We start from the raw sequence: 138975 nt of genomic DNA on the forward strand, positions 1-138975 counted from the left end.
AAGGAAGTTCTCGCACCACGCACAGTCAACCTGTGGAACTCCTTGCCAGGGGATGTTATGAAGGCCAAACATAGAGCTGGGGTCAAAAAAGAATTAGATAAGTGGATGGAGGATAGGTCCATCAATGGCTATTAACCAAGATGGCCAGGGATGCAATGCCAGGCTCTGGGTGTCCCTAAACCTTCAACTGCCAGAAGCGGGGAATGGGCAACAGGGGATGGATCACTTGATTACCAGTTCTGTTCATTCCCTCTGGGATGCTTGGCATTGGCCACCGTTAGAAGACAGGACACTGGGCTGGATGGACCATTGGTCTGACCCAGTGTGGCCGTTCTTATGAGGCCCCCACCCTGCCCTGGCAGGAGGCTGTTTCTCTGCTTGCTTTATCTGAAAAGGGTTAACAAGCCCATAGGTAAAAGGAAAGGAGTGGGCACCTGACCAAAAGAGCCAATAAATAAATTAATGGAGATATCCTATCTCCTAGAACTGGAAGGGACCTTGAAAGGTCATTGAGTCCAGCCCCCTGCCTTTACTAGCAGGACCAAGTACTGATTTTGCCCCAAATCCCTAGGTGGCCCCTTCAAGGATTGAACTCATAAGTCTGGGTTTAGCAGGCCAATGCTCAAACCACTGAACTATCCCTCCCCCTGGAATAGGAAGGCAGAACTTTTTAAAATTGGGAAAGAAACTTTCCCTTTGTCTGTTGTTCTCTGGGCTGCAGGGACGGAGCAGCCATGCCGTGTAAGGCTTGAACTAGGTATGAAAATTCACCTTCTATACCTAGCAGAAATGATTTGGATAGGGAATGTTTAGTTAGACACAATCCACTTTATTTTTTATTTTGGGTTGTGGATCTCCTCTGTGCTAACCCCAGGTGCTTTTGTTTGCTTGTAACCTTTAACCTGACCCCCCCTCCAAAGCTAGTTTGCGTGCTTAATTTTTGGAATTGTTTCTTTTAAGATCTAGCAAAAAGCCTAAGTTCCAGATGTAATTTTTTCCTTTTTGTTTTTAATAAAATTTACCTTTTTTAAGAACAGGATTGGATTTTTGGTGTCCTAAGTTTGTGCATGTTGTTTGATTACCTGGTAGCCACGGCCAATTTCCTTTGTTTCCTTTCTCAGCTCTTCCCTGGGGGGGGGGAAGGGCTTGAGGGTACCCCACAGGGAGGAATTTCCAAGTGCTCCTTCCTGGGTTCAAAGAGTTGGTTTGGGTTTTTTTTGTATTTGGGTGGTGGCAGCTTTTACCAACCCAAGGTCAGAGAAAAGCTGTAACTTGGGAGTTTAATACAAGCCTGGAGTGGCCAGTATTAATTTTTAAAATCCTTGCGGGCCCCCACTTCTGCACTCAGAGGGACAGAGTGGGGATTCAGCCTTGACAGCATCAGCCAGCAAGACAGGTGCAGTCTGCATGGCTTAGCCTCTTCCCTCAATGTCTCCCAATGCCCAGCAAGTCCAGCCAGCCAAATGTGTTGGGCAGTGAGGGAGAGCGCTGTACACCTCCTCTGCAGCAGAGAGGTGGTCTGCATGGTCTGACAGCTCCCGGTAGCTAGAGCACTGGGATCCAGGAGATCTGCATTCGGTTCCTGGCTCTGCCACTGCTTCCCTGGGTGACCCTGGGCAAGTCATTGTCCCCAGTCTTCTGCGTGTGTATTCCAGCCATTTCTCCCATCCTTTCACTGTCTGGCCTATTTAGAGTGCAAGCTGGGGCAGGGACCATCTCTTACTATATGTCTGTGCAGTGCCTGGCACAATGGGGCCTGAACTCAGCTAGGGGATTTCTAGGGCCCAGGTTAGCTGCCTAACTCCCATTGAAATTAAGGGGAATTAAGTGCCTAAGTCCCTTTGAGGATCTGGGCCTACATGCTACCAGAATATGAGCAAATAGGTGCATTTCTCTTGGCCAGCTGGGAGAGCGTTACCCCTGTTTTACAGGTGGGGAAACCGAGGCACAGAGCTATGAAGTGACTCACCCCAAGCACACGGAAGAAGCAGAAATTGAGCCTAGACCCCTGACTCTTAGCCTGGTGCCTTAACCGTAAGACCAGCCTTCCCCACTTCTGCTTGGAGTAACTTTTGCAACGTTTGGGATGGAAACTTTTCGGGAGTGAGGGGCGTTTAATGGAAACACAGTGGTCTTTGTTCCTAAAGTCTAAGGCTGGAAAAAAACATTCTGTCCATCTAGTCTGACCCCAATATAAGACAGGCCAGGGAACTTTCCTCAGTTACCCCTCTACTGAGCCCAATTGTCGGATTGAAGGAGACTCATGGGAATGTTTCTATTGCAAAATCTATGCTGTTTAATGACAAGCCTTAAATGTCGGCCCGAGGCCACCTTCCCAAGTCGCCGACAGGAAATTCAGCCAAGCCAAGGCCAGGCAATGGGAATAACACCGATCGAACCAGCCTCTCCTTGCTCAGGTCTCTACGCTTACTGTGCCTGCGTTAGTCAAGGGCATTTCAGGGGGCCGTAAGTGCTTTTGCAAACACATTAGGCCTGAGATGCGGAGAGAGTTCCCAAGGTGCCAGATGAAACCCAAATCCAAGCGTGCACACGCCTGCGCCTGCCTCTCCCGGGGGCTGTCACAGCCTAAAAGGACTGGTTCGTGTAGTGTCTTTCCAAGAAGTGCTCTCTGGCGCTGAAACAGCCTTTGACGACAATTGAGTGGAGTGTCGCTTTTATATCTGCTATCCCCTCTCTGCTCCTCCTGGGGGACCAGCTCTCTCTATACTCCTCTGTCTTCTCCACTCCAGGTTCTTTGATCCTGTAAGATCAAATTAGAGTTAGATAAGAGGAGGGGGAGGGGGCTTGCACGGAGCAGAGGAAGCCATTCTGGCTGGCAGGCGATTCAGGGAAGGGGCAGCGAGAAGGCCTGTGCCTGGCTTTGCAGCAGGCAGGTTTTCTGGGGCTCTCTCCCCTGGCACTGGGGATGTGCGTGTGTGGCGGTCAGGCCTGTGCAGCGTGGGTGTGAAATGCTCTCCCGTCACAGCTCTGCACTCACACCATTTACAGCCACTTTGCACAGGCGTGAATGACGCAGCCAGGCAAGAGGCAGGGAGAACTCAGGCCTGGAGGGAGACCGGGGAGGGTTTTAAGAACAGGGAATCCATCCTTTTCCCGGGCGCTGAGAGCAGACGGGAGCCTCCTCTGCCTGGCACGTGTATCGCAGCGCACGGTCAGCCCCGCACAGAGCTAAGGGCACCTCCGAGCTGTTAGATCCTCAGCGATGGTCCCCTGGTTAAGTTGCTAGTTAGGTTCTCCGTTTATCAAAAGGGCCTGGGAGGGATGTTGAAATGTCAAGCGTTTCTGTTTGGGTTTTCGGTTGTCGGCTGAGCGACATTGCTGCAGGGGTGCATTTCTGCGTGAGACATAGCGGGGCCTGGGCTTTTCTCCTCCCCCTCCCCCCAACTAGCTACCATGTCAAAGCCCACAGGCGAGACTGCGCTTTGACTCACTTCCTGCATGATCCCACTGACTCCTGAATGCTGAACCGTCACAGATTTGGCATTTCCAGGTGAGCAGAGATGCAGCTATAGGGGCCAATCCAGACAGGGGATCCCAGAGCCAGATGCACCACCTCTGGGCTACCAACGCACTGCAAAGGGAGCACAGGGCAAGGGTGTTAACATCAGAGCCCTCATTTCAGTTCTGACCTCTGCCACAGACTCCCAGTGTGATATTGGGTAAGTCCTTTTGGGCTTGTTTACATGGGGGCACTCCAGAAAATTAATCCAAATGAACTTAAATGGATTAGTGAAACCCCTGTGTGGTCACTTATTCAGAATTTGGAATAAGCAACTAAATTAAGGGCACTTCAAACCTGCACGAGCTACTCCACACAGGTTTCACTAATCCACTTTGAATTCATACCTGTATTTAATTTGGATTAATTTCCCCTGGGCCTGGTCTATACTTCAAAAGTAGCTTGACAAAGCTGCAGCAGTCAGGGGTATGAAAAACCCACCAGAGCTATGCCAACTTAAACCCCAGTGTAGACACAACTATGTCCACGGAAGAATGCTTCTGTCAATGTAGCTACTGTTGCTTGGGGAGGGGCTGCGTCTACACTGCAGGGTTATGGCATAGCTACAGCAGTGCCGATGAACAATGAGATCAACGAGGGCCACAAGGAAGCCTAGATACACAGGGTCAAAGGGCTCACCTTGGAGACTCACACTGACTTTGTCATCCTTGGAAAGAAAGAAGGCTGAGTTGACTCTTGTCTGATTTGATGGGAGTGGGTCAAGGTATGCGAGGGAGGTTTGAGTGCGTGGTAGCAGGGACCAGGTGGCCAGTTAGTTCACAGCACACTTATGCAGTCTAGATTTACACCCCTTCTTGGCGTGCAGGTAGCGTTTTGTGCCCGGCTGGCGTTTGATGCCCGCTTTGCACAGGTGGGAATGACTATGAGGCGCTGGGCCACAGAGAATCAAGCCCATAGATGCATCCTGTGATCCAGCCACTAGACGGAGATACAGCCCACGCTGACAATAAGGGGTTCCTCAGGAAATCAGTGGGCAACCTTGCGATTGAGCAAACTGGCGCTGAGGACTGTATTGCGACTCTCTGTCCCAGCCGGCAGCCAAATCGGGCCCGTCCCAGTTTGATGCGGGCTGGAACGGAGCTGGAGAGAATCTGGGCTTTGCTGTCCCTGGGAAACGGTCACAGGAAGGTTTCTCTGAAAGAAATCCCTTCAGTTGGAGGCTTGAAGATGCATTTTCCCCCAGCGGTGAGCTCTGGGCTGGCGGGGGATGGGAAAGGCTGCTCCCCCCAAACATTAGAGCAGCTAAAGCTTTGGTTTATTGCTTTGAAAATCTGTTGGATTTCTGCCTTAAATGTATAGCTCCAGCAACACAGAGCTGAAAAGATAACACTTCCCACCGAAGGCTTAAGCGGCGCTTGCTGCAGCCTTCATGTATATTAATTGAGATGAATATTTATGCAACATTTCCTGCTCTCGAGCAGTGGCTTGTGTTGCAGGCGTGTTCTTTATTTGAACGATTCGTTCATAGCCCGGGCGAGAGGAAGGCTCAGATGTCCAGATGCGAGGTTGGATTTCTTCCCTTAGAGGCTAGGAGCTTTTGGTCTGTTGTTGCATTTTGGACCGCTGGACATAGGTGCGTTGTGGGCTCGGGGACAAGATGAAGAGAGAGAAGCAGGGGAATGAGAAAAGGCGCTGGGGGAGAATAAAAAGGGAGGTGGTTGCTAGGGTGTTAGAGCAGAGAAATGGGTATCAGGACTCCTGGGTCCCCTCTGCCACTGACTTGTTGTGGGGGTTTGGGGGGAATCACTCCTCTCTCCGTGCTTTGGTTTTCCTGTCTGTAAAATGGGGTGATAACACCATCCTGCTCCCTGGGGGTGCTGTGGCATAGCTGAGGTTGGGAAAATAGTCCATGATCCTTAGGTGAGGGACGGTGATATGAGAGAGAGAAGGCGAGTGAGGTAACATCTTGTATTGGACCAACTTCACGGGGGGGGGAAGAGAGACAAGCTCCCAAGTTTCGCAGAGGGAACCAGAGTGTCACAGCTAAACACAAGCTTAAAACCACTACACGGCAAACCAAGACAGGGAGATGTTCTTAAACCCTGGAACGGCGCTTGCTGTCTGTGGTCTAACTAGGTTGTAGCAGCCTGTGCACTGTGCAGGGAGCGTATTGGTACCCATGAATACAGCGACTGGCTCTTGGGTGCTGTAAAGCCTGTCTGTTGTAGCTTCCTCTTTCATTAAGTCCTTCGTCCCAGGGAGAAGCTCTAAGGGATCCGTTTGCGTTTGCTCCCATTAGCCACGTCCAGCGAGTCAGCCTCTGCAGAGAGCGCACCAGGGATGGGGTGCTGTCCCCGCTGCCCGCGTCACTCATGTGCTAACGGGGGGCTGGATAATCCTCTGCCGCTGGATTTCCATACGTGCCCCGCCGGAGCCGCAACCTGACGGCTCCAGGGAATTGAGGCAAATGAACCGTGACGAGCGGGAGCAAAGGTGACGGGTGAAGCTGGGCGCCCCCTGGGACAACAAATCTCCCCACACCCAGCCGAGTGCCGACGGCTTCATAAATCCCCCTCTTCTCGCCGCCAGCCATTGGAGCTATTTACACGGCCCTGGGACCTTAGCACCACAGGCTCTTGGGAGGGAGAGCAGTGCCATTATCTCCACTTTCCAAATCGGGAAACTGAGGCGCGGACGGATGCAGTGATCTACTCAAGGCCAGACAGGGCCTCTGGCCAGTGCCCAAACCAGTAGACTCTCCTCCCCCTCTAGCTATTATCTGCACCTTCCTGGACAGCACAGTGGGGATTTGTTAGCCTGCACTGCCCCCCGATTGCCTTTAATAGCAGGAATTCTGCCCATGCTTGAATGAGGCTGCTAGACTCCCTCCGCGTTCATACCTGGTGTCTCTGCACCTTCCGTGCCGCTGTGTCCCACCCCCCATGGCCCGGTGAAATAGTTCCTTTTCCAGCGAGCTTGAAGAAACGTTCTCGCTTTGATAGACAAGCCACTTGGGTGTGGAAAGACGGGGCCCTGTATACTGGGGAGCGGGCTCAGCGTTGCTCGGGGGAGGAACGGTTGTGGCAGCAAAATGATCTGTTGCCAGACACCCAGGCACTAGGGATGAAATCCAGGTTCCACTGAAGTCTGCAGGGATTCTCAATCCAGGAGTCATGAACCCTGGGGTTGGGACCCCCCTGCCCTGCCCGTATTGCTAAATGTTATTTTGGGGAGTGTCCTGGCTGGTGGCAGAGGGGTCCTGGTATGGAGAAGGCTGGACCCACTGCTAGAGTGAGGATGAGTAGGAGACACGCCCATGGTTGCCACCGTGTGCCTGCTCCAGCAGACACCAGGGGTCTTTTCCGTGGCCTTCAGTGGCACCAGCATCGGGTCCATAAGGTAACAAACAGAGCAAGAAGGGGATGCCGCTGGGTCTGATCCTGAACTTTAGCCTAATTTCCCCCCTCCATGGCTCAGCCTCGCTAGCAACGCCTGGAAACAAAAATCCCCTCCATCCTGTTTGCACCCATCAAATGCTCTTCCCCTGCCAAGCCATCCTATACATATCTCATTCTTTTCATCTCCCCTGCTTGCTAAGGATTGCCAGCCTGTTAGTCATCTCTGTGGCTTGTCGCTGAGGTTAGCTGCAATCTCTCTGGCACCGAGGAAGCCTCGGCAAGGCTGTATATAGAGGGAATTTGCTACCGATAGCTCTGTCATTTGAGCCCGTCCCAGCCCAGAAAGGCACAGCGCAGACTGTAGCGTAACTGCCTCCATGTCCATCTGCGTTAGCCCGTTTCATGGTCCCAGATCTTCATTTCAAATCTGGATCGCCGGTTTCTTGCCCCTGCCCCGCTGAGACAGTGTGAAATTGGTCAGGAGAGGTGAGCAGCTGTTGTGATTCAGTAGAAGGCGCTCTCCCCTCTGAGTCAGGGTGGAACCAACGAGCCGGAGGCTGGGCGGAAGACACAAGGTGGGAGGCTGTAATGTGGGAGGGGCAGCCTTTCTGACGAGACGTAAAACAAGTTCTGTCCACGGGAAATAATTCAGGAGGCTGGAGGCACTTTTTGCAAGAGCAGGAGTGCAAATCTGGGGTCCGGGACTTATTGCAATTGGAGTAATTGCACCTTGTCTCCATATGCAGATTTATTTGCATACAGTATTCTCTTGTAGCATTGCCATGTGCTCTTAGGCCACACTTCAGGGAAGAACTAAACCACATGCTTAATTTTAGGCATGTGTTTAAGTCCCATTGACATCAATGGACCTTAAGCATGTGCTTTACTGAATTGGCACCTTCATCAGCTGCCCGCCTTCATGCCAGAGGGGGATGCACACCAGTAGTGGGTTACGGGACTCCTCTGTACATTTTTGTGTGTCTATTTGTTCAGAAAGTTTTCCAAACACTTTAGATCCTCTGTGCTGTAGGGCCTGCAACACACATGCTGTTATTGCTACATGAGTTATTATTCTTATCATAGCCAGCCACGCACTCGGCAAGCTGACCTCTCGGGTGAGGCAAACCACTTGGGAAGTGCCGGGGTGAAGGGTGCTGGAGAAATGTATGTCATGGTTGATATTTTATCCTAGCTAAGCAGGCGTACGACATAAACGGAGGGGTCCAGTCTCCCCGCTGATGAAAATCGGCAGAGCTCTGACTTTAATGCCAGGGAAAAGCGCTGGCTTCAGCAGAGCGTTGCTGATTTCCACCAGCAGAGGATCTGGCCCGGAGGCGTGAATAATTCCCTTCAGCCCCGTTCTTGCGCTGTTTGTTTCTTTCCCCTTCAGCACAGAGGGCGGCAGCGTCACTGGCGGCCAGTTCTTCAGATCGTGCGGCACTTGGAAAGGAAATAAACCCTCCCCCCCGCTGAAATGTACTTTTCTAGCTTAAATGACGGCATTTATGTTACTCTGGAACCACTGGGGATACTGCTGTTGGATCGAGACCCGCAGCAGTGTTCCTTGATCCTTGACAAACCCATAAATTGAATTTTATTCTAGGACATTTTCATATTACTGCTTCTCTGTTTAATGTGCACATTGCACTTAAACTCCTTTGTTTCCCTTCATATTCCCCCCCCACTGGAAAAAACAAAGCTTTAAATCGCCTTTCAGCTGACTTGTGGCCCGTAGTGTAGAGCGCTGCATGGAGGAGACGCACCAATTTGTATGCACCAACAGGCCGGGGAATGGGTAGTGACCGGGCATCGTAAATTTCTTTAAGGTGCCTTGCAGGACACCTTCATTGGGTCCTTATTACCTTTTTCCATTAAAACAGATAATCTTGCAAAACAAATCTCCCTTTTATTGTGCTTTTGTTTCTTCGTCCGTGCTATTTGGAACAAAGTTTATGAAAAGAGATTCGAAGAGGAGGTTGCAGTTATTAGAGGGTGGAGAGGTTCTTGGGGCCTGCCCCTTTATTGATATGTGAACTGCAGTAGAGCACACAGAGGTCCCATCGGAGTTTGGGACCTCAGTTTGTTAGGTGCTGACCTCTTCTGAAAATCTGGCTGCTTATTGCAGTGTCTAAAAGGGGCCTGAGTCCCAGATCCACAAAGGTAGGTAATCAGTGGAAGTTAGGAGCCTACCTAGGTCTGAGTTCTTGAAACCTGGCCCCAACGAGCCAGATTTCCATAAGCACAGCTCCCATGGAGGTAGGCAGCTAAACGAGGGTTGGATTTTGAAAAGAACTTGATATCCAGTGTGCCGAGTTCTTACGAAAGCCTGGCCCCTTCCTGGGTGCTGAACAGAGTTGTGGGGGGAAGAAATGGGTTTCCAGTCTCATGGAAATTTCTCAGATTTTGAAAAACTCTGGTTTGCACAGGGAGGAAACCAAGATATTCTGAAAGCTGTCAGGAAAACCCAGAGAGATCCCAGCCCCAGAATAACCAATAGCCCAGTGGGCCGGACCCTCACCTGCAAGATAGGAAACCCAGGTCCAAGTCCCTGCTTTGTGTGATTCAGAACAGCGACTTGAACCTGGCTGTCCAACCTGCCAGGTGGGCACAGTGACTGGTGGGCTGTTGATTGGTCTCTCTCTGGTTTTGACCAGAAATTCCATCCTGGCCCTGTGAAGCCTTCCCCACAGAAGTGGGGTTGAATCTAGGACGTTCCCGTGACCAGACTGGGTTTCAACAAATCAGCATTTTCTGATGTCCAAAAAATCCCGACCAGCTCTGGTGCTGAAAATCCTGGCCCTCTCCTTCTGTCTGAGTGAGCCTGGGTGGCAAGTAAGTGGCACATGTTCATAGCAGAGCATTGCATGGAATTTGGGTGGTGATGTGGGAACAAAGCAGGGTGGGGGCAAAAACTCCCTCAAACCAGCAGCACCAGGGGACGCTGCTACATCTCAAGTCTGCGTCCGTGTAGGAGCACCTGCGGCATACGTTGACGAGTGCTTTAGAAACGAGTAAACAATAAAATAAATAATAAATGCCTGGGCACCGAGGGGACCCATGTAAACCTGGCTAGTGATTACTGCCTTAATGGACAGGTCTAATTTTCATTAGTCCCACAAAGCCCCGATGTTACAACCTTCATAATCTCAGCTGCTGCTCTAATTATGCCCTTTGTGCCACTCTGGTTACACTGGCTGTATGGTACCTTACAATTTGCATTAATTTGTTCATCATGTGCTGCTGAGAACTTTAATTTTAGGAGGGGAGGGGAATGGATGAGTTGACGGGGGCTGGGAAGAGGTTACTGAGCCTTTCCTCTCTAGGTCACTGGTGGGAATCCAAGCCGCTGCTTTGTCAGGACGGAGCCCGGAGGGTGGGAGACGCTCTCCCTCCAGGCAGGAGATATTCCTTCCCTGGGAATTTCCTGGTGCTGCTCAAAGTCGAAGGCAAGACACTGAGCTAGGTGGGCCCACGCATCTGATGCAGCCGGGCAGGTCCTAGCCGTTGCAGCCTAACGAGCTGCGTGACCAGCGGCTCCTAGGAAATGAATTTGTGGGGTCTCAGGCCGCACTCTGCAGTGTCCCCATCAAGCTATTCACGCCAGTCGGGCTGTAGGCAGAGAGGCCAGGAGGAGGTGGGGGAGAGGGGGAGGTGATTTCCCTGCTTGCTCTGTAGGAAGAGAGGATGTTGGTCTCCGCAGTTGACCTGCCAGCAGCGTGGAATTCCCTCCAGGGCTGGTCCTAGGAGGGGGGTTTGCAATGGTTCTGGCACCAAGCTGGGACTCTGAAGCAAGCACCCCGTTGTCCTGGTAACAGTGAGGCTAGCGCAGGGCCCTTCCCGCTCCAAAAGCCACAGGTCCCTTCCTCTGCCTGGCTAGGGGAGAGGGGGGAGTGTCAGGAGGCAGGAATTAGCCTCTCTGTCTAAGAACCGAAGGGAGGAGCCTGAGATCTGGGGCCCAATTCTCTGCTGGTGCAAGCTGGACCAGGTCCATTGACATCCCTGTGCCAGTTTGCACCAACAGGGAATTTGGTCCCTGGTCTCTTCTTGTGCTGTATTTTTATGTACACGCGGGGCATCGTGCCAGAGGCAAAAGCGAAGGCTTTGTGCTAGCCTCCTGCCCAAAGGCTCAGGACTTCCCTCCAGGAATACATGGAGTGAGGGCCTGATCTTGAAGGGTACTGAGCAGCCTGGCCTTGCGCCACAGTCAGTAAGAGGGGAGGGTGCTCTGCCCTTCGTAGGACCAGGCCGTGAGATCATGCTAAGAGGGTGAACGTGAGCGTGGAACAGAGACAAGAATGCCAATCCGCCAGGCCGTGCCGTCAGCTCCCAGCGGCAGCCCTGGAGCGGAGCACACACAGACCATGCTGTACAATTACAGGCATTGCCTGCTGTGGTTTCATAACGCCTGCTTATGGATGGATGTTTTTTTTTCAGTACAGAAAAGTGCATCAAATGAGCAAAGACCCTTGTACCTTGACTGAGGGATTATTAATGGTGAAGGCAAGCTGCAATTATCTGTGTGAAACCGTATTTCTTCTGGGATATTCCCTCTTACAATTATATTAATTGCAAAGATCTGTATTTGGGTGTATTTGTTATGGAGTATTTCCCATCTTAATGACTTTCTCATCAATGCAAAGGGAAGCATAACCTTCCCTGCCCCCAATTCTGTTCATCGTAGTTAGCTGCCTCCCAGGACTTGAAGACTCACAACCTTTCCTTCCCTGCGGCCTGCACCTTTGGCAGGTTTGTGTCCTCTAGTGATCCTGAGCTACATGGGTCTCCTCCGTCATGCTGCTGGCCAAGATCTGTGAGAAAACTGATTTAGTTGGGGATTGGCCCTGCTTTGAGCGGGGGGGGGGAGGAGGTTGGACTAGATGACCTCCCGAGGTCCCTTCCAACCCTGATATTCTATGATTCTAATAGTGACCCGCCCTTTGTACACAGACCTCTTCAATTACCCGCCGGCTCGCCTGTCTTCTAGACGCCCTTTATGCACCATGACGGGGGAATCTGCTTGGTGCAATGAGCGGCCAGCGACGACAGTCGTTAATCACTCCCTCGTCACTGACCCAACCATCCGTCCACCAGCTTTTGATCTGCCAAGGCACCCTGGCGTCATCTCTGAACAGAGCAGGTCAGCTGTGTGGCCAATCTCTCAAATTGGGATTTTCCGAATGACCCGCGATGCAGCCGCGGTCAACGTCAGACTGTCACATATCCCTGATGAGCGCCCACTGACTTATTTGGATGGTGGGCTACAGGCTGTCCACCTGGCTGATGCTGATTGTGCAGACGTTGAGAAAGACCGAACCCTGGGTAGGGCTACCCAAGCAGGATCGGTCCAAGGGGGAGGGACGACCAGATGCACACTGTCCTCTGGGTGGGGTGGACAATAGGCCAAGAACCTCTCCCTGTCAAAATGTTAAGTTAGAGAAACCCACCAATGTGGCCTCTCATCAGACAGCAGGCTAGATCGGGAGGAGGGAGGCCTTGCTCCTGCTCTAAGTGCGGTTTGAAGGATTTAAATCTTTAATGCAGGTTGATTGCACCCTGTGAAGTGGAGAAGTACAGTTATCCCCATGGGGAGCCAGGGCACAGAACCTGACTAGCTCAAGATCACACAGGAAGCCGATGAAAAGAATCGGAGTCCCCGCCTAGCACACTAACCACTGACCCAGCCTGTCTCTTGTCAGTTGACTTTCCATTAACTGTAAACAGTACAGGGACCATGATACTATTGATCAGTTTGGATATTCTCCAGGAGAGGGCAGCAGTGCCCAAAATTCCCAGCTGTTTCTGTACGCCATGCCTTAATATCGGTGCATGGGGTGTGACAAAGGGATTGCGGTTTTACTGTTCATCCTCCCCCTGCCTGTGAAATTGAGTGTTTCCCCTTGCCCAGCCGTCTGAGTGACCTGTTGCTGTTGTGCCGAGGTCACAAATGAAAGCGGTTCCAATCCCCCGGGGGAGAATTGCTCACACCGCAAAACCACCCAGCTGTGTGCCGTGAATAATCAACAGGGTTTGAATAGCATCGGCTGGGTAGCAACCCCGGCGGAGGAGATGGAGGCTGGGAAGCTGCCAGCTGAGGAAGTCCCTGGAGATGAGGGGGATCTGGCTGGGGCTAAGGAATGGGGATCAGTCTAGTTTAAAGCCAGGCTGCTCCCCTGTGACCCTGTTGATGCTTGAGAGGTTTTTGGGCCCTGCTGCAATGTGACCTCTGTCGCTCTGTGTAGTCTGTGCTGACCGGCCCAGGCACAATTCCTGGCACCCTCATAGAAACAGGCGGCCCGACTCCAGGCTAATTCCAGGCAGCCGGAACTCTGTGACCCTTGTCAGCATCCCCGCTGCAGGGCGGTGTCTTTGTCAGGGGGTCGGACTTAGAATGATCACACAACACAAATGTGCACCTAGACATCACACGGATGCACACGGAGATGTTCAGTACATGTGCACACAGCTCCGGGCATGTACACACCCAATGTGTGCACACATTTCACCCTTGTACCCCTACACACATGAAACAACACCTGTGTGCCCATCTAAGCACTCAGCACACCAGCTCTGCACATTTCACATCTACTCACCGGTACGCAGCACATGTCAACACATCTGTGCCCTACAGCTCCCCCCACAAAAACTATGGGCACATGCATCCTGTGTGCTCTCTACTTGCATATCCACACATGCTCCAGACCTCATGTGCCCGTACATAATCTGCCTACGTTGATCTGGGCAGTCAACACTTACGCTCCCCCTGCCCCCCAGCATGTCTTCACCAACACACATGGCCACGCAAAGGCACATGCCTAGACACACCGATGTGTGCACACACTACAACCATGCACCCTCCCCCCACCACACACCTGTGCCCCACAAACCTCTCCACACCTGGGCACAGCGCCATGCACACTTTTATGCGGGTGCACACACCTGTGCACTGCAACATTGCACACCTAGGTGCATCCTCTCTATATGCACAGACATCCCTGCAACACACCTGGGCACACCCCCACGGCTCACACGACACAGTGGTGCCCGTGTACACCCCCCCTGCCCCATCTAGGAGCAGAACCTGTCAGAAATCAGGCTGGGGGAGGGATGGGGAAAGGACCCACATGAGGGGACCGCCCCCCTCCCCCCAAGCGGCTACAGTCCCTGCAGCGAACATGCCAGGGTCACCTTAAATCCTGCTGCCCTTTCCGCTTCTCCCCCAGCAGGGCAGGGAGCGAAGGGGGGCGAACTCTGCAGCCCGGGAGCAGGGGAAGAGGAGGAGCAGAGAGAGCCAAGATGCACCAGCCAGGCCCAGGCATCTCCCCCCCGCCCAACCTCCCCCTGCGCCCCGGGCACCCACCGGCTCTGCAGTGAGCTGCCCGGGGCCTCCTTAAAGCCTGGGACTCGCCCCCCCCAACACCCCCCCCTTTTCCGCGCACGCTCCCCAGCCCCATGCCCGGCGCTGCCGCTGTCACACAGCCCGGCGCGAGCTGCATGCCGCAAGTGCCCGCGCGCGCGAGCCGACCCAGCCCTGCTGCAGAGAGCCGGGGCCAGGGGCGCAGCAGGGCCGGGACCCGGTCCCCACCCGCCCGCGCCGGAGGATGCAACCCCGGGCTCCGGGCGCCGGCTGCAGCCGCCTCCAGCGTGGAGCCCCCGGGAGGGTGGGGGCGCGCGGCCAGTAGCGGGGGGGACCCTGTGCGGAGAAGGGGTTTTTTTTTTAATCGTTCCCCCTTCGCTTGGCACTGGGGGGGAGAAGATCGGAGCGAGCAGCTGCAGCGCACGGAGCCCTCCCCGCACGGCCGGGGACGCGTTCTCCCCCCCGTTCCCCAGCCACAGGCCGGCTCTCAGGGATGGCAAACTTCAGCTGCTCGGGCGCCTCGTCTTGCAAGGGCTTCAAGTACTGCTAGCAGAGATCAGGTGAGGGGAGGGGGGTAAGCGCGCGTGGCCCCCCCCCGAAACCAGGGAGGTGGGCAGCGGGCTGCAAAGAGTTAATCCTCAGTGGCATGCCACCAAACTGTCCGCCTCCCCCCCCTCCCCAAAACCCCAGACAGCAGGCGTCCGCCATCACGCCTACCACTCAACTTCGTAATGATCGCAATTAGAGGCTGCCGTGATTTATTGCGGAATAAAGCTCCCCCCGTCCCCCGCTCCTCTCCACCCCCACCCCGTCCCCGGGACTCGCTGGGCGCGGGATGCAGAGAGCGGGAGCCCCCAAGTTTACTTCCCAAATCCCCTTCGCCCTGGATCGAGGGGGGGGGTTGCTTTTTCCTTTAAATGTTACAAAAAATAATAATCATCATCAATTGCTGCGTGTCCAGTGGGCTCCCTTGAGCGAGGGAAGTTTTCCGCTCTGGTTCATTGCAGGACTGGCCGATCGGTTTAGAGGAGGGGGCCGAGGTGTGGTCCCCCCTGCTTGTCCGTGAAGGCGAAGCTTGCAACTGGCTCGGGTCTTCCTCCTCGCTGTCTCTGCTGCATTTCCCTTGTGCCGGAGTGATGCATCCACCTCAGTTCTGTGCGTCCCCGTCCTCTTTGCATCAGCAAGCCGCCTTCCCCCCCTAAACCCCCCCCCCAGTTTTCATGCAATGCGAAAAAACAATCCTGATTCTTATTTGTAATGACTTGGGGGGGACGGGACGACTGTGGGGGGGGGGGGGGTCGATCTTTTAATGCAAACATAACGCGAGGGAAATCGGTGGGTTTAAACACGCAGAGAACTTCCCCGGGGTTGCATTTTGAGGCCGCATCTTCATAGTTTGCATGAGATGATTTTCTTCAGCGAATTTTGGAAATTCCGGTGTAGCGGGGAGACAAGGAAGGATTCTTGCTTCCTGCGTTGCTCAGCGACAGTATCTCCCCCCCCCCCCCCGCCGCCCTTTCACCGAGGGCCGATGACTGCCTCGTTAACTGGCTAAGTTTTAATTGGATTAAGCAGCCACAGTAGTTTAATTGGTTCACTTTGAAGGCTGAAATATACATATTGGCCTGTTGAAGAAGCTGGTGAAATGCTTTCCCGGCTTTTTTTTCATTTGTTTGTTTCCGATCGGGGGCAGAACATGGAGGGGGCAGCTCTCAAGAAGATGGGAAGTAAAGAGGTGGAGAGAGGGGATTGTCTGGACAGTGCAGGAGGAGCTCAAGAGACACTAAACATTCTGTACAGCAAAAAATAAAATAAAAATGAAAATGCGTTGGACGAATTGTCTTTAGAAAAGTGTTCTCTGGCGCCTGCTAGAGGCAACCAGAGAGAGGACACCCTCAGCTCTGCATGGGTATTTGTTTGTTTCTTGCTGCCCATAACCGCCCATCGGGAAGGGCTCTCCTTAGAAGTATTAATCGGATACATTTCTGTTTTGAAAGCAAGACATATGGGAGTGTGTGTGTGTGTGTGTGCGTGTGTGTTGTAATGCTCCCCATCCAGATGTACAATCCATGGCACGTCAGACAGAATAAGAGAGAGCAGAGTTTTGACACAGCTTGGATCGGGAGTTCCCTGGAGGCTTGTGCTTGTACGGCGGGGCGGTGTGCGTTGGTGCGGCGTGCTTCGGTGTGTTGCACCCGTGTCCCACTGCATGTGTGTGGACGTGAGTTGTAGTGAGGCTGGAAGTGGGCTGGAATTGCTCTTAATGCGCTGGCACAAGATGGGACAAGGTCAGCCTGGGTGTAAGGGCTTGAAACGTTCATTGAGATGTACCAGCTTCCAGCCAGGGCTGAATTAGCATGTGCAACTGATTCTCTGTTGGCAGGTAATGTCTTCGCGATGCTGGGTCTGTGTCCGTTGAAGCCCGTGTGTTGGATTTGTGGGTTCTGCTCTCATGGGCATAGGTTACTGGGTGCGTAGGCATTGGCAGGCAGGTGCGTTGCTGGGGCTGTTTGCACTGCTGTAGTGTGTAAGTGTTTGCTTTGCAGGGTCGTACTAGCACCAGGGTGTAGGTGTAGCTGAGTGTGTGTATTGTAGAATGGGCATACAACCTTTCTGTTGGATGTGGCAGGTGTGTTTGGGTCCCTTTGTACTAGCATCAGGGTGCAAGTGCCTGGCTCGGTCTGGCTGGTACGTGTGTCGGGGGCGTGCATTCCTAGGTTTGTGAGCACTGGGTGTGTAAAGCTGGATCCGTTTCTCTGGGCACCACGGGCACGTGTGTTACTGGGTCTGTGGCCATGGTGTCCGGCGTGGATGCGGGCATATTGCCACACGTGTGTGTGTCCGAGCGTGCGTCCGTGTGTGGTGGATTTGTGTGAGCAGTATAAAGAGGGGGCAGGGATGGGCAGGGGAAAGTGAGTTCTCGTTCCAGGAGCAGCTGGGAGCAGAGAGCGGTTGGCCATGTGTGCAGATCGATCCCTGTTTGTTTTCAAGACAGTAACTTGTTGCAGCGTCAGATGATTGTATTCCCTCCAGCCCGAGCCATGCCTGTGGTGAGAAGGCGAGGATCGTGACAGCTCGCTGCTCCTGCTTGCTTTGCGGCAGGGACGCTCACTAATGTCTTGCCTGAGCGACCCTTTGGTTTTCTAGGTCAGATTTGAATGCTCTCTGTGCCAGCGCTTCCCAGCCTGCTGCGAGCTCATTGGAGTCACTGACGTGTCTTGGGACATGCAGTGTAATTGTGCAGTCAGGGAAAGGACACTCGTGCACCTCGGTGTTGCTCTTAGAGAGGACGTCCCCTCCACGCGGGGTGGGGAGGGGGAATTCTGCCCAAAGGGGGGACGCTGCCACAGGCAAGGGCAGTCCGTTATTCACATCTTTGGGCTCCTGTTCTGTGGTTCTTAGTCGATCATTTCACCCTGCACAGATAAGGGGACGTGGAATTGATGATGCTCTGCCCTGTGGAGCATGCAGCCCAGCTAAAGTGCAGTGCCAGAGGATGGGAGGCTGAAACTCCGTCGGTGAAAGGTTCAGGGGTGTGTGTGAATATTTTAAACCAATCCTTCCCCCCCCTTGACAGTAGCAACATCTTGGCAAAAATGTGCCATCTGTGCAGCATGGCTCTGGAATCGATTGAGATCCGGAGGAGTGGGGTGGACACGAAGCGCAGCCGGAATCCAGCCTGGCTGGCAGCATCTCCCCATGTGGTCGCATCGAGCGTGGCTTCCTCGCCCAGAGCTGTGACGCTCGCAGAAGCCGTGCGATGCGACTGAGCGTGCGGCCTGGATTATGAATGTGGTTCGTAACCCTGCTGCGCGGGGATACCCGAACCACTAGGGACTTAGCTGGCTGGCTTTCCTACCCTTGTCCCAGAGCGGCAGCTGTGATTGGCTGGGGTGGGTTTGACTGGCGGCAACAGACCTCTGGCTCTGGGATTTGTCTTCCCTCACGGCCCAGTGGGGTGTTGTCCTAAGATGCGTGTGTGGGCTCGTTTCCCTGAACTGGGGGATTGGTTGGCTGACAAGGTGGGTGGGAGAATGCAGTGGGCACGTGCCCATTGCCTTGACATCTGGCCCCAGTAGAAACCTGCAAAGAAAATGAGGGTTCCGAGCCCCTGGTGAGGCATGACTTTGATGGTGTGATTTTGGGGTGACAGAGGTGCTGGGGGGTGTTAGTCCTGGATGGGACAGTCTCTCTCCCCCTCTGCCGGACGTATAGTTTTAGGGGTTATTTCCTAAAAGTAGTGAGGAGCTTCTGCACCTCTGGCCCTCCCCCCAACTCCTCCCTGAGGGAGACCCCATTCAGGGTGAGAGGGTGCTGCAGCCTCCCGGTCCCTTTTGGCCCTTGGTCTTCTTTGCTGGTGTTTTTTTCTGATGCAAACATCTCGCCATGGGCAATGTGGATTGAGGCCTAGCAAACCCATTTCGTATCAGTCACCAGACAGACATCTAATGGGAACAGGACTGCATCTGAGCTGTCAGCTTATCAATAGTCATAATACCTGCCTCTTACAGAGTGCTTCAAATCAGTAGCACTTTACAAAGGACGTCAGTCTCATTCATTACCCCCATTTTACAGATGGGGAAACCGAGGCACAGAGCGGCAAAGTGACTTGCCCAAGGTTACACAACAAGCCATTGGCAGAGCCAGAGCCTTACCATCTTGTCCCTTTGCCCCCATCTGCTTTCTTGACGTCCTGTCAGAACTTGACCGAACAGCTGGGTGTAGCTTGTTTCGTGCAGGCCACCGAATAGTTCATCAGAAGAGCTTTTGGTCAGGGGCTGCGACTAAACTGGGATGTGGAATGCGGCGCCGTCTACAAAATATACACCGGCTGAATCCGAGGGGCGCTCTTCTCTTCTGCAGCTCAGCTCGGGTGTTGTCCGCTCCAGGAATGGTGAGCCCAGAGATCAACTAGGGAATGATTCTGATGCAGCAAGCATGTTCCGCTGTTCCGGGGTCTACAGTCAACGGGAGTCTTTCCATCAACTTCTGTGGGCTTTGATTCAAGCCCGTGGCCCGAGCTCCTGGAGCGATGAAGAAGGCTGGGAAGCTATCCAAGGGAGGGGTGTTTTGGAGACACAGAAAGAGAGAGGTTATCCAGCTCCTGTGTAGCAAAGAGAATAGCCACATTTTATACAGTTCCTGCTAGCCTGTATCCCTGCTACGGACTCTTGGTTAGATGGTCCCCTACTCCCCTCCTGTAAATTACAGTGGGTGGGAGGCAGGGACGAACGGCATGTTCTCTGGCCGAGAATAATCCTTAAGCCTGGAGGGGATTTCGTCGCTCCAGCTCCCGGCCTCGCGCTTGGAGTGGAGTTTTACCAACAGCCGTTAAGTAAAATAAATAAAAAGGCCTGTGCTTGCCAGTGGTAGCGAGTCTGATCCAGTGATTGGCAAAACAGCGCCATTAATTACCGCTTGGCTTCGCTGCCGGGACGCGTTGCTCAGGAAAGGTGGTGGCAGCATGCCTGGGAAGCCAGAGGGAGTGGGGGAGAGAGCGGAAGGGATGAAAGAGAGAGAGGGGAAGCAGGCGCTTGTCTCCAGGCACCATGGAGATACTACGGTTCTGCAGGTGTTGTTTCCTACCACATGCACGCACACACGCTCTCCCCAGGGAGGGATGTTACAGTTCTGGGGTGGCTTCAGGGGATGAGAATTGGAGACACCGGGCCAGGTTCGCCGCCGGTTTTAATGGAGTCACACCAGAGGTGGATTTGGTTCACCGGGGCCAGGAGCAGTAATTACGTCATAGAGCAGCTCTTTACAATTGTTGGTCTGATGCCAGCAGCGTGCCAGGCACATTAGACAGGCCGTGGGGGTGAGAGGCTGCCCCCTGCACCAACAGCGTACAGCCGAGGGTCCCGATTCTACGAAAGGATCCGATGCATGAACCATTTCTCCTCAGTGGGGTCAACTTGACCTTTAAGGACCAAGGAGAGAGAGAGAGAGAGAGAGTGTGTGTGTGTGTGAGGTGTGGAAGTGGAGACTGCACACAGCATCGGGTCTGGGCAGAGAGTTGTTAGGTCCATCTGTGGTAGTCGCACACTTGGTTGGGCAGGGGGATTTTTTCAGTTGTGCTGGAGGGAGGGAAAATCAGGGGTTTGGAAACTCAGCCGTGTAGGGAAGGCTGGTATGTTTGGGCCGGAGGGAACAGCTTTGTTCTCCTCCCATTACCTTTGGACAGCCAGAACGACGGTACCAGGTGCTTTCCAAGCACCCAGGGAGTCGCACTTCTTGCCCCCCAAAAGCACATTCACTTCCTGTCTTGTGGTAGGGTTGTGAAGTGTTAAACAGCCGAAGTGCTCCACCCCAGAGGGCTGCATTCAGTGGGGAGGGTGAAGCAATTTCTGCCAAGGCAGTTGGGGATCCATCAGGAGGAAAGGCTCTGTGTAAATGTAAAAGGACTATTAATTATCTCCTACTATTTATGCCCTGGTCCCTAGTGGTCTCCATGTTAGGAAATGTCATGGGCCATATATTTTATATGCACTTTTAAAAGAACACTGTCAGGTTAAAAGCTTTTCACTTTGCTGAATGAGAACTAACTGGTCAGTTTCCCTTTTGTTGCTAGTCAGTTTCACTTTCAGGGTCTCCTCTGCTCCATATAGGAGCCAATACATCTCCCACTGAAATCTTTGGAAAGGCCCCGGCTGAGTTGTTGGGGCTGTCGCTCTTTGGGGCAGAGACCATTTTTGTGTCCTGTGTTTGCGCAGCGCCTGGCACAAAGGGGACCTGGTCCATGACTCGGACTCCTAGGCACTCCCGCAATATAAAATAATAATTAGTAATAATAATGCAGTGTTTGGATTGCAGTCACTGCAGGACAATGTTTGCTTTCAAGGGGCACTGTCGAAATAAGTGTTGGGTTTATTTTCCCTCCCAAATTGACTCATCTAAAAAAAATCCCAGTGTCTGACTCAACCTGTTGGACACAGTCTGTCCTGATTTTTTTTTTAAATCCTTAATTTTTATTATAAGGGTTTTTCTGCTCCCCGTGGAGATGTTTATATGGGCCTTTTTAGTTATCCAGTCGCCCTTTCTAGCTAACTCTGACCCCGATCCTTCAAATACATAGGGTGAGTTTCTGATACCACAAGTAGCATCTTTCTCAAATGGTCCCATTGACTTTGGTCAGCCAAATAGTGGAGTGAGGTACTGTTTATTGTCAGTATGCGGGCCTGTAACACGCGAGTTGTGTCCTTGAGCTCACTGGGGCAACTCACTCATGTAAAGTTACTCATTTGTTTTGCAGACGTAGGGCCTGTGCAGTGAATCTGACTTGTCCGGTGCACAAGTAAACAACCTGGAGCGAGATTTGCTCTACCCAATTCCTCCCCTCTTCCTGGAGTCACTGGTAACAAGAGGGGACACACCCACAGTTTCCAGACTTTCACATTGGTGGCGTCTTCTTAAATTGTTCCCTCTGGACTTTTTAAAGCAAAACATCCTGGATGCATTTCTGTTGGTCTTCCCGTGCTATAAACGTCTGACCAAAGCGATGAAAACTGGGCACGAAGCATCCTCCTTCCGGGGCATCTGGCCGTGGAACGAACCTCCAGAGGAGATGGGGGGGGGGAATTGGGGGACGACTGGCTGCCTGGAGTACTATCCTGTCCAAAGCCCTAGGCACGTATTTGGGGTGCCCCAGCCTCTCCCACCGGTTGTGCTGAGCAGCGGAAAATGGCGAGATGGATTCTTGTTCTGAGTGTGTTAGCTGGTGAGGTGCGCTGCAAGATTCACCTTTTCTTCCTGACCCCTAATAGGATAGGGAGTGACAGTGGGGCAGCCTGGGGGGTGGGGGAGGCTAATTAACTTTTCTATATCGATGTGATTTGATTTTGATGGGTCTGTTTGTTTGTACCTGTGTTTTTCAAAGACTGTCAGAGGCACCCAGAGTGCTGACTGCGGCCTTAGTTCAGAAAAATCGAAATGAACCCGGGGGCTCCATGCGCAGCCAGATCCGAGTCCCTAGGTTCGGGGGAATCCCAACAAGCTGAAGGTTAATTGCTGCTGAGTTAACTTTGGGTTTCCTGTGGATGTTTTACATTTTTTTCCCCCAACAACCTCGTGAATAACGAACCCTGACTGAGGCCTCTGTAGTCACAACCGCCCCTACGTGGGAAGAAGGCGTCATCTCTTATTGGGAAGCGTTAGGGAACCTCTGTGCAGTCTGAGCTGGAAGAAGCCGTCTTCTCTGCTCCCCGGGCTGCAGCTGGGAATAATCATGTGTGAGGCAGGTATTTAACATCTTCCCTCAAGAGAGATGAACCCCAGAGACTTTAACTGGTTTCAGAAGGGCTGGGTTTCTCTCCTCCTGGAAGGAGATCTCTGGAGAGTTAATGCACCTGCATGACAAATAGTTTGATGATGCATTCTTCTGTCTGAGTCAGCCCTACGTGACGCTGCTAGAATTGTGGGTTATTTTTGTTTAAAGATGAGATTTATACGGCCAGCCTGACCACTTGTGATCGTTAAAGATCCCATGACACTTTTTGCCAGCCTTGGGGTTTTCACTCTCCTAGGTAATTACATTGTGCCTCCCTAAAGCCACCAGGCAGTTTCAGGTGGATAGACTCTTTTGCACTTTCTATCCTAAAACCCCAATTAGCATCCTATAAAACAGCTGTTGCGTTCCACCCCAGAGGTGGCTGCATTTCAGGAGCAGGTGATGAAATTCCTTAGTCTGCAAAGAGCTTTGGGATCCATTGGGATGTAAGACACTATGTCACTGAAGATAATTATCCTATGTAATTAAAAGATCATGGGCCAGATTCTGAACAGACTTATGCTGCTGAACCTCTCCCGATGTCAGTAGAGTTACTCTGGATTTACACCAATGTGAGTGCAATGTGGGCCTGATATTCAAGAGACTTGTGTGTAAACAGAAGCATCCCCTGCTCCTTTTACCCTGCTGCTGAGATTTCAGTTTGGCATCTTGCCTCCTAATTCACTCCCGTGGAAGATTGCGTTTCCCTCCGGGATTTTAGGGAAGGGTGCATGCATGATGCAGAGCTTCGGCAAGGACAACGCAGACAGCTAGAAGTAGGAGTTTGGCCAGGGCACCCGGATGCTTGGGGGAAAAAATGCAGTGAGAGCGTTAACAGCCCGGAGTAGTCAGGCCCTCTGCCTGTGTCTCATCCAGAAGACAACGCCTCCAGCTGCACAGCGCCTCAGAGCACCGCTCTGGGGCATTGGTAGTACTGACGTAAGGCAATGACAAGTCCCGCTCCGTGCCATCGAGTGCCCCCTGGCAATGTACTGGGGCACTGGGGTCTGCAGCAGGGACTCTCTGGGGCAGAGAGCCCCCTCCTGAATTGCTGGCCCCGAGGCGATCCGCCCAGTTCTCCTCGGAGCTGAGTGCTGACGGGGCCGATGGTGGGGACTGCTGCAGGCCATAATGTGCTATGATCCTTGCTGTGCTTCCGGAGAGAGCCCAGGCGGCTTCTCATCCAAGCGGAGAATCACCGAGGCTTTCGCATGCAGGGGCCTTCGCGGCTTTGCCGCAGACTCCGAGGAAAGGATTCACCCCGGGCACGGGGCCAGTATGAGGCCTGTGCCCCTCTTACTGCCCACGTAAGCCCTGCTAGGGCGATGCACGCTGGGCCTAACCCTCGTGTTGCCCCCTGCATGGGGCTAGGGTGACCAGACAGCAAGTGTGAAAAATCGGGACGGGGGGTGGGGGTAATAGGAGCCTATATAAGAAAAAACCCCAAATATCGGGACTGTCCCTTTAAAATCAGGACATCTGGTCACCCTACATGGGGCTGAGTTTCACCCCTAGCGCCCAGGGCTGAGGGGAGAGAGACATGCCCAGCCATGCCCCGACAAACCTCCCCCCTCCCTCAGTGCTTGGAGCTCGCATGGGGTTTGAAATGGGGGAGGGTATTTAGTTCCTGCCGTGCTGTGATTTTCCGTGCCTAGACCTGCTGTATCACAGCCTGCAGCGGTGAAACGGGCGGGCTGGCGCGAACGCCTCATTGAGATGAACGCAGGCGGTCGCTCTGTGCTGCCTGCAGACTCCAGAGGAGGGCTCTGCATTGGGCCACGGCCGGGAGGTACAAATTCTGCACCAGCTGACGGGTAGGTCCCTTTGCCAAGCCCTGCTACGGCTGCCTCTCACGTCACAACGTGGCGGGCAGCCTCTTCTCTGCACCCACCCTGCGTGCAGCCTGCCCGGGTGCCCTGGCAAAGGGAGACTTTGTGTGTGCGGATGAGGCTCTTGTGTTTTGTGTGGGCGTTCTTTGTCTGGGCGAGTAACTTTTTGTGGCCTAGCGGAGGGGACGGCTCCTGGAGGCTGCGCTCGGCTCTGCCACTGAGCTGCGGCGTGACCTTGGGAAAATCACTGCCCTGGGTGCCTTGGTTTCTATGAAATGGGTTTAAAGGGGGCAGCCACCGAGATCCTGGGTGCTGCACAAGGGCACAATGTTTGAACGGGCGATTTACCACCGTCCTTTTTGATGCGCAGGCCGGGGGTCGTGTAGCAGAGCTGGAGGGTGGGGGTGAGAAGCGAGGTAATGATTCGGGCCAGCCGGGCTAGCAGCGCTCATCTCCTGGGACCTGCCATCTCCATGGGACAGGTCGGCGAATGGAAGACAAGGCTGTTGATAGGTTGTATTGGGTCAAATCTCAGCCATGTAGCATCCCTAGAATGGAGCCTGCAGGCTGGGAGCGGGAGGGACAGAGCCTCACGGCGAAGGGGCGTCCAGCCCATCCGTTACACCCAGGCAGCCCTATCGATGTCAAACAAGAACCTTCTCCCCCAGCGTCATGTTCCCCTGTGCCGTCAAGTCCTGCACTAGCTACCGGCTGCACTGGCCCATGAGTTTCAGACATGTGGCGGTCGGGCGCTGTCTTTAGGCCCTGAAGTAGAGGGGCAGGCCCAGTGTCTCCGCACGGACTGTGGGCATCCAGGATTGAAAGCGGTGGCTGGGGTAGCTGTGAGGAGCCCACACCTCTTATCTGGGTTGGATATTCTGTATTCAGCACCCAGCCTCATGCGGCCTGGAGCCCGACTGGAATGTCTGCATCTTTTGCTAATACAAATAATTAATAAACTCTGGGCGGGCAACCTGGTCTTCCTGTGTGTGCTGCAAGGCTCCCAGCACAGTTTTTGGGCGTTCGCTTTGTGCATCATCGAGGGAGGGGCAGCCAACTTCTGACGGCAGAGCCTTTGTCAGTGGCGACGTCATAGGAGGTGGAAAGAATCCCGGCCTCCGGCTGAGTTTGCGACAGCAACAAAAAAAATCACCTTTTTGATCTGCAAACCGTGTGCTACTGATTTGCTCTGAAATTGCCAGAGCGCGAGGATAAAAGTAGGAACCCCAGGAAGCCAGTTTTACGCAATCGCTTTCTTGGCTCTTTAAATGTTTTTTTTAATTAATCCACACACCCCCCCCCCCAACCCTAAACTGGCTCTGTAGCGCAGTGGGGAACAAGAGGGGCAGAAGCAGAATGAAAGGTCTGAGATGAATGGCGACCGCGAGGCAGCCAGCGAGTTTGCCGGCACTTCTGTGAGGAGCCACCGGTGTTTGGGAACGCCTCCCGATTCCGGGAAGGAGCCGGGTTTGGTGGCCGTCTGAGCCACTCAGCATTACAGCATCGGGGGGACAGAGAGAGCATCAATTTTCATGCTATTGGGATGTCGAAGGTCAGGAAGGTTGGCAGCAGTTTCACATTGTTGCTGCTCTGGTCGGTCTGCGAGCTGGGCCGGTTTCACTCCGCGCAGCATGGAGAGAGAGTCTCAAATGTGCAGGTGCTCTTTTCCCATATGGCCTGCTTAGGCTCCTCAGCTGGGGTAAACGAGTGTAACTCCAGTGAAATGATTGGCGCTACCTCTGATTTACCCCAGCGGGGGTGGGGAGGGTCTGGCTCCTGGAGGTCAGCAGACTTGTGTCCTCTTACGCCTGGCCTGATTCTGGCCCATGTAGAGCGTTTGGAAGTGACTGGGAATGTTCATGCAGCATCTGAGTTGATTGCCAATCTGTTTCCTCCAGGGAAGGGCTTTGGGTGGCCTTTTAGCTGTCCCTTTTGGATGCCTTAAAGGGACAGGCCTCCCTCCCTCCAGTGCACGGGTCCCTCCTGCCAAGGCCACTGTGGAGCTGTCGGCCCCACTAACGGGATAGTCTCTCATTACAGTTCACGGCATCACGTCGTAAAACACCAGGTTGCTAAGGCCCTGTGGTTTGCTCCCCTCCCCCTTTCAGCTGGGCCCTCCATGGCCCGAGCACCTGCTGGTGACCCCTCCGTTGCCACTGTGCACATGCTGTGGGGCTGCCAAGGAAACCCCAGAAATAAGGGGCAGCTTGGGGCTCCAGAGATCCTCTGCTTCCCCTGCTGCCTTGTAGGCTCCTTACCAGGGCTCTGGGTGTGGATCGGGCATCGTATCCCTGGGTGGGGTGATGTCCAGCTGTTCTGCTTGGGCGCGCTGATCTTCGACCTTTGTCTGTGCTTTAGCTGCTGCTGTTCCACCTCCAGCTGCAGTTTCCTCCGATGTTACAAGCTGAACAGAGATTTAGTTGGGGTTGGTCCTGCTTTGAGCAGGGGGTAGGGCTAGAACCTCCTGGGGTCCCTTCTGTGATGTTGCAGTCTATATGGTTTTATAAAAATATGCTAATGAGTGAATATAACGTAACTGGAATATGCTTCAAGCAAAAGGTCTCTTGTAAGGTATCATTACAAAGCTTATAATCTACTGAGTGTGATTATCCGGTTTGTATAAATGTACCACTCTTGTATCTGAAACTAGAAGTATGAAATATAACTCTCAGGGCCTATTGTAATTATGCAAAGTGTGGGCCATTAATGGTGGTTTGGAATCTTGATGGCTCCCATTAACCAGGACAATTGTCTGCAGATGGGTGTGTTTTACCTGTAAGTCTTCCTGTATAGGTGTGTGCTGGCAAGTGGGCAATGAAGTCTTGCAGTGACATGTGATCATGTCACCTGAACTGGCATCCATCTTTAACCTGGTGTCTTTCCATTGAGAAGGAGGGGGTGGGAACCCAGAGAGGGACAAAGGGTTCCCGCCTTATGCAAAAGATATATAAAGAGGTGGAACAGAACAAAGGGGAGAGAGGAGCCATCATGAAGAATCCCCTAGCTACCACCTGAGCTGGAACAAGAGCTGTACCAGGGGAAAGAATTGTGCCCAGGCCTGGAAGGTGTCCAGTCTGAGGAAAAAACTTTCTGAAGCATCTCTGAGGGTGAGATTATCTGTATTCAGTTTGATTAGACGTAGATTCGCGCATTTTATTTTATTTTGCTTGGTGACTTACTTTGTTCTGTCTGTTACTACTTGGAACCACTTAAATCCTACTTTCTGTATTTTATAACATCACTTTTTACTTATTAATTGACCCAGAGTATGTATTAATACCTGGGGAGCAAACAGCTGTGCATATCTCTCTATCAGTGTTATAGAGGGCGAACAATTGATGAGTTTACCCGGTGTAAGCTTTATACAGGGTAAAACGGATTTATTTGGGTTTAGACCCCATTGGGAGTTGGGCATCTGAGTGTTAAAGACAGGAACACTTCTGTGAGCTGTTTTCAGTGAAGCCTGCAGCTTTGGGGCAAGTAATTCAGACCCTGGGTCTTTGTTGGAGCAGATGGGCATGTCTGGCTGAGCAAGACAGGGTGCTGGGGTCCTGAGCCGGCAGGGAAAGCGGGGGTAGAAGTAGTCTTGGCACATCGGGTGGCAGCTCCCAAGGGGGGTTCTGTGATCTAACCTGTCACACCTTCCAACCCTGATCTTCTATGATTCTATGATTTAGATCAGGGAGAACCAGCTGCTGCAAAGATGGCGTGGGTGGCTTGGCAAGGGTGGCCCTCTCCTCTGAGTCAGTTGTAAGCACCAGGCCCCAGTGTGGTGCTAGGGGGCGCTGTGCTGCAGGGGAGTGGGGAGGGTGAGTCAGCAGGGGGCGCTCTCCTCTGAGTCATTGCTGACCCCAGTGCTCGGAGATACTGTGCTGTCGGTTTGGGAGAGACCTAAAACCAAGGTTATGAGAAGATGATTTAAAGAGCCCGTGATGCATTTGGCAGGAGCAGGGGGTGTGAACCATGATGACCGGTTTGGATAACTACAGCCTGGTTGTCAAAATTGCCAGCATGGTTTCAGAGAGGGACCATTTTCCTCTCCCTTTCTGCCCTAAACGGTTGCGTAGCATTGCTGTTAGAGCTGCCACGTCCCACCCCAGAGCTCGCTGCGTTTCCATGATGGGCGAAGCGTGTGCGTGACAGATGCACATGTGAGCAGCCAGCACAGTTTGCAAGGCACTTAGTGACTGACAGCGGCTGTATCAAGGCAGAGTCGGGAGAGTGGCTGTCGGGTACTTTTGGAGGGTGGCTCTGTGCTGCTTCACGCTGAACACCAGTATTATTCTGGGAAGGGGCATTGGGGCCGGGGTGGGGGGTGGGGGGGGAGAGAGGGTCTGCCCTGCCAGGATGCAGGAATGCTTCTATGCAGTATTGAGGCCCAGGGAGCCCTCTGCAAAGTATATAGCGTGTCCCTGTCTGACTTGCTTCTCCATAGGCTCTCTGCTCCATGGAGTGGAGATGGGAAGCCATCCTGCCAGGGGCTCCAGGTCCTTAATGGATTCTTTAAAAATATAAAGAGAAAATGAATCTCCTGGGCCCCACATTCCGCCCTGTGAGTTCGCTTCTCATTATCGCCACAAAGCCGGCGCTTTCATAGGCATGCCGGGCTGGGCTCCCGCTCCCTTGCCTGCTGCTAATGGCTGGTCCAGAGAGGTAGAGGCTTAAGGGAAAGTGGGGGGCTTGAGAAGGAGGGGTGCCTGTTGAATCTTGAGGGTTGAATTGCAGATGCATGAGCTCACATCTCCAGCCACCCGATTGGCACCCTCTGTTAGGTGGCAGAAGAGGCGAGCGCAGGACTTGGCAACCCAATTAAATTGCGGGGGAAGCTTTCACCCACAAAAGTGAGGTTTCCCCTTCTGCAATTGAACTCTCCTTAGCACGTTGGGGGAGGGGGTGCACGCAGGGGGTGTGTGGGCAAAAATATGCAAATCTTGCTGAGGCCCCTCCTACCTGCTGTTGTTATTGACATTGGAGTATTGCCTAGAGGCCGCAGCTGGCACGGGGTAGGTCTACACAGCAACTAGACACCCGCAGCCGGCCTATGCCGGCCGACTTGGGCTCGCGGGGCTCAGGCCGTGGGACTGTGTCATTGCGTGTAGACGTCTGGGCTCGGGCTGGAGCCCGGGCTGTAGGAACCTGTGAGGTGCCAGTCCCTCAGAGCTCCACTGCACGGACATACGGTAAATGGTACGGACAAAGAGTCTACAGTCTAAAACCAACTTCCTGCCCACCTATCTCCCCATCAGCCTGTGCAGTCGGCTGGCGGTACCTAAAGAGTTACTCAGTTTGAAATACACACATTTCAAACTTTCTTTTTGTTTTGTAAATGGAAGTTGAGATTCTGATGTGATCCCGGGGCTCCAGGAGCTGGGGCTTGAAGAAACACCCTAGATATCTCAGAATCTGGCAACAGCAGAGTGAGATCAAATGCAAAAGGATTTTTCCTCCCCTCTCCTTGGAGATCACCATTAGTGGATTACAAGTCACTACTGTATAATATTTATGCTGTACTGTAATTATTTTGGAGTCGAGCGTCCGCATGGGGAGGTATTCCAGAATAGCTATCGCAGAATAGTTCATTGCACTAGATCTATGCTAGTAAGATTCCTCAGGTGACCAAGCCCTTAGTCATGGGTGGCTTGGGGGCATGGCCCTTCCTGCCCCTCATGCTGGTGGTTGTGGGTTCAAATTCCCAGCATTCCTTGTGCAGAGAGTAAATGCTGTGCTTTTGGCAAATGAGGCTGGTGCCTCTCCACGGGCTACTCCTTTACCGGTACTTCCAAGTGAGAACTCTGTTAGCTTTCATTCAGACTGGGCTGGGAAGGATTAGCTTTCTCCTGCTAAAACCCGGGGAATTGGCAAATCGTAAAAGGTGTCAAAGTAAATTCTGCCTTTTAAATAAAGCATTGTGGCCAACTCGGCTGTGAACTGATGTAATGGTAGAGCGCTTCCTGCACACTTGTGTTGGCTGCAGTCGTGGAGTGGGCTGTTCACATTGTGTTGCACTGGGTGTATGTGTTGGAGTACACACAGAAGTGCGTGCTCCTGGGTGTGTTGGGGGGGTTGTAGAAGGGTGCTTATGTTAGTGTTTGTAGTGGGTGAGGGGATGTGTGGTTGGGTGAGGGTGGTTGGATTTGTGTGTGTTGTGTTGTGTTCTGCATGGGTTCTTATACTGTGCTCCTCGCTAGAACTGGGCACATTTTTTTGGCTAAAACCTTTTTTTTTTTTTTGTGCTGCAAAATGCACATTGGTTTTGACCGAACCATTTCACCAACTCGTGTCGATGTCACCAAACTCGTTTGGCTGAAACGAAAAAAGAAAACGTTTCAGAACTGTGGAAATGAACCATTTTGATATTGCCAAACAAAAACCTTCCGGGCTTGATTCGCAAAACTAAGGAGGAGGTGCTGCCTGAAAACCTTTAGCCCAGTGCCTGGGCCTCTCCCCTGGGGTTTGGGAGACCTGGGTTCGAATCGCTGCTCTGGAGGCGGGACGTGACCCCAGGCTGTTGTTTGTACTGGGGTCAGTCTCTCAATCCCCGCGGTCGAAGCTGTTCTGCTTTGCAAAGTGTCATGTGTGTGCTTGTGCTGACAACCACGAACCCATTGCAGCTAACGAGGAGAGACGCCAGCCAGTGAGAGGCCGTTGTTCAATTGCTGGGTTATTTTTAGATTTATAAGGTGCCCACCGTGGCTTTCCAGAGAAATAAAATCCAAGGTGGAGCCCCCCTGCCCGAATGCCTCACTTCCTGCCCCCTCCCTCCCTGGGCCATCTCTGTCTTGTCTGGGCTAAGTCACAGCCAGCGGGATCTCCCCCCAGGTCCCTATCTCAGCTCCAGTGGCCAAGGCACGGTCAGCCAGGCCCTGCTGCCGGTCTCCAGTCCTGCCAGATGGCAGCGAGGGCCGGGAGGCTTCACAGCTGGCGCAGGAGGGGCACCGGCTTGCTGCGGGCGTCTCGTGCCGCTTTCCCAGCTGAGACACCAGACGTGGGAGAGGAATTTGTTCCCGGGTGGTTTGTTCTGTGCAGCGCCCTTGGCCGGGGTACGCCAGGCCCCGTGGCATCGAGGAGGGGCCGGCGCTCTCTTGGCAGAGCCCTCTTACCGGGTGTGGGCCAGGGTTGGGTTAGTGGCTCACTTAATATCTGCTCCTGTGTTTCCTCCCAGGCCGCCTGGCCTGTCTCCCTTCCTGTGGGTTCTGCCTGCAGCCCCCCCTCCTGCATGCAGCTGGGGGCAGCCGTCTGTGCTGCTCCGTGAAGAGCCAACAACCACAGGAGACCCCAGAGTTTGGGCGTGCTTCCCGGATAGATGACGCCTCCATCAGCACAGCGCCCCCTACTGCTCTTCTGGAGTATTGGGTCAGCACTAACTCGAAGGGGGGTGCGCCTCCTGCTGAGCTCCCCGTCCCACTCCCTGCAGCAGAACACCCCCAGCGCTGCACTGGGGTCTGAGGGCCAGCGCGGCCAGAGGGGAGAGCGCCCCCTGCTGACTCCCCTCCCCGCTCCAGGCAGCTGAGTGTTCACAGGGCCAGGGCTTGTGCACATGGGGAGGGGCGCTTGGTAGATCTCCAGCTGCTGCTCTCAGGCGACCCTCCTGGTGAATGCCCTCCCAGCTGTTCTGGCGTGGCTGGCTCCCCCTTCTGCCCACCCTCCCTCACGGTGATGGGGGCGGGGCCCACCGCCTCCTGCACTGGGACCCTGCCCCCCAGCCCTGCGCCTCACGCAAGGCCTGCGGGATCGGCCCTGGCAGTGCCAATACGGAGCTGTCAGGAAGAATAAACGTTCAGGGCTCACTCTGCTGGAACTAATGAAAACGAAGAGCCGGGAAGCTGGAGAATCATGCCCCCGAGGGAGCACTTTTCCCCCCGCACGTGGGGCCGAGCGCCGGCCTGCCTGTCGGACGAGGAGCTGGCTATATCACTGCCTCGTTAGCTCTCGCATTGAGGTTACCTCTGCCTACTGCACGACCGGGGACAAGAGACTCCAAAGCTCTGCCTACCCTAGCTGCTCTCGCCTGAAGCTCCAGCCATCGGGGGCAGCAAGGGGCCAGCCCGGCCATTGCCTGGTGGGGCAAACGCATGGCGTGTGATGGGTGTGTCGGGGCGTGGCATCGTGTGGCATGGCCTTCTCCTCTCCAGGTGCGCCAGCATCACGCCATGGCGACGGCTCCTCTCGCAGCACGGTGCGGGGAAGCAGCCTCATGTCATGACACAGCTGCTTGACACGGCAGGGCCTTGCGAAGCCAGGGGGATGAGTCGTGCGACGCCATGTCACTGTCACAAGCATGAGCACTGTCACTAGCAGCGGTGACGCCGTCGTCGCGCAGGGCACCGTCCAGCCGTTGCAGTGCAGGGGTAGCGTGATGCAGCGTCCTCGTGTCGTGACACAAACGCACGCAGGGGTCACGTGGCACAGGGCCCTCGTCTCGGGGCGCACGTGCTGCAGCGTGACATGATGGAACATCCTGGCTTCAGCCGTGCGCTAGGTGGGAGCAGCAGCCACTAGTGATCGGTTACAATCCCAGCGCGAAGGCTGCTGTGGACTGAGCCCCTTCCCGCGGCAGCCGGTACCGCCGCCATCCTGACAGCGCCCGGGGTCCAGTCATTGGCTGAACCAGGGGTCACTTCGGAGGGATCCCTTGGGCGAGGGTGGGGGCTGCCCTGCTGAGCCCTGGATGAGTTCGCTCCTCTGTTGGGATGGCTGGCACTGGCGACCGACCCTTATAACACAGCTCATGGAGCTTTTATTCCAGTGTGTTTCCTCCCTGGGGGAGGCGTCGTTCCCATCCCGATGGCCAAGCAAGGGGTACTGACTGCAACCGTGTCCCTGCCCCCCCGGGGCACCGCCCCCGGGGTCCAGCTGGGAGGGAGGAGCCAGTGGAAGACTGGCCTCGGCAAACAGGCTGCGAGGCCAAGGAATAGGCCTGGCGGGTGGGTGGGGAGAAGGCGCTGGTGAGGGCTGGCTGGCATCTGCCCACTCAGCAGTGGTTCCGGAGACCACGCGAGGGACCGGAGTTGATTTGCTCCCTGGAGGTGGTGCCGACTCCCCCCCATTCCTGGCTGGCACAGAGACAGCGAGGACGACACGGGAGAACAAAAGGGTTTTGTTCCTGTAGAAACCGCAGTGGCGATGTTGCAGTCGGAGCTGCGTGGAGGCTGACGAGGACGTGCGCCGGGGTGGATGGGGGCTCCGTCATGCACGGTTGAACCCCCGGTAGGAGGCTGGGCGTCAGGCCGGCTGGGTTCTGTTGCTGTCTGGAAGACGGTGCAATCTAGTGGCTGGCATCTCGGGCTGCGAGTCAGGACTCGTGGTTTCGGTGACTCTCCCTAGAAGTTTCTGTGGGGTGGTTAGAGCCGGGTGCTGTGTGTCAGGACTCCTGGGTTCTGTTCTCTTTGGGGGCAGGGACCATCTGTGTTCTGGGTTTGTACAAAGTCTAGCACTGCAGGCTCCTGGCCAGTGACTAGCGCCGCTACGTGCTCCGGCAGTACAAATAATTCATAATGGCATTGCTGTGCCGTGCGCTCGTTAGCTCATTTCACTTAGGCCTGTGAGCAGCCAGCCGCTGGCTGGGAATTAAGTCTCAAACGGGGGTGGTTGGGATTGAGTTTGGATGGGTGCACAGACGTATGAATCAAAGGGATTCTTGAGTTCTCTTGCCACTGAGCTTGTCTGTGGCCTTGGGGGAGTCACGTTGCCCCTCTGTGCCTCAGTTTCCCCACATGTCCAGCTGGGGTAATGCGGTTGCCCGGCGGGAAGGTCTGCGGACATGCGTGAGTTACCAGAGCTTGGGTAGCACTCTGACCCCAAGCACTGTACCATGGAGACTAGGATCCCCTTTCCCCATGCAGGGACCCTGTCTTGGGGGGTGGTGCTGAGCTGCATGAATACAAAGGATGTGGGGGGGAGGCGCAGTCCAGGGCTCCAAAGCAGAGCTCCTCTGGGATTCATGCGGCTGCTGCTGGCGGGACCTTGATAGATGCATTCCCTAGGATCACGTAACCAGTAAGTCTGTTTCCTCTCTTCTAGGGGGGCTTGGATCCCATGGGACTCAGATCTAGACCTCCCCTGCTAGTGTTTTTGCAGCACCCCAGCCCGATCCTGCGTGGTGCTGTGTAGCCCTCTCGCCTTTTGAAATCACCAGGCGCTGATGGGGCCAGCACCTTGCAGGAAGAGTCCCCAGCTACCCAGATTCTGCAAAACCATCTGTTGTTTTTGTTCCCCATCCTGCCCACCAGTTCTGCCATGAAGTCACGAGTCTCACATCCTTCTGCAAAGCTTCGCCAAACCAGCCACCCTTCCAGGGCACTTTCCCACTCCCTCCCACCTCCAGTCAGATCCAGCTCCTTCCCTACCCCGCGAGCTGAGGACTCCAGCATGCTGGGTTTGGTCCTCTGCTCCAGGCCCCACGCTCGGCAGCAGTTTCCAGCCCCACCAGAGCTCCTTCGACTCTGGCGAGCTTTGAGGCCTTGGCGCTGCAAACCACAATGCTGCAGCAATCACGCTGGCTTCCCCATTCCTGTCCTGACATACTTGCAGCAGCCAGAGTGTCTCCAGCTGCACGCTACGGGCAGGTGCGTCATGCCACCAGAGAGCTGGCATCTCTTTCGCAACGTCGGGCTCACACTGGTGGCTCTTGTGAGATTGGACCCTGGAAACGGTCCCTGTTCTCTGCTCTGAGAGCGCTATGCTAGCATGGATAGAGCAAACCTTCATCCTCACACCCGTGTGACTTTCAACCCGCCTTGCCCCGACCTCCTCCCCCAGATCCCCTCCCTCCCGGATCTCCCACCGTTAGCGTTCTCCCCGCTGCTCCGGCTGTATCTCAGATCACGCTGCAGCCTCCTTCGGCTCCGAGGTCAGCCCAGCTCACGTCGCAGATGCAAAGCCTCTCTTAAAAGCGAGGCTCCGCCCTGATTTAATAAGGCAGCTGCCATCCGTTATTTTATTAATGAGTTATTAAAATCCCGTTTGAGGCGAAGCAGCTGCAGCTCTAGGATCATTCCCAAGAAATATGTTTTTAATGATCCGTTGGTTCCTAGTTAATGTACAACAGGTGCCCGCAGGAGCCTCCGTGTACTCGCAGAGTCCCGCTCTGATGAGGTGTCGTCCTGACTCCAGAGAGACCCCCACGCTGTCCTGGCCCCAATGCCTTTGCTAGGTTTCCTCCGTTAAGCCACCGATCCGTCAGTCCCTGCTGTGCTCACTCGGGATAGGATGTGGGGAGTAGCCGGGAAAGTCGGTAGCATTTGGTCTGTTCTCCCCCTAGCTTATCACAAGCCCCGTGTGGCTATCTCCCCGAGACCTGTAGGGATACTGGCTACATTTCCCCCGCTCTACACTCCAGCGAGAGGAGTTGGAATCCCCTCCCTGCTCTCCCATGAGGAGGGGGCTCAGGCTCTGGGGACAGCCCGTTGGCTCCCCTGTGAGCCCTGTATCCAAGCGCCTCACTGCCAGGAGTTCAGGTCTCTCTAGCTCACCCAGTCCTTGGCCATCAAGGTGGGGAATTTGCACCAACTGTGACGTGAACGGGACTGAGACCCAGTAGCCTCATTGCACGTGGGCCGTTCACCAGTAACCCGGCTGCCTTGGGCTGGATTTGAACCAGCGACCTAGCAGCAGCAAGGTTGCTGGGATGGCGAGGGGGACGAGTTTACCCGTTTCCTCCTGCACGGCCGTGGCGGCTCGCGAAGCGCAGCTCAGGATAACAAGCTCGTCACAGCCTCCCTGATCCCTGCGCCAAAGTCAGCTGTTAATTAAAAGGGCTCTTGCCCCGGTTTGTTACATTGCTGAATGGGGTGCGGGCACTCGCTCACCTGCTTCTCGCCCCAAATTACCTGTCGCCTGTGAACTTTGCAGAAGGGTGGGGGAAGGGACAGAGGGGGGCTGGAGAGACACAGCCAGTGTGTCGCATTCACTGTCCCAGGGAGCGTCTGACAGAGCCGGCGAAACCCCGGCTAAAGCCGTCCATATTTATAGCGCCCTGTGAACATTTAACTGATTATGTTGTGTGCGGCAGTTCGGAGCAAACCCAGGGCTATGGGGAGGGGGCTTTCTGCTGTCCGCCCCAGGGCTGTGGGGAGAGGGCTTTCTGCTGTCCGTCCCAGGGCTGTGGGGAGAGGGCTTTCTGCTGTCCACCCCAGGGCTGTGGGGAGAGGGCTTTCTGCTGTCCACCCCAGGGCTGTGTGGAGGGGGCTTTCTGCTGTCCGTCCCAGGGCTGTGGGGAGAGCGCTTTCTGCTGTCCACCCCAGGGCTGTGGGGAGGGGGCTTTCTGCTGTCCACCCCAGGGCTGTGGGGAGAGGGCTTTCTGCTGTCCGTCCCAGGGCTGTGTGGAGGGGGCTTTCTGCTGTCCGTCCCAGGACTGTGGGGAGAGGGCTTTCTGCTGTCCGTCCCAGGGCTGTGGGGAGAGGGCTTTCTGCTGTCCGTCCCAGGGCTGTGGGGAGGGGGCTTTCTGCTGTCCGCCCCAGGGCTGTGTGGAGGGGGCTTTCTGCTGTCTGCCCGTGGCCGTGTGTGTGAATGCGGGTATATGCATGCAGCGCGTTTGCAGGCAGGGACAGTGTGTGTGTGCAGGTGGGGTGTGTGCAGGCGGGGTGGGGGTGTGCACGTGTGTTGCCATGGCCCCAGACACTAAGGACGTTCTGACCCAGAACTGTCTTGCTGATCCGGTACCTGTTGCATCTGGGGGGAGGGAGGGGTGACTGCATCCCAGGTCCTGGCTTGTCCCTCTGCCACGCACATGCTGCCTCCTTTGTTCTGTATTTAGCAGGGGGACGTGCCTTTGGTCTCTGATTTTTTGGAGGACTGTTCTTGCCGCTCGCCCGGCTCTCTCCCTCCTTTCCCTCAGGGCTGTGACGATGCCAGGTGGTTTGGGAGCCTGTTAACCTCCCAGTTCAGAGCTGGCCACGGTTCATGAGAGATGCCAGCAGCCTGGCTGGTGCTAGCCAGGCTCAGCAGAGGAGACAGCTGGGCCCTCCAGTGCTAAGCTGATGCCTGTTGTGTGGGCAGTGCCCACGGGGACGTGGGATAGGCTGGCGTTGTCACGGCCTGCAGGGCACTATGTGTATAAAGCCCCCAATTCTCCAGGGCTGTCACCACTGCCTCTTATACTAGATCTTAAATCAGCCAATCACGATCATCTCCCCATGGCCATTTATACCATCCTTGCAATCCCTGGCGCTGGTACGGCGCCCCTGGATCATAGAATCACAGGACCGCGAGAGGTGATCGAGTCCAGTCCCCTGCACTCATGGCAGGACTAAGTATCTAGACCATCCCTGAGAGGTGTTTGTCCAACCTGCTCTTAAAAATCCCCGATGGTGGAGATTCCACAACCTCCCTGGGGAATTTATTCCAGTGCTTCACCACTCTGACAGTTGGGAAGTTTTTCCTAATGTCCAACCTAAACCTCCCTTGCTGCAATTTAAGCCCATTGCTTCTTGTCCTATCCACAGAGGTTAAGACGAACAATTCTTCTCCTTCCTCCTTGTAACAACCTTTTATGTACTTGAAAACTGTTATCATGTCCCCTCTCAGTCTTCTCTTCTCCAGACTAAACAAACCCAGTTTTTTCAATCTTCTCTCATAGGTCATGTTTTCTAGACCTTAATCATTTTTGTTGCTCTTCTCCGGACTTTCTTCAATTTGTCCACATCCTTCCTGAAATGTGGCGCCCAGAACTCGTCACACTACTCCAGTTGAGGCCTAATCAGCACGGAGTAGAGCGGAAGAATTACTTCTCGTGTCTTACAACTCTCCTGCTAATACATCCCAGAATTATGTTTGCTTTTTCTGCAATAGTGTTACACTGTTGACTCATATTTAGCTTGTGGTCCACCATGACCCCCAGATCCTTTTCTGCAGTACTCCTTCCTAGGCAGTCATTTCCCATTTGGTATGTGTGCAACTGATTGTTCCTTCCTAAGTGGAGTACTTTGCATTTGTCCTTATTGAATTTCATCCTATGTACTTCAGACCATTTCTCCAGTTTGTTCAGATCATTTTGAATTTTAATCCTATCCTCCAAAGCACTTGCAACCCCTCCCAGTGTACTCTGTATGCCATTATCTAAATCATTCCATCAGGCTCTGCCATGGCATGGGCTGGGGCGGTTCTGCGTAAGGCGAGCATTGGGCAGCCTCTGATTCGGTCCTGCCTCTGGGCCAGGGAAGCTGAGTTTGGGGGGAAGGGCTGTGAATGTCCCAGTGGATAGAAAACCTCTTTTGGGACACTCCAGGAGATGCAGATGCAGAGCAGAGATCCCAGGGTAAGTTTTCCCTCTGGGAGATGAGTGGGGAAACTCCAGTCATTCACGGCGACCCTGTGAATTCCCGCAGAAAAAGGCATTTCAGGTACAAATCCTGGGACTCTAAACCTAGAAGCCTTTGGAATCTACCCTCTTCCTCTGGCATCACTAAAACCAGAGGTGAGACTGCAGGTTAACTGCGTCCTCACACCCAGGATCGTGTCCCCCTTCGGCCATGCGGTGCCCAGCACCGACAGCAGGGGCTGTGGCAGTGACCCAGCCCTTTCCCGTGCCGGGGGTGTTCTTTGTGACCCACTTGAGCTTTGGCTGCCAGCAGAGGGGCTCGCCAGCTGCCCTCTGATGTCATTCCAAATGGTGCCGAGACCCAGACAGAGGGGCACTGGAGATGCCAGATGGTAATGACATTGGATTGCTAAGAACCAAGTCTGGAGTTAGGTTCTGGTTCCTGTGCTCACGTTAAGGAAGGGAAATCCATGGCCCCAGGGCAGGTGGGCGGCCCAAGGCAGTGCTCACATGTGCTTTTCAAGGCAGGCGCTCTGCTCCAGCGGAAACAGTTGGGGGCAGAGAGGCAGGACACCTGGGTTCTATTCCTGGCTCGGCGACAGAGTGCAGTCTAGTGGTTAGTATGGTTAAGTGGTTATAGCAGGGATCTGGGAGCCAGGACTCCTGCATTCTATTCCCAGCTCTGTGCTGATTCCCTGTGCGACTTTGGGCGAGTCATGCCCTGCCTCAGTTTCCCCACCTGTGAAAGGGCGCTCAGGACCCCTCCCACGCAGGACCATTGACATGTGGCTCACACACATTTGCAAAGTGCTGGGAGAGCCCTCTGCTGCATTCAAAGCCTGTAACGGATTCTTGGGTGGGGGATGGCAGGGTGTGTGACTTGGGTGGGAGGCGGAGACGGAGACTGGGATGGAGGGACTTGGGGGGCCTTGGATGGGAATCACCCCCCTCAAGAGTCATAAAGTGCCGCCCCCTTAAACTCCTTCAATCCCACTGGTGCAGCGACCCCCGCAGATGCGGCTGCCTGGCATTGCTCCCCTGCCCAATTCTCCCTTGTCCTCCTCCAGCCTGTCTGTCTGCGCTACCCGCCAGCGGGGCAGGTGCTCCGCGCCCTGGGCAGGGCCAATCCCCTTTGTTACCGGCCTGTACATCTAGCATAGCTCCAGGCTCAGGCTACCGTAATGTATATATCTGGGGAGGGCTGTGTATCTCAGGAATCCCTTGCTCAAATGACCCCAAATTTAGATCACTAGCCCTACCACATGTGCCCACGATGCATTCCAAGTTTCAAAGCAATACGGCTAAGGATGTGGATTTTAGAGCACTTGGAAGAGACTGCCCCTACTCCGGAGCACTGGTGCTCTGCTGTAATAACACCCCCTCACTCTGCTGCAGCTCAGTAAGGCTCTGTCTGTCTGTCTGTCTCTCCTGCAGGGCAAATGACATAGGATGACCCCTGCTGGTCCCCTCTTACTGTCTGTGATATCGTCTCTCTTGTGGCTAACGTGGGGCTTCGACCCAGCTCCCAGCGCCTGCTCAGCTCTGGCCTCCGGGGTTCTCTACGGCTCGTTCTCGCTCAAGGACCTCTTCCCCACCATCGCCACCGGCTGCTCGTGGACCCTGGAGAACCCCGACCCCACCAAGTACTCCCTGTACCTCAAGTTCAACCGGGAGGAGCAGGTGTGCACCCACTTCTCCCCCATGGTGCTGCCACTCGACCATTACCTCGCCAACCTCACCTGCGGCCCGCAGGGCGACGCGGGGCCGCCCCCACGGGGCCAGGAGGACGGGGAGGAGGAAGGGGAGGCCCGGCTGGAGCTGTGCCAGGGCGCCAGCCCCATCACCTTCCTGCACTTCGACAAGAACTTCGTGCAGCTGTGCCTGGCCGCCGAGCCCGAGGCGGCGCCCCGGCTGCTGGCCCCCGACGCCCTGGAGTTCCGCTTTGTGGAGGTGCTGCTCATCAACAACAACAACTCCAGCCAGTTCACCTGCGGGGTGCTGTGCCGCTGGTTCGAGGAGTGCCTGCGGCTGGGGGAGCGGGGGGCGCGGCGCTGCGGCCTCACCCAGGCGGGCTGCAGCTGTCAGGCCGAGGCCCCGCCGGCGCCCCGGCAAAACGAGACGCTCTCCAACGCCCTGCCGCCAGCCAGCGTCCCGGCCGCCACCAGCAGCAGCCAGTGCTGCGTGACCGAGCTGCATTCTGGGAATGCGAATGATTTATACGCGCCGGAGATTAAATACGGTAAGGGGGCGCCGGGGCCTGGAGGAGGGCGGGGGGGTCAGAGTGACGGAGCCACAGCCGGCTCGGGCTCCGTTCGATCACTGGGTGCTGAGAGCGGGATAGAATTTGGCCCCTTTCGCCTCCGGGAATCTACTTTCCCTGTTAGCGCTCTGGGGCCCAGCGCGGGCCGTTCTAATGCCATCCAGTAGAGGGCAGCGGCGCTCGTCATGCTAGTCGTCATCTGTAGTCGTGGGCTAGTACATGGGAGGGGGCAAAGGGACCCGTCTGGCTCCAGTCTGTGCGGAGCGGAGACGGGGAGCTAGTGGAGTTGGTTTATAACCAGAACACTCAGCTCCAGTCCACCTGAGTGACGCCCACAATGGCGTTTGGCCCCTTAGCATCCTGCCCTTGGTTTGCTGCGAGTTCATGTTGCTGCGTGGCCTGGAAGGAATCCGGCTTGAGTCCCGTTCCAGTCTCCGCCCCCAGGTCCTGGAGCAGGTGCGTGCAGGGGGTGTGTGCAGGGAGCCGGGTGTGAAGTGTTGCTTTGCGATGCTCTGGTTGGGTTGTGATGGGACCCGGCAGCATCGTGAGTCTGCCCAGAGGGCCCCGGTGGCTACCCTGCGCTCTGGCTGTGCCGAGCTGCCGGTGTCAGGCTGGCAAGGGGAAAGGTTTGATGGTTGGGCTGCATTGAGCATGTTGGTTTGCAGTGCCCTGCCAGCTTTCTTCGCCCGTTGCGGTTTGCCGGCTCTGGGGCCGGCTCCGAGGCCTTTCTCTTGGATGCAGATGGCTCCGTGTGCTTCCCCCAGGGCGCATTGAACGTACCGACCCGAAGGCTGCTTAGAACAGACCCCAGGCACCTTCCCCAGCGCTGCTTGTGCGCAGCGCAGGCCGCACGGGCTGCTCTGGGGGCCGTCCATGCTAGAGCGGGGAGGGGAGCGGCTCCCTTGTCCCCTTTGGCAGCTGGATTCTGGGATAGGGGTGGTGGAAGAGGGGAGCCACGTGCAATGTGGTGCTAAGTCCAGCAGGGGGCAGAACAGGGCTGGGGAGCTCCCAGAGCAGGTTACCCTGGGGCACTTGCACAAGGTTAGAGCGGGGGAGGAGTTTGCAATTCGCATGCTGTATTTACCCCCCCCCCCCCCAATCCATGACATGGGGGGCGTTGGGCAGGGGATCTCACTGGCACCATCTTCCCTGTTGGCTGAGCCGTCACTGCTGTGCTGAGTCCTGCGTCCCACCACCTGGCTGATGAGAGCTCCCAATCCAGACCCATCAGCCTCCAAGGGGCTTCCAGCAGCCTCTCCTGAATCCCACGCCTTGGATCCCTCATCCCCATCACAACAGTCCCTCCCAGCGGCCTTGGCGGGAGGCCTGAGGCTGGCTCTCAGCTGCGAGGAGGAGAGAGCGAAAGGCCCAAGGGGGCAGCTGCGTCCCTAGAGGGGGCTGGAGGTTTGCCCAACTTACCCCTGGGATGGGTGAATTCAGGCCATGGAGATTTCTCCTCCGCCCCCTCTCCCCCCGGCAATGGGAAAGTAGGTACTTTTAGAGCCTTTCCCTGCTGATCCCCAGCCAGTTAGCCCAGCCCCTGTCCCCCCTCCTGAGGCTGGGGGCTTCTCCCCAGCTCCCGCTGCTGCGGCTGCCTGGCTGACTGAAGCGCCTGGGGCAGGAGGCCCTGTGGAGACGCAGCAAACAATTGACAGGTAAAATGACCCGTTCCTGTGACAAATTACCCCTGACTGCAGCAGGCCGGGTGCCTGTTATTCCAGCCAGGATAGAAAGGCGTGCGGCAGAGCTCTGCGGGCTGTTAACCAGGAGGAATGAGGCCATTTGCTTGTTATAGAATCTCATGAACCTAAAGTGAAATTAAAGCTCCAAGCATCCCTGCTGGATGGCTGGGCTGGTTCTCGCGGCCCTGGCAGAGTGGAGCTGGGTGGCCCAGGCTGTGGGATGCCTGCTGCTTCGAGCCCCTCTGCAGAGCCGTGTGAGGGGGTGCGTTCCCCGGCTCTCCCAGGGCCAGTCAGCATCTGCCACGGCCCCCACCCTTCGAGCCAGTCTGGGGCAGCTCCACCAGGGCATCTTGGTCTGGACCACAGCGCCCCCTGCTCTTCCAGCCCTGAGCCACCTCCCCCAGCTCCGCCAGGGCATCTCGGTCCAGACCCACAGCGCCCCCTGCTCTTCCAGTACTGGGCCACCCCCAACTCCGCCAGTGCATCTCGGTCCAGACCCACAGCGCCCCCTGCTCTTCCAGTACTGGGCCACCCCCAACTCCGCCAGTGCATCTCGGTCCAGACACACAGCGCCCCCTGCTCTTCCAGCCCTGGGCCACCCCCAGCTCCGCCAGTACATCTCGGTCCAGACCCACAGCATCCCCTGCTCTTCCAGTCCTGAGCCACCTCCCCAGCTCCACCAGGGCATCTCGGTCTGGACCCATAGCACCCCCTGCTCTTCCAGCCCTGGGCCACCCCCCAGCTCCACTAGTGCATCTCGGTCCAGATCCACAGCGCCCCCTGCTCTTCCAGCCCTGAGCCACCTCCCCAGCTCCGCCAGTGCATCTCGGTCCGGACCCACAGCGCCCCCTGCTCTTCCAGTACTGGGCCACTCCCCCAGCTCCACTAGTGCATCTCGGTCCAGACCCACAGCGCTCCCTGCTCTTCCAGCCCTAAGCCATCCCCAAGCTCCACCAGTGCATCTCGGTCCAGACCCACACAGTGCCCCCTGTTCTTCCAGCCCTGGGCCACCTCCCCCAGCTCCACCAGTGCATCTCGGTCCAGACCCACAGCGCCCCCTGCTCTTCCAGTAGTGGGCCACTCCCCGAGCTCCACCAGCATCCGCCCTTTGGGCGCCGGAGCCCTCTGGCCAGTGGCTGGTAACCAGAGAGGCATCATGCTGGCTCATGCCCTCAGCTGAGTCGTGCCCCTTGCTTTAAGGGGTAGGCGCTAGTCCATATTTCTGGGTCAGTTCCTCCAAACGGGGACCATCGGGCTGACGAGGGCTCTGTGTGTTTGGAGGGGAGCAGCAGCATCGTGTAAATCAAACAGCGCCAGAGCCAAATTGGTGCCGGAATTGGGAGTTGTGGCCAGGAGTAGCCGCCCCGTGGGCCATTGCAGATGTTCCCCCAGCCTGACGGGAGCCTGGGCGGGTGGCGGAGCAGTTTGGCAGGGACCTGTCCTTACCTGGGACACTGCTTCCTGCTCTTTACCAGGCTTCAGCGTTTCTATCCCAGAGCGAAATGTCTTCCTGGGCAAATCCCTCCGAATACCCCCTGCTCTCTTCCAGCCACGGGGTTATAAACCGCTTCCTTCCAAGGGAGATCTTGGGGTGCTTTTTTCAAACGCAAGTTTAGATGAAAGGCTAGGAGCCGGCAGCCTGCCGCAGACGCTTTCCCTGGGGGGATCCGCGCTTGGAGCCCCGCAGAGCCCACGGGATGGGGACAGGGCTTGGGAGAGCCAACACCCCCTGTGTGTCCTGGGAGTAGGCTGCCTTGACCTCTGTGTGCTAGTACCGGGGACTGTAGGCTGTCTGCGCAGTAACGCCGCGGTTGGCTTCGGGCAGCCCGGGACAGTGCGGGATTCCAAGAGTGGGCGCTGAGGCCCTGTTGTCTAGGGTTACATCCACAGCGCAAAAATCCCCCCAAAACCCCAGCCAAAAACAACCCCTGTGGGTCTCCCAGTCTGGATCACCTGACTCGGGCTTGCGCTCCGGAGCTAAGCGTAGGTGTAGACATTCCTGCTGGGCTCCGAAAGCCGGCAAGGTGGGGGCGTCTCCGTGTCCAGACCAAGCAGGAACGTCGACACTGTTAGTTTTGGCCCTGAGACTTGCTGCCCCGGTGTTTGTTTATGATTTTGTTTGCAGCGTAAAGGTCCCTGTGGCTCCCCGTGAGAAGAGGCTGGCGTGCTGTCGGCTGTCCTGTTGGGTAGCTGGCTTGGGCCGAATTTTTTTCTGCCTGCGTGTGTTGATAATTTCGATGGAGAAGATCCATGGTTATTTGTAAGCAGGTTTTTTTACATGTGTATGTGTAGAAATGTTCCCAGTTGTGGGACGTTATGGGGGGCGGGTCAGGCAGTAATTATTTAGTGGCAGTAAAAGTTCAAGCTTCTTGGGGGACGGGGTAAGTCGCTGAATCTCTCGGGGTTCAGGTTCTGCATCGGAGGAGGGAGGATATGCCCTTTCTCCAGCCCCAGGGCTGGCTGGAGTGCGGTGGGCGTCTCCACGGTGCAGTCTGTCCTTGGTCTCACTGCCAGCCCGGGCCTGTTGGGATGAAGGCTTTCGCAGTGTGGCCATGTGAGCAGAGACCCCTCCAAACTCACTACAGGCCAGCTCCCCAGCAGCTGGCGCTGTCCTGGGCCAGATGCAGGTGGGCAGCCTCAAGGGGAGGGGTGCCTGGCAGAGTTGCATGGCACGATCGCCCGCCCCCTGGGGATCTCTGAGGCTGCTGTGAGCTGGCTCCGTGTCTCTGTGAGTGCCCGAGCGGTGATTGTTCTGGAAGGGCACTTGCCTGAACTCGGTTACCTTCGCCAGATTATGTTTGACATTCAATTAAACTCACAAGGCACCTGGATGTAAAATGTTATTGTAGAGATGAAGTCGCAGAGGATCATCACGGGCAGGGTTGGCAGGGATTGCTGGAGACAGCCAGGGCCTTGGGAGCGCATTGATGGCTCGCACCGCAGAGCATGCAACAGCCCGGGCTGAGCTGGGGTGCCAGCATGTGGTGCCCAGACCGATCAGCTTTGCTCGCAGGATCGGCTGTCGGATTTGGGACACGACTGGACTGGCATATCGCTGGGCATTGGCATGTAGTGCCACTGCCTCCCTCGCACGCCTGTCCCGAGGCCCCGGTTTGTGACCCTGTCCTCCTGTCTCACGCAGCTCCACAACCTCTCTGCTATACAGAGCTCATGGATGGATCAGCGCTCCCACCTTTCTAGGAGCGCCGCATGTTCCTGCACGCTCACGTACGCGTGTGTGCTCACATCCGTGCACACTCACACGCACTCTTCATTCTCACACGCTTGCACGCTTGTCTTTCACATTTGCACACATGTCCGTGGCATGGCATGCTGACACATACACATCCTTCACTCTTGCGTGCTTGCACGCGACGCGTCATTTTTCACATTTGCATACTTGTGCGTGCTATGGCTCCCTCACTCTCGTGCATGTTCTTCAACCTTGCATAGCTGCACACTTGTGCACGTTGTCGCACACATTCCAGCTTGCCCATGGGTGTTCTTTGGCTTGCTGCTGCACGTATTTGTATTCCCATGTGCTTATGCATCTTCTCCTCCGCCTTCTGCACTTTCCTTTCATGGCTGTATGCTAGTGCGCGGTCTCATGCACACTCAGACACTCATGGCTGGGTGTGTTTTTGTGCACTTAGGCACATACCTGGACACAAACACGAATGCACGGGAGCCTCTCTATGCACAGTCAGAGAGCAGGGGGCAGCGCATCCGGGAACTGACCGAGACGTGGGTTAATCTGGAGGGAGAAGAGCTACTGACAGGCTAGGGCTGATAAACCGCCAGCTTGTTGTTAGAGTGTCAGCAAATGTGTGAAAAGGGCGTGTGTGTGTGTGATGAGTGTGTGTGCATGCGTGTGAGGCCACGGCTGGCGACAGAGATGCCGGTCTCACTCTAGTGCCCTGCAGCGGGAAGCCTGCCTGTTCTTGGCTGGGAAAGCAGCGGGCATCCCAGCAGACGAGAGGACAGAGCTGGTCATGTTCCCGAACGCTGGGCTGTAGCTGAAGGTGGCGGGTTGCAGGGGTAGCCGCTAGCCTGCCCCAGCCAGGACTCGCACCTGGCATCCCCCCAAGTCCTGGCTGCATGGAGATGCCGCTAAGAATAGCCCCCTGTTTGCCTTTCAGGTTTTCCATGGCAGGCTGGGCCGGGGGGCTGAATGCTGGGCTTTGATTCAGCATTGGCAGACGCCCAGCCGGGATCTCCTCAGGCCTCCTCCAGGGAGCTGGAGCCACGCATTCCCCCTGGCCTGCCTCTGATCCCCTTGGGGCTGCAGGGGGATCATCACCCGGTCCTGCGTGCTCCCGATGGGACCAGGCCTGGCTCCTCCGGGGGTTGGAAACCGGCTCCGAGAGCTGTGGGGCCCATCACCCTGGCTACCAGCCCCCGGGGGTGTTGGAGTATCTGTGCAGGGAGCTGGGAGGAGCTCTTTGGGGCAGTGCTCGGTGGTGAGAGTGCAGCTGCCTGTCACGTCGTTACTTGGTTGTGCCCTGTCCCCGGACAGGTCTGGGCTGCTGTGTCAGGGCAGAAGGCTCTCAGTGGAGGATCTGCTACAGGCCTTCATTTCCTGGGCAAGCACAAAGACACACTCGCACGTGCACTCCGCCAGCCTTCCCTGCACGTGGGCGTGCACACCCACCCTCTGTCTTACTCTGCTGTCTCACCCTGCCTGTGCTGCACATGCACACGCTTCCTTCCGGCACCCGTGCGCTGCCCACGTTTGCACGGAGCTTTATCATCCCTAGGAACCTGGCAAGTTCCGTGCCAGCCCAGAGGCTGTGGGCGAGTGTGAGTGGGAGATTGGAGGAGAAGCTGTGTGTGTGTGGGGGGGCATTTTAGCTGTGATCACGCCTGGAGCTGTTCACGGCCGCCTCCCTCCTGAGCACAGTCAGGATCTGTGCCACGGTGAGAAAACATTGGTGCTTGCAAAGGAAGCATCACAGGCGGGGAGCAGGGGGGAAGGGGCTGCCAAGGGACCCCAGCCCTGCCCTCTGCAGCAGCCCCGGTCGGCAAAGCGCTGCACAGGGGCTGGAAAGTCCCCATGGGAACCGAAGCCCAGCAGCTCCCTGGGTGGAAGCTGAGCCCAGGCAGAACAGGAGCTGGGTTTGCTAACCCTGGGGGGCTCCCGGGCCAGGGCTCCGTGGAGCGAGCGTGGGCCAGTGTCTAGTTTAGCCACCCAGGCACATGGACCGGTGTGTTTCTGGCAGCTCCGTGTCGGAGCCGGCTGAGCGCGGCGCATTGTGCTTCGGGTTTGCTCTGAATGTTCGGGTCCACTTGCTGCTGAAATGGGGAGGGGGAGGCACCGATCCGGAGGCGTAGAAGGGGCGGGCGGCGAGGTGCGATGGAGAGGATGCTGGACTGGGAGCCACATGGCAGCCCCCAGCAGGGTGAGCCTGGACCTGCCTCCTCCGTTGGTCCAGGCTCACAGGTGGGCCGTGTGCTCCCAGCAGCCTGGGACGTGAAGCCCTTCGTCTCGGTGGGGGAGACCAAACTTCCCCACGCGCCTGCGGGGCCAGCATGCTGGGGGGCGGAGCGCTGAGTGCAAATCCTGCTGGGCGCTGTGGTTGTCCTCCTGCCCCCCACCCACCCCAGTCCCACCACCCCCGCCGGAGACTGCAGCGCTGCCGAGCAGGTTACATCAGAGGTGGCTGAAAGCTGTTGGGTAGCCATGGCAACCACCGCGCTGCCGGGAACTGGCTTCGGAAGGGCGATGAACAAGAAGGGAAGCGAGTGAGATTTGGGCAGGTGGCAGCCGGGACTGGGGGGTGGATGAGTGGATGGAACGGACCAAAGGGAGACGTATCCTGATGGGGTGGGCTAGGTGCAATCCCAGGAAGTGGCCAGAGCCACGTTACTTGTAGAAGATTGGCCGTGTGGGCAAGGCCGTGGGCTGGGACACGTGTGACCGGGTACAGTTCTTTGCTCGCTGTCTGCCTCAGTTTCCCCATCCGTAAAATAGGAGGTGATGATACTGGCTTGTCTCAGCGGGGATGTGAGGATACCTGCAGTGCTGGGCAGGAGGGGCTCAGATACCCCAACGACAGGCTGGATCGGGCGGCAGACAGATCTCCCGCTAGGCTGGCCGGCCGCGCTTGGCTCTGTCCATCGCGTACATCACTGCGGTGGGTCATTGCCTGGGCGGCAGGAGTCGCCGGGTGAAATGCTCTGGCCCGTGTGTCATGGACTCACAGATTGTGCCCACTCTTGGCCCCGTCACCGTGTCACCTGGGGAGCCAGGCTAGATGCTCAGAGCGGTGGGGCCTCTGGGTGTTAATATCTCCGGCTGCCCAAGAGAACAGGCTGTTAGTGGCTGGGCAGTTTCCTAGCTCTTCTCTCTTCAGTCCCCCTCCTTCCTGGGGGAGCGTTAGCCGGTAGGGAGGGTGGGGGGAGCACGGGGTGTGTGTTTGACTTGCCTTCTGTCCCACGGGGCTCGCTCTGGTGTCAGCATTAAGTGCTTCTCTGCCTTCCCCTGAGCAGAGATGAGTGGGGGAGGTAAGATCTTTTATTGGACCCACTTCTGCTGGTGGGAGAGACCAGCTTTCGAGCCACCCAGAGCTGGTCTGCAGGCCTGGGAGAAGTACTCCCAGCCTCCCAGCTACACGCTCGCTCGTTCAATGATCACACCCCTTAGTGCAGGAGGTGAAAAGTGAGCGGATTTCCCTGGAGGCTGATAGCCCCTGGCAGAGCGAGCCAGGAGAGGGCAGATGGAGATAAACAGGGGGACAGGCAAAGACCTCCGAGCTCCAGCACTTCACACGGGGGCCTGTTGTGAAAGCCGTCTGAACGGGCCTGCCTGCGGGGAACCGAGACCCCAGCTGGAGCGGACTGCTTGGCACTTATTGTGGGGTGTGTGCAGGGCAGTTGGAGTCGGGGGGAGCTCTATGGGGTGCATTGGAGGCCCCTGTCTGGGGGAGCTCTGGGGGACAGTTTTTGGGAGGCTTATAGGGTGCACAGCGGTCAGTCGAGGGGGGCTCTGCGGTGCATTATTGTGTCTGTTCCAATCGCAGTCGTGGCGTGAGGGTTTTTGCAGCTCTTGCCCGGCCAGGGTTTCGGTTAAGCAAATGTGGACGATCACGGTCATGTGGGGTTTGTTCCGCCCCCTGTGTTGGGGCGCAGCGGCTGGAGAGTCCCGGGGGATCGCTCCCCCTTTGCACCATTTTACCTTCCTTTGCTTCTGCCTGACGTTTTCTAGTTCCTTATACGCCATGGCCAACTTCCACCCTGCAATACTCTCCACAACCCCCGTCAATTCAGGGTAGCAGACTAGAACTCCCCTCTGTCTGTCCATTCTAATCTATAGACAAATCTTGTGGCTTCTCCCGCCACTGAAATGCAGCCACCTCTGGGGCGGAGCGCAGTAGCTGTTTAACAGTCCTGTTGCTTTAGGATAGGGCGTGAAGAGTCCAAGTATCCAGTGGGACCCACGGAAGGCATTTGCGAGGCTGGATGAACTTAGCTGAGGTCGCTGGGTGTGTGATTTTCCTGCGTGTTAAACTATTTAGATCAAAATGACAGAGACCCACCGCCGCGGCGTCCCTGGTAGTTCCTCCAGCTCGTGAGCACGGCGGCTCCTATGGCCAATCAGTTCTGTCTTGGCGGCCCCGATGCCAGGGGCCGGCATTGCTGCTCCCAGGCTGGGGTGCCAGCGCTGGCGGAGGCAGCTGGGTCACTTCGCTCGTGATGTGGGGAGGGATCTGCTGCCGTTTCCTAACTTGGGAGCCAATCGTCTCCCATGGGACCTTGTCCTCTCTGCTCCTCGCCTTGTGCTGCCCACGGAACAAGGCTCTGCCGTGGGGTCACCACGTGCTCCTGCACCAGGGCCTCCTGCCAGCTCCCCTGGGTCACCTCTCCGGCTTCCTGTGTGCACAGGTGTCTCTGCTTGTTACTCACACCCGGTGGAGAAATTAGGGCCCCAGCAGATGACTCTAGGAATGGTCCATCTTGCTTGGTCTTCCTCCCGCATCCCGGTCTTCTTTCTTTCTTTCTTTCTTTCTTTCTTTCTTTCTTTCTTTCTTTCTTTCTTTCTTTCCTGCCAGTGCTGTCCTCGGCACAGCCCCCTCCCTCACTCCCAGGCCCCAGTCCCGTGGCTGTGAGGGCAGAGCAGCAGATGAGAGAGGCGGCTCCACAGAGAACCATTAGCCAGAGACCCGAGGTACAGAGCCGGCAAAAGCCTGAGCGAGGGGGAGCAGAGCCAGGACGTGGCAGGGGAGGGACCCGAGCGGGAGGGGGCAGGCTGGGCTGGTTCCCTGGCGCGGGAGCTCTGCAGAGCGACAGCCCGGGATTTAGTACTTTCCAAAGGAAATTGAATTTGGTTTCTTTGTCGAACGTAAGTGGGGAAAGTGCCCTCGTATATCCTGTGAATTTATTATTTGTTCTGGGCACTCGCTGCGCCGTTCATAATTCCTGAGCGTTTCGAGTGGGGAAGCGGGCGGCTCTGCCCAGCGGCGCTCCCCCAGTCTGACCCGCCCTCAGCCAGTGGCTTTATCCACCGTCCGGTCTCCCCAGAGCTGGTGAGATCTTCGCAGGCTCCCAGCTCGTATGTCCCTGCGGCTCCGAGGAGCCCTTCCAAAGGGGACGCGCCGGGGCACGGATTAGATTGAGTCGGACGCAACAGTCAGGAAATTTGGGTCCCTTTATGGCATCAATAAGAGTCAGCGCTCAGGTCAGCAGCCTGCGTGTATTTCATGCACAGCAGAGATACCGACAGAGCAGGTGCCTAATCCACCTAGCGGCAGCATCTGCCCCACGGGGAGGCCAAGGGTCCCTCTCATGCTGGTATAGGGCAGGCACTGGAATGAGCATCTGGCAAGTCCAGTTTTGGTGGGGGTGGGTGGGTTGGGGAGGAGGGCTCTGAAACGGATTCACTCCCAGTTCTGCCCTCCATTGCTTCCCCATTCTCACAGGGCACTGCTGGGAGGAAGTTCACGTTACCCTAATCTCAGCTGGCATTGCTGGGGCACTGCTACTAGGAAGCTCGCACCGCTCCACTCCCAGCTGGCCTTGCCAGGACGGTGCTGGGGGGAAGCTCTCGCTGCTGGAAACCAGCTTCTCCAGGGTGGTGGCCCTGGGGCCGTCGCTGGCAGCAGCTGGGAGCCTAACGGTTCTGGAGTGGGGGTTTCCTCCTCTTTCCAAGCGTCTCTGCCCAGGACCATTATCTGGGATAGTCGTGCCATCAGTGTCATCGCCGGCACTCACTGCCGTTTGTTTCCTGTGGTGTGAAGCACCTGCAGGCCAGCGACAGAGCCGTGTGCCGGGGGCGCCGCAGATGGGAAGTGCACACAGCAGAAAGCAATAGCCACTGCTGAAGAGCCTCCCCGAACCACCCGGCGCTGGGCCAGATGGGATAACAGGAGCGGAGCAACCCCGCACGCTCTCCTTGACAGACGGGGCTCGGCAGCGCTTTATGCACCGAGTGAAAACTCCAGGTTCTGCCTGGTTCCTGTTAGCCGGCTGGGTAGTGCAGGGAACACCTTCCAAACCGTCCCAGAGCATCCGTTCGGGGTGGGAGTGGAGGAGGTTGTTAGAGCCAGTATGCCGACTTGCACTTGTATGAGTGTGTTAATGCGTGTTCGTGTGTGTGTCCATGCATGCAGCAGTGCATGTCCTGGCGTGTCTGTGTTTGTGCGGCTGCGTGTGCTTTGTGTATGTGTGTGTACATGGAGGGCTCCTTTTTAATATCCCCCTCCCCCCTGCGGCTGCACAGAGGGAAGCACCCTGCTCAGAGAACACCCAGGGGAGAAGCCGGGGGGCTCTGTGTGCCCCTACGCACCTGGCAGTAGCTACACAGGCGGGCCTCTGCTGGGAAAGGACCATGATGCACGCTGGCCGAGTGCCACGTCGCTCTTCGTCGGCTGCTCCACAAAGGAATGTAACAGCCTACTACTGCTGCCAGCTTGCGGCGTCGAATGCGTAGCTCAGGGGGTCTGCTCAGCAGAGCTCCCGGCACTGAGGCCTGCAGTCGAGGAAGCCCTGCGCTGGGAATGTGGTCCTGTCTGCATGCTCCCCCACTCCAGCTGTGGCACAGAGAGGAGATTCTTTCCCCAAGATGTCTGCTGTCGTCCTATGGGTGGGGGAGGGAGCGGACTGGGGAGGAGGGTGTGGGGGGGATGGGAGAGCTGGGAGGGGGGGCTAGGAGTCAAAGGCGCCCCCCCCCCGCGGCTGGCATGCGTCTTTGATGAGCACATCCACATGCCTGTTAATTTCACGCTAAGCACCCTTGATGGATCTCTTGTTATTTTTGGTGAGCCGAGCCATCAATTTGTGGCACCTCGCTGCAGCAATCTGTTAGGTGGCGAGCGAAGAACACCGCCATCAAATCAAACCCCAGCGGGTGGGCGGGCACAGCCCTCTTCTCGGCTACCGAGTCAGCGGGGCACGTGGGGGGCATGGGCGGAGCAGCCGGGATGGGTGGTGAGGGCCCAGGGCCGGGCTGCGCTACCGCAGTGAAGTACTACTGCGAGCATGCAGCCGGCTGGCCGGGTGGTTAGCACCTGGAGAACGGGCGTTGGTGCGCCTGCTTTCCGGAGTGGATGTGCTTACGGGAGCGCCTCAAATCCATTGCACGGTGGCTTTGGGTCATGGGGACGCTGCCTGTTGCAGAAATGAGCGTTGCTGGCTGCCTGGCCTCCAGAGGGAAGCGTGCAAACCGGATGAAATCTCAGGGATCCGCAAAGGGATTTTGCAGCGAACTAGACGGTGCAAAGGATCGGATCACCCCGAGGGGGAAGAGAGCCCAGCTCGGCACGGGCAAGATCAGCCTTCTCTTGGAGAGTTTATTTTAACATGGGGTCTCCTAAGTGTCAAGGGACTAACGCTGTTGCCCGGAGTCAGGCTCGGTGGGTGCAGGGGCTGGGTAAGCGCCCCCCATGCGGCTGCATCAGTGCATCTCAGACCTGCCCTGTAGCAGCACCTTGCGATGCTGGTCCCCAGCTCTGCCAATACATCGCAGTCTGGCCCCGTAGCTCCCCCTGCTATTCCAGGCCTCGTCCTCCCCCACACCTCTAGCTCTGCCGCTGCATCTGTGCCCACCCCCCTGCTGTTCCACCCATGGCACCCAGCTAACCCAGCCCAGTCCAGCCTGAACACGCGCGGCTTGGTCCTGACGTGGTGCCAGCTCAGAGCTGGATGGAGTGAGAGGCGGCCAGTGAGCAGCACGCGGCAGAATCCTGCAGTGAGGTGATGGATTGGGATGCTGTGAATGCTGCTCAATGGTAACACAAGGCAGTGGGTGGTGTACTGAGATGCAGGCTGTTTGCCCAGGTAGTGGGGGCTGTGCCCTGCAGTGAGGCAGTGCGGACAGAGGCAGAGTGCAGTGATGCAGCACCCTGTGTGGGTGATGTGGTCAGAGGCAGAGCGCAGCGACGCTGCAGCAGGGGGCAGTGCCCAGCAGTGAGGCAGTGAGGTCGGAGGCTGAGGGCGGTGACGCTACAGCAGGAGGCAGTGCCCAGCAGTGAGGCAGTGAGGTCGGAGGCTGAGGGCGGTGACGCTACAGCAGGAGGCAGTGCCCTGCAGTGAGGCAGTGAGGTCGGAGGCTGAGGGCGGTGTGTTGCTGTGTATTAGAGGTGCACAGGTCACTGCAGTTCCTTGGCCAGGGCAAAAGCTGCGAGGTCTGCGGCTGAGGACAGGAACATTCCTCAGAGACCTGGAGGTGGCTTAGCCTTCTCCCCGCCTGTCTTCCCTTCTCCAGCCCGGCACCGAGCGCGAGGTCTGTGTGCTGGGGGAGGGAGGAGCTGGGGGGGGAGAATTAAGGGCAGCACATAGGGCTTTGGTCTAGTGGCGAGAGCACAGGCCTGGCAGTCAGGACTCCTGGGTTCTCGTCCCAGCCCTGCCCCATGTTCATTGTGTGACCACGGATGAATTGTGGAAATCTCTCTCTGCCTGTGTTCCCGTCTGTAAAATGGGGATAATAATACGATTCTGGCCCCCAGTCCCATGGCGTGAAGGGCCCCCAAGTGACTGGGGGTGGGGAGGATTCCCCCAGTGTAGGGCTGCTGTGAGCAGCCCTCACAGACCCCTCTAGCAGCCCCAGATCACAGACACCCTCCCCCCCACCCCCCTGCTTTCTCACCAGGGTCTCACTCTCCTCCTTTCAGGCGATGATGTGGAAGAGAATCAGAAGGTGAAAACTCAGTGGCCGAGGTCGGCGGACGAACCCGGGGTTTATATGGCCCAGACAGGTAACGGTGCTGGGAGGGCGAGTTCTGTGGGTGAGGTGGTGTTTAAAACCGGGGATGGGTAGCCAGGGCGCGAGCTCCTTAGGGAGGTACCGTGCCCTGCACAATGCTGGCCAGAGAAGCACTGGCAGCCAGTCCCTGTGGGGCATCATGTCCGGGCACACACAGGCGTGTGCTCCCCCCAGGAAATCTGGGGGAAATAGACTTGCAGCCTCCCCTGGAGGCAACAAATCTACCTGCAGGCTGGGGAAGACGTTCCAGCATCATTGGCCCTTCCCTGAGTCCTGCCAGCCCCCAAGCAAACGCAGCAGCTGCCGGTGGTGCTTGCTGGGAGTGGAAGAGGCTTGGCCCAGAGCCAAGCACTGTGGGACTTCTCTAGAGGCGGTAGGGCCAGGGCCCCACCCAACCTGCCCCGAGGGATAGCGGGGGTTGATGATGATGATTTATTTGTATTACTAGGAGTCCCAGTCAGAGACCAGGGCCCCAGTGTGCTGGGCACTGGACTGGGCTCCAGCAGGCCTGGCTTCAGTTCCCTTTTCTGCCACTGACACCCTGAGTGACCTGGCCAAGTCACCTCATCTCTCTGCACCTCGGTATCCCATCGGCTTCATGTATGTTCTATCCCTGTCTCACCGTGCGTATGTACAGCGCCTAGCGCAATGAGTTTGGACGGTCCCAGGGCACTACCATAATAAACATGATGAATAATAATATGTACAGCACAATGGGGCCTTGTTGTTTGAGCCCCATTGGTGGTTCTAAAAAAAGCAGGAGGCCCTGAGTTCTAATCCCAGCTCTGCCACTGACTTACTGTGTGGCCTTGTCACGTCACTCTGGGAATTAGGCACCTCAATACCTTTGAGGATCTGGGCAGCTGCCCCTCTGCCTCAGTTCCCCATGTGTAAAAACAAAAAATACCCAGGGGGCGATACTGTTTTTCTCCCTCCCTCCCAGGGCTGCGGTGAGGTATAATTAGCTCATGTCTGCACCGCTCTTCGAACATGAAAGTGCTCTCCGAATGCTAAACGTTGTAAGGCAGCCACCTCTGGGGTGGAGCAGGGGCAAACACGACCAGCCTCAGCAGCACTCTGCAGCAGGCTACGTGTGACGGGAAGCCAGTTCTCCACCGGGCTGGCCCATAAATCAGCCCGGGGCTGATAATAGTTCTGTGCATTTTAATTAAGAAGAAAACCCCGACAGTTTTAAAACAACTGCCTGGCTTCCATTTACACGTGCCCTGCGCAGTCTCTGGAGCAGCAGCACCGGTGACGGAGATGGAGCGAGGTCCTTTGTTCCCAGCCCGTGCGCCCACTTAATTTGCTCCATGTCTGTATTTTCTTTGCACCTTCCTTAGAGGATTAAAAAAAAAAAATCTATTCATTGTTTAGTTCAAACGTATTTATTTAGCGAATTCAACTGGGTCATTTGAGCGCCTCTTGTTCCCCACTCCCTGATTGATGGGCTGTGGGCTGCTCCGTGCCTGGCAAGTTGGATGGAGCCGGAATCGGCAGGAGTGATCAGGGTGCAGTGAGTCTGGCTTGCGGATCTCGGATCCTGCCATGCCCAAGGCTTGGAGGTCGCTCCCGGGTAGGGGCCCGATCCTGTCCCTGTTGGAATCCAAGGGGGCTTTGCAGCTGGCTTTGGTAGGGGGCAGGATCAGCTTTCCCCTGCAGGACTTCCTCTGTCCCAGCTCCTGCTCGTCCTCCTGGTACCCAGGTTGGCATTAACGAGCCCTCCTCCTCCGCCAGTCAGATCAATGCCTGCCAACAGTCTGGGCCCTATGGCAGACACCTCCCGACCCCTTTGGATCCTGTCCCCGTGGAAGACAGCAGCCAAACTCTCATTGACTTTCCTGGGAACTGGATCGGGCCCTTATTATCCTGTCTGGGTGTCTCGCTGGCTGTGAGACCTGAACAGAACCAGATGCTGAGTGAACACGCACTGAACTGTGAGTAAGTGAAAGCTCCCGGTTTGGGACTGGAACCTCTACAGCACTACAGGAGTGTTTGCAGCCCTGGCAACCCTACAATAACAAACCAGCGTCCAGCCCTGCAGTGGTGCAGACGGCCCCAGCGCTCCTGCCGGGGAGCTTCATAGCAACCAAGTGATGCATATGCGCAACCCTACAATAACAAACGACTGATAGTCAACCCGATGGGCCCTGAGATACATGGATTAAAGGGGCTGCCTAGGTGCCCTGGATTGTTACAGTTGCTGTAAATTGAGGGCACGGCCCCACTGTTCGCCAGCAACCCTGTGACAATAAACCACTCCAGATAATACACCAGCGTGCACGTACCATGGAGCGAAACAGGAGGTGTGCCGGACCCCAGGCTGCCCTGCATCTAGTGGGCCAGATCCCCAGCTGGCGTAAGTTGGCCGAGCTCCATTGAGGTCAGCGGGCCAGACCCCCACTCGGTGTAAATCAGCGGAGCTCCATTGAGGTCAGGATTTCTGCTGATTTTCACTAGCTGAGTCCACTGGCTTCAGTGACGTTACTTCGGATTGACACCGATGGAGCTGAGAGCAGATCCCAGGCTGTGACGAGCAATAACAGGCCAGAATTCTATCCCCCCCTTTCATTTTTGACTGAGTACGTGAGCGCCTCGCTGGGAAGCCCGTTCCAGCCAATCTCCGCTCTCTCTGTCTCCAGCAAATAATAATCCTCTTCCCAGGCCTCCTGCCTTCGTTCCCTCTTAAGTTAAACTGATATCCCTACAGCTGGCCTGGCCAATAACTTCCAACGGATCCTCCAGCGTGTTAAGAGCCAGACTGTTGTAAATGTCAATATCACACCTGCTCACGGGAGAAAGAGAGATGGAGGCCTGGGCCCGCACAGCCAAACAGCTGCTGGGCCTTCCGGCCCGACCACTTTCCCAGGAACCGAGCCAGACTGGATCCGATCCGGGCCCGGCGTCCTACTCCCGACTGGCCAGCAGCAGCTGCTTCAGAGAAGTAAACCCTGCAGCTACAGGAGAACCTGCCCCCCTGGGAAATTCCCTCCTGATTCCTGTTAATTAGAACCATTAGAGGTTAGGTCAAGCCCTGGGGCAGGAGGGCTTTGATCCCATCCCAAAGCTTATTAAGCCTCCCCAATGTAAACCTGGCTCCTCTCCCTCTCCAGATAAATGCCCAGTCCCTTTATTTTTAACCCTGCTAAGCTTGGTGACCTCATGTAGCAGTGAGTTCCGCAGGCTAGTTGTGCATTGCGTGTGTGTGTGTGTGTGTGTCTGGCGGGGGGTGCGCTGCGTTTCGAAGGAGGCCGGCTGGCCAACGCGTGTCTCTCCCTCTCTCCCCACAGGAGACCCCGCCGCGGAGGAGTGGTCCCAGTGGAGCGTCTGCTCCCTGACGTGTGGGCAGGGCTCCCAGGTGCGCACACGCTCCTGCGTCTCGTCTCCCTACGGGACGCTGTGCAGCGGGCTGCTGCGGGAGACGCGGATATGCAATAACACCGCCACCTGCCCAGGTACAGGGGGGCAGGCAGTGAGGAGGGGGGAGTTGTGGCGCTTCGTTCCATTTCATAACGAGGGTCCCCTACCCCCACCCCTCACCCGGCTGTGCCACGGGCACAAACTGGCCCCATGGCGGTGCAGAGATGCTGCATTGCTAGGAGGAGCAAAGCCGCCCGGCCCAGGCTGCAGGTGACCCCAGGGCTCCCAAGCTGCTCAGTGAGCACCCAACTTGCGGGGCAGGCGAGCTGTGGGGTTCAGGACCCTGATGATGAATTGGTGGTAGGGATGGGGTGGCCCTAGGCTTCTCTGCCCTTCTTCCTGAGCTGGAGTGATGGTCTCCCTCCCCGTGGGTGACCCACCCACCCCGAGAGCTGTTCCCATCCCCCCTGGGGGAGCAGGGGCAGGACGTCCTCAGGTCCAAGGGAGAAACTCCTGTCCTTTCCTGCTCTGGGATCCACCACTGGTCTCAGCTGGAGAGGGGGTGAAACGCCACTGGCTCCAGGACAGCCACTTGACCTGGGGCGTGTGAGAGCAGACCCCGGCCCTGTGGCCCCTCACGAGGGGCTGGCACGGGGCAGGGATTCTGTCCTGGGGCAGTGCAGGGTGGGCGGGGATAGTGCCTGGTCCAGCTGTCAAAGGGGATGCGGAACGGGGCTTTGAGCTGGGTCACGCTGATGTGAATCTGGAGTGACTCTGTCGCGGTCAGGAGAAGTTATTTCTCATTTACACCAGAGTAGTTAGTCCTGTGGCCTGAGTGAGGGACATGCTGGGCATGCGGTGTAGCCCAAATGCTGTCCCCCAGGGGACACCTCTGTGGGATTGAACGTTGGCCTCATGCACGAGGCGCTGACGTGCGTGAGTGGGATGTATTTATCGCTAACGTTACGCTGACCGGCCGGGATCTTGATATTCTAAGCCGATGATCCTGACGATGACATTGGTGCGGTGAGTTAGGTGGGTTCTCAGCCCAGCTCCGAGTGGAGACAGGCACCCACAAAAAAACCATTGCGACTCGTGCGCGCAGGCTCAAGCAGCGCCATGGGGCTGAGCTCCCTTCACCCACAGGGCAGAACCAAAGCCTGCAAGTGGGGAGTGGGGAAGGAGGCAAGCGTGCCCTGATCCTCCCCTACTGACCCTGGGCACAGACTGAAACGCCCAGGGCTGGCGACCTGGCCAAAGCGTTCAGCAATCTGCCGCCAGGTTGTCTCTCCCCGCTGCAGGCCCCCAGCAGGGAGGTAGGCATTTTAGGGTCGGAACGAGTGTTTGCCTGGTAGAAGGAGGGATTCAATCGGGAGAGGACGGCACCTGCCTGGATCCCATAGAGATGGTGTGGGCAGTGGTATGGAAGGACGGTGCCTGTAGCCCCCGTATCCCTGGCACCGGCTTGCCTGGTTAGAGCGCAGGTAGCCAGCACGTTAAGCTGGGAGTGCTGGCTGTGCATGGCCAGCCTGTTGGGAGCAGGTTCCCTGGCTGCTGGGGACATCTCGGTGCTGTTACACTCAGGGAATGTCTACACAGTAGCCTGGAGGGTGACTCCCTGCTCGGGTAGATGTACCCGGGCATGCTCTGCTCGAGTGAGCGTGCGAAAAACAGCGCTGTGTCCTGGCCGTCCGAGTACAGACCCACCCGATCCCCTGGCTACGTACTGGGCTAGCACAGCCACCACCTGGGGCGCTGTTGTCTTTGGGAGCTCAGGAGATGGGCAGCTTCTCCCGAGTGGGGGTAAGTCTCCTTGCCTGACACGCACCCAGGCCCCCTGTCCCAGCCAGCTCAGTGATCCATCTCGGCTCGGCAGGCAGGCAGCCCCTTGAACTGCCCTGAGCAGCTTCCGCTCCCACGGATGTCAGCTGAGAGCTGGGGATGCTTGGCACCACGTAGGATTGGGCCCAGCGTGGCGCTGGTCTGGGGCTCCAAGGCTGGGAAGGACGCTGGGGTGAGGGGGCAGCCCGAGACCCAGGCACCATTTTGGTCCCGCTGTAGCCCTGTGACTGATGTGGTGCTTGCCTGCTCAGGGGCCTTGTCCAAGCCAGCGTCTGAGGTGTCACCTTACAAGCGAGGGCCTTTAACACCTGCTAAACTGGCTGATTACAGCCTGGGGGCTGGGGAGCCTGGCCTTTAATTCAGCCGGCCTGGCATGTGCGGCCTAGTGGGTAGAACCCTGGACTGAGATGTAGGAGACCTTCATTTTATTCCCAGCTCCGCTGCTGGGTGACCCTGGGCAAGTCACTTCCCAGCTCTCTGCCTCGGTTTCCCCCGCGATACGGTGGGGATAATGATGGGAGCTAGGGCCGAAAAGGGCTCGGTGTTATTTTTATTGTCCTCCCTAGATTGCCATGTGTTAGCACATTTGTGCTCAGACTACGCCTTGAATGCTAGGCCAGACAGGGCCATAGCCAGCAGGGGCCTCCCCCTCTTCTCCCCTTCTGGTCCTTCCTGATCTTCCCAGTCTGATTGCCAAGCCTGGCTTCATTTCATTGCAAGGTTTTCTGTGCTAGTGAAATACAAAACCCAACTGCCTTGTCATGGGCTCGGTCCCCACAAGCAAGAGGGGGCCACGCAGGGGCAGGGGTAGGAGCTGCTTCGAGAGTTGGCCTCTTCCTATGCCAAGGCCTCGGTCCCAGGATGAGTTGCGAGTGGGCTCAGGGAGCCGAGGTCATTACAGGATCGGGGCCTTTGCTTCTGTGCAGCTGGATTCTCTCTCTCTGTCTAATCTGATGGTCTCATCTGGCCCCCTTTGGGAGCTTATCGGCTGTTGCAAAATGACAGCGTGGGCAGAAAGAGTCTGCTAGTGATGTCATAACACCCCTCTGCGCTCCCCAGCCGCAGGCTGACGCTGGCTGTGTCCCCTCCCCCAGTCCAGGATGAGATTTTTCTCCAGGCCGAAGGCTTTTATCTCAGTGATGGCTCGGTCGCCTTCGTCTTTTCCTCATCTTCCCGGCGCTTTCAGGTTATCCCTCCAAGCGGCTGTTTGATCCTCAGAAAGCTCCGAGCTTCCCTGAGGGCTAAAGATGCTTCGCAAAGGCTTTGAAGATGGGCGAGATGTTGACATTGCAGGCAGAGCCATGGAAACGTAAAGCACAAGGGCTGCCCTCCTCCCCCGGCCCCGCCATGACATCGTGTTTCTCGGCTCATGCAGCAATAGGAGAGCGTTGCCTGGCAGTTAGAGCTCGGCAGGCTGAGAGAGCTGCGCTTATTTCCCACGTCTGCCAGGAGCAGGAGCCAGGACTCCTGGGTTCTATTCACAGCTCTGCCACTGGCTCCCTCTGCGACCTTGGGCGAGTCACGTTGCCTCGCTGTGACTCGGTTTCCCCAACTCCCCGCTCAGGGCTTTGGGAAGCTCAGTCCGCCTTCCCGAAATGCTTTTTGGTTCCTCAGAGGTAAGAGATGGAAGAGGCGGGAGCGTTTCTATTAGCACTGGGCACAGGCGAGGGCAAGGTGGTGAGGGGACAGCATCAACCCCCCAAAAAATCCCATTTCTGTCTGAAAACGCTGAGCCTGCTAGTCCCGGGGAACACCAGAGATCGCTGCAGGGTGGGGACGTCTCTCTCTTTAGTCTAGCTTGTTTAACCTGTGCACTTTAGGCCAGGTTTTCCAAAGGGACCAGCACTCACCAGCACCCACCTGACGTCCTGGGTGAGGGATGAACAGTGCTGAGGGCTTTTGCGAATCTGGCTCTGACTGCAGGTGTGGCGCCAGTGGAAACTTGGCCCTTTGCATCTAGTCGGTTTCGCTGTTTTCCCCTCCATGGTTCATCAGTTTCACCGGGGCCTATAAACATCAATGGAGGAGCAGGAAACCCTCCTCCCCCCCCCCGCCCACCAGTGCAATAGTTCCTTTATTGAGTATTTTATTTTTAACAAACCTGAATTATTTTTAAAAACCAGAAACTGGAATTTTGAAAATTAACCAGTTTTTTTTTATAAGTCCCAAGCAGGCCATCACCCTGTAACTCGATCGGTGTCTGGTCCTGCCGTTGGCGTCTGTGGCTGGATTCTCACGGCTAGGCAGGGTCCTGGGGAAGCCAGTGGGGTCCCACGTAGATCCATCCACATGCATTCGATTGCAGTTGGACATTCAGATGGTTTTTCAAGGCCTTGTCTGCAGGGGAAGGTGCCACTAGCTGCACTTATTTCAGGGAACTTCTCCGGCTGGTACTACACAGGAGGCCCGGCCAGAGGATCACAGAGGTCCCCCTTAGCCTGAGACTTTATTAATCTAAATACACCTCTACCCCGATATAACGCGACCCGATACAATACGAATTCGGATAGAACGCGGTAAAGCAGCGCTCCGGGGGGCGGGGCTGCGTGCTCCGGCGGATCAAAGTAAGTTCGATATAACGCGGTTTCACCTATAACGCGGTAAGATTTTTTGGCTCCCGAGGATAGAGTTCTATCGGGGTAGAGGTGTAGGTTTTGAAACCAGTTTAGTTAAACTGAAGCAAAGCCATGTGGATGGTCTGATTTCAGGTTATTTTGGTGCAACTAAACCTGTTCCTAATCGACTTAAGCGAAACTGGACTAGGGGCTTGCACTAAATCAGTTTCGGTTCACACCTTAGGTTAAATTAGTTTCTTGTGTAGACAGGCCTGAAGGGCGTAAGGTGCCCATTGTAACCCAGTGAGGGGCATTTTACAGTGCCACCCCTGTGCATTGTCCACAGAGAATGTGGGTCTGTTATAGGCTCAGCTAGAGAAACTGAGGCACAGAGAGGTGAAGTGACCCCTCCCAAGGTGTATGGCGAGTCAGTGGCAGCGCTGGGAATGGAACCCAGGAGTCCTGACTTCAGCTGTGGCAGCTCATGCGGTTAGCTCAGGAGGTCCCCGGTTCGACCCCTGGTGTGGCGGCCATCACCCAAAGATCCCCTGGGCCTTGGGTTCTGCTGCTTTCCCACCATGTCATGTGTTCGTCGGTATCGTTTAATCACGCTTGGCCCCACCTCGCTGTCACCGCAGCCAAAACGCCCTTTGGAATCAGCCCTAAGGAAAAGGCCGCCTTTGGTTAACCTACTCTAGCTAGGAGGTTATACTAGGGGGTGTACGGTAATGGGGCTGGGGGTGGGGGTGAGACTAGGGACTGGAGGGGAGTCTGACCTGGCTGCGTGGAAGACAGACCCTAGCTCCTCCGCTGTCTCTGTGCCCCCCCTGCCACCTTAACATTTCTTAAGATCTTTGAGAACGTTCCTGCCTCCCATTGTCCCTGCCCCATAAATCCAAAGTGAGGACGCTCTGTTGTAGGGGGCAGAGCCGAATAACACCCCCCACACTTGGATCTGCTGGGTGGTGCAGCAAGGGGCCAGGATGGTAGGAGGCGGCTTCTGATTTGCCTGCTGAGGTCTTGGGGTGGGGGGTGGGACTTAGGGCATTTAGGCACCAACCACCCAAACCTCCACCCCGGGGAGGGAGGAGAGGTTCAGTGGTCAGAGCAGGGAAGTGGCAGTCAGGATTCCTGGGTTCTGTTCCCAGCACTGCCACTGACTCACTGTGTAGCCTTGGAGGAGTCACCTCGCCACTCTGTGCCTCAGTTTCCCCACCCATAGAATGAGGGTTGTGATGCCTCCCGGGCCACGGTGGGATTTGAGCCCCCCGTTTCACAACTGCTTCCAGATCTTCCACGCAGCAGCTCAGCCCTTCCCTCTGCCGTGGGGGAGCTGCTTTGGGTGCGGGCCTGCACTCCTGGGACGGAGCGCCCCCGATCCCCATCCCCCACCATGCCGTATGCTGCGCGCGGCCCGGGCCCAGGCTGGGCCGGAGGCGTGATTGCTGTGTGCTGTATTGCAGTGCACGGCCTGTGGGAGGAGTGGTCCCCGTGGAGTCTGTGCTCCGTGACCTGCGGGCGAGGGGCCAGGACGAGAACCCGGCAGTGCGTAGCCCCGCAGCACGGCGGGAAGGCCTGCGAGGGCCCCGAGGTGCAGACTAAGCCCTGCAATATCGCAATCTGCCCTGGTTAGTAACTCGCTCCTTGGCTCTTCTCCGCGCTTTCCCGCTCGGCTTTCTTGCTTGCCTGCCTTCCCTGGCCGTCCCTCGAAGCCCACGGGTGGCCTCGCCCTCGGCGGCAGCCCCATGCCACGCTCAGAAAAGGCAGCCCCCCCTCCCTGGGCGGTCTCAGGGCGCTTAGGCTCCAATCCTCAAAGATATTTAGGTTCCCAACTTGGACTGAAATCAAAGGCAAAGACTTTTGATGTTCTGTGCGTTAGGTTCCCATGGGAACAGCCTAGAGAGATAGATATGGAGGTCACTGTTCGTCCCCTGGCCGCCCCTCGGCTGCCGGCACGCGGGCTCGGAGTGCAGGGAGCAGTGTGGGGAGAGGGGGCGATCGCAGGGGGGCAGACTGAGGGGCTGTGGCACGGGATGCAGGTGTCGTGCTGGAGAGGGATGATTTGGGGAGCAGACACGGCGTGCCCGTTTGTTCCCTCCCCTGAGCTAGGAGAGCGGGTTGGAAGGGGACTCGGACGGGAGATTGGTCAGAAGGAGGCCGGCGGGGTGTGACCCAGGGGAGCGAGGTGTGAGTGCGAAGGGGGCGGCTGCGGTGACTGGGGGAGGGGGTACGTGACTCCAGCTTAGACAGACAGCCCCCGCCCACATTAAAGCCCAGGTGCCCCAGCTCTGGGGCTGAACTGCCTGCGTCCAGCTCCCGACTGGGGTGACTGGGCCAGTGCCTGTGATCTGGCGGCAAGTAGCAAATGCTGCCGTCTCACTAGATGTGGCCGCTTGGCCGAGGCCCCGGCGGGCTCAGCAAGTGGCATTTCTGTGGGTACGTGGGATGCACGTGACATGCACTGAGCATCCCCAGGAGGCAGCCTTGATTCCAGCCCTTTGTGGGGAGGGGGAGAGCCCCGGGGGCTGGGGAGGAGGAACGGGAGAAGACAGGACTGTGAGACGTCTGGGTGGCGCATCGTGAGCACCCAGGGCCCTGGGACACTGGAGGAGGGATGCGCAGGTCAAAGGAGGGTGATGTGTTGTGGCTGTAGTGAGGCACGAGATGTGGGTAGGCAGAGCTCCATGGGCAAGAATGGAGTTGTGGGATGGGGCGAGGGGGAATATAGGGCAGAGTAAGGGGGACACATGGGGCAGGTGCTATGGGGGGTGGGGTATCAGAGAAAGGGCCCCATAGGGGCAAGAGCATACCGTGGGCCAGCTGAGATTGTAAGTAGACCCCCTCTGGGAATGGTGCCAGGCACGGGGAGGCTCTGGCAGCCAGAGCTCCCCAGCGGGCGGGGGCTGCAGGCGGACGTAGCCGAGGTATGAAATTGCCAGCGGCCACCCCATCTGTACCTGCTGCTTTAAAGCGGGGGCAGCGTGTAGCTCTGTCAGCGGCGACTCCTGCCCACCCCGTCGCTGGCCAGGGGAAAGCAGAGGACGAGGGGTTCTCCCTTTCTGTGGAACCCCCATCTCCGTGCTGAGTCCTGACACGGCCCCTTGGGATACCTCCCGAGAGATCGGGGACGTGGAGGCTCTTCCCCCCGCACGCTGTTCATTTCTCCTGGGTGTCTCCCTAGCTCAGAGGCCCAGGGGTGGAGGTTGCTGCTCCACAGTACCTGGGCTGCCAGCGGGTCACTCCGGGCTCTGCCTTTGACCCAGCGTGATGGGCGGGTGTCACCCATCTCTGTCGGGGGGAAGCTGGCGAGTAGCAGCACCAGGCAGGCTGCAGGCGGGCCGTTTGTAAGTAGCTTTGTGTCCCGGGCTAACGAGCAATTCCCTCATGGGCAGAGCTGGGCAGTGGCCGGGGCGGGGGATGGCGTGCCAGGGTGGGAACCCTCCCAGAGCTCTACGGTGCCCGCCAGGAACCAGCAGGAGGAAATGGTAATGAGGGGAGGCAGAGACTAACTGCCCCAGCTGGTGTCAAAGGGCCCTGCTCCACTGGAGTGAGTGGGCCGGATCCCCAGCTGGTGTCAAAGGGCCCTGCTCTACTGGAGTGAGTGGGCCGGATCCCCAGCTGGTGTCAAAGGGCCCGGCTCCACTGGAGTGAGTGGGCCGGATCCCCTTGCAGTCGAGCGGTGGTGGTCACACCAGCTGTGGATCTGGCCGAGAGCGCGCGCTCGCTCCCTCTCGCTCTCTCTCTTTTATTCAGTTATTGATTTTGCGGCAGCAGGTTACCAGTTGACTCTTTCCTGCCCTGTTGGGCGGCTGACGGGCCAGACAGGCTGCGACCAGCCGTGGGGCGGGGGAATAGCTGTGTTATCCCGACAGGGGCCTGGGGCGCATCGAGAGCGATGGGGAGGAAATGTATTCGCTTGTTTCTGAGCCTGCACGCTGCCCCGTGTAGGAGCGAGGCCTGTCTCCCAGATCCATCCCCCGGGCTGCCTGTCCCCGGGGCCATCCCTGAGCCCCGCATTGGTTAGTTTCTCCCTCCTTCCTGCTCCCAGTGAGCGGCTCCGCTGCATTTCCATGGCGATGGTTTTAGGACACTGGTGGGGCCAGGGGCGGGGAGTTCAGTGCTCACCTCAGCCAGGAGGCGGACGGGGGCCTAGATAACCTGTGGGGGTCCTGCAGAGCCAGCCTGCTGCTCCTGGAGCTCCCCCGGTGCTGCATGGACACCCATGGAAAGATCCAGGCTGGCTCGGAGCTCGGTCAGCCGCTGGGAAGCCAGTGCAGGCGGCTGTGGAGTGGAAGAAGTCGCAGCTGCTCTGCGCCCCCAGCAAGGTCCCTGCTAAGGGCTAGCGGGAGGATTCATTGCTCATCTGGTGTGGGGGGGGCGTAGTCAGGGCAGGATCCTTCCGCTCTCCTGATGCACTCAGCTCTGCCGTGCTGCTCACGCATCTCAGCCCGGGGTCCCCGGGCACAGCTGTGCTGATGCTGTGACGGAGCAGGGAGCAGGGCAGATTTGACCTGGGAATGTTGCAGGGGGATTGCAGTGAGGAGGGGGGACTTCCCTTGAAGGAAGCTACCTGAGCTGTAACCTGAGCCAGGAACGGGGGTGGGGAGAATTAACACCTTCTGCCCGGGAGACTGAACAAAGGAGAGGAGCAGCGGGAGGGGCTGGGAGTTTAGTTTCGGTTTGGGCTGGGTGTTCAACGCAGGGAACCCCAAGCTGGGGTCTAAGCTCCCTGAACCTCCCAGAGGGACCTAATTGAGGGGGTCTGGTCGTACCTACACGCTCTGCTTGAGACTGTGTTCCTGTCCTTAAATAAACCTTCTGCTTTACTGGCTGGTTGAGAGTCGCAGTGAATCTCGGGAAGAGGGGTGCAGGGCCCTGACTCCCCCACACTCCGCAACAACTGGTGGCAGCGGCGGGATCTACTGCACCCCGTGGACGGCGCTTCCTGCAGTAAGTGACTGGGGAGCAGTAAAACGAAGGGGGATTGACGGGGACCAGGCGTGCTGAAGAGTGAGAGAGAGACGGTTATTACCCCTGGGAGTGTGTGACCAGCGAGAAGGACTTTTGCAGTAACAGGGTCCCCCGGGGGGATCGCAGCGAGTGGTCCCAGGGGCGGAGGAGTCTGCAGCTCGACCCTGGCAGAGAGGTGGTGACCTCGAGAAGGGCTGGCACACTAGGGGTCTCCCTGGGAACTGTGGGGAGCTGTGAGCACACAGGCCGGTGAGTGGCCAGCAGGAAGATGTATGCCAAGCGGCTTAAGAGCGACCTGGTGGAGCTGTGCAAGCAGAGGGGGCTGTGCATTGGGAGGTTCACCAAAGCACAGCTCATTGCCCGGCTGGAGGCGGAAGATCGCGCGAATGAACTGATCCCTGTGTCTCAGGGAAGCAGCCTGGCAAATGCAGCGCAGGCACCAGTGTCTGTCCCAGCTGGGAGTGGTCAGCCGGCTGCTGAGGGCTTCCCGAGACCCCTCCTTCCTATGCCTAGGGGAAGGGTGGGGAGGAGCCCAGCAAATACCGAAGGCGCCGTGGCCCCCCCGGCCAGCAGGGGACCCTCCCGGCGAAGCTCACCGGCCAGCAGAGGATCCTCCCGGCGACGTTCGGCATCCGTGGAGCGGAATTGGCTGGAATGGGAGAAAGAGCTAAAACTGAGAGAGCTGGAGGATCGTGAACAACAGAGACAGCATGAACGGGAGGAGAAAGAGAGACAGCATCAGCGTGAACGGGAGGAGAATGAGAGACAGAGACAGGAGAATGAGAGACAGCGTCAGCATGAACTGGAACTGGCAAGATTGAAGGGCAGCGAACCCCCGGCTGTGGTGAGTGAGGGGGGACCCAGGACTGCACGGAGCTTTGATAAGTGCATCCTGGCCCCACACAAGGAGGGGGAGGACATGGATGACTTCCTGGAGGCCTTTGAGACGGCCTGCGAGCTGCACCGGGTTGATCCCGCGGACAGACTCCGGGTCCTTACCCCCTTACTGGACCCCAAATCCGTAGCATTGTACCGCCAACTGGGAGAGGCAGAGAAAGGGGACTACGAACTATTCAAAAAGGCCCTGCTACGTGAGTTTGGGCTGACTCCTGAGATGTACCGGGAAAGGTTCCGGAGTCAAGATAAAACCCCTGAGATCTCATATCTGCAACTAGCCGTCCGCATGGAAAGATACGCCAGCAAGTGGGCTGGTGGGGCCCAGACGAAGGAGGACCTGATTAAACTGCTGGTACTGGAGCAATTGTATGAGCGGTGCCCATCCGACCTGAGGCTGTGGTTGGTGGACAGAAAGCCAGAGAACCCGCGACACGCAGGGCAGCTGGCTGATGAGTTTGTAAAGAGCCGGTCAGGGGGTGGCAGGGAGGAGCCCCAAAGGAACAGGCCCGCCGCGATGCAGAGAGAGAGTCACCCTGGGACCTCCCAAAGGGGGAATAGGGGGAATCCCCTCCCACGGGGAATGCCCAGCATCAGGGACAACCGACCGGCTCGAGGGGACCCACGGGACATGAGCTGCTATTACTGCGGCCGAAGAGGCCACGTTCGGGCCCAGTGCCCCAAGCTCAAGGACAGACTGAGCAGACCGAACCCGTACCGGGTTAACTTGGTAGAGGCCCAGACGGACGAGGGGCAGGCTTCTCACGCAAGAGGGGCTGGCAGCTTATCAACTGCTCAAGAGAGAGAAGGGCCCCAGGCCAGCTTCTCTGGGGGGCCAGATGCTCCGGATTCAAAGTTCTCCGTTTACAGGGTTGGCGCGGGGCTGTTCCTGCGGAGCGAGTGCCTTGTTCCCCTGGAGGTGGATGGGAAGAAAGTTTATGGATACTGGGACACGGGCGCAGAGGTGACACTGGCCCGGCCCGAGGTGGTGGCCCCAGATCGGGTGGTGCCCAACACCTTCCTGACCCTGACTGGGGTGGGCGGGACCCCATTCAAGGTTCCCGTAGCGAGGGTACACCTGAAATGGGGGGCCAAGGAGGGCCCCAAGGACGTGGGAGTGCACCACCATTTGCCCACTGAGGTGTTGATGGGGGGGGACCTAGAGGACTGGCCAAGCAGCCCCCAGACCGCCTTAGTCGTGACCCGTAGCCAGAGCCGGCAAGGGGCACTACGCCCTGACCTTGGGAAGGATGTCCCACCGGAGGCACTGAACCTTTCCCGGGTGGGGAGGGAACACCCAAGGACAGGCCTCGGGGTGGCTGGGGCTTCCGACCCAGCCGACGAGAGGGAGCAGGTCCCCATCCCTTCCCCAGCCGCCGAGTTCCAGGCCGAGTTGCAGAAGGACCCCTCCCTGCGGAAGCTAAGGGGCCTGGCTGACCTCAGTGTGGTACAGACCATGAGGAGAGGATGCAAGGAGAGGTTCCTGTGGGAGAAGGGGTTCCTGTACCGAGAGTGGGCTCCCCCAGGGGAAGTGGAGTCGTGGGGGATCAGGAGGCAGCTGGTGGTTCCCCAGAAGTTTTGCCACAAGCTACTGTACCTGGCCCATGACATCCCTCTCGCAGGGCACCAGGGGATCCGGCGCACCAGGCAGAGGCTGCTACAGAACTTTTACTGGCCCGGGGTCTTCACCAACGTCCGGCAGTACTGCCGATCCTGTGACCCCTGCCAGAGGGTGGGGAAGGCCCGGGACAAGGGGAAGGCAGCATTGAGACCTTTGCCCATCATAGAGGAGCCTTTCCAGAAGGTGGCCATGGACATAGTGGGACCTCTCAGCAAGACGACCCGGTCTGGGAAGAAATACATCCTGGTGGTGGTAGATTTCGCCACCCGCTACCCCGAGGCAGTGCCCTTATCATCCATCGAAGCAGACACTGTGGCGGATGCGCTGCTGACCATTTTCAGCCGAGTGGGGTTCCCCAAGGAAGTCTTGACGGACCAAGGGTCCAACTTCATGTCAGCCCTACTCCGGTGCTTGTGGGAGAGATGTGGGGTCCGGCACAACTGGGCCTCAGCATATCAACCCCAATCCAATGGGCTGGTGGAGAGGTTCAATGGGACGCTAAAAATGATGCTGAAAACATTTATGAATCAGCACCCGCAGGACTGGGACAAGTACTTACCTCACCTGCTGTTTGCGTACAGGGAGGTACCCCAGGAGTCTACCGGGTTTTCGCCTTTCGAACTGCTATATGGAAGGCGGGTAAGGGGGCCCCTGGACCTGATGAGAGACGAATGGGAGGGGAAGGCCACTCCTGACGGAGAGTCGGTGGTGGAGTATGTCCTGACCTTCCGGGAACGACTTGCCGAGCTCATGGGCCTGGCCAGGGAGAATCTGGCCAGAGCCCAGAGGAAGCAGAAGGTCTGGTATGATCGCACAGCACGGGCCCGCGCCTTCGCCACTGGGGATCAGGTGATGGTCCTCATCCCCGTGAGGAAAAACAAACTCCAGGCCGCCTGGGAAGGGCCCTTCAAGGTTGTCAAGCAACTAAACGAGGTAAACTATGTGGTGGAGCTGTCGAACCGGGCACACCACCACCGGGTGTACCATGTGAATATGATGAAGCCATATTATGACAGGGGGAATATGGTGTTGGCCGTGTGTGGACATTGGGAGGGGCAGGGAGATGACCCTTTAGTAGATCTATTCCCTGGGACAAGAGTTGGCTTCCCCCTGGAAGCACTTCCCCTCTCTGATCGGCTAACCCCTGCCCAGCGAGCTGAGATCGGAGGGGTGCTGCATCTGTACCAACAGCTGTTTTCCAACCAGCCTGGATGCACTAATCTGACTGTCCACCGGGTGCAGACAGGATCGCACCCGCCTATAAAATGCTCCCCCTTCCGAGCCACAGGGAAAACTGCTCAGGACCTGGAAAGAGAGGTCAATGACATGCTGGCTTTGGGGGTGATCCAGCCGTCTTCCAGCCCTTGGGCCTCGCCGGTGGTGCTGGTCCCCAAAAAGGACGGGTCGATCCGGTTCTGTGTGGACTATCGGAAGCTCAATGCCATCACTGTAGCCGATGCCTACCCCATGCCCAGGCCGGACGAGCTCCTAGACAAGCTGGGAGGTGCTCGGTACCTTACCACCATGGATCTTACAAAGGGCTATTGGCAAGTGCCGCTGGATGCAGATGCCAGGCTGAAATCGGCCTTTGTCACCCCTCTGGGGCTCTATGAGTTCCTGACCCTGCCCTTCGGCCTCAAGGGAGCGCCGGCCACCTTCCAGCGCCTGGTGGATCAGCTACTGAGGGGGATGGAGAGTTTTGCCATGGCGTATATCGATGACATCTGTGTCTTTAGCCAGACCTGGGAGGACCACATATCCCAGGTTAGACAAGTGCTGGACCGACTCCAGAAGGCTGGGCTGACCGTAAAACCGGAGAAGTGCAAGGTGGGGATGGCTGAGGTATCCTACCTAGGCCACCGGGTGGGAAGCGGCTGCCTAAAGCCGGAACCAGCCAAAGTGGAGGTGATCAGAGACTGGCCCGCTCCTCAAACCAAAAAGCAGGTCCAAGCCTTTATTGGGATGGCAGGGTAGTATCGGAGGTTCGTGCCCCACTTTAGCGCCATAGCCGCCCCCATCACTGAGCTGTGCAAGAAGGGGAAGCCAGACAAAGTGGTCTGGACCGAGGAGTGCCAGGAGGCTCTCCGGGCGCTGAAAGAGGCTCTGGTCAGTGGCCCAGTTCTGGCAAACCCAGACTTTGACAAGCCCTTTATGGTGTTCACCGACGCCTCAGACACAGGACTGGGGGCGGTGTTAATGCAGGAGGATGAAAAGGGGGAGAGACACCCCATCGTGTACCTGAGCAAGAAGTTGCTACCCCGGGAGCAGAACTACGCGGCCATCGAGAAGGAATGCCTGGCCATGGTGTGGGCCCTCAAGAAACTAGAGCCATATCTCTTTGGGCGTCACTTCACCGTGCACACCGACCACTCTCCCCTGACCTGGCTGCTCCAGATGAAAGGAGCCAACGCCAAGCTCCTGAGATGGAGCCTGCTCCTGCAGGATTATGACATGGACGTGGTCCATGTGAAGGGACGTGACAACCTGATAGCGGACGCATTGTCCCGGAGAGGGAGCCCTGAACTTCCCCAGGTCACTGGTCAAAGTGACCCCGCTCAGTTCAATCTCGAAGGGGGGAGAGATGTGACGGAGCAGGGAGCAGGGCAGATTTGACCTGGGAATGTTGCAGGGGGATTGCAGTGTGGAGGGGGGACTTCCCTTGAAGGAAGCTACCTGAGCTGTAACCTGAGCCAGGAACGGGGGGGGGGGGGGGGGGGGGGGGGGGGGGGGGGGAGAATTAACACCTTCTGCCCGGGAGACTGAACAAAGGAGAGGAGCAGCGGGAGGGGCTGGGAGTTTAGTTTCGGTTTGGGCTGGGTGTGCAACGCAGGGAACCCCAAGCTGGGGTCTAAGCTCCCTGAACCTCCCAGAGGGACCTAATTGAGGGGGTCTGGTCGTACCTACACGCTCTGCTTGAGACTGTGTTCCTGTCCTTAAATAAACCTTCTGCTTTACTGGCTGGTTGAGAGTCGCAGTGAATCTCGGGAAGAGGGGTGCAGGGCCCTGACTCCCCCACACTCCGCAACAGATGCCCACAGACACCCCCCTACCTGCCCTCCGCGGTTCCTGGAAAGAAACTGCTGGGAGCAGGCTGAACCGTGCCGTGGCCTGCTATCCACTGAGCAGCTGCAGCAGGACCACTCATGGGGCTAAGGCAGATAGTCCCCCTGCAACGTGTGCCCCCCATGGCTGCAGCCTGGGTGCTGGGAGAGCCACAAGCGCCAGTGCCCCACGGCAGGAGCGGCAGGCGGTTCCCCGGCAGCACTTGGCAGAGCGGTAGCATCGTTGGTACATGGGGAACAGTAGCCACCACCCCTGCTCTTCAGAGTCCTGGTGACACCTGCCTGGGCGGCACTGCCGTAACCACTGCAGGGAGGCAGGATGCGAACCCAGAACCCTGAGCACCACAACACAGGCAGCTAGCGGTTCAGCTCCAGGCGCTGCTGTTAGCTGGCGGCAGTAGTAGGCTGTTACCCTCTAACTGGCCAGCCACTAGAGGGGGACGTGATGCACACTTTGCCAATGTGTTGCCGAAGCCCATAACTGGATAGGGGAGGACAAGGTTTGGGCCCGGATCTGGAAACCGGGGCCATGAGGAATTGCCCCTGCCCCCCATCCCCCCAGCTCCTGTTTGCACTAACCACCTTCTCTCCTGTGCTTTCCCCGGCAGTGGAAGGTCAGTGGCTGGAGTGGGGCTCGTGGAGCCGGTGCTCGGTGTCGTGTTCCAACGGGACCCAGCAGCGCACGCGCAAATGCAGCGTCTCGGGCCACGGCTGGGCGGAGTGCAAAGGAGCCCACGCCGACGCCAGGGAGTGCACCAGCCCTGACTGCCCAAGTAAGGCTCCCGCGCGCTGTGTGGGGGCGGGGGGCTCGGGCGGAGCTGGGACAGGCCCTGGGGCGGGCGTCAGAGCTCAGAGAGGTTGGGGACATGGTGCTGGGCATTGCTCTGGCGCCCAACGCCTGCACGGGGACTCTAGGGGGAGAGCAGGAGCACCTCTGGGAGGGTAAATGCCCCCTTGCAGTAACTGGGTGTGAGCAGTGGTGCCGTGTCGGGGGGGGGGTCCCCGTGTGTCGCTCTGGGTGTGAGCAGTAGTGCCGTGTCGGGGGATCCCCGTGCGTCACAGAGGGTGTGAGCAGCAGTGACACATTGGGGGTGGGGTCCCTGTGTGTCACTCTGAGTGTGAGTAGTGGTGCCACATTGGGAGGTCCCCATGCATTCTGGTGGATGTCAGTGTCAGTGCCCTGTTGGGGGCGGGGGGTCCCCGTGTGTCACTATGGGTGTGAGCGGTGGTGCCATGCCTTTGGGGGGGATCCTTGTGTGTCACTGTGGGTGTGAGCGGCAGTGCCGTGTCAAGGGGCGGGGATCCCCGTGCGTCGCTGCGGGTGTGAGCAGCAATGCTGCAGCAGAAGATCCCTGTGCATTGCCGTGGGTGTGAGCGGCGTTGCCACCCCGGGGTAGGGGGATCCCCATGCATCGTTGTGGGTGTGAGCGGCGGTGCCACCCCGGGGTAGGGGGATCCCCGTGCATCGCTGTGGGTGTGAGCGGCGGTGCCATGGCGGGGGATCCCCATGCGTCACTAGGTGTGTGAGAGGCAGTGCCATGTCTGGGGATCCCCGTGCGTCACTATGGGTGTGAGAGACAGTGCCGGGTAGCGGGATCCCCGTGCGTCGCTATGGGTGTGAGCAGCGGTGCCATGTCGGGGGATCTCCGTGCGTCACTATGGGTGTGAGAGGCGGTGCCATGTCGGGGGATCCCCGTGCGTCACTATGCGTGTGAGCGGCAGTGCCGGGTAGGGGGATCCCCGTGCATCGCTATGGGTGTGAGCAGCGGTGCCATGTCGGGGGATCCCCGTGCGTCACTATGCGTGTGAGCGGCAGTGCCGGGTAGGGGGATCCCCGTGCGTCGCTATGGGTGTGAGCAGCGGTGCCATGTCGGGGGATCCCCGTGCGTCACTATGCGTGTGAGCGGCAGTGCCGGGTAGGGGGATCCCCGTGCGTCGCTATGGGTGTGAGCAGCGGTGCCATGTCGGGGGATCCCCGTGCGTCGCTATAGGTGTGAGTGGCAGTGCCGGGTAGGGGGATCCCCGTGCGTCGCTATGGGTGTGAGCAGCGGTGCCATGTCGGGGGATCCCCGTGCGTCACTATGCGTGTGAGCAGCAGTGCCGGGTAGGGGGGTCCCCGTGCGTCACTATGGGTGTGAGCGGTGATGCTACGCCGGGGTCGGGGGATCCCTGTGCCCTCACACTTGGCGTGGCTTGCTCAGTGAGTTGGGGTTTGATCAGTGCTGAGCCGCCCCCAGCTGATGTGCAGTGGGAGGAGCTGGCGCTGCCCCCAGCTGCCTGACCCCTCTGTGCAGCGTGGCCTGTCTCCTGGATCCAGGTTTGCGTGGGGCTCGCTATGGAGTGGGCTCTGTCCTGCTCCCCGAGCCAGGTGGCGGTTGCAGTCCTGGGTCTCTGAGCCCGGTCTCAGCTGCTCTCTCGGGATCTCTGCATCCAGGAGCTCTGGCTGTCCCTCCTAGCCTGTGGCCACCGCAGCAGCTGGCATCTCTGCTCCATGGCAGGCCCCGGGCTGGGGCCCAGACTCGGCGTAAACACCTTTAAACTGAGCCACAGACAGGCCCCGTGAACCCGTCTGGGGCGCCAGCTGCGCTCCATAGGAACGCTAATCCCCGAGTAGCGGGCATGGAACTGCCCGTCAGCAGGCGACAGTGACAGATGGGCCCCGGCTGCCTCTCCCTATCATAGAGCTAATCTGTCAGCTTTTAGGAGAGCTAAAGCAGAGGAGCTGGGGGAAGGGTACGTCCAGAGCTGGGGTCACCGTCTCCTGGGCGCTAGGGGCTCCCGCTCGTGAGCTGAGCTCAGACACACTGCCATGGTGCTACACGCTCACATGTGCTTCCCCAGTGCTTGAGCGTCCGTGATCTGTGCCCCGGGATGGTGGGGAGGCTGCAGGGCCCTGGGTGGGGATCGCTGCCCTTCATCGCCTGCTCGCTTGGTGACGGTTGCGGCTCCCCGCTGGGCTCGAGCGCTAGCCCCGTGGCACGGCGGAGTCGTGGGCCTGCCGTGGGGCCGTGGCTCCCAGAGAGACGGGGGTGCACAAGCGTCTGTGCGAGTGCTCGCGTTGGCACCGGGAGCTAGCTGGCCTGCGTGCACGGACTCGGGACGCAGCTCTGGGAATGCGGCCGTGCACGAGCACGTCCAGCAGCATCGGGAACTGAGCACGTAGGCATGAACCTTCGCCACCGCTCAGGCGCGCACGCAGGGGCAGATGCCCTGCCGAGGCCCCGTGGCTGGTCAGTTGCTGCCAGGATCCAGCACACATCCCAGGGAGTGTGCACAAGCGAGCACTAGCGCAGGGTGGAGCTGGCTCATAGACTCACATGCGCACGGAGCGGCGCCAAGGACCTTTCCCGAACCTTGGTGGCCCTTCAGTGCTGACAGCCAGCGCGGGGCGAGCAAATCTGCGCGAGGCGGCCCCGGGATGGGGGTGGACAGGTCTCCTGATCCTTCCCCCATCCCCAGTCAGTCCCGGCCCCTCGGGTGGGTCCAGCCAGGCCCTGTGCACCCAGCCCTCGAGGGAGGGCGGGTGTTAGGCCCAGTGCAAAGCAATGGCAGACGCTGTCACGCGCCTGCTGACCTTTAAATGTCACTTGGCTGCCGTGAGCTGCCTGGAAAGGTCGGGGGCGCCGGCTCCTGGTAGGTCACGTGGCTCATCCAGGCTGCTGGGCCGCCTTGGTGGAGGGGGGAGAGAACATCTGGGGAGGGGCTCCTCCCTGGCAGAGACTGGAGCCAGGTGGCTGAGCCCCACCAGGGTCCGAGATCAGCGTGCGGTGCTGCAAACCTGCCGCTCTCTGGGCCAGTTCGAAGGGCGCCCGCTCCCCCTCCTGGATCTGGGTGCGAGTGGCGAGGCCGGGCGGCATGACCCAACAGCTGGTGCACTGGGCTAGGAGGCAGGAAGCCTGGCTTGTTCCTCGCCTCTGCTGAGAGTCCCGGGCGCGTCGTTTCCCTGCTCCATGCCTCGGTTTCCCCATCTATACAAGGTTGGCAGCGATAGTGACCCACCGTTGTGCATTGCTGGGAAGCCAATGCCTCAAACCTCGCCGGTGTCTTCCTGGACTCTGCAGTGGCACTGGACTCTGACCATTGGGGTGGGGGTTGCCCAGCCCTGCGGGGGTGCCACAAATGGACTGAATAAGGGAGCATCAGGAGGGGAAGCAGGGGGGTTGGGGAGCTGCATAGGGGCTGGAGCCCTGCACACAGGGGCCCGGCAGTGGGCAGAGGGGGTCCTGCGGAGGGCAGGCGGGCTCTGTCTGGGCTCCCTGGATTGGCAGGCAGAGGGTGGGAGTATGGGTCTGGGGGGGGCAGGTGTGTTCGGGCTGAAAGGACAGGAATACCGGGGGTGGCACTAATTAGCCAAGGACACCCTGGGACACGAGGGGACATTTGTCTCGTTTGGTTGAAACGAGGCTGAAACGATTGATTAATGGGTTTAATAATCTGTAGAATATTTGATTAAAGTCATTCTGAGCTGGCGCGGCCGTGTCCCGGTCTCTGGCAGTCCCTCTTGCTCGTCTGTCTGGTCCCCCTGCCGCCCGGAGCAGGGCCCTAACGCACGTCTCTTGCTCCCCCGGCAGCCGATGGCAAGTGGGGCCCGTGGAACCACTGGAGCTTGTGCTCCAAGACGTGCGACACGGGCTGGCAGAGACGTTTCCGGATGTGCCAGGGCACGGGCATGCAAGGCTACCCGTGTGAGGGCTCCGGAGAGGAGGTCAAGACGTGCAACGAGAAGAAGTGCCCAGGTACTTGGCGGAGAGTCTGCCGACCCCTGCTCAGCCTCCAGCCCAGCACGCGGGCTCCCCCGCCTCGGCCTGTCACCGCGATGGGACCCAGGGACTCTGCTTCCCTCTGGCCAGCTGGTTTGATACCCTTCCGTCCAGCCAGCTCCTCCTCCTGTCCTGCCCTGACACCCAGCCAGCCAGCCATCCGTCTGTCCTTCCACCCACCTGCGCTCCCTCTAGGCGTCTGTCCTTCTCCCTACCCACCTTCTGACCGTCCTTCCACCCACCTGCTGTCTCTCTGTCTGCCTGTCCGTCCTTCCACCTGCCCGCTGTCCCTCCATCCGTCTGTCCATCTGTCCTTCCACCCGCCTGCTGTCCCTACATCCATCTGTCCGTCTGTCCTTCCACCCGCCCACTGCCCCTCCGTCCATCATTCCACCCACCCTCCTGCATTCCTTCCATCTGTCCTTCCACCCTCCTGCCGTCCGGCCAGCTCCCTCTCTCAAGCCAGTCTGCCTGACACAAGCCAGTCCTCCCTCCAGCCCAGCTGACCTGCCACACGCCTGCTAGTCCCGCCCAGCACACGTGCCCCCACCATTCTAGTGGCCCATCCGTGCAGAGTCTCACCCTCGCGTTCCCTTGGCAGCCTACCATGAAATGTGCAAGGATGAGTATGTCCTGCTGATGACCTGGAAGAAGACGGCCGCTGGCGAGATCATCTACAACAAGTGCCCACCCAACGCCACCGGTGAGCGGCCGGGGCTCCACCCCCCCCATCTCCCTCCCCCCCCCCCAGGCTGCGAGCCGAGCGGGAAGGGGGGCGAGGCACGTGGGCTACGGGAGTCACAGCCTGGCTGCAGGACCGCATGCCCCAGCTAACGCTGCTGGGCCCCCAAGGAGTTCTGCTGCCTTCCTAGACGCGTTGATTCCCCGGCCTGGCTTCACACCCCGGCTTCCCCAGGGCACCTTGTGGGGTGGCCGCAGGCTGCTGCTGGGGCTGGGAGCCTGGGGGCAGGTGCTGGGACTTGGGGGGACCTGTGGGCGTTGGCTCTGGGGGGCTGCAGGCACTGGGGCTGGAGCTGGGCCTGGGGGCTGTGGTCACTGGGGCTGTGGGCTCTGGGGCTGAGGGGCGGCGTGGGGGCAGGGGCTGTGGGCTCAGGGGGTGGGGTGGGGGCAGGGGCTGCAGGCACTGGGGCTGCGGGCACTGGGGCTGGAGGGGCGGGGGGGGCGGGGGGGGGCAGGGGCTGCGGCGCTCGGGCTGCACAGGCTGGGTGCTCCATGCTTCTTTTCCCCTCTTGTCTAGGATCCGCCAGCCGCCGGTGCCTGCTGAATGCCCACGGGGTGGCGTACTGGGGCGTGCCCAGCTTTGCCCGGTGCATCTCGCACGAGTACAGATACTTACATCTCTCAGTAGGTGCACACGCCGGCGGGCCCCCACGCTTCCCCCCCCCCCTGCCCCCGGTGCCACCTTCGCTGCCTTTCACCCCGACGCCTTGGCAGTGCCAGTGGCTGCGTTGCTTTGAGACTCCCTCGCACAGGGGGAGAGCCCAGCCAGCCCCCGGCCAGCTCTGTGCCCAGTGCCGGCCCCGGCCCCTCTGCTGAGCACCCCCCACGTTGCCCCGTGTGCCCTGTGCGGGCAGCCACCTGGGTGCAGAGGTCATTTCTCGGGGGGACTCTGGTTTCCTGGCCAGCTGGGGGGTCCCAGGGCTTGCCCGCAGGGGGCTTGGGGGCCTGGGCCGTGGTTTGAAGTGGACGGAGTGGACGGGGGGAGGGGGGCTTTGATCTGGCATTCTCCAGAGGTGGGGATTGCTACAGTCGCTGCTGCAGGAGATGGTGCCTCATTCCTCCTCCCCGGGGCCAGCCCCGTCCCCTCTGCTGATCCCCCCGGGCCACGGGGCTCCCACTGGGCCGATAGGTCCCTGTGCCTGGCCGCTGATGCTCCCTCTGATCTGTCCTTCCTCCCTTGGCTTCCAGTTCTCCCAGCCCTTCAGCCCCTCTCCGCTCTTGGGAGCCCTGCTCCCCAGCTGACTCCACTCCGGTGACCCCCACTTACTCATTAACCCTTTGTGACCGTCCCCGCCTCGTCCCTGCTGTCTGCCCCCCTCTTCCCCCACCCCACAAGCTGCCCGAGAAGCGATTGCGGCTCAAGGCAGCGGGGATTGACCCGCGACTCCAGTTCTGCCGCGATCCCTCTGGTTGGGCAGGACGCCGGGCCCCCCAGGCACACCTCGCAGGCATGCCCGTCCTGGCGGGCTCTGATCTCCTGGCCTTGCATGGCTCCTCCCCACCGTATGCCTCGTTAAAGGGAGAGAGGGGAGCCCCTGCAAAGCCAGCCTGCCCCCCATCCGATGCCGCCCCCTCCCCTTTCCCAGAGAAGGTGTGCTCCGAAGCTGGGTGGCCCTCGGGATTGGCAGACAAAAGCACCCCCAGTACAGAGCAGCCAAGCAGCCCCTGGCTCCCCCCAGCTGCCAGTGAAAATGCTGCTTTGCATGAATATTTCATTGCAATGGAACCTAATTAACATCCTTGCCCCCGGCTCCTTCCCCCGCCCGCCCCGGGTTCAGGGAGGGGGCTGATGCTAATTATCCCTCTGTGTTGCCATCTTCCCCGTTCTCGCTGTCTGTCCCATTTCCTGGCAAGGCCAAGCACTCTGCTGAGGTAGATCAAGGAGCTGCCTTGACTACCAATATCCCCATTTGACATATGGGGAAACCGAGGCACGGGGTAGGGGAGTGACTCACCTGGAACAGTGACTCAGTGGCGAAGCTGGACTAGAACCCAGCGTTCCTGATTTCCTTGACCCCAACTCTAATCCATCGGCCCCACATCCTCCTTTGGGGGGCCACGGGGGCTCAGGGGCTGTGGTGTGGGGCCAGGAGGGGAGTTGGCGTGGGTATGGCACCTTCCTGCCTGGGGGAAGAGGAGCGAGGCCCCGGGCCCTGCAGTGGTGGCTCCTGGGATAGTGTGGGACACGGGTAACTTCCCCGGGAGGGGCCGTGTGTGCTGGGGGTGGGACATGGGTAACCACCCTGGTGGCTCCTGTGAATGTCCGTGCTGTTCTCAGACAGGACTCCTGTCCGGCTGCTGCCTCAGGGTGGGTTGGGAGAGGGACCTGGGGAACCCCCTGCTGCTGGGTAATCTCTCCCCTCCCATCTCTGTCCCTCTGCGTGGAAAGCTGCGGGAGCACCTGGCCAAGGGGCAGCGCATGCTGGCGGGCGAGGGCATGTCGCAGGTGGTGCGCAGCCTGCTGGAGCTGATGGCCCGCAGGACGTACTACAGCGGGGACCTGCTCTTCTCGGTGGAGATCCTGCGCAACGTCACCGACACCTTCAAGAGGGCCACCTACGTCCCCTCCTCCGACGACGTGCAGGTACCGCCCGGCGGGCCCCTGCGACGAGCCGGGGCCCGGCCCAGGCCCCGTGAAAGGCCAGCGTGGCTGCCTTTCCCTGCCCTCTCTCTGGCATTGTTATGGGGGCCTCACCCCTTTTGTGTCTGGCTCTGTGGTTTCACCTGCCATCTCTGGACCCACGTGCACGGGGGTCCCCCCTGTCCCCAGGCTGGCGCTGCCGGGCTAACAAGCAGCAGCCGAAGCTGGCCTGGATCTGAGCTGGTGGGCGGGGGGAGCTGGTGGAGATGCTCGGCTTCCACCGGCAGCGGGGGGGGAGTTGGTGACGCTCAGTGGTCGCAGCAGGGCCAGGAAGAATCCCAGCTGGAGCTGGGGCGGGGGCTGGGGGGGTCCTGTCTGTGTGTGTGTGTGTGACAGGGCTGCCTGGGGGTGCAGGTGCAGGTACTCTCAGGGCAGTGGAATTTCGAGGCTCCCAGACATGGCCAGGGGAAGCCCCCTGTCCCATAGGCGCCAACTTTCTCCGGCGCCACTGGGTGCCCGCGCCCCCCGCCCCGATTCCACCCCATCCCTGCCCCCATTCCAACCCCATCCCCAAAGTCCCCACCCTAACTCCTCCCCCTCCCTGCCCCTATTGGATCCCTTCCCCAAGTCCCCGCCCCAGCCCCGCCTCTTCCCCAGCACTCCGTGTTCCTCCCCATCCCTTCTTGCCCCATGAATCAGCTGTTTCACGGCGCAAGCGCTGGGAGGGAGGGGGGAGAAGCAGGACACAGCGGCGCGCTCGCGGAGGAGGCGGAGGTGAGCTGGAGCAGGGAGGCGGGGCAGGGCCACGGGGAGGTGCCGGTGGGTGCTGAGCACCCACCAATTTTTTTCCATGGGTGCTCCAGCCCCGGAGCACCCGCGGAGTCGGTGCCTATGCCCTGTCCCATGCCCCCATGCGTCACCGAGCCACCCCCTCACGCCCCCTCTTCTCTCCTCTCCTCCACTCCCTGCAGCGCTTCTTCCAGGTGGTCAGCTACATGGTGGACTTGGAGAACAGAGACAAGTGGGAGGACGCCCAGCAGGTGAGCCGGCCGCTCAGGGATGGGCGCCAGCCAGCCAGGGAGGCAGGCGCTCGGCCGGCGCAGCCCGACTGTGGCTGTGACCGGCTCTCGACGGAGCAGGGGGTGGCATGGTGCCAGTGCTGCCAGCCCAGCGTGTGGGGCTGCCCTTCCAGTGCCCTGTCTAGGCTGGAGGAGCAAGGAGGCGCCCCAATCAGCAGGTGGCCCTTTGGCTTCAGCCCCATCTACAGGGCACCTGGTCTGGGAGCTTTTCTGGGGCCTTGTCTGCTGCGGTGGGAGGTATCGGGCGGGGGGCCGCCTGTGGGGAGGGGGTCTCTGGATGAAAGGGTTGGGGCCGGTGCCTGGGCAGGGAACCCCCTCCCCACAACACCCGCCCCTTCCCCTAAGGCTAAGCATGGCTTGGATCAGCGCTAGCTCCTGTCCCCCCCCCCACTCTGGGAAGTTTGGGGTGTCCCCTGCGGATGATTTGGGGGGACCCTTTGGAACCGTCCAGATCCTTCCTGCCCCATTCGCCATCAGTGGGGGCATGTGGCAAGGCGCTACCCTCCCCCGCGCCATACCTGGGCCCCTGTTTTAGCCCCCTTCCCCTCCTCTCCCCCCACCGTACCTGGGCCCCTGTGGTAGCCTCTCCCCCTCTCTGTGCCCACAGGTGTCCCCTGGCTCCGTGCACCTCATGAAGGTGGTGGAAGATTTCATCCACCTGGTGGGGGATGCGCTGAAGGCCTTCCAGAGCTCCCTTGTGGTTACCGACAACCTGGGTGAGTGGCCGGGCTGGGGCGGCCTGCGGAGGTGGCAGGGCCTGGGGCCGCTTTATTCTGAGGGGGGCATGAGGGGTCCCAGGCCAGTGCAGCAGCAGAGAGGCTGGGAGCCCTGGGGAGTGGAGGTGGCAGGAGGCACGTGGCCCCTGCAGGGCTGCGCCAGGCGGGCTCCCAGGAGGCCCGTGGGCAGAGACACCGGGGCAGCCTGAGCTTGGCCAATGTGCCCAGGCAGGCGTGAGCTGGAAGTGACCCTTTCTCCCTGTCGCTTCCCTGGCAGTGATCAGCATCCAGAGAGAGCCCGTCTCAGCCGTCTCCAGCGACATCAACTTCCCCATGAAGGGGCGCCGGGGCATGAAGGACTGGGCCCGCCATTCGGAGGACAAGCTCTTCATCCCCAAGTCGGTGTTGAGCCTCTCCTCCTCTGGTAAGGGAGGGCCGGGGCCCCCGGGAGGAGAGCAGCAGGGGTGGCTGTGTGTGTGTCTGTGTGTTTGTTCCCATGTGATTACGTGTGTGTGCGCGCGTGTGTGTGTGTGTCGGTTTGTGTATGCACACGGGCGAGGTGTGTGTTTGCATGCAGGTGTGCAAATGCACGTGTGTCTGCATCCCCATCTGCGTGTGCATGATGCAGGTGTCCTTGTTCATGTGTGTGCGGGTGTGGAGTTATTGCAAAGTTCGCATGGGAGCAAATGCACATGTGCCTTGTGTGCATGGTCACATGTGATTGCGTGTGTGTGCGTGTATATTTGTGTGTGCCCATGTGCGTGCCAGCTGGTTTGGCTGCTGTGACGGTTCTTTGGACGCGGATGCAAACAAGCGGCTGCAGTTGATTTGCCGTTCTCTCCATGGCTGCTCTGTAAAGAGGTGCAAACAGTGGTTCCCAGCCCACGCATGGAGCCAGCGAAGGTTTTAATCTTTCAATTACCTGTTAATGTTGATTAAAAATCTGCCTGGCACCGGCTGGGGGGTGAACACAGGCTGCCCTCGAGCTGGGCTTTGGGGCCGTCCTGTGACGTGGACCTGGGTCACCTGTGGCCCTCTCTCTCTTTCCATGGGGGACACGCCCTGGGCTGGACTTGGGTGTCAGACTCTGCTGGCTGTGCTGTGAGATGGGCCACTAGAAGAGAGGCAGGCTGGGTAGCCAAGTGCACCCTGGGACACCGACCTGGCTGGACTGGCATGTGCTGGGGACGGCTGCTATTCCCCCTGCATGGTGGTGCTTTAGCAGGGCTCCCAAAGCCCTTCCCCTTCCCCTTCCCAGCTGCGGGTCGGCACCGTTAACCCCCTTTTACAGATGGGGAAACAGAGGCGCGGAGCCATTCAGCAACGTACCCCAGCGAGTCACAGCAGGGAGGGAATAGAACCCAGGAGTCCTAGCTTCCACTCCCCCACTGTAACCTCTTCCTCTGGATGGAGCCATCCCCATTGCCCAGAGGGCAGGGGAAGGGGCCTGTCTGCATTCCCAGGCTACGGGGAAGGGTGTGCATTGGAAGAGGGGGGCGCGTAACGACTTGCAGTCCTTTCCAGGAGGGCCACTTGTGTCCCCATCCCCAGGCTGGGGTGTGAGCGGAGCCGGGCCCCGGGGACGGATGCCGGCCCCTGTTCACCGTTGCTCTGTCCCCTTCCCCTCTCTCTGCAGAAATGGACGAGTCGTCGTACTTTGTGATCGGGGCCATCCTGTACCGCACTCTGGGGCTCATCTTACCTCCTCCCAGGTGGGTGGCCGGCCGGGGCGTGGAGGCAGGAACCAGGGCTTCCGAATGGGGCAGGGGATGGTGGGGTCCCGAGTCGCTCGTTACATTGAAATGCAGCCATAGAGGGTGGGGGGTGGGGGGACAAGGCTGGGCCCTGCATGGGGGCGATACACAGCCGTGTGCCCTGAGCTGTGACCCTGCTGGAGTTATTGCTGCATGTCCTGAGCGTGAGTGGGGAGAGGGGAAGAACTGAGCACTGGGCAGATCTGGTTCCTGGGTTCAGGATCAAGTGCGGTAAGGGGGAGGGTGGACCCTATTGGGGCTGGGGACCAGGCTGGGGGAGGGTACAAGACAGCACAGATGGCGCCATATATGGGCAGAGGTTTGGTTCCTGGAGGGGGGGGCGCTGGAGGTGCGAGGGGGCAGCAGATGAGAGCAGGCACCTTTCTGGGTTTCTGTAGCGTAGCATCCCCAGGCGGCGCCTCCCCGCAGCCCATGTCTTAGCCTGCTGCTGTGCAAGCATAGGCAGGAGAACGGGGAGCCAGTGCCACTCAAAGAAGGGTTCCTCCAGCCTGCGTCTGCTGTCAGGAGCTGAAAACAGGAAGGAGAAAGAGAAAAGCAGCAGGTGTGTGCGGGAAGGGGAAAGTTCAGGTCTGAAATGTGGGACAGCCGAGAGGGCTGTGTACATTCATGGGCACATGCGTGTGTATATACACCCCCCCCATACACACACACTTCACCCATGCACAAACAAAACTGCACCTGTGCACACTCTCCACCCCCGACATACAGAGGGCGGGGGGTATCCACACACACACACACACACGTGCATGGTCAAGGAGTCAGACGTTCATACACATGCCCAGGCACAGGCAAAACCATCCCCAGTTGTGGCTATGCAGCGACACGGGGAGCGGGTCGGAAAACATGCTTTACAGGGCTAGACTCCTGGTGCTTGACCTTTTTAGCCTAACCCAGAGCATGGGAAAGGGGGACTCAGTCGCCGTCTGGAGGTACCTCCGCGGGGAGCAGAAATTTGATAGTGGGCCCTTCTGTCTAGCAGACAAAGATCAAACAAGGTCCAATGGCTGGAAGCTGAAGCGAGACAAATTCCACCTGGAAAGCAGTGAGGGTAATTAACAACTTCCCCAGGCTGGTGGTGGATTCTCCGTCCTTGGCAACTTTTAAATCAAGCTGGGAAGTTTTTCTTAAACGTGCGTTTTAGATCGGACAGGAATTAAATTCAGGGAAGTTCCAGGGCCGGAGTTATGCCCGAGGTCAGGCCCCTTCACTGCTCATCATTTATACATACCGTGTGTAAGGAGATGCTGTGACGAACTGGGCCTGTTCTCACGGTGGTCTGTGAATGCTGACAGGGGAGTGTTCTGGGATAGTCTGCATTGCAGGATGGGATCTGCCCGAGGGCGCATACCTGAGTGTGTAACATGAGAACCCAGGAAGGGGTTGAAGGGGAGGCGACTCCTTAGCCCGGGAAACTGAACAAAGGCTGTGGGAGGGGTCGCTGAAAGGAGAGTGCTGGAAGCAGGCAGGGAGAGAGGGCTGGGGGGCAGAGATGGCTCTGACCTCCCAAGGGGGGCTGGGCTGGAATGCCCGGGGACCCCAAGATGGACCTAACTGAGGGGGTCCCTGTTGTCTGTGCCTGCAAGACCTGTCTTGGACTGTATTCCTGTCATCCAAATAAACCTTCTGCTTTACTGGCTGGCTGAGAGTCATGGTGAATCGCAGGAAGCCGGGGGTGCGGGGCCCTGAGTCCCCCAATACTCCGTGACAACTGGTGGCAGCGGTGGGATCTACTGCACCCCGTGGACGGCGCTTCCTGCAGTAAGTAACTGGGGAGCAGTAAAACGAAGGGGGATTGACGGGGACCAGGCGTGCTGAAGAGTAAGAGAGAGACAGTTATTACCCCTGGGAGTGTGTGACCAGCGAGAAGGACTTTTGCAGTAACAGGGTCCCCCGGGGGGATCGCAGCGAGTGGTCCCAGGGGCGGAGGAGCCTGCAGCTCGACCCTGGCAGAGAGGTGGTGACCTCAAGAAGGGCTGGCACACTAGGGGGCCCCCTGGGAACTGTGGGGAGCTGTGAGCACACAGGCCGGTGAGTGGCCAGCAGGAAGATGTATGCCAAGCGGCTTAAGAGCGACCTGGTGGAGCTGTGCAAGCAGAGGCGGCTGCGCATTGGGAGGCTCACCAAAGAACAGCTCATTGCCCAGCTGGAGGCGGAAGATCGCGCGAATGAACTGATCCCTGTGTCTCAGGGAAGCAGCCTGGCAAATGCAGCGCAGGCACCAGTGTCTGTCCCAGCTGGGAGTGGTCAGCCGGCTGCTGAGGGCTTCCCGAGACCCCTCCTTCCTATGCCTAGGAGAAGGGTGGGGAGGAGCCCAGCAAATACCGAAGGCGCCGTGAACCCCCCGGCCAGCAGGGGGTCCCCCCGGCGAAGCCCACCGGCCCGCAGAGGATCCTCCCGGCGGCGTTCGGCATCCGGGGAGCGGAATTGGCTGGAATGGGAGAAAGAGCTAAAACTGAGAGAGCTGGAGGATCGTGAACAACAGAGACAGCATGAACGGGAGGAGAAAGAGAGACAGAGACAGCATGAAGAGAGACAGCGTCAGCATGAACGGGAGGAGAAAGAGAGACAGCATCAGCGTGAACGGGAGGAGAATGAGAGACAGCGTCAGCATGAAGAGAGACAGAGACAGGAGAATGAGAGACAGCGTCAGCATGACCTGGAGCTGGCGAGATTGAAGGGCAGCGAACCCCCGGCTGCGGTGAGTGAGGGGGGACCCAGGACTGCACGGAGCTTTGATAAGTGCATCATGGCCCCATACAAGGAGGGGGAGGACATGGATGACTTCCTGGAGGCCTTTGAGACGGCCTGCGAGCTGCACCGTGTGGACCCCGCGGACAGACTCCGGGTCCTTACCCCCTTACTGGACCCCAAATCCGTGGCATTGTACCGCCAACTGGGAGAGGCAGAGAAAGGGGACTACGAACTATTCAAAAGGGCCCTGCTACGAGAGTTTGGGCTGACTCCTGAGAAGTACCGGGAAAGGTTCCGGAGTCAAGATAAAACCCCTGAGATCTCATATCTGCAACTAGCCGCCCGCATGGAGAGATACGCCAGCAAGTGGGCTGGTGGGGCCCAGACGAAGGAGGACCTGATTAAACTGCTGGTACTGGAGCAACTGTATGACCGGTGCCCATCCGACCTGAGGCTGTGGTTGGTGGACAGAAAGCCAGAGAACCCGCGACACGCCGGGCAGCTGGCTGATGAGTTTGTAAAGAGCCGGTCAGGAGATAAAAGGGAGGAGTCCCAAAGGAACAGTCCCACCACAACGCAGAGAGAGAGTCACCATGGGACCTCCCCATGGGAAAATACAGAAAAAACCCATCAGAGGGGAGCATCCGGCATCAGGACCATCCGACCTACTCAAGGGGACCCATGGGACATGGGCTGCTACCACTGTGGCCAAAAGGGCCACATACGGGCCCAGTGCCCTAGGCTCAGGGACAGACTGAGCAGACCGAACCCACAGAGGGTTAACTGGGTAGAGACCCAGCCCGGCGAAAGGCAGCATTCCCAGGGAAGAGGGGCTGGCAGAGTACCACCTGCTAAGGAGGGAGGAGAGCTCCAGGCCAGCTCCTCTAGGGGGCTGGATGCTCCAGATTCAGGGTTTTTGGTTTATATGGTAGGCGCGGGGCTGTCCCTCCGGAGAGAGTACCTTGTTCCCCTGGAGGTGGATGGGAGGAAGGTCAATGGATACTGGGATACGGGCGCAGAGGTGACGCTGGCCCGGCCCGAGGTGGTGGCCCCAGATCAGGTGGTGCCCAACACCTACCTGACCCTGACGGGGGTGGGCGGAACACCAGTCAAAGTACCCGTGGCAAGGGTACACCTGAAGTGGGGGGCCAAGGAGGGCCCCAAGGATGTGGGGGTACACCCGTATTTGCCCACTGAGGTATTGATGGGGGGGGACCTGGAGAACTGGCCAAGCAACCCCCAAAAGGCACTGGTTGTGACCCGCAGTCAGAGCCGGCGAGGGGCACTGCGCCCTGGCCTTGGGGGGGGTGCCTTGCCTGAGGCGCAGGACCCTAACCTGGTGGGGAGGGAACGCCCAGGGACACGGCTCAGGGAGGCTGCAGCTTCAGGCCCAGCGGGCGAGGAAGAGCAGGTGGCCATCCCTGTCCCAGCTGCTGAGTTCCAGGCCGAGTTACAGAGAGACCCCTCCTTGCAGAAAATAAGGGACCTAGCCGACCTCAATGCGGTACAGACCATGGGACGAGGTGGCCGGAAAAGGTTCCTGTGGGAGAAGGGGTTCCTGTACCGAGAATGGGCTCCCCCAGGGGAAATGAAGTCAGGGGGGATCAGGAGGCAGCTGGTGGTACCCCAGAAGTATCGCCGCCAGCTGCTGTGCCGGGCCCATGACATTCCCCTCGCAGGGCACCAGGGAACCTGGCGTACCCAGCAGAGGCTGCTACGGAGCTTTTACTGGCCTGGGGTCCGACAGTACTGCGGACCCTGTGACCCCTGTCAGAGGGGGAGGAAGGCCTGGGACAAGGGGAAAACAGCTTTAGGACCCTTGCCCAGCATAAAGGATCCTTTCCAGAGGGTGGCCAAGGTTAAAAGGGCGGCTCTGAACCAAGAGAGCCCAAAGCACAGACCTCCAGACTGGAGCGCTGGGAGAAGACCACAGCCCAGTTGGAACCCCAGAGGTATGGGGGTGGGAAAAGGGCGCAGGCCGCATAAACCTTCCCACATGCGAACTGCGAGTGCCATCAAGCACCCCCGACCTAAGGGGGGGCGTGAAACTGGAGGGGCCTGGTGTAATTCTCACCAAGGAATGGGAGGGATGCGGGGGCATCCATGGGAATGGGGGTAGGTTCGAACTTCCCCGGGTCACTGGCTAAAGTGACCCTGCTCAGTTCGGTCTCGAAGGGGGGAGAGATGTGACGAACTGGGCCTGTTCTCACGGTGGTCTGTGAATGCTGACAGGGGAGTGTTCTGGGATAGTCTGCATTGCAGGATGGGATCTGCCCGAGGGCGCATACCTGAGTGTGTAACATGAGAACCCAGGAAGGGGTTGAAGGGGAGGCGACTCCTTAGCCCGGGAAACTGAACAAAGGCTGTGGGAGGGGTCGCTGAAAGGAGAGTGCTGGAAGCAGGCAGGGAGAGAGGGCTGGGGGGCAGAGATGGCTCTGACCTCCCAAGGGGGGCTGGGCTGGAATGCCCGGGGACCCCAAGATGGACCTAACTGAGGGGGTCCCTGTTGTCTGTGCCTGCAAGACCTGTCTTGGACTGTATTCCTGTCATCCAAATAAACCTTCTGCTTTACTGGCTGGCTGAGAGTCATGGTGAATCGCAGGAAGCCGGGGGTGCGGGGCCCTGAGTCCCCCAATACTCCGTGACAGATGCACACTCAGCTCATACAACGTGGTGCATGAGCAAAGACAGTCCTGCAACGCTGTGTGCTCACACATGCTCTCACACACACACACACACACACACACGCAACACGCGTGTGACCAACAGCAGGACGTACCAGCTCCCAGAGAGCCCTGTCCCGACGCCTGTAACGTCCTGCGCTGCGTCCTGGCTCCAGCGTGTTCCCTCGTCTCCACAGGAGCCCCTTGGCCGTCACGTCCCGCGTGCTCACCGTGACTGTGCGCCCGCCGACCAAGCCCACGGAGCCCCTGATCTCAGTGGAGCTGTCCCACATGCTCAATGTAAGTGCTGTGCATTCCGAGGGGGGTCTCAGACGTCCGCCGGGCCCCATCACGAGGGCAGAGAAATGTTCACCCGTCACCCACCCCTGCATGCCCTGCTATTGCGGGCCCCTGCTCCACCCACAGCCTTCCTGCAGTCCCAGTCCTGTGTGCCCGCCCTTCCTCTCAGCCAGGCAAGTGCCCTGCCATCCAAACCCATACCCCTGCTATTCCAGTCCTCGGTGCCCTCAGTCCCCACCCACAGAGCCTTGCTTGACCTTGGGCGAGTGAGGCGCAGCCCAGAGCTGCTGCCGCTTCCCCTGGCTGGGGGCTGCGGGGGAAGTTTCCCTGGCCACGTGTTACCAGTCTGCCTGGCTTCAATGCTGCTGAGACACCAGACGCCGTGGCCCCTGCTGGTGCCCTCCCTTGTGCCACTTTCTAGGGGCCCGTGCTGTGGCGGGCAGGTAGTCATGAGGCTAACGGGGGCAGCAGCAGGCCGTGCTCAGATCGGAGAATGTCTCCCGCCCGCCATGGCCGGAGCCAGAGAGATGCGGGTGAGAGCAGGGGCGGGGAGAAAAGAAGCGTCCCCGTCCCTGCCCCGGGTCTCCGCTAACCCAGCTCTGTCTGTCTGCAGGGCACCTCGCACCCGCAGTGCGTCACCTGGGACTACTCCAAAGCGTGAGTGCAGCTCTGGGCCCGGCGTGTCTCTCGGGGGGCTCCCTGGATGGTGGCGGGGTCTCAAAGAGGGGGGCTGGCTCTGTGCCATGGAGGAGAGCCTGCCGCTCGCTGGAGCCAGAGCTGGGGCCTATGGAACAGGTGCACTGGGCCCTGTGTGCTGCCCTCCCCATCCCCGGCCTTCCCCACAGCAGCACCCTCTGCCTGGAGACTGGAGCCTGCCCACCCTCGCAGAGCGGCACCCGTCTGCTCACCCAGCAGCGGCACAGGCTGTTCCTTCCCCTCCAGCCGCTGCCAGCTGGGCTGTATGCCAGCCTGCCCTGGGCTCTGTCAGGGTGACCCCTGTGGTTTGTTAGCCCCTTGCTGCCCATGGTGCAGCCCCTCTGCTCCCCAGCTCTGGCAGGCACTTGCACCTGGACCTGGGCCTGGTCCCCCTGCAGGGTCTGGAGTTGGCACCCACCTGCCTTTCCTGGGTAGCTGAGGGCTCTGTGCTGGAGGCCGGGCTCTCTGCAGGGCGTTCACTACACGCTATCCTCCTGCCGCAGAGCGTGGGAGATGGACGCACCTCCGGGGTGTTGAGAGCCAGCCGCCTCCCCTCTCTGCAGTGTCAGCCGGGCCGTGGAACGGCAGGTGACATGGAGAGGGCAGGTGCCCAGCCTCCCTGCTGTTGCAAACTTTCCCCGATCCCCCTGCGCCACAGGCTGCCCAGGCCCCCAGCCGCCCCACGGGCACTGCCCACCCACCCATCTTGGCTGCAGAGCCCCATGCAGAGAGGCAGGTTGACTGGGTAGGACCAGGGACTGGGTGAGGGGAGTTGTGGGTGAGGCAGGCGAGCCTGTGGCTTCTTGGCAAGGAGAGAGGAGGATGAGAAGGGGACCCGCATACCCGCACACTTGGAGGGTTAACGGGGTGTAGATCCCTCCGCTGCTCTGATGCTTTCCCCGCCCCAGCCTCATTGGCATTTGGGGAGGGGACTGGCCATTGGCTGGAGGGAGCCAGCTGGGGGGCCCTGTTTGGTGCTGTCCACTCCCCCGAGCTGAAAGCTCCCGTTATCCCAGGCAGAGCCCCGAGCAAAGCTCCCCATCTCGTTATCCTTGGCGCACGGGTTGTTATACAGCAAGGAGAGATCTAAAGGGCTCCTCTCCCCGCCCCGGCCGGGCAGTCACGTCCGCATTTAAAGAGCGAGGAGACCAGAACGAGGCCAAGCCCCCAATGGCCGTGGGTTAATTTTGCTAATACCGGTATTGATTAGCGCCCGCTTGAAGCTGGAGATTGATGCCTGCAGCTTGCCAGACGCAGTTTGTTAGCAACGGGCTGGAGCAGAGAGCCAGGGCCGTGCAGCGCTCAGGCGGGAGAGCGATAAAGTGGGGCAGATTGCTGTGGCGTTGGGGAGGGGGAGCCAGTGGCCTCCCGTGGACAGGCTGTGACAGGGGGGGAGGTGAAGAGGCATCTCCCTGCTGGCTGCATTGGTGGTTGTCTGACTCAGCACAGGGCGCCCCCCCCACACTGCAGTTCCGCAGGAGGGCAGTGCCAGCTGTGCCATCGGCTAAGGTGACCGGAATGGGTGAGCGTTGCTCAGGCCGCAGTTGGGTTTTCCGGGGTGAACTCCGGGCTGATCTGGGGCCGAGGGGTGTCCCCAGTTGGCTGGGAGTGGCAGCTTCGTACACCTTTGTGTGGCCTGGCACGCAGTCAGCCACCTGTCTGTGAGCCCGCGCGTGCCCCGGATCACACGCGTGCCCAGCCTCGCAGGTGTGCCGTTCCGTGTGCAGTTGCATGGGTGCTCCCCGTCCTGGGCTGTATCGCTTACCTGGAGCCTGGCTTGGCTCATTGAATTCCCCTCTGGTCTCGTTAGCTTTCAATACAGGTGGGTTGAACAAACAAGAGGCCAAAGCCAGGTGGGGTGTGGGAGAGCTGGCTCTGACCCCTGGCTGGCCTCCATCCACCCTTCCTGGGGCCGGGCTCCCCTCCCTTCCTCGCTGGAGTTTAACCCCCGACCCCAGCCAGCAACCTGAGTAAATCAGGCCTGTGTGCAGTGTTCAGCCCCCCCAGGGATCAGTGTCTGGGGGGGTGGGGGGAGGCGGGGAAGAGCAGGGGGGTGGGGGGCGTGGAGCTGAGCTGGCTTTCGTCAGCGCAGCCCGGGGCAAGGAGGGGGGAAGGGCAGGGTTCTGCCCCAGCATCTGGGTCACGCGCTAAAGCAGCCGCCCAGACCCTGCCCCAGCGCCGCTCAGACCCCCCCTCCCCTCCGTAGGGCCCAATGCGGCCGTCGGGTGGGCAGCGCCAGCGAAGGGTTAAGTCGGCTCGGAAGCCGAGGGGCTCTGTGTGTTTGATCATTTTAAATCACTCTCTCTCCTGCTCTCCCGTTCCATTAATCAGGGATGCGGGCTCTGGAAACTGGGACACCGAGAGCTGCCAAACGCTGGAGACCCTCCCGGCTCACACCAAATGCCTGTGTAGCCACCTCTCCACCTACGCCGTCCTCGCCCAGCTGCCCAAGGACCTGGTAGGTGGCACCAGCCCAGCGCCCTCCAGTTCCCCTTCTTGTCTTCGGCTGTCGCTGGGCCCGAGCCGAGCGGGAACCGGCAGCAGGAGCAGGGTGGGATTGCCGGGCAGGGAACGCCAGCTGGAGGGGGTCTGATCGTCGGGGGGGGTCCCAAAGCGTCGCGGGAACAAGGCCACAAGGTGGGACCCAGTGCGGATCCCGGGGGTTCTGTAACGATAACCCCTGCCTGCTTGGAGAGCGCGGCTGGGACGTGCACAAACTCCACCAGCCATCCCCACCCCAGTGGGAGGATGGTGGTGGCTTTTTGATGCTGGGGGGGTGCTGTCTACCAGGGCCTGGGGGAGGCTCTGGGGACAGCTGATGCTCTGGCTGGAGATGGGGTGAGATGGGGGGTCCCCCGTTCCTCGTGACAGGTTGGAATCGTTCATGAGGGAAGAGCTTGGGAAGGAGACAGCTCCCGAGATCCCCCCCCCCTTGCCATCCCGCTGCCTCTCCTCCGCTGACGCTTTCCCGTTCTCCTCTCCTCTCCCCCTGCTGCTCTCACATTCCCTCGTTCCCCGGCTCTGGCTCTCTCCCTGCGCCCTCCTGGCTGGGCTCGGTGCTCCTCGCAGGCCCCCGTCTGTCCCCAGCCCACGCCGCTTTATCCCGTGCTGAGAGCGATGGGCCCAAGCTGTGTGGCACCCAGAAACCCACTGGGGGGTGTGTGGCACCCACAAAGTGCACCTGCTGCTGCTCAGCCTCCCCCCAGGGTTATGGGTACAGGGGTTGCAGTGCGGGGGAGGTGAATTCTGGCCCTGTCTTCTCCTAGGGTAATGGGCAAATGGTAGCAGGGGCAGGGCATTTGGCCCGGTCCTCCCCTGGGTTATGGGCACTGGGGGAGGGAGGGCATTTTGGCCTTGAACTCCCCTGAGGTTATGGGTATGGGGGGTGGGGCAGGGCATTGTGTCCCTCTCCTCCCCGGGGTTATGGGTATGGGGGGGGGCAGGGCATTGTGTCCCTCTCCTCCCCGGGGTTATGGGTATGGGGGGGGGCAGGGCATTTTGGCCTTGAACTCCCCTGGGGTTATGGGTATGGGGTGGGACAGGGCATTATGTCCCTCTCCTCCCCGGGGTTATGGGTATGGGGTGGGGCAGGGCATTGTGTCCCTCTCCTCCCCGGGGTTATGGGTATGGGGTGGGGCAGGGCATTGTGTCCCTCTCCTCCCCGGGGTTATGGGTATGGGGTGGGGCAGGGCATTGTGTCCCTCTCCTCCCCGGGGTTATGGGTATGGGGTGGGGCAGGGCATTGTGTCCCTCTCCTCCCTGGGGTTATGGGTATGGGGTGGGGCAGGGCATTGTGTCCCTCTCCTCCCCAGGGTTATGGGTACAGAGTCCTGCTTGGCTCGTGCTGCTCGCCCTAGGGCCAGGTGCTGTCTCTCAAGCCGAGGCCCCAAACGTTGGACTCTCTCCTTTGCCAGCTGAGAGTGAGCCCTGGCACAGAGGGCGAGCCCAGGGGCGGGGCAGGACACTGGGGCACTGGAATTCAAGCCAAGGGGCATTGCCCTGTCGCGGTGGTGAGGGCTGTAGTGAGAGGGGGGCCAGCTATGGTGAAGGGGTCCCATGCCTGGCTGCCTGGAGATTTCCCATCATGCAAAGCCCGCCCCCTCCCCCCATGAAGAGACCCTCTTGCACGGGGGCGGCTGTGCAGTGAGTGGGGAAGTGCCCCACTCTTCCCTCCCCCCCCCCCCCCCGCTCCCCTCGGAGCCCCCCCCCCGCACTGCAGTGTGTGCTGAGATCAGTGCTCTGCAGCAGTCACAGGCAGGCTGCCTGGTGGGATTTATAAGGCTCATTAGCAGGTCTTCCAGGCGGCAAGACAGGAGGAGGGAAGGGGCGGGAGGGGATGTGAAAGGAGCCATCTTGCCTCATGTCTGGGAGTCCTGCTCCCCCCTCCAGCGCTCACAGACGGGGCGTTCTCCCTCCCCCCCGAAGCCGAGCGCCACCCAGCTCCCTGCGGCCGCGCCGGGCCATTGGTATTCTGGGAGCGTGCCTGGTTGGCAGGACGACGGAGAGGCGCCCCCAGGAACGTGTCTTGGCAGCCCAGAGGCTGCGGTCAAGCCACCCCGCCTTCCCCCCCAAAGCCCCAGCGCGCAGGAGGCCAATGGGCCCCTGGGAAGGGGAGGGAAGAGAGGCCTGGTGCCAGGGGGCCTTGGGCTCTGCCCCGCTCACTGGGGGAGGAGCTTTTGAGGTGTGTGCTGGGGCACGTTGGGCTTTCCAGGGATTGGGGTGGGGAGGGAGCAGCCTCCGGGTCCCCAGGGACACTGTGAGTGATACAGCCGTGGGGCAGCGCTGAGACCCATTCTTCCCCCCTCCCTCCACTGCCCCCCACTGGCCAGCTCCACACCCTGTGGCTCGGGGGAGCTCCCTCCTTCCAGCTGCTGAACCTGGCTCCGGCGGGACGCTTCTCCCCTCCCCATTTTCAGCACCTCTCTCCCACTCTCCTCCCGGGCAGGCCATGGACCCCTCCGGCACTCCCTCCGTCCCGCTCATGATCGGCTGTGCCGTCTCCTGTATGGCCCTGCTGACCCTGCTGGTGATCTACGCCACCTTCTGGAGGTAGGTCGGCCCCATCCCCGGACTTGCCTTCTCTCTCCGTCCTTCGGCACCAGCCCAGAGGCCAGGGCGTAATTCCTCCTCGCCAGCAGGGTGGCTGGGGGGGAACGATTGATAGCTTTTTGTTTGGTGGATGCCAGCTGAGCTGGGGGCACCGGAGCGGTGTCAGTCTCCGAGCTTACGTCAAGGTTTTCTACAGTGGCCGAGTTGGCCATAACCTGGCGGGACGTGGATCCGAACGTCGCCACGGGCATCCTGGGGGAGGAGCAAGGCCCAGAGATGGGTGCCAGCAAGGACCAGGGCCGTGCTCCTCGAGCGGGGCCCTGGTCAGCTGGCAAGTTCCAGGTTGCCAGCTCCTCTTTGCTCCCAGCATGCGCAGGGGGAGAGAGGCCTTGTTGGCCGGAAGACACGTGCAGCGGGAGGGGAAGAGCGAGGGTTGGGCAGCCGGGAAGCGTGTGCCGAGAGCAGAGGGAGGAAGAGAAGTCGGGAGTGGGGGGTGGGGAGGAAACAAGCGATTGCTTAGCCGCTGCGTGATTGACTGTGTTGTTCCAGGAAAAGAACAAAGCTCTTAGCGCATTAAAGACAATGGTGGGCATGGTAGTGTCCTGCTGGGGCCGCTGTTCTGGTGCTGCCGCAGGCAGGAGGCACAGACAGGAGGGCTCTGCAAGGCCTGATCCTGCCTCGCTGGCATCGGTGCCGCTCAGCGGAGTCACTCCCCATTTATACCAGCAAGAGGGACAGCAGAATCAGGCTCTCCCTTGCTGCTGAGATCCCCTGGCTAGACACATCAGCGATGTGGGGGGAGGGTCCACCTGAGGAGAGAGTCAGAGGGCTGTTAATGTACAGTGGCACCGAGCAACCTCGGGCCGGGCTCAGGGCCCTGTGCTAGGAGCTGTATGGGCATGAGGCTTTCATTGCTGATGCCGTTCACTGCAACGGGAACCAGGAGTCCAAATCCCTTCGTCAGCTTTGCAAGCTCCACCTCGGGCAGGTTAGCTCCCAATCCTGCAGTCCTTTCCACACCCGTACACCCCTGCTAGGGAACGCGATGGAGCCTGGGTGCACAAGGGAGCATGCATGCAAGTGTTTGCAGGATGAGCACCTCGGTCTGCGAAGGAAGAGAGGAAGAGACGGTTAGGGTGGAGGTTTATCAACAAACAACGCCCAGCGCAGAGAAGATCCGTGGGGCTCGCTGCTCTGTCCTGGAATTGAAAGTAAAAGGGCTCAACACATCTGAAATGCAGGGGGAAAGGAATTTGTTTCTTCCCCTCATGATGGATTGTTCACCTGTGGGACTCTCTGCTGCTGGATGCTATTAAGTCAAAGAGCCAAAATTAATATTGAATGTTTTTACATCTCGGTTCAGGGAAATTTTATAGGCTGCTTCCCTAAATCCCCTCTGAGCTGTGTTGGTGGACACCCTCACATGGCCGCCACATTCTGCTCCGGAAGTGGCTGCAGTTCTGCCAGAGGTGAGGCAGTCCCTGTATCCCTCAGGGTACATCTACACTGCAAAGGGAAGTTGTGATGATAGCAGGGGTAGGCATAGCCATGTTAGCTTTAATCTAGCTAGCCTGGATATCTGTAGCAGTGTAGATGTGGTGACACAGGCTAGTGACTAAGTACAAGCCCACCAGAGACCCTAGGTACCATCTAGATTAAAGCTGGCACAGGTGTGCCTACCTATGCTGCAGTCATACCTTCGCTTTGCAGCAGAGACGTACCCTCACATACCTCACAGGGATGTCGGAAGGCCAAACTAGTTCACGTTTGTGTAGCATGTTGTGTTCCCCAAGTGCTGTGGAAGTGCAGGTGTTTCATCCCAGTGTCGGTATTTGTTATATGAATGGGGTAGCCCCTGGAGTCACACTCCCTAGGATAAAATAAACTCTCCATCCTCATGCTTCAGGGCATAAACTGATCCCCAGCCAGGGGTCAGGAAGGCAGTCCCTGCCTGCTGACACACTCCACGCACTATGTGAAGGTCTGTGCTGCCCTCTACCATATCCCCATTGACCACTGTTGGAGATGGGCTACCAGACTGATTAGACCATTCGTCTATTGCGTCATAGCATCTCCTACATTCTCCACCTTAGGTCTAGAGAGAAACCAGGCCAGGATGTTTGCAAGGGGCCCAGCCCCAGGACCCCTTCAACCTGCCTCCCTCTGCCCTCCCTGCAGGTTCATCAAGTCGGAGCGCTCCATCATCCTGCTGAATTTCTGCGTCTCCATCCTGGCTTCCAATGTGCTGATCCTGGTGGGCCAATCCCATATGCTCAGTAAGGTGAGAGTCTGGCCTAGGGCTTCCTAGGCTTCTGCCCATTACAGCTGCCAAGGGGCGTTGCCCGGCTGGGCACTCAGTGAGGGCACGCCGTGTTCCTTGGAGAGAGACAGGCACCTGCTGGACATTTCCCTGGGGCATTACAGCCAGAGAGCTGTGGGCAGAACAGCCTGGAATGGCAGAATGTGGCCTTTAAATCGATGCATCCTGCTGTTTCGGCTGAACAGTCCCCTGTTCTGAACTGCTTTGCAGGGTTGCTGCGTGCTGTTAGAACAGCTGCTGTGCTCTGTCCCAGAGGTGGCTGCATTTCAGTGCTGACTGAAGTCTCTCCTGGACCAGTGGAGCTGGTGAAGTGCTCTGGGATCCTCTGGGCTCTAGATACAGAGCTCTCAGTTGTCCTGTGGCCCAGAGGATACAGTAGCTTGCTTGGCCACCCCAGGTGACTCTGCATCAGTGAATTCATGGATATAAATATTGAGGAAAGGGCAGACGAGAGCCCCAAATCCCTGCAGCATGAATGAGCCAGCCAACCCAACCCCCCCCCGCTCCCCAGCTCTGCTGGCTGTGCTAGGTGGGCAGTGCCTGCTGCATGGGTCGCCAGGTGTGGCGGCGTTCTGTGGGGCAGTGCCCTGCTGCGCTCCTGGGAACGTTGGCTCCCCTGGACAAACTCCTGAGAGCGACGGAAGCAAGCGGCAGTGGAGTGGGGGATGAGTCGCACTGGGTGGTGCGTGTGTGCTCGTGTGCGCCTCTTGCTCGCCCCAGCCCGTGGGAGCACAGTTAGCGCGAACCTGGCTGTGGCTTACAGGGACAGAGAGAGGGATAGAGAGACAAGGCGCAGCGGAGAAGTGAAAGGACCCATCCCCATCTTGTCCTGGAGCAGGGAACGCTCACTCCTGCCACTGAGAGTTTCCAGCTGCCGATGAGAGAGGAGAGCTTGCTCCTTGCTGCCCTTCTGGGGAGGGAGTTGGCTGAAGCCAGGACACCAAAGGTAGCAGGAGCAGCGCCCGGCTGATTGGCACTGTGGCTGGCTGGCTGGCATGGCCTGTCCGGGCAAGGGGTGTGATTCTCCATATTCCCTGTTGTGTTCATTTTGATGGACTAAGTCACAGGTGTTAACATGACCCAGTCACTGTGCAACATTAAACCCTGCTCAACAAGGCTCGGCATCCAGGGACCTTGGCCTGCTTAGACCCCGGTGAACACCCCATTAAACGTCCCTTTTCACCGTCTATCAAAGAAAAACAGGGAAAGCGTCTGAATTGTAAAGTTTGAAGTGAGGCTTTTGCTGTAACAGTCCCCCTCATTCCCTCTCCCTTTGGCCGCTCGGGCGCCTGGCAAACCTACCAGCATCGGACTGTCTCTGTCACTGCTTTTACCTGCCTCGGGCTTACGGCAGTGTTACAGAATACACGGCCCTGGCGGGCTACGCCAGACTGTGATTAGACAGAAGGGAAAAGGATGGGGGGGGGAAGGGGAGACATAAGGTGGGAAGGAAAAGAGCACTCGGGTTGTGCTGATGTCGTCTGGGTCTCTGGCCGTTGATTGCTGTGGGTTATTGTGAGGTTTGATGGACATTCAGGCTCTTTACCACGGTGGAGCTCACCGTGTAGGCCCCGTTACCACACCGGCCCTGCCCCCCTGAAGCCCATCAATACCCTCCCATGCACCAGGAGTCGCCGCATGGCAAAACAAGGCCATTCCCGGAGCTCTCGCCAGCCTCAGGGCGGCCCAGCCGCTGCGGCCCACTCCCGGCTCCCGCTGGCCCTTGTGGAGCTCATAGCTGGGCTCCCATCCCACCCTCTTACCCACCACCCTGTCACTGGTCCAGGCTGCCTCTGCACTACCTGCCCTACAACAAGGGGGCCCCAGTGAGCCCCAGTCAGCATGGCCCGGGGCCTGCTGTCCCAGCATTCCCTTCTTTCCGCAGCTGCAGGGATACCTTTTGGGCGCTTTGTTCCTGGCACATTTCTTCCAGTCCAGCATCCGTCCATCCCCCTGGCCGGTCCTTGTCGCCCCGATGTATAAAGGTGGCTCTGCCTAGCGCCAAGCCTCGCTTATCCCATGTGACTCCCCCAAGGAGTGAGGGAGCTTAGCTTTCAGGGCGCTTCGTGGACGCAGCCCAAAGGCTTCAGCCACTGCCCCCCACCCCGCCCCAGCTCCAGGCAGCACAGAGCTCTCTGGGACGTGGGTTAGCGGGCAGCCTCCTGCCCCCTGGCATGTCACCTCGGGGCAGCATCTCTTGACGTTCTGGAGACGGGACCCCGCGCGTGCCAGAAGCATGTCCGCAGGGGAGGGTGGGACGTCTCCGAGGGGCAGGGCATTGCCGGAGTACGTTGGCCAGGGGTGCAGAGGTGGGGAGCAAATGCCCATAGCCACAAGCAAACCTAAGGGCAGCCTGCCCTGTGTTCCACTGTGATTGCATCCATGCTGCTCACCTTGTAGGGATGGTTTAGTGGCTGGACCATCAGGTCTGAGGAGTTTCTGCAGACCCCAGTTCAAGTTCCGGCAGGGCTGACTCGGGTTCCTTGCAGGAGACGGTGCCCACACAGGTTCCTGCGCTGTGTGACCGTCCGTGAGCTCAGAGGGCTCTCAGGGAGATTTAGGGGGCTGCTGCCCTCCCCACACCGGGGTGTTATGTGCTGCTGCGCTCTGCCCCAGAGCTGGCTGCCTTTTGGTGGTTTCCCACCCTTTGTGTTTTGAGAGCCATTTGGTGGAGGCCAAAATTGTATTTTTCCCACTGTCTTACAAACCTGGGCACCCCTGTGCGTGTGCGTATGTCTCCCGGATGCAGCTTGCGCTTGCATGCATTGTGTCCCAGACATTACCAGATGTGTGCAGTGCATCTGGGGGTCTGTGTGAATGCACCCCAGGTGTAGGATGTTTTGGTTGTGCCCAGGTGTACCTCAGGCAGGCGTGGTGTGCTTGTGTGTCCTGGCCCCTTTTGTGCCTGTATCCCGGCACTGTGTGTACGCGTGTGTTCATTTGTGTCCCAGTGGTTTGAGTGTGTGTGTGTGTGTGCCTATGTCCCAGCACTCTGTGTGTGTGTGTACGCACATGTTCCAGTGCTCGGGGGGCGGGGGGAGGTTGTCTGTGTCCCAGTGCTTTGAGTGTATGTGTGTGAGAGCATGTCTCAGCAGCGTGTGTCCCAGCGCTGTGTGTTGGCCCTGCACAGTAAGGAAGGATCGTGTGCTGAAACATTTGCCTGCTGATACCATCTCTGTGGCGTGGCTTGGGCCCCAGGGCCGCGTGTTCTCTCCCGGATTCCCTCGCTGGCTGCAGAGGCAGATGGGATTTGGATTAAGTCAGTGTGGGGTTGTGGGCTCACGGTGGCTTTGTCACGTCCAGTGGATTCAGCTGCCAGGGGATCCTCCCCGCAAATGCTGACTTGTGCTGGCTCTCAGAGAGGGATGGCTCTGTGGGTCTTGTGGATGATTCGCTGGTTTGGGACTCAGAGGACCTGTTTTTTGTCCCCACTTCTGCCATTGAGTTGCTGTGGGGCCTTGGCTGAATCACTGCTCTGGTGGCCCCCTGGGATTAGGAATGCACCATCCACTCCCCCCATAAACGCAATGCCCTTGCAGGACTGGGATGTAGCTGCAGCAGGACCCCTGTTGCACCCCAGATCTCACACCAAAGACGACGCTTGTAGCCAGTCCTGTAATAAACTAGCTAAAGATTTATGAGCTAGGAAAAGGAAACCAGAGCGGCATTGACAAGGTTAAACAGACACACAAATGAGTTACAATCTCAAGTTTCAAAAGGCAATAAAAGTTTCTATCATGAGCGTGTTCTACACGTCCCTTAGGGCTAACCCAGGCTGAGCCACTGGGGATCTCTTGCGTGTGCCTAGAAACGTTTGGTCCCCAGATTCCAAGCAGCACAGAGAGATCAAGTTCCTTTTGTCTGGGGTTTTTATCCCCCTCCTGCCATGTGCCCTGAGCTGCAAACTCAGCTGATGGGAGGAATCGGCTGGCCTGACTCATCTTCCTGGGGAGGAGGAGGAGAGCAGGGCCACAAAACTCTTTTGTTCTCTTGTGGAGGGTAGGCAGGGAAATTCCAGGTGCACCATCCCCCAGTGGTCCATCTGGTATCGATGGACCTCTCCTTTTGGGAAGATCGGCCTAATTAATGTCACACTAATTAATGTCTCTCTCCTGCCTGGTGATGTTCACAGGCTCAGAATACAACCGCTGCGATATTACCTTACCGTGTGTTAAGTGAGGTTAATTCAGGCAGCGACTCTAATACCTGTTTGGGCCCTGCTAACACACAGGTGAGCCGGACGGAGCCCAGCTCTGGAGCTGTCAGCGTTCACCGTGGGAACCTTGCCAGGAGCTGGCACCTGGTCTGCCAGCGGCACGCCCGTTACCAAAGATTGGAGTGCACGGTGCATCCAAGCCATGAGAGCATTGGGCTGCGCACCTCTCTGGCTTACGCCGTTCCTACCCATTGGCTTCAGTGGAGTTGTTCCTGATTTCTGCCATCGAATTCAGGGGGAATCCGGCCCATTATTAACAACGCCGGGGAGTGTGGGATGCCCGAGGGCTCTGCTAGAGCCAGATCCCGAGAGGCCCGAGCACCCCCAGGCCTCCGTGCGGCGCGCCTGTGTTGATTGCCGTCTCTCTCTCTCCTTGCAGGGCGTGTGCACCATGACAGCCGCATTTCTGCATTTCTTCTTCCTCTCGTCCTTCTGCTGGGTGCTGACCGAGGCCTGGCAGTCCTACCTGGCCGTGATCGGCAGGATCCGCACACGCCTGGTCAGGAAGCGCTTCCTGTGCCTGGGATGGGGTAAGAGGCCTCGCTCGCCTTCCCCGCGAACAGCAAGTCCTGCTCAAGGAAGGGGCGGGGTCTAGTGGTCAGAACAGAGGGAAGCACCTTGCACTCGTGAGTTAATGGTGGTCACACTCAGACCCCGCCTCCGGGTGAGCTAAGGATTATCACCCCCATTTCACAGGTGGGGAAACTGAGGCACAGAGCAGGAAAGTGACTTGCCCAAGGCTGCGCAGCAAATCAGTGGCAGAGCTGGGAATAGAAGCCAGGACTCCCTGCTCTGACCCTCACCCCAGCCCCTGAGCCATGTGACTAGCCCCGCTCTCATCAGGGCAGAGTGACCACAGAGGCGCCGTGGGTCACAGCGCTGTTTCACATCTAGATGTGCTGGTGCTGTACATCCCAGCCCCCCATCGCTGCTGGGTGGCTTGGGGCCCCCTGCTGATGCATCGGTCACTGCATGCTCTGTCTCTTCTCTCCTGCTGCTGCCCTGGATCTATAGACACGGCCCTTGCTGACCTGTGGGGGTGCAAGGGCAGATCTTTCCCTGGGCTCTGCTCCTAGCAGCTCTTACTGTTCAGGGGGCAGTAAGGTACTCGCCGTTGTTCGCCACGGGGGCGGGCTGCTGCACTGGTGTCAGTGGGGAGGAAATGGAGGGAGGTTCCCCACTGGTGTCAGTGGGGCAGGTGGGTGCTGAGCCCCTCGGCGGATCCTGGCCATTGTCTCATCTCCCCCGCCAGGTTTGCCGGCCCTGGTGGTTGCAGTCTCCGTCGGCTTCACTCGGACCAAAGGCTACGGAACGGCGAGCTAGTGAGTGTTGGAATGGAGCCCGGGTGGGAGTACACAGGGGGCTGGGGCTCCAGGGGCTCCCCCGTACACCAGCCTTGGCTGGGGCTGCGGGGCGAGGAGCCAGGCTCCCTGGTAGGAGATGGGCCATGGTCAGTGTGGGGAGGCAGGGAGGAGGTCCCATCTCCCCTAATGGCGCCGTGTTCCCTCTGCAGCTGCTGGCTCTCCCTGGAAGGCGGGTTGCTCTATGCCTTCGTCGGCCCCGCTGCCGTCATCGTGCTGGTAGGTGTTTGCTCTTTGGGAGCACGTCTTTGGCTGAAGAAAAGAGCCAACCCCTGTCTCTTGCCGTCTCCCCCTCGGCGCCCCCCCAGCCCCAGGGAGCCCCTCCCCCTCCCCCTCGCACCCCACAACCCTGTTTCTCCTCCCCTGATCCCAGCCTGTTCCCAGCCCAGAGCCTGCCGCTGCGCTCTCCCCACAATTTCTCTGAACTCCCCACAAAGGCCGGTCCCTCCCTGGCCCTGGGGTGGGGGCGGAGCAGGAGGGGAGGGCGCTGCCTAGCGCTGGGTTCCCTGTGTGGGGTCACCACCCCGCTCCTCAACCGGGCTCTGTCTCTTTCCTTCCCGACCCAGGTGAACATGCTCATTGGGATCATTGTCTTCAACAAGCTCATGTCTCGGGACGGCATTTCAGATAAGTCCAAAAAGCAGCGGGCCGGGTAAGTGCCCCCTGGGGCTGTCCCCATGTGGGGCGGGCGAGTGGGAGGGCACACGCAGGCAGGTAATACCCTCTGCCCCTTGGCGACCCAGGTACAGTCAGGAGGAGCTGGGCAGTGCATGTCCCATTTGCTCTAGGAGGCTGGAGGCTCAGGTTGTTAAGAGCCCCCTCCTCACCTTGGTTGTGTCAGTGCACCCCCCGGCTGCACCTGGGCGCGGCTCCAACCATTCACAAGTGAAGTGAAGTCTGTCCAGTCCTCAGCAGGCTCCCAGCTCACGTAGCTAAGAGGGCAGTGGTGGTGGAGTATGGATTTCCAGGGGGTGCCCCTCACCCCCAGCTCCAGCAACACACCATCCCCACCCTGCAGATGAGCCGTCCCCCGATCTAGAGAGACATCCCCCACCAGATGAGACACACCCCAGCCACCCATCGGCACCCTGTACCCCAGCACCCCAGCCATGCCCAGACGGCTTAGCTGGAGGCCTCGGGAGACAGAATGGGGGGCTGGCGCTGAGCTGACGGCTGCAGCGAGGGGGCAGTTTGTGCCCCGTTGTCTGTTACCCAGAAGTGCCCACGGTCCTGCACCCATTACCAGCAGGGTAGCCAGGCTCCCGAACCTCTCCCCCACGCACTGTCACAGAGCTGCACTCGGACGGGGGAAGGGCTTGCCCGTCATACAGGGAAATAGGGGATCCTACTGCAGACAAAGGGGCCGAGCCCCCAGCCGTCCCCCAGCGAGAGCTGCCGGCCCCTTGCTAGTCACTAACCATCCAGTGTGCCGGCCTGCAACTAACAATCTCTCTCTTTCTTTCTCTCTCTCTCTGTTTTTCTCATTTGCTTGGTGTATGTGTCCGTCCGTCCCCTCCCGCCTGTCTCGCTGCCTCGTGCCCTCGCTTCCCGCCCCTCCCCGCCCCCTGGCCGGCGCGTGGCTCTCCCGTGGGGGGTGGGGCGCTCAGCTGGAAGCAGCCCGCCTGCGGCCGCCTGCTGCTGAAATGCACCAAATGCGGCGTGGTGTCCAGCACCGCCCTGACCTCCGCCACCGCCAGCAGCGCCATGTTAGTCTCTCAGCCTGCGCCCTTTGTGCTCGCTCGCGCTGTCATGTGTGGCTGCACTGCCCGGGACCTGAGAGCGCAGCATTCTCCCGCCGGCCGGGGCACAGGGGGCGGGAAGGAGGGGGCATTGCCTGATGGGCGCTCAGCCGTTCAACTCTCTCCCCGGGGCTGGAGAACGCCGTGTGCTCGGAGCTGCTCCGGGTCCTGCGTCTGCTGCGCTCGCCGGCTCGGCTCTGTGTCTGGGGCTCTGTCTCGCGATGGCTGGCGTGGGGCCCTGTGTGTGTGTGTGTGAGACCCGTCACTCCTGCACGTTCACTGCCGCTCATCAAATACCACGTCGCCTGGGGCAGGCCCCTCGTGGGGGTGGGGATGGGGATGGGGGGACGCTGGCTTTGCAGCCATTAGCAGCCAGCTCCCCAGACTGGGGTCCCAGGCCTAGGGGAGGGTGTGGATTGTGGGGGAAGAGGGATCAGTGAGGGGGAAGAGGGGACGAGGAGATGAGCTGGGGCGGGGAGCCGGGACCAGCTGGGGGCGAGTGGAAGAGGGCAGCCAGTCCGGGAAGGTAGCAAAGAGCTAAAAAGCTCTGGGGCGGGGAGGGGGATTGATACTCCACATCCCCCGTCCTTGCTGCAGGGAGCCTGTACCCCATGTGGTGGCAGGACATGGGGCTCAAGGGGGGCTAGGCAAGTTCCTTTTCCGCGGCTCAGCGGGGCTGGCAGTGCCTTACAGAGCCGTTCCCCTCTCCACTGCTGGTTTGAATCCTGCCCGTGGCAGCAGACGGTCCGTTTCTGGGGGTTGGTGGGTCACAGTCCAGAGGCCGAGTGGTTCCTGCCACCAGAATCCCCAGGGTGATGTGTCCTCGGCAATCACAGCAGAGAGGTGGCTGCGGGCATGTCCCATGGGGGCCTGGCTGCCCTCCGAGGGAAACCAGGGACGCTGAGTCCAGTCTCCAGGGCTGCCAGGGACGCAGGAGGGGGCCCTCGCTCTCCGTGACCGGAGGCGGAACCCAGCAGCTGATGAGAATGTTCCCAGCCAGGCCCCGGGGCAGGGCTGCTGGTGCCACTGACCCTAACACTGGGATGCTGGTGACGATGTTGCTGACAGCAGCCGGAGACCCTGGGGAGCGGCACAGCCACACTGTTGGGAAAATCCCCCAAAAGCACAATTTTAAAAATCCTTTTTTTAAAGACCAAAATCCTTGTGCTTGGGCAGAGAACGCAGGAATGGGGCGGGGGGGTTCAGGCTCTCAAACCTACATTGCACCCACATGCGCCCCCATACACCTCCATAGCCCCCTGCACTCCCCCATGCATCATGCACCCTGTAGCCCCCCCACACACGTCGTTCTAACTCATGCGTCACCCTCTCATATTGGGCTCCTCTCTGCACCCACTGATCCAAAATCCTCCCAGGGCTTGTGGGATCCCTGCCAGCCTTTCAGGGGAGGCCTGGAGTGAACCCCTGGAGTCTCCCCGCGCGGGGGCGTGCTCCACGACCGCCAGTCCGCGTGCATGGCTGGGGTGCAGGGGAGCTGCTAGCCGGCTATCTCCATGGCGTGGTTAATCTGTCTGCGCTCTATCATCTCGTTCCCCCGCGTCCTCCCCCAGAATCCTTTCTCATTCTGCTGCTGCTATTCACGGCGAGAGAGAGAGGCACGTGCACATGCTTTGTGCCGGCCCCGGCTTATCTTGCATCACTCTGCTAACGGCATTTGGCATCAGCGTTCCGCCTGGAACGTTGTCTCAGGAATACAGGGCTCAGTGGAAGAAAGGCCACTAGTCACCTGCAATGGGGAGGGAGGCGCTCCTGCTGGTTTCCCCAGCGGGCCCGATTCTCTCGCACGCTGGTGCAAATCAGGAGTGACTCCACTCAAACCAGTAGCCACCCCAGTGTAAACGCAGTGGGTCTCATCCAGCCCTGCCCTGCACCTTGCCCATGGTTTCGCATCGGCGCAAAAGGCATTTTTGCGCCCGTTTTGCACTGGTATAAATGATGACTCAGCTCATTGACGTGCGCAGAGCGCTTCCTGGCACATCTGGCCCAAGGGGTGGAGCAGTTGGGAATTGGAGCCCAGCGCATTCGAGATCAGACCCGGCCCTCAGGTTTCATTCTCCTCCCGCTATCTCAGCTTCCCCCTAACGCTGGGGGCGGGAAGGACCGTTTAGCTGTAATCCAAGGCCAGGATCTGAGTGCCTTGGGCCTTATGCAGCCCTGGAGCTAGCCAAGACAAGGCAGGCCGGGCTCTCCGTTCCCAACTCTGCAACTTCTTTTCCTTAAATCTCCGGGAGGCTTTGCCTTCTGCCTGTCACTTAATGAGCTTTCAACTGCTGAACAGGGCAGCAAGAGGAGAGGTTCGAATGAGCCAGGTGCATGAGCCGTTCTCCCTGCCTCTCTGTCCTCTGCATGCAGAGCCGGGCTCACTTCTGCAGGAGTTTGCATGCTTCATCCACGCAAGCCGGGGCGTTGGCTCGGGCGCTGTAGGCAAAGCTACAAGCTTCCTCAGTTGATGCAGGTCTTTCTCACCCTGGGAGGGGACGGGCTCTTTGGCTCAAATTTTTAAAGGTGTTTAAGCATTGCTGCACTGAGCATTGCAACGCCTAATTGATTTAGGAGCCTCAGACTCCTTTTCAGAGGGGATTTAGGCACTGAGGAGCCAAAATCCCTTTGACGGTCAATAGGATTTAGACCTAAATACCTTTAAAACTCTGGACCTTAATGCAGTTGGGGAATGCAGCGCTGCACAGCTCAGGGGAATGGGATTCAGAGCCTGGCTCCAAGCCAGGTCAGTCTGAGAATGGTGGTGATGGCCTACCTGAACCGAGTTTGCTGGGTCTCTCTTCCGTGCCCCATCAGAGAAGCTGGCACGCAGTCTGGCAGCCTTGGCAGAGAGGCCAGGAACTGGCTGGGTTGTGCCTGGAGGGGCGGTGCCACCTTCCTGGCACCATTGCACGTGCCGGGAGGGGCTGCGTGTGCGAGCGGGAGATTTGTCGGGCAACAGGCGGGATCTCTCACCTCTCGCCAGCAATACCGCCGGGAGGGCAGGCGGGAAGCACTCGCTGCTTTTCCTAGCCCTTTGGACACCGGCTCAGCACCCCAGAGCGCTGGCAGCTGGGCTCCCACAGCTCCCTTGGGAACGGCTGCCATTCCTTTTAAACAGCAGCCTCCCCCCTGATTCGCTCCGGGGCTCGTCTGTCTCACCCTCGTCCCTCCCTCTCCCCGCCCAGGGCGTCGCTGTGGAGCTCCTGCGTGGTCCTTCCCCTGCTGGCGCTGACCTGGATGTCGGCCGTGCTCGCCATGACCGACCGGCGCTCCATCCTCTTCCAGGTCCTCTTTGCCGTCTTCAACTCGGTGCAGGGCTTCGTCATCATCACCGTGCACTGCTTCCTACGCCGAGAGGTGGGGCCCCACGCTGACTGCCCTGCCCTGCCCTGCCCTAAGAGCTCACGCACACAGCCCTGATCCGTGCTGCTGGTCTGATCCGTGGGCTGAGGTTCCATCTGCCCTTCTCTTCCTCCAGCTGTCCGTGGCTCAGCCGGCCCCTGGATTTGCACACGCCTTGTACATGCCCAGGCTGCACACTGGTTTCCACTCCTTCTGCAGAAAAAGGGGTCTCATTGGGTCTGCCCCCACACACCTGGTGGAACAAGTAGCCCTGCGCTCTTTGCACACCCTGTTACCAGGGATTGAGGGTTTGCACACCCGCTTCGCTGATGCAGGGGTGGGATGGGGTCCCACTGTGGAAAGGGGGCCCTTTGTGTGTAGACGCGCTGTTGTGGAGACAGTAGGCAAAGCGAATGCATCTTGTAATCAAAGCCCACAATCCTGGCTGAAGGCGGCTATCACACACCAGACCAAATTACGGCTTTATGCTCCAAATGGAACACTAAATCTTAATGGAGTCGCCCAGCTCCGGAGGGTGGAAGAGGATGGAGTTCTGTCCATCACCCGTCTGGAGAGAACCGCGTCCTTCCGAGCCCATCCCTCTGCATTCCGGAGCTCCCTTGGGTGCCCATTTATCTTAGCATGATGCACTGCGAATGGCAGCTCTATAAACAGAGAGAGAGCGCGCATGCAAGGTCTATCGTTACGAGCTTCCGGCCCGTCCTGGGAGCGCCTGATGGTTCTGTCCTTGTAACCACCTGGGAAAGTTAGCAACAGCAGCCTCGCATTGGAATGCCAAGCAGGGCGGCCGGAGCGGAGGGTCAGGAGGACGAGCCGAGGGACGTAGGATTTATAGAGTCTAGTAAAGAGGAGTCTCTGGAGAGACGGGGCCAGTCTATAAATATCTCCGAGGTAACAGCTCACACGGCAGCAGGCGCTGGTCAGAGCGTTACAGATGGGCACAGAGCTAGGGAGGGAGAGATTGTGGCCGGCTGCCGGCTGAAGGTTCCCATCAGGGCGGGGGGCCCAGGGGCTGGCACTGCCCAGGTGCCAGGAGGGCGTAGGAAAGATGCTCATGGCAGTGCCAGGGCAGAGGTCCCACAAGATGCAGGAGAGCGAGAGGTGGCTGAAGTTCCCCCTGCATGGAGGGGCTAAGGGGGCCCTGTCCTCACGCTGGCTCCTCTGCAGGGGTTGGGGCTTGGTCCAGCTCCAGGCGGGCAAGTGTCCACGCCCCTGGATCTCCAGCTGGCGCTGTGCGGTCAGCTCCAGCCCAGGGTCCAAGGCCTCAAAGAGCAGGTGGAGACTGACCTGCCCTCGGCCCCAGTTACTGCCCAGTACCAGGCTAGGGGATCAGATGGGCAGATCGGGGCGTGAGGATTGGCCGGGCGGATCCAGATGGCTTATTGACCCTAGTAATCATTTGTGAGGGGCAGGGCAGCAGGGGCCCCCTCTCGCTGCCAACCCCCAGGGCAGTAACCGCAGCCTCTGCCTCGCCCAGGTGCAGGATGTCGTGAAGTGCCAGATCGGGGTGTGCAAGAGCGACGAGAACGAGAACTCGCCCGACTCCTGCAAGAACGGACAGGTGCAGATCATGGTGAGTGAGCGTCAGCCAGGTGGCACCGTGCAAGCAGGCAGCACGGGGCCTGGGTCAGGGGCGGCACCGGGCGAGCAGGCAGCCTGGGGCCAGGTCAGGGGTGGTATGGGGCGAGCAGGCGGCCTGGGGCTGTGTCAGGGGCGGCACGGGGTGAGCAGGCGGCCTGGGGCCCGGGCTGGGGTGACTGGGCAACATGGGGCAAGCAGGATGGCACGGGGCGAGCAGATGGCATGGGGTGAGGGGGCGGCCCAGGGCCGGGTCAGGGGTGACTGGGCGGCCCGGGACCTGTGCAGATTGACTGGGCTAGCTCAGCTCGAGCAGCATGGACCTTGCAGTCCTGGCGGTAGCCCAGATTGGCCACCCAAGTTCGTACCCCGCGGGTCGGGAGGGCTCGGACTCGGTGGCTCTCCCATGCCACCGCCAGGCCCATGACATCCACACTGCGAGCGCGCGTCTGTCTGCCCACGCTGGGAATCGCCCCCCCGAGCTGCAGTGTAGCCGGACCCCCTGGGACCCCACTGCGTGGCTCCTTTTACCCTGCTTGCCACCTGTGATACATTCATCCCTCCGGGTCTCCCTCTCTCTCCCCCTCTCTGTCTCTCCCCCTCTTTCTCTGTTCTTATAGACAGACTTTGAAAAGGATGTTGACCTGGCGTGTCAGACAGGTGAGGCCTGGTCCTGGTCCCGCTCCCGCGGGGTGGTTTGGGAGGGAGGGTCAGGAGGGCAGTGCTGTGTCCCCTCCCACACCCCCCAAGCCAGGAATCGCCACAGATCCAAGGCATCCCTTTAAAAGGGGGGGGGGGCTTAGCATCAAGTGGGAGGAGCTAAGTGGGGCAGCACTAGCCGGGCGCTGTGGGGTTGGGTACCTCCCCCCCCCCCCCCCCCGGTATGGGGCTAACAGCCTGGTATTAATGGCACTTAGGGCAGGGCCAGTCCCCTTCCCAGCCTGACCCCATCCCGGTGTCCCTGGAGGTTGGGAGACACCCTCACGTCTCACCCATGTCTCTTCTTCTCCCTGCCCCGGTCAGTCCTCTTCAAGGAGGTGAACGCGTGCAATCCCGCCACCATCACGGGCACCTTGTCGCGCATCTCCCTGGACGGCGACGAGGATCCCAAGCTCCACCCCGGCTCCGAGGGAAGCCTGGGCTTCTCCAGCCTCCCGGGGAACATCCCGCCCGCCGGCATCCTGGTGCAGGTGCCCACGCTGACGCACAAGGGCCTGAACGAACTCAGCGACCCACCCGCCAAGAAGGACGTCAACCTGGACAGCCGGGGGCCCGTCTACCTGTGCACGGACAGCAACCTGCGGCAGGCCGACTACGGCTGGATGCGGGCGCCGGAGCCGGCGCTGGAGAGCGACTACATGGTGCTGCCCCGCCGGACTGTGAGCCTCAAGCCCTTCGGCAGGGAGGAGGGCAGGCTCAACATCAAGGTGGATGAGGTGCCACATGTGGGCAAGGGGCGCCGTGGGGCCGAGGCGGAGGCCTACCCCGGCTTCGTCTCGGTGGACCACATCAATGTGAACTTGAACCAGCCCTACGGGACGGTGAAGCACCCGTACGGCCTTCAGTTCAAGCAGCACCCCACAGTCCGGCAGATCCTGGCCTCGGAGCTCACAGAGCGTAGCCGCACCATGCCGCGCACGGTGCCGGGCTCCGCCCTGAAAGTGGGGTCGCTCGAGGTGAGCCCAGAGCCCGCTGCCCGGGTGGCTGAGGGACTGCGTGAAAGTGTGCGCATGTGTAGCGGGGTGTGTGTGTGCAAGGGGCTGCGCAAGCGTGTGTGGTTGAGAAAGTGTGTGCCTGCGAGTACGTGTGTATGTGCAAGAGAAGGTGTGGGTGTGCAAGAGTGCACAAGTGGTAACTGCATGTGCCAGACCACAACGAGTATGTGAGAGAGACAGTGAACGTTGGTGAGCACGTGTGACTGACCGTATGCACGAGCGTGTGAGAGGCCACGTGCAAAGGTGTGTGTGAGAGCGAGTGTTTGCACAGCAGGGCGTGCGAAGCTGCGTCTCGGGGGCTGATAGTGCTGTTGGGCGCAGGGGGCTCTCGTTCCTTCTCTCACTGGGATTCGTTTGTACCCAGGACTGTCCCGCCCAGCGCACATCTGTGCGGTGACCCGGCTTTGAGCACTTCCTTGCCAGCTCGGGCGGGTGCCACCCCTGGGGAGGAGCCCGGATGCAGCACTTGTCCCTTGCTGCATTTACTTTCCCTTTAGCTCACTACTTTTCCCCAGTGTACATCTGAACAGGAGAAGGAGCCAGTGTGTTCCCCTGGCTAAGCCCCAGCCCCATTGCTGGTGTCCCCCCCAAACAAAGGCCCTGCTCTGGGAATAGTGTGTGTTAACTAACTGCTGGCTGCAAAGCACCAGGGGGCGCTTGCACATCCCTTTTCTGTGTGACACGTCAAAATGGTGGCTATTGTTTGCTGTTGGGAGTGGGGTCTGCGAGAGTCGGAGCTCCTGGCTTCTAATCCTGGCTCTGCCACTCATTTTTCTGTGCTAGCCACTTCACTGCACTGTTTACCCAGCTGCAAAGTGAGGATAATGCTCCTGGCCTGGCTGGGGAGGTTTAGTTAATACCTGGCTGGTGCTTTCACCTCCTCCGAGGAAAGGCGCCAGCACGGTGTGAGTGCCGGGTTAGTATCGCTTTCAACTTCTTGGTGACAGAGTGAGACAGAAGCCAAAGAGAGACAGAAGCCATGCGGCTAGAGGTCATTTCCCTGCTGGATTCTCTTTTAAAGCAGGTCCGATTTGGGGCTTGTCCAGGTCCCTAGCGTCCCTCCCAGCTAGTAATGAGGAATTACAAAGCCCCAAGGGCTGGAGTGATCCTCACCCCAGCACGGGGCAAGCATCTGCTGCTCTGGCCCAGTGCTTCAGGCCCCAGGTTGGGTCGTCCCGGCTCTGCCGCAGACTGGGGGTGTGACCTGGGGCCAGTCACTCAATCCCCAGCTCTAAAATGAGGTAGTAGCCATTACCCACATACCCACATCAGAGTGGGGTCGGGAAGCTAACTGCATTAAAAGATGGTTAGGCGCTATAGTAACAGTTGCCATAGCAGTGGTACCCACCCTCTAACACTTTGGGCAGCCCAGGTATCAGCTAGCCTGTCAGGGGTCTGTGGCTAATTAACATATGCAGATGAGGGCAGGGGAGGAGCCTAGACAGTACCGTACAGTACCGTGCGGCGGGGCCATCCCGCAGATGAGCACAGAGGGAGCAGCTATGGGAAATCCAGCCAAAAGGGGGAGCTTGGCTGCCCTCCGCTCCTGGACCGAGTTTTTGCAGGCTGGGATATCTCCTGCTGAAGTCAGGTCTGAGTCGGCGTCCTTCTCCCAGCCCCTCGCCCCAGCGCCGCGGCGTGTGCTCTTCCCCCTCTTCGCCGGATAAACCAATAAAGATCTTTCTTTTTTCCCCCTCCCCCTTTTCGGTTTGCTTTGGCCGGCGCGTATATTTCACCCCCAGAGGAAGCGGTTACGATATTCAGATCTGGATTTTGAGGTAAGCACCGCTGAGACCAGCCCCACTTCTGCGGTTGGTGCGGTGGTTCCCGGTGCCTTGGCACCGGCGTGGTGACCGAGCTCCCTTCTGGGCTTCGGGGGACTCGCGGTACGGTGAGCGCCATCCTGCCCGAAGCAGAGAGGGATTGAGGGTGGCTGGTGCTTGGTCTCTGCGGAGAGATGGGGGCTGGGGAGGAGCCCTGCAAGGAGCTTGTCCGGGTTTGGGGAATAAAATCTCTATTTATTTCTCTCCTGCATCCCTGGCCCGATTTCAGCCGAGCTGAGCTCTGAGGAGTTTTATACCAGGCAATAAAGAGCGCTCACGGTTGATTAAAACGCCGGAGGGCTGCTGGGAATATTTTCGCCAGGTTCATGGCAGGAGCTGATGCTCCCAATCAGGCAGTGTCATTTCAGCTGGTGGGAAGGGGGAACCGCCGAGTTATTTAAGCCCCTACATTTTGCTCTGCTGCACGTGTGTGACTGTTTCGATCTGCCGGGGCGGGTGACGGGGGGCTGGAGTCCCTCCCACCACTCTGTTGCCAAGAAATGTCAGACACAAACCAATGATAGCTACTGTTTCTTGTGGGTCCTACAGAAATCCAGTGTGTGAGCTCCCCCTGCTGTAGCGAGTAAAGTAACCACCATTATTCCCATAGCCCAGGAACAGGCCGCAGGGGCGGGGGATGATGCTGTGTGTCCGTGAAGCGGCACTGACTAGACGTATGTACGTTTCCCCTCCCCCCCAATCCCTTTGCAGAAAGTCATGCACACGAGGAAGCGCCACTCCGAACTCTACCATGAGCTGAACCAGAAATTCCACACGATGGATCGGTACCGGGCACCTGCTACCAATGCTGCCAAGGTAAGGCTGTCGGTGTCGGGCAGGGCTGATCTGTTCCTACATCCCCGCACAGCAGCGGGCAGGATGGGCACAGGGCTGCATTACCGACCGAGGCCGCTACTGCTCGCTGTCCTTTGCGGAAGCCCTTGCCTGTCGCTCCCCGGCTAGTGTCTGCTGTCTTGCACGGACAGCACCGAGATCATCCGTACCTCGATGGCGCACAGTTAGCCGTGCTGCACAGCGCCTCCTGCTGGGAGAAGCTGGGGCTGGACTGCCTTGGCGCTCTCACGGACCTAGTGTGTTTAAAACACCCTCACCGCATTTATTGTGGAGGCTAGGACATCTGCGAGACCGCCCTGCATCCGGTGCACGTACAGCAGCGCCTCCTGCTGGCCGGAGTTGCTTCTCCGCAGCCAGCACTGCTAGGCCGTTTCCTTCTGGGGAGGCTGGGACTGCAGAGGCTGGGGGGGTCTCTCTGGGGTGCCTCACCCCGTTCCCTTCATCTCCCCCTGCTGGGAGGGTCCCCTTCGCGATGGGCTTAGGCAGATGGTCCAATTGAGAGGTCAGTGTCGTTGTGCTTCGCAGCTCTCCCCTCCCCCCAAGCCGGGGGGCTGCCTGGGGGCCCATAACACCTGTAAGGTGCCTGAATGGCTGATGACCAGTAGCCGGTGCCATAGGGCTGAGCCGTGGGGAGAGGGGCCCTGTGCCTTAGTGTCTGACGCCAGCTGCCTTTCCTGTCCTTCCCCCGCAGAGAGAGAAGCGGTGGAGCGTCTCTTCCGGTGGCGGGGAGAAGAGCACATCCAGCGTAAGTGCCCGGACACCCCGAGCCATGGGTCCGGCAGCACCAGCCCATGGGGAGGGGGGTTCCCTGGGGCGGGTGAGCTAGTGCGGAGCTGCTGCCCCTCGGGAGCCCTGTACCCCGGAAGGTCCCCCCATGGAGTCGTCACGTCCGCTCGCAGGGATCCTGGCATGTCGGCATCTTCACCTCATCCTCATCCTCGCTCGGTCCCTTGCAGGATGAAGGCCTCCTGCGGTGCTGCCCCTGTGACCCTGCAGTTCATGCAAAGCCTCCCAGCTTGTCTGTCCATCCTCCTCGCCCCCTCCCACCCCGTCTCCACCCCTTCCTAAGTGTCCTGTCCTCTCCTCCCCGTGCATGCTGTCCCTGCAGCCTCCTGGCTCTCGTCCAGGGGCCCCTCCCTCCCTAGGCTCCATCTTCATCTCATGCTAATGCGCCTCGGGCTTAGATACATGTTGTCCCACGCTTCGCTCCCAGCCCCCCGTCCCCCCCGGGTATGTGCCCCGTCCATCCTGCCCGCCTGCCTTCCGGCACACACCCTCTCCTGCCCGCACCCCCCCCGGGCACGCGCTCTGTCCATCCTGCCCGCCTGCCTTCCGGCACACACCCTCTCCTGCCCGCCTCCCCTCAGGCATGCGCCCCGTCCATCCTGCCCGCCTGCCTTCCGGCACACACCCTCTCCTGCCCGCCCCCCCTCAGGCACGCGCTCTGTCCATCCTGCCCGCCAGCCCTCAGGCACGCACTCCGTCCATCCTGCCCGCCCACCCTCAGGTACACACCCCGTCCTGCCCGCCTGCCCTCGGGCACACGCTCCGTCCTGCCTGCTCGCCCTCGGGTATGTGTCTCGTCCATCCTGCCCACCCAGCCTCGGGCACACAACCTCTCCTGCCCGCCCGCCCTCAGGCACGTGCTCTGTCCTGCCCGCTCGCCCTTGGGCGTGTGCCTTGTCCTGTCCTGCCTGCCCGCCCTCAGGCATGTGCCCTGTCCATCCTGCCCGCTCGCCCTCAGGCACGCACCCCATCCTACCCGGCCACCCTCAGGCACATGCCCTGTCCTGCCCGCCCCACTTTGGGTACACGCCCCGTCCATCCTGCCTGCCTGCCCTCAGGCATGTGCCCCGTCCATCCTGCCCACTCACCTTCAGGCATGCACACCATCCTGCCTGCTCGCCCTCAGGCATGCACACCATCCTGCCCACCTGCCCTTGGGCACATCCTGCCCACCCACGCTCAGGCTTGTGCCCCAGCCATCATGCCTGCCCACTTGCCCTCATGTGCCCAATCCTGCCCAGCTGCCGTTGGGCATGCACCCCATCCTGCCCAGCCACCCTCGGTTACGCTCCCTGTTCTGCCCACCTGCCCTCTGGCTGCGCGCTCCTGCCCATCCTCTGGCTGTTCTATGTGTCCTGCCCGCCCTCTGGCTACGTCCAGGCCTTCCACCCACCCGCCCTCTGGCCGTGCACCCTGGCTGCCCACCTGCCCGCCCTCTGGCTACTTCCAGGTCTTTCACCCACCTGACCTCTGGCCGTGCACCCCGGCTGCCCGCCTGCCCGCCCTCTGGCTACGTCCAGGTCTTCCACCCACCCGCCCTCTGGCCGTGCACCCCGGCTGCCCACCTGCCCACCCTCTGGCTACGTCCAGGCCTTCCACCCACCCGCCCTCTGGCTACGTCCAGGTCTTCCACCCACCCGCCCTCTGGCCGTGCACCCCACCTGCCCGCCCTCTGGCTACATCCAGGTCTTCCACCCACCCGCCCTCTGGCCGTGCACCCCGTCTGCCCACCTGCCCGCCCTCTGGCTACGTCCAGGCCTTCCACCCACCCGCTCTCTGGCCATGCACCCTGGCTGCCTGCCCTTCTCTCCAGGTGGCTTCCAAAGCATCTGCTCTCTGGCCCTGAGCCTGCTAGCTGGTCCCTGCGCAGGGAACAGGAACGCAGAGGAGAGCAGGGGACTTTCCAGCCTGCTCTTGCCCGGCCCTGGGTCCCCGCTGCCCTGCCCCTCACGTGTCCCCTCGAAGCTGCGCAAAATGGGTGCAAAACATCCTGCTGGCAGCGTTTCGCTCCCTCTCTGGCCAGGGCCGTGCTGCCTTTCGGCGCTCCCTCTGGCCGTGGTGCGGTGCACTTACGGCAACCCTGCACGGGGGCCTTACGCCAGCTGTGCCCTGCCCCGGGTGGCTCTCTGGGCTCCTGCCCAGTCTAAGGCCCCTTTACACTACCAGGCTGGCATGGGGGGCCTGCCCCCCAGTTCTCTGTTGCAGGTGCTGCCAGGCTGCGTAGCCAAACTATTATTAATAATGACTGTATCACAGTATGCCCCAGAGACCCAGCTGCCCAGCCCCAGGGAGACAGACAGCCCCAGTCCCCCAGCCATCACAGCCTGCGGAGAGCAGGCCAAGGGTGGGAGAAGGGAGCTCTCTTTCTCCCCAGGCCCAGCGGGGGAGCTGAGCCCCAGCGGGACCGGTGCTTTGGCGCCGTTACATCCCTGACGCTTCTCTCCTCTGCCCCGCGCAGGAAGTGACCAGTCCGGAGGAGCAGCAGCAGCAGAAGACCTGGAGCACCTTCAAGGCCATGACGCTCAGCTCCCTGCCCCCCAAGCAGCGGGAGAAGCTGGAGCTGCACTGCGCCACCTGGGAGCCCCCGTGCATGAACCTGGATGTGTCAGAAGGGGATTTCCAGACGGAGGTGTGAGCCGGGCCCGGCCCGGGCAGCTCCACGCTGCAGAAGGGAAAAGCAAACAAAAGGACAATCGGATTTTGTTTCCCTTTTGTGGGGGGGTTGTTTTCCTCGTTTGGCCATTGGACTCTGCTCCCCGTGCCAGGGGGGCCGTGCCCTCCCCGGCGCACCATCCTCCTTTCGCCTTTTGTTGTGGGCTTTCTTTTCTTCTCTTCCCTTCCGACGTCGTCACCGCCGGGGGACTCGCCCCCCTGGAGACACACCCACACGCCCGCGGATGTAGGGTCACGCGCACGCCAACCGGCCTCCCACCTGCTCCTGCCTGGGCAGTGCCACCAGCCCCGCTCTCTGCGGGCGCTGGCAGGACCCGACTTGTGTGCGGGGGCCGGGGAGCCAGCTCAGAACTCTTTTGTACCTGGGCATCTCTTCACGCAGTGCACCGTGTGCACCTGGGAATGACGCCCACCGACGCAGCCCCGCCCCCTGCCCGCCGCAGGGGGCGCCCGCCCCGCCACTCGCTGCCCCTGGCACCGTTCTTCCTCGTCACACCTCCGCTCGGCCTGCTCCCCCCAGACTGGAGGGGGCTCTCTCCATCCCCTAGACCCCAGAGCCCACCTTGGGAGGGGCCCCTCCCCTCCCCGCACCCCCCTTTCTATCTCATGGGGCAGGCACTGTCTTTGTTGAAAATAAAAGTTCACTCTCTGTGGATCTCTGCTGCCGGGGGCGCTCGCCTCCTTTGCTCGGTGTGGGGCATGGTCTGCTGTGCTGGGGGGCGGGGGCAGGCGCCGGCACAGGTTCGTTGGGCACTGTGCGGGGTGGAGCGGGTACTGCTGCCGGGGCTGTTTTCCCTCCTGCAACACGCCAGCCTCATGCAGTGCCGGGTGGGGGGAAGCAGAGCCCCCGTTCCCTGCTCAGGGAGCCCCTGCCCGTCAGCTCCTGCTGCATGAGTGGAGGGTGCCCTGCACGTGCTCCCGGCCTGCAGTCCAGCTGCGGGCGCTTCATGGGGCCCTGCCACCTGCGTCCTTTGCTTCCTCAGGCTGTTCTGCGTCCGCCCCACCTCCTCCCCCCCCTTAAAAGCACAAGGGCTGGCGTGGGGCGAGGAGATGCCCCCTGGTGCTCGCGTGAGAGGGCGGGGCTGCTTTCTACAGCCCTAGCCTGGCAGGAAACAGCCCATGCCACGTGTCCCCTTGCCTCCATTCCCAGCGGCCTCTGCTGGGGCCAATTCCAGGCTGCCCAGCAGCAGGCGGGCCCGGGCGTGTCCGGCTCCACCCAGGACTGGTGAGGGTGGGTGCAGGGATCGCGCTGGACACACCCCACCTGCCAGCGGAGCCGGACGGCATCTTGCCGAAGGGGCGAGCGAGGGAACCCCCAGCTTCTTGGGGCGTGGCGCTGTGCTGGGTGGGAGACGGGGGAGATTGCGGCTGAGGCACGGGGGGGGGGGGGAGGAAAGGGATGCTGTCAGCCCCCGCCCAGTGGTGCTGCCATCCTGATAGTGCCTCACCTGAGCCCGATTGTGGCGACGGCACTAGTGAGCTGCCGGGCGTTCCACCGAAGCACTCAACGGGCGCTTTGGTTCCTTCGGAGACGTAGGCCATGCCCTTAGGATAGCCATGAGCGGGCAGGACCTCCCGGGAAAGACGGCTCTTCTGGCAGGGTGGCATGTCCGATGCTATGCTGGGGCAGTGGGTCTGGTACCGACTTGGGGGAAGGCACCTCTTGCTGAATCATCAGTCACGCCTGCGCCACAGTGCCAGCTAGCACTGCACTGGGGAATTGGGGTCAGCACTGACTGAGGGGAGAGCCCCCCCCCAGCACTGCACTGGGGAATGGGGGTCAGCACTGACTGAGGGGAGAGCCCCCCCCACTCCAGCACTGCACTGGGGAATTGGGGTCAGCACTGACTGAGGGGAGAGCCCCCCCCCCCACTCCAGCACTGCACTGGGGAATTGGGGCCAGCACTGACTGAGGGGAGAGCCCCCCACCACCACTCCAGCACTGCACTGGGGAATGGGGGTCAGCACTGACTGAGGGGAGAGCCCCCCACCACCACTCCAGCACTGCACTGGGGAATGGGGGTCAGCACTGACTGAGAGGAGAGCCCGCCACCACCACTCCAGCACTGCACTGGGGAAATGGGGTCAACGCTGACTGAGGGGAGAGCTCCCCCCAAGCACTCCAGCACTGCACTGGGGAAATGGGGTCAGCGCTGACTGAGGGGAGAGCCCCCCCCAAGCACTCCAGCGCTGCACTGGGGAATTGGGGTCAGCACTGACTGAAGGGAGAGGGGCCCCCCCAAGCACTCCAGCGCTGCACTGGGGAATTGGGGTCAGCACTGACTGAGGGGAGAGCCCCCCCCCAGCACTCCAGCACTGCACTGCGGAATTGGGGTCAGTCCTGACCGTATGGGGGAAGAGCCCCCTGCACTGAGCCCCACCCTGCTCCACTCCCTGCAGCTCCGAGCCCTTGGGTTCAAGCCTGGGCAAAGGTACCTTGTCCCATGTCCGCACCACCTGCTCTGCACACTGCAGATGTGCATGTTGTGGGTGAATGCGCCCCCCCCCCCATCTGCTGCCGGCTCTCACTGGGCCTGCAGGGGGGTGCAGCCCAGAGAAGATGTTCAAAGGCTGGAGGGCTGGCGTGTCGGGATTCTCATACGAGCAACGTCGCCATCGCCCTGCAGCGCTGGTGCCATGCGGGGACGGGATCAGGGGGCTGCACCTCCCCTACCCCGCTCCCTCCATCCCTCTGGTACCAGGAGGCTATGCACCATCCATACTCCCCTTTGCTGGTTTCCGGGCGGGGCGCAGCAGCTGAAGCGGGCAGGGCCGCTGGCAGAGGGAGTTGAGCCGGTGCCAATGGCGTATAGGGTACAGGGGCAGGCAACATTCAGCATAGGCCCCTGGGCATCCCCAAAACTGTTCCTAAAACCCCACTGAGCTGCCTGTTTCTCTCCCTCCTGCTGTGAAGTGCCCCTGTGCATTGTGGGGGAGAGACAGAACATCATAGAGCGGCTGAAAGCGGGGACCCATGGTCTGTCCTCGATCTAGGGCTGCAGATCCTCCCTGCCCCTGGGAGCTGGGGAATCAAGCCGGAGCACCTCACTGGTGTATTTCAGCTTCAAAGCACCCCGGTCACGCGGGGAGCCAGGCTGATGTTTTATAGATGGGGAAACTGAGGCAGAGAGCGGTGACTTGCCTGGGCTCACATGGGGCCCTGCACCCTGACCTGTGCCTTAACCACGGGATTCCTCTTGGACTCCTGCTCCCTGGAGCTGGCGTGTGGGTTCCTCCGCCAGGGCCCAGCTCTGCTGCAAAGCCTCTGCTGTCCCCGGGCAGAGGAACGTGGCTGGAGGCGGCAGCGGCATCTCATTCATTTGCTTGCCTCAAGCCGCCGTCCCAGCCCAGAATGAGCCCTCTGTCACCGGGGCCGTGCGGCTCGCTGACCCGCTACCCACCCTGCGCTGCCTCTGCTGGTGGCACGCTCACCCAGCCGGGCGCGTGCTTGTGCGTCTGGCGACGGGCTGGGGGGGGGGGGTGAAATGGAAGGGGATGGGCTCAGGGCAAGGGATTTAGGGCGAAGGCCGAGGGGCTCAGCACTGCAGTGTAGGTACAGGTGAGGGGCACAAGCAGAGGAACACATAATTGAGAGCAAGGTGAGGGTCATGGCCCGGGGTACGTGTGGGCTGGCAGGGCTGGATCATGGCCGGGGTACCTAGGTCCTGGCAGGGTTGTGGCTGGGTCATGGCCCGGGGTACGTGTGGGCTGGCAGGGCTGGGTCATGGCCGGGGTACCTAGGTCCTGGCAGGGTTGTGGCTGGGTCATGGCCCGGGGTACATATGGGTTGGCAGGACTGGGTCATGGCCAGGGGTACCTAGGTCCTGGCAGGGTTGTGGCTGGGTCATGGCCTGGGGTACATGTGGGCTGGCAGGGCTGAGGCTGGGTGGTGGTACCTAGGTCCTGGCAGGGCTCATTTGTGGCCAGCAGCAAGCCCCAAGCTGGGAGTTCATCACTTTGCTGCACACCTCCAGCACCACCGCTGTCAGAAAGGGGGCAAATCTGCAAGCCAAGCCCCGGACGACCCCTTAAAACAACTTGGTCCTTTCCGTGGTTCCCTGCAGCTGGTGGAATAGTTGCACTAGGACCCAGGAATTTATGTTCCTTGTGGTTCCACGTGTGATTGCTCCATTGCTACACCCAGCCAGCACCCCCAGCTGGTGTCGCTGGGGGCACATGAGCAATGGCAAAGCAACGCACAACTCCGGGTGTGGGGTGAGCACAGGCCCGGGCACCAGGGCTGTCTGGCACCAATTCCCTCGGTGGCCTCGGGCGAGTCCCGCCCCTCCTGCTGTGCCTCTCCCCACTAGTGTGATGGGGTAACGCCACTGCCCTGGCTCACCGGGGCCCTGGGAGGCATCGGCGACAGCTTCAAGGTGCCCGGAAGGCGACACACCTGTGCCAAGCGCCGCATCCCGGAAGCAGCGTCCAGACCTCTGCCCCGCCACCCGCTGGCTGAAACCGACGAAGCTGCCCCGTGCAGGGGTCCCCACTCGGCCAGTTATGGGTCCAGAGATGCAGGACATGGACTATGGAGAGAAGGAGGTTGGATTGGGACCATGCTGTGGGTACCCACACCTGGCCTTTGATTCCCCAAGGAGATTTTCCCGGAGCCTGGTCACTCCGGGGAATAAAGGTTTATTTCAAGGGGACGATGTGGTTGGTGACTTTGCCCTGTCTCGCCCCATGCTATAAATCGCTGTGGGGAGGGAGCTTGGTAACGCACAGGCCTGTCCTGTGGACGTCAGACTGGAATGAGAGTTTGTGGCCACAGACGACTGCCCCTCCCGGCCCCTGCTCCGCAGCTGACTCAACTTGTCCTCCTACCGCTAGCCCATAATGCACAGGTAGCCTTGCCAAATCTCCCAGAATGCACTGGAACAATTCAGCTTGTCCTCCCACTGCTGTCCCATAATGCACTGGTAGCCTTGACAAATCTCCCAGAATGCACTGGAACAATACAACTTGTCCTCCCACTGCTGTCCCATAATGCACTGGTAGCTTTGCCGACTCTCCCAGAATGCACTGCTCCCGGGAGCTGAGCTCGGAAGGGTGCGCTAGGTACCCCACGGGCAGTGCAGCTGGACTGGTTCAGGACAGTGTTGGTGCGGACGTGGGGTCACATGGAAATGATTCCCTCGGGCTCATGGGGGTGGCACAAAAGCGACTGAGCTTTAACCGGCCCTGTTACAGCTGAGTCAGTTCACCAGGCTGCCCCCATCCAGCCCCAGCTTGGCGCAGCCGAGTTCAATGCAAAGACCTTGCAGCTGGGCGGGAGGCACTTTGAGATGTTTGTTCCCTGGCTGGGGCTCCCGCTACACCCCCCCCCTGCACTCCCACATACCCGCTTTTGTTGGGCAGCAGTGCTCCCTCCCCCCACCCTCTGCTGAGCATGCCAAGAGCCGGGCTTATGCACTGAGGACGTGGCGGGCTCAGAACTGGGGCGCCAGCAGCCCCACGCCATGGGCACTATTTGGCAAGTGCTTCCCCAGCCGAGCACTTTGCAACCAAAGCCTTGTGTGGCCCGCCCCAGTCCCTAGCAGAGCCGGGGGTCTGCCGGCTCGCCGGGCACTCTGACCCCAAGGGGACTATCCCGTGCGTGCTCGCCAAACCCAACCCATCCTTAGCTAGTGGTGGGGAGCTCTGCCCCGCTGAACACGGGGGTGGGAGGCCAATTCCAGCAGGGCTAGGGTTACCATTGGTCCGGATTACCCGGACATGTCCTCCTTTTCGCGCTAAAAATAGCGTCCGGGGGGAATTTGTAAAGCACTCACAATGTCCGGGATTTCCCCCTCCCCCGGCAGAGCGAGCGGCTGGGAGGGCTGCAGAAAAATCCCGGGCTGGACTTCTGAGCAGCTGTAGAGGAGCCGGAGCCGCCCTGCATTCTGAGTTGGCCTCTCCTGCAACCCGGTCCGGCAGCACTGTGCAGGGCCAGGGACCGGGTTTTGTTGTGCAGGGCCAGGGACCGGGTTTTGTTGTGCTGGGGAGCGCAGCCACGTGTCCGGCTCGGCTGCACAGAGCCCAACACTCTGTTCTGAGCAGCAGGGTAAGGGGGACCGGGGGCAGGAAGGTTCTGGAGGGGGCAGTCAAGAAACGGGGGGGGGGGCTTTTGGGGGGGGGGTGGAGAAAGTTTTGGGCAGTCAGGGTACAGGTAGGGGGTAGGGTCCTGGGGGGCAGTTGGGGGGGGTCTTAGGAGGGGGCAGTTAGGGGACAAGGAACAGGGAGGCTTAGGGGTGGGGTTCTGGAGGGCAGTTAGGAGCAGGGGTCCCAGGAGGGGGCAGTCAGGGGACAAGGAGCGGGGGGGTAGGGGGCTGGGAGTTCTGGGGGGGGCTGTCAGGTGGCAGGGGTGGGGAGAGGGATCGGAGCAGTCAGGGGACAGGGAGCAGAGGGGTTTAGATGGGTTGGGAGTTCGGGGGGGGGCTGTCAGGGGGTGGGGAGTGGTTGGATGGGGCGTGGGAGTCCCAGGGGTCTGTCTGGGGGTGGGGGTGTGGATAAGGGTTGGGGCAGTCAGGGGACAAGAGGCAGGGAGGCTTAGATAGGGAGTGGAGTCCTGGGGGGCAGTTAGGGGCAGGGGTCCCAGGAGGGGGCAGTCAGGGGACAAGGAACGGGGGGAGGGTTGGGGGTTCTGGGGGGGCGGGAAGTGGGCGGGGCTAGGGCGGGGCTCCTCCCGTCCTCTTTTTTGCTTGCTGAAATATGGTAACCCTAAGCAGGGCCAAGCCCCCATATCCCCAACCGAAGGCAGCAGCACAGCGCTTGTGCCCGTGCTGGGTAGCCATGTTCTGTGGGTACAGCAGAGTACGGCGTATGGGGCCCTGCAGACCTGCCAGTAGAGCCCCACAGGACGGAGAAATGGCTGGTTTGTGCACCCCGGTGAAGCAGCACCGTCATGGAGCCGAGAGCTGCTCGGCAAGGGGCCATGCTGCCCCCCGTTAAGCCGCAGCTTGTCTCAGCATTGCAGCCTGCAGGGCCGAGGCAACTGGGGGTCCCTGGCCCATCTGCTTGGAGACCCAGAGGGAGAGGCGGGGCTGAGGGAGGGGGGCTCTCTGCCCAGCCAGGCAGCCCCGTGTCTTATTTCTTCCCGTTTAACTTGTTAAGGAGTCCGGCTCCTCTCCCACCCCACCCCATATCAGCTGAGAAGCTGCATGTCCCTTTTCCGATTTAACCAGCGTTCTGGCGCCGGTTCTGGCTTTGCTGCAGTGGGGCAGGGGGACGGGGTAGGAAGAGGCTGCTCGACATGGGGGGAGGAATGCAAATGCAAGAGCACTCAGCAAAGGGCTGGGGGCTAGCGTAAAAAATACATCCCTAGTTTGCCATCCGGGCCCCCCCCCCCGCCCCCAACGCAGAGTTTGAGTGGAGGAAGACTGGCCCAGTGGTTAGGGCTCTGGTTCAAGTCCCTACGCTGCCCCACATGTCCTGTGTGACCTTGGGCAAATCACGTCCCTGCTCCGTGCCTCGGTTTCCCCATCTGTACAGTGTGGATAACAGCACTGCCCTGCCTCCCAGGGGCGCGGTGAGGGTAAACGTGAGACGCTCAGAGCATGAAGGCTGTATACGCATCTCAGGCAGACAGATGCCTAAGTAATCAGCTCGAGTCAACGATATTCAATTGGCCTGACAAACTATACAGGCCTTGGTCTCATACCAGAGTGATGGGCACGCTACCACTACCTAGGCTGGACAGCAGATGCCTAGCAGTGGCACAGGGCAGAACAATAGTTTCAGGGGGGGAATGGGAAACCCACTCCCTAAATGGAGATGAGACACCCCAAAATAGAACAGAGACCCCTAAATAACTAACTCCCCACCCCAGTCCCAGCAGCATTGATACTCTGCTGTCCCTTTAATAACTGTGGTCCTGATTCTGATCTTATTGGCACTGGTGTAAATCAGAACTAACTGCCTCAAAGCCAGCTGGGACACGCGAGAGGAGACACAGGCCTTGGTGGGCAAGTGCTCTACGCAGCTGGGAACCTTGGGCCTAATTTTTCCAGCCATGCCGGCCTCCCACTGGCTTCCTATGACATCGCAGCTGGTCAATTCCCCAGTCTCTCCCCACCTGTGTCTTTTAAATATGGTGGGTAGCCATCCCTGCCTCTTCTAGCCAATAGGATCAAAGAATACACCTGGTTTCATTTTCTATTGGATGGATTGCTCCAAGCTCCACCCTAATAGGCGGAGTGTTTGCTAGGCAGCCTGTATAAAAGGAGAGTGGTTAAGCCACACCCTCTCTCTCTCAGAGTCCTGCCTCTCTGTGCTGATGAGCAGATTGTCTCTTGAAAGTGCCTTGGCCTCCAAACTGTGGGACAAATGCAGATGATCCCGCAGAGCAGACAGCCCTGGGTGGAAGCTGCAGGTAAGAGTGAGGCTGGGCTGGAAAAGCAGGTGAACTGTCTCATGTGAGGCGTTACAAGGAGAGTAACTCCTGCTGTGGAGTGAGGCTTGAGGGCTGCAGGCTTTGTAGCTTCTGTTGTTCTGAGCTGGTTGAAGGTGCCTGGGCTCCTTGAAACAACAAAGAGTCTGGTGGCACCTTAAAGACTAACAGATTTATTTGGGCATAAGCTTTCGTGAGTAAAAACCTCACTTCTTCGGATGCATAGAGTGAAAGCTTTCACTCTATGCATCCGAAGAAGTGAGGTTTTTACTCACGAAAGCTTATGCCCAAATAAATCTGTTAGTCTTTAAGGTGCCACCAGACTCTTTGTTGTTTCTGTAGATACAGACTAACACGGCTACCCCCTGATACTGGGCTCCTTGCACCCCTCTGTTCCTCAAATGAGCTCCCTGGGTACCACCCTTCTGGTTCCCTCTATTGCAGGGGCTCCCTGCAGCTCCCCCAGTCCCCCCATTGTCCTTTCCCCCATTTCTCCTACTTTGGGGTTCTGTGTGCTGTGCCCCCATTCATGGGGGGGCCCCCTGGCTGGGGCTTTGCTGCACCCCCATGCCTTGCTAGCCTCACACCTGTGTCCCCAAATCCCCCCACACCAGAGGTTCTTTGTGCCCCCCACCATAGCCCCCCTTCCTCTGTGATACCAAGGGCTCTGTGCACCTCCTTCCCCCTGCCAGAGGTTTTGAGTCCCCTCCATTCCCCCTTCTCCCCCCCATAGTAGGGTCCCCTTTTGCCACCCCCACCCCAGTGCCTGTTCCCCCCATGGTTATTTTTGCCTGGGAAATAAGTCATTCAGGGTGTCCACTCTTGAGAGCCTGAGCAGGGCTATTGTTACGCGTTCATGGGGCCACCAAGCGGTTTTTGGCTCTATAAACTGTTGCAGAGGTGCATGAAGCACCGGCTGTGCTAATCCGATGGCAGGGGACCCCGTGGCCTTGCCTTTGGTTTTCTGGTTGCCCCCCCAAATTAACATTGTTCGGCTCATCGATGCCCAGAGGGGCCCCTGGAATTTAGGAACTGGTCACGTGCAGGGCTTCAAAGTGATCACATGCTAGACAAACCAAGAAATGCCGTCGAGTACAAGCTCTGGGTGCCAGGAACCCTCTGAGGGCTACTCCCTGGTCTGGTGTCGCTGTCTTCTGTGCCCTTGGGCAAGTCCCTGCCCCCTGCCTCGGTTTCCCCATTGGCAAAAAGTGAGCCAGGCTTCCCCAGCTCGTGGACAGGGGTGTGTGTGTCTGCGGAGAACCGATCCGTCAAGCTCCTCACAGATGGAAGGTTCTAGAAGAGCGCTGTGTTGCTGTCGGCAGCTGCAGCCGCCAGTCGATCTGATGGGAAATGGAGCGTTCATAACAAGCCATTTGTTGTTCCCGTCTTGCCTTAACGTGGGAGGGAACAAGCTGCAGTGTATGCGTGACCTGCTGGAAGGGTGGGACAGAAACATGGCTCTGGCTGAGGGGTTGGACCCTCCCTTCCATCAACCTCCCCCCATCCCCCGCACCTCCTGCAGCGCGTTCTTTACGCACAATTCCCTGAGGGCAGCAGGAGCGCCGGGGATTGCAGTACCTCCGTCCCAGAGAAACGCCTCGGTGCTAGCTCAGGATGGGTAGAGCAGGGGACTGGGAGTCAGGACTCCTGGGTTCTATCCCAGTTCTCTGTGACCTCCTGGGTGACCCTGGCCAAGTCACTTCACCGGTTTATGCCTCAGTTTCCCCATCATTAGTTGAAAGGTCGGTGTTTAAATAACCTTCCATTGTCTCTAGTGCTTTGTATCCAAGGATCTCAATGCACCTGTCACAACTTAATTAGCATAGTTTCCCTTCTCTGAATCCACTCATCCCCAACCTTGCCCTTGATCCCTAGCACAACAGCCAGCCCCAGCAAAACGAAGGCTCCCAAGAGGGCCAGCTTGGTGTCTCCACTCTGCTGTCCCGTGAAGCAGATGGCCACGGGAGCTCAAGGGTTAACCTAGCTGCAGATGACCGTACGAAGGGCTCCTTGGTGCTCGCCCTTCGGACCCCGGCTAGGCCAAAGCCCCACAGTCTGTTTTCCTCTGGCTGGCCAGATCAGGAGGCAGCCGATGCCTGCAGCCCTGCTAAGCCATCACTCGTGGGCCTGGCTGACAAACTGCAGGTCTTCCATCTGTCCGCAGGTGGCTGCCTCCAGATGAGATGGTGTTTGGGGCCAGGGCCTCCTTACAAACGCTCCCCCGGCGCGATGAATTGCAGGTGCTCCTCTGCAGCAACATGCCACCAACTGCTGTAAGGTTCTGTCTTTGCACATGGGGAAACTGAGGCACAGAGGGCGGGTTTGGTGGCCCAACCAAGGCAAGTCAACTGGAAAGCTGGTGAGAGAACTCGAACTAGAGGAGATTCCCCCTCAGCTGCTAGCCATACTAAGGCTTTTATCCTCCCCATAGGGTGCCATCATGCACACGTTGCAAGGTGACCCCCTGAAAGCACTGGTTGGTGCATGAAGTTACTTTCCGGGTGCAAGGGGGAGGGGAGCCTGGTTGCCAGGCACGATGTGAGCTGGTGGCCTGCTAAAGACATGGGGTCCATGTGCTACCCATGCAGCCCCAGTGCAGCAGGGAAAGGTACAGAGATGGCGTTGCCTGCCACAGACCCACATCTCGGGGGCCCAAATTGCGCACACAGAACAGTCCCGCTCCAGCCAGCCAGAGCCCGAGCCGCGTCTCTCTCCCCAGCAACCGCCGCAGGAGCAGGGGGTGCGGGCGGCTCGGCCCAGGCCTGGATGTGGATGGAGACGGGGTGATGGCAGCCCTGCCTACACCCAGCCCAAGGGAACGCTCGCTCCTGAGTCTTGGGGACTCCAGCTGCTCACTGACTTCACCCCGGCTTCCCTTCTCTTCCCAAAACAGCTCTTGGTCACATAGGTGCAAAGGCCCCTTGGGGCTGCCTGGCTGTGATGGGCAGATGACCTGCCACCGGCCAGGGACTCTGGAAAGGTGGCTGGTGGGGTGGGGCTAGGATCTCGGTGATGGAGCAGGAGTGGATTATTTTTCCAAGGCTGTCTGTTTGCAGGGGGAGGGCGGGGGGCCCTTTCGTGAGCTCTCCGGGCTCCGCTCTGGTGGCCCCGGTGTAAATCTGGTGCTTGATTCTGCTCAAGCTCAGAGCTCTGTGCATGTGGCACAACCCCCTCGCCAATTCCCGGCGCCACCAGCCAAATCGCGCTGCTTCTGAATGCAGGAGCTTCCCGCTGCCTCGCCGGCCCTGCCGCTACTCCTCTTTTCGGCTCATTTGCCCCCCCTGTTCAACAGGAGCCTAATGAATATCCCTACCCCCACGCAGGCAAAAATAGCATGACATGAAGAGCGGGGCCAGGGGTGGGCATGACTCCAACCCCAGTGCTGACAAGTTAATAAGCCTCGGTTTGCTAAACAGTGCCTTAAAGTGTTGACAAAAGCCTTTTTTTAGTTCCTGACTGCCTGGAGCACAGGGAGATGTAACCCAGGCAGAGGAAGAACCGAGGAAGTGCTAATTGCCAAGGAAACACTAGGGCTTGTCAGAGGACATCATGTTTGCTACCAACCTCGGTGCGCCTCCAACCAGCTCTTCCTCCAGCTACTCAGCAGAGGAGACGAGCTCAGCGGGCAGCTGGGTGAAGTTCAGGGGGTGACAAAACGCTTGGGGCTGCATGCTGGAGCCAGCGGGCCGAGATGGAGAGGTCCCAGCACGGTAGGATGGCTCTGCATTAGTGACAGGGCCGTTAGCTGCCCCCGTTGCTTTCATACCGAGCTGGTCCTCACTCGGTCCGGTTCCTGATAGATGATTTTCCCACTGCTTGCCCCTGGATGGCAGTCCGAGCAGAGAACTGAAAGACAGACCAGGCCAGATGCCCGTGAGACCCGAGCCTGGATTGCCTGGTTTCCTCTGCTCTGTGATGCTTTTTGAGAGCCCTGCTCCACAGAAAACAAGAAACCCCCCCCCCCTTGGTCACACCTGCACGTATCCCCATGGGAGCGGAGAGCTTCAAAGCAGACGGCACGCTCTCCCTCCACCACGCAGGGCTGACGTGGGCCCTAAGCAGTGCCAAGGGCGATTTCCCCTTTGTTCGTATGGTGCTGTCCCTTGCTCCTCCCTGCGTGCTCAGTTACTTTCTCTTTTAACGCTGTACCCAAGGGGGGCTCTGTAGGGGAAGGGATATGGAGCCCTGCCTCGTCCCTCTTCAGATGGTCAGGGAGGCACTTTCAGTGGGTACACGGGTGCCAATCTGAGCACTGCAATGCAGAGCTGGTGTCTTCCCTTGTGCCCAGATTTCTGTCCCTGTTGTACAAGACCATCTACACCCCAGGGAGGAGGGGGATGCACATTGGCATCTGGACTTCGCATGACAGTGCCCATCCCCATTTGCCAGCTTGCACTGGGATCTGCCCTGATCTGTGACTAGCCATTGCTGGATGTTTGATTTCACACACAGCACATCTTTACAGCGGCTTATGTTTGTCCAAACCCTTCAGTTCCATGAGCGAGCCAGGGTCCGGAGGAGCACACCCTGGTACGGAGCACGGCATCCCACTGCAGTTACAGATGGGCCCCCAGTTCTGGTGCATTCCCAGCTGGGGTTTGGGCTTTGCTCATTCTAGAGAAAGCGCCCAGCACTTATTGCCCATTAGTGTCTGTCTTACTAGCTGTAGCTGCAGGGACAGGGATCAAGCTGCATCCCATCAAAGCCCAGCAGCTCCTCCTCCAAACCAGAGAGCCCACGCTCTGAATCCGATGGCACACTCACCCCTGTCTGTGGTGCTGCTGTGTCAGTGGTGGGTGAAATTAAGGCAGGGGAGACATCAAGGTGTTTGAAACTCCCTGACCCAAAAGGTCCCAGTGCAGGTTCCAATCCAGCCATTACAATTCCCCAGCCTCTGTTGGGATGTCATCCTGCCCTGTTAGCCTTCCTTAGCTTGCAGGTGTTCAGGGAGGCTGCATGTCTCCAGCTGCCTTATTGCACCCATGGATCAGTGAGCTGTTAGAACAGAAGATCAGCCAGACTGGGTCAGACCAAAGGTCCATCTATCCCAGTATCCTGTCTGCCGACAGTGGCCAATGCCAGGTGCTCCAGAGGGAATGAACAGAGCTGGTAATCATCAAGTGATCCGTCCCCATCGCCCATTCCCAGTTTCTGGCAAACAGAGGTAGGGACACCATCCCTGCCCATCCTGGCTAATAGCCATTGATGGACCTATCGTCCAGGAACATATCTAGTTCTTTTTTGAACCCTGTTATAGTCTTGGCCTTCGCAACATCCTCTGGCAAGGAGTTCCACGGGTTGACTGTGCATTGTATGGAAAAATACCTCCTTTTTGTTTTAAACCTGCCTATTAATTTCATGTGGTGACCCTTAGTTCTTGGGTTATGAGAAGGAGTGAATAACACTTCCTTATTTATTTTTTTCTCCACTCCAGTCATGATTTTATAGACCTCTATCATGTCCCCTGTTAGTAGTCTCTTTTCCAAGATGAAAAGTCCTAGTCTTAATCTCTCCTCATACAGCAGCCATTCTATCCCCCTAATAATTTTTGTTGGCCTTTTTCTGAACCTTTTCCAAGTCCAAAATATCTTTTCTGAGATGGGGCGACCACATCTGCACGCAGTATTCAAGATGTGGGCGTACCATGGATTTATAGAGAGGCAGTATGATATTTTCTATCTTATCTCTCCCTTTCCTAAGGATTTCCAGCATTCTGTTTGCATTTTTGACTGCCGCTGCACATTGAGTGGATGTTTTCAGAGAACTATCCACAATGACTCCAAGATCTCCTTCTTGAGTGGTAACGGCTAATTTTGACCCCATCATTTTATATGTATAGTGGGAATTGTTTTCCAATGTGCATTACTTTGCATTTATCAACATTGAATCTCATCTGCCATTTTGTTGCCCAGTCACCCAGTTTTGCAAGATTCTTTTGTAGCTCTTCGCAGTCTGCCTGGGACTTAACTATCTTGAGTAATTTTGTATCATCCCCAAATTTTTGCCACCTCTTATCCAGGTGCGAAGCTCTCAGGAGGGTCCCCAGATCAATTGCAGTAGCCCCTATGCGGATTGGGCCAGTGACCTGCCCAGGGGTTAGCCCGGAGACAGTAGCAGAGATGGGGAAGGAGATCAAGCCAGCGCGCTCTGTGGTCGGAATCCCTGTTGCACAGAGTCAGGCTAACATCTCTGCAGGGTCAGCCCCTCAGCAAGTTCCTCATGCCCCCCCTCCATTTCTTTTCTCCTCCCCAGCACTTTAACTTTCCATCCTTGGCCCCCCCGTCTCCCCTCGCCCCAGGGGCCCTTGCAGGGCTGGCAGGTCCCTGTCCAACCGCAGAGCCAGGCCGAGCGCTTGGCTGGGAAATGCAGTTGTGGGTCATTGCCCAGAGAAGGCGCTGACCCCTCTCAAATGGCAGAGGAGCGAGCGGCTCCATCTCGGCCATAATGGACGGGTCGGCTCCGGGGGGGCTTGGCCTGGCTCTTTATCTAAAGAAACGTAAGTGCATTTTGCGCCTTGAGATACACTTTGCTTGGTGAATATTTCAGAGGGTTCCGGAATAGAAAGGGGTGAGCGGCCTGGAGCCGCGTTGCTTTTGTTGGGCTGTTTCTCTTAAAGAAAGGGAAGGGATTTTACTTCAGAGCTGGGGGGGGCTGCCTACTGTAAGGCCCGCTCCAGCCTGGATAATGGCTGCATCTTGGGATGCTGGGCTAGGTGCAAGCCTCCTGGAGCTGCCTGCTCCTGGTGACAGCAGTGGGGCTTGGGGCAGGCACAGGACAATACCACGCTGAGTACCTGTCCGAGGGCCGCCTCACAAACTCACGCTACGGCAGATGCCACTACTACAGAGATGTCAGTAGCCAGCCCCCATCACACTAGTGTCTGAGCACCTCACCATGGGAATGGAGGCTAAGTGACTTGCCCAAGGTCACACAGGAAGTGGCGGAGCAAGGAATTGAACCCCTGTCTCCCAAGTCATAAACTGAAGTCCTTCCCTTGGAGCATGTCCTGACCTGCATGGAGCTGGCATACAGAATCCACAGCCTGCACGCACACACCTCCCACACACTTCTGCGCGGCTTATAGCTGTCACCTAACTGTACGCGACAGGCTGAAGCGGAAGAGCTGAGATTTGCGTGAGTACCTTGTGGGGACAGAGCTGCACCTCCCTGTATGGGTACAAAGTTGCTGCCCTGTTACGTTCTCTGTCCCGGCATAGACTCAAATTGCTGTGGGGAAATACCGAGCATTTCCAAAGCGCCCACTGTGGTTAGTGGGCAGTACAAGGCTGTGCACCAAGTTATTCCACACGGGTATCAGAGCTCCGAAACCAGCGAGGCCTGAGCTCTGTCTGGTCAGCTCCAGGCCCTTCCCTCCAGTCTGTGTTCTAGGGCTTTGTCCCATCCGCTGAAGGTCCCTGGGATGGCCCCACAGGCCCGGCTGGTTCTCCCCTTTAAGGGCTGTCCCACAAGTCGCCCCGGTGCGCTCTGCTTAGAAGTGAGGTCGGCTTAGCTGCGGCCTGCAGGGGTGTGCAAATTGCACAACGTGAGTGCCCTCGCTACGCCGTTCCCAACCCCCGTGTCGAGGCAGCTGAATGCCTGTCACCGTGGCTACCGTCCTTGGAGAAGTGAAGCCCCTACAGGGAGGGGACCCCCTCCCTTCCATTCCCGTGCTGTAGGAAGCGTCTCTGCTCCAGCACAGCTGTGGCAACGGGGTGCCGAGAGTGTAGACGTGGCCTGAGGGCCCCCATCATGGGATTTCCCTTGACACTGAAGTGTAGGGGAAGAGCCTAGTTTAGTTTAATTAGGGCAGAGGTTCCCAACCCCCTGCCGCAGTCCCTAGTTATAAACTCCTCTGTATCTTGGGGTGCTAGGTGTGTGTATTGCAGTCATGGCTGGAGGCCCCAGCCAGAGAGGCCGCTCCCCCCCCACCCCGCCCCTGCAAAGCGGTTACAGTCTAAAGCTGAAGGAAGGATCGTCCCGAGCTCACCGATGGGGAGCTGAGGCCCAGAGCCTCAGGAAATCCGTGGCCAAGCTGGCCCCAGAGCCTAGGGTGGCCTGAGTTCCTTCTAGTGCCTTGATCCCAAGACCATCTTCTCACCACCCCCCCCCCGCTAGATGTGTGGCCCCTGCAGACAGGCGTGAAGGTGGGTTAGTGCCCCCTGCGAATAGCTGCCCCTCACTGTCCCCGCAAGATGTGCTCAGACTTGGCCAATGGACGCTCTGCTGCAGCGGCCAGTTATTTCCCTTCCCCTCCCGTGGATCCCCCCCACACACTGCACGCTGCTCATCTGGCCTCCGCAGAGCTCTCTGCAAGTGGGGGCGGCTCAGAGCCCCAGGCATTTCGGGACCCCCCCCCAAATGCACAGACTTGCCTCTGGCTTGCGGGAGCGACTGTCTCGCTCTTCCCTCCTGTACAGAGCAGAGCTGGAGCTCTCAGAAGACATGAACCCACCCCCAGCTCCCTTCTCCTGCATTCAAAACTCATCCCCGTTGCATTAAAGTTTCTTTGCCGAAGAGCAATTAGATTAGCATCAAGACTGAAAAAAGGAGCCAATTTGCAGTCAGGTGGTGCAGCCGCGTTGGCTTTCAGCTCTGTAATGGGGCTGCAATGAATAAGCTGGCACTGAAGGAGAATAATGGGAAAAGCAGGGGGAGAGGATGCTGAGGCCAGAGCTGATGAGAGGGGAAGGCGGGTGGAACAGGGAGACTCAGGAGACAGGATCAAGGAGCTGTGGGGGCGGCTGGAACCAGATCCTCCCCCAGATGTTGGAGGGAGCGGAGGCTCGGCTGGGGGCAGGGTTCCTGGTGATGAGGGGGAGTTTGGGGTCCTGAGTTAGTGAGGGGAAGGGCGCAGGTCATTGATCTCTTGATGACATGGGAGGGGGGGGGGGGCAACAGCCCATTAGAGAACCTGGTCTGTCCCTCCAGGGTGCGACGGGTGGATTCCCAATGGGTCCTGGCTCCTGAGTTCTCCTGGCCTTGGAAGTCTTTGGAGACTCCCATTGGATTTGCGGGATGGGAAATCCCTGAGCTGGGTTGGGGTTTGGCTCTGGGTCCAACTGGAGTTCAGATAGGTCACAGATCCACGTCCATGCGCCATTATCCTTCTGCAGCCCAGGGTAATAACCCGGAAGCCTGCAACTTCCTGCTGGTGGAATGGGCACAGCTCCGCTGACTTCAACAGAGCCGTGCAAAGTGACCCCAGCAGGGAGTCTGGCCCCATCACTGTCTCAGCTGCATTTCAATTAACGCTGGCTGGGGTCTCAGCCCTCTCTGCAGGGCTCCCCTTCACGTCCCAGGCTGGGGCCAAGAGTCCAGGGGCCAAGGCTGTGCAAATGGCAAGGAGACACTGGTTGTTTCTGCCTTGTCACAGGAGCTAAACGCTGCAAATCACATGGTGTTGCGGATTGTGGGGGAGTTAGGGCCCTGCACCCCTCTTCCCGAGATTCACTGCGACTCTCAACCAGCCAGTAAAGCAGAAGGTTTATTTAAGGACAGGAACACCGTCTCAAGCAGAGCGTGTAGGTACGACCAGACCCCCTCCATTAGGTCCCTCTGGGAGGTTCAGGGAGCTTAGACCCCAGCTTGGGGTTCCCTGCGTTGCACCACCCAGCCCCAAACGAAACTAAACTCCCAGCCCCTCCCGCTGCTCCTCTCCTTTGTCCAGTCTCCCGGGCAGAAGGTGTTAATTCTCCCCACCCCCGTTCCTGGCTCAGGTTACAGCTCAGGTAGCTTCCTTCAAGGGAAGTCCCACATCCCCACTGCAACCCCCCTGCAACATTCCCAGGTCAAATCTGCCCTGCTCCCTGCTCCGTCACACATGGTAATTAATCTGAGCAAATTAGTGACATCAGATGCAGTTGCCGTATAATCTGCAGACACATGCAGGAGTACGGTGCCTGGCTTGGCAGCCCCTGAGGTATCTCTAGCTGCTGGCTGGGACACAGGCCGGCGATTCTTTCCTCTCCTCCCAGGGAATCGCAGGTCATTTGGGGGGCAGCCAATGCCCCCTGCTCTTGGAGACCTGAGACCTGCCCATGGAAATATTCAGCCGTAGGGATCAGAAATTGAGTCGCAAGCGAGGTAAGGAAGAGGGGGCTTTGGAATGGGGCCGTTCCAGACGGCAGGAGTTGCAGGGGAGAAGGTGCTCTCACCACCAGGGGTCAGAGACACGAGCTGGGTCTGTGTGGTTGCCCGGAGAGAGTCCAGGGAGGGTTGTTCAAACCATGGAGCATTTTGAAGGGGTGTCGCCAGCTGAGACCAAGCCCTCTGTGCCCAGAGTTTGCACTAGCGAGGAGACACCTGAGGAAAGCAGGCCGTGCCAGCACTAGCCGGAGGCCTGAAGTCATGGTGTGTCTGAGCCAGCCTGGCGGGGGCTCGAGGTCTGGGCCCAGTGGCTGCTGCAGAAACAGAACCTCCCACTTGCAGGGTGTCCTTTAATCCTCCGTGGGGCTGGGGATGGAGAAGCCTGATGGCTTGGGGGAAGGGGGGGGGGGACAGAAATGGGCCAGGGGAAGCCAGGCCTTGCTACTGCCTGGCACTGAGGGAGCTCTGCCTCCTCCAATTCTGCCTTGATCCAGGGGCTGGCCGCAGCCTCCCTTCCCTGATCTCCAGATGGCTCTGGCATCCTCCCCCAATGCTGCCAGCATCCTAGCTGTAGCTGTGGGATTCGCTTCCCCCAGCGTGTTCCTGTGGCTTCATGCTCCACCCGCCGTCGCTGTCCCTTCCCGGAGCTGGGGAGAGTGACTGGAGCCCGTGGGGTGCTCTAGACGCTCAGGGAAGGGCCGGGGGGATGGAATGAGGAGCAGGCAGGTCTCTGATGCAAGGACACTGTCATCTGGCAAGGACACAAAGCTGCAGGGAGAGTTTTTAGGGGGCTGGGAAACATGGCCTGCCCCTGCCCTCCAGGAGCCTCCCCTCTGGGGTGTGTGAGAACTTCCTGGGCTGTGATAAAGGGAGGGGAGTGAGGTCAAGCGGTCAGAGCAGGCAACTGGGGGTCAGGACTCCTGGGTTCTGTCTGGCTCTAGGCAGGAAGTGGGGTCTGCTGGGTTAGAGCAGGGGACTGGGAGTCAGGACTCCAGGAACCTATTCTTTGGGTACTGTAGGACCCATGGTGTAAGCCTCTCATGGTCTGTGCCTCAGTTTCCCCTTTTTGGTGATGGGGATTAGTGCCTCCTTCTCTCACAGCGGGGCAGGGAGGGCTTGTGCTCTTGGTTGGGCACGGATACCCCGTACGAGAGGCGTGCTAGGCTGCAGAGTGTGGCACAACCTTCCCCCCCCCCCCCCCCAGCTGGCGACGCTCTATGTGCAGGGAGGGACGTGGCAGACATGGGGACTGTGTGCGGCACAGGGACAGCGTGACAGATACGTGCGCGAGGGCCCCTCCATCTTCCGCAGGCTCATTACCCTCCTATTACCGCTTCTTCACATACCTCATTGGGCTGGCAGCCTGCCCGCTCCCCGAACACAATTGCTTCGATTGCAAGCTGGCCCAGGGCCCCTGCTCCCCTGGCCTGCCCCCCATCACCCTGCTGCCCCTCCCTCCCCTGCTGCTGGTCTGTGTAGCCAGGCTTCCACTCTGAGTGCCTGGGGGGTGGGGGGTGGGACTTGTGTGAAGGCCCCTTGAGTTCTCTGGCTGCGGCAGATGCTCATCACAGCCCAACACCTGGCCCTTAGCACAAGCAACTCACATGCAAAGACCCTAAACCACCTGCGGCTCCCAATCCAGTGGGAGTTGGGCGCCTCCCTCCTGGATGCACCTCTGCCAGATCCCAGCCTCTGCCCTCACTTATCCGGGTGTAAACCTGGAGCCCCCTCACCGAAATAATGGGGTAGCTCTGGATTTACACCCTCAGATCCAGCCCTGGCCTGGTGGGAGAATGATGCCTCTCCTCCCCCCCCCCCCCCAACATGCAGCCACCTCTGGGGTGGAGCTGGGAAGTCAATCCACACCCTGGGGACGAGGAGCAGGGCAGCCCCATGTAGCCTGGTGATGGGGTATATAACCCACGCTAGCTCCCCAAGGGTTAATGAGCTGCTCTGGGCTTGAGCAGGGGAGTCAGGCCTGGAGGGAAGATGTAAAAGGGAGAGCCC

General features: G+C 59.1%; 1 protein-coding gene across 5 annotated transcripts; it reads left to right on the forward strand.

Moving 5' to 3' along the window:
- Window positions 1–14455: 14455 nt before the first annotated feature.
- Window positions 14456–119166, forward strand: ADGRB2 (adhesion G protein-coupled receptor B2). Of its 5 annotated transcripts, XM_054012020.1 has the most exons (32): window positions 14457–14793; window positions 40020–40824; window positions 54632–54715; window positions 58014–58178; window positions 63944–64108; window positions 73637–73801; window positions 77600–77764; window positions 78390–78491; window positions 79047–79153; window positions 80919–81113; window positions 82082–82150; window positions 82797–82905; window positions 83183–83329; window positions 84542–84617; window positions 90232–90334; window positions 90948–90991; window positions 93362–93488; window positions 95976–96079; window positions 98258–98360; window positions 102995–103145; window positions 103868–103937; window positions 104129–104195; window positions 104543–104628; window positions 105584–105682; window positions 108904–109075; window positions 110559–110654; window positions 111280–111319; window positions 111683–112335; window positions 114117–114152; window positions 114909–115013; window positions 115744–115797; window positions 118297–119166. In XM_054012020.1, exons 2-32 carry the CDS (start codon window positions 40035–40037, stop codon window positions 118471–118473), a joined length of 4626 nt encoding a protein of 1541 aa, XP_053867995.1. In that variant the 5' UTR covers window positions 14457–14793; window positions 40020–40034; the 3' UTR covers window positions 118474–119166. The 5 variants fall into 5 exon arrangements, with proteins under 5 accessions (XP_053867996.1, XP_053867995.1, XP_053867997.1 ...); XM_054012021.1 differs by lacking the exon at window positions 114117–114152 and having other exon boundaries at window positions 14456–14793; XM_054012022.1 differs by lacking the exon at window positions 105584–105682 and having other exon boundaries at window positions 14458–14793.
- Window positions 119167–138975: the final 19809 nt, after the last annotated feature.

This window comes from Malaclemys terrapin, chromosome 22 (assembly GCF_027887155.1).
Source record: "Malaclemys terrapin pileata isolate rMalTer1 chromosome 22, rMalTer1.hap1, whole genome shotgun sequence".
Lineage (NCBI taxonomy): Eukaryota > Metazoa > Chordata > Testudines > Emydidae > Malaclemys > Malaclemys terrapin.

Bases quoted from the DNA above. Each gene is read 5' to 3' on its own strand.
- ADGRB2 (XM_054012020.1), top strand. From the start codon at position 40,035: ATGACCCCTGCTGGTCCCCTCTTACTGTCTGTGATATCGTCTCTCTTG. The intron at 84,618-90,231 runs GTGGGTGGCCGG...TCGTCTCCACAG, and splicing joins CTCATCTTACCTCCTCCCAG to GAGCCCCTTGGCCGTCACGT. The intron at 90,992-93,361 runs GTGAGTGCAGCT...TCCATTAATCAG, and splicing joins ACCTGGGACTACTCCAAAGC to GGATGCGGGCTCTGGAAACT.